Below are 144,179 nucleotides of genomic sequence, written 5' to 3'. Positions count from 1 at the left end.
TTTCCAAAGCAATTTATATGGATCATAAGAAGCTGAATAAAAGGATACCGGGATAAGTGTGATCTGATGTCTTATTCCAGAGAGATCAACTTTTTTTAATGTAAAGGAGAATCTGCCTCCAGAGCTTATTTTAAGTAAAAAGGGGGAGTTACCAGAGTGATCCGTGATGGTCGCCCTCTGTTCTCCTGATCTCACTGCAGAGCTTTGTGTGACTATATCTGCCACATCTGCAGTTGTCTTCTCAGTGCTTCAGCTTCCATCTCACAGGCAGACAGGGTTTTAATAAGTAACAATACAGCAGAGCTGTGAGAGCTGCAGCTGCTAACGTGATTGTTATGAGACAAAGTTCATTCTCCACTTCTGTGTTAGTTACTTGGCTCACAGTGGTAATGTCTTCTTTCACTAAAAATAAACCTTACAAGCAGATTCTCGGGCAGATCAGTGTGCAGCACATAGTCTTTAACAGCTCATTTACATATAAGAAAAAAGTCGATTTCTCTGGAATAAGACATCGGATCACAGATATCAATGTATCACTTTATTCAGCTTCCTATGACCTACATGCCTATATAGATGGCTTAGAGGGGTTGATCCTACTGATTGATTCCATTTAAGAATCAGAGCTGAATAATGTAGTTACATTATTCAGAATATTTCTAGTAATTATGGTACATGCAAATTACTTGTATTTGCTGCTTAAACAAAAATAGTATTAAAAAAATCTATAATTATTATTGTAATTGTATCAATATTGTTAGCTTAGGCTTTCCAACAATGTGATTACAGTACATGCTATTATTTATTTCTAAAAAAAATTATAATATAAATTTAAGACATCAGAAAGATATTTTTAAAATTATGGCCATTCATTTTGCACACAGTCTGCAATGGCCAGCCGAGGTTGGGGTTGGAGTATATATTAACATGATTCATGCTGACCAAATACTTTCCATTAAGAATTCCCTACAGTAAAGTACTTTTATATAAAGTATTTATTATTAGTCTTTATTTTTCACAATGTTGCTAGCAATGAAAAAATGTTTGAGCTTTAAAACTGTGTAAATATACAGTGATTTTAAAATGTTTTGAGACATTTCATTTACAAAATTAAACCTGTAAGGAACTTGAATAACTGTGAAAAGTACATAAAAGGCATTTGCTTCTGTATTTACTTTGTCCGTTTTTTTTTATGTCTTTGAGGTTTTTGTATTGTTTTATTTCACTGCATTTTTATCATTTTCAATGTTTTTGACTGTTGTTTGTGCATCAGACATTATTGTAAAACAAATGTTCTAATTATGCCTTCACTGTGTTATTTGCCTTTGGGCTCAGCAGTACTTTGCTTGTCTCATATTGGCTGTGTTGTATTGATCAGGTTTGTATCGACAACCAACACAAAGTTTATTTATCCTCATGTTCTGTACACACTGGGGGTCATGTACAACGAGCAGGTATGGTGCCACAAAACGTGTCTAGATGGGATGATTCGGTTTTTATTAGTTGTATTCAAGCCCTTTATTACAAGGCTGAGAGTTGGCTTTTAGCTGCTAAATTACTGTTAAAACAATGAATGAATAAAAAATAATAAAATTTAACGAACAGGAAAAAATATGATAAACTTCATTCTTTTAGTATGAAATTTATAAATGTGCTAAATTATTACTGTAGCATGGTAGTTGGTCATCTAGATGGTCATCTAGTTGTTGGCTGCTACATCTGCCTGCACAAAGTTTATGTTTGAGACAGTACTGTTAAAGGGAACCTGAGTCCTGACCGCAGGATTTACCCCTATACTGTATATACTCGTTTATGTGCTGAAAAGGCCCCCCTCAGCTTATACATGAGTCATTGTCTCAGAAAGACAGCAGGGGAGGGGAACGGCGAAGCCTCGGGTCACGGAGGCAGGAGCTGGCGGCTGTGGCTGTAACTGTGCCCGCTGCTAAAGAGAAATGAATATTCACTGCGCTGGCAGATGGAGAGCCATGCATACAAGGACAGGGACATGGAGCCATGCATGCCAGGATAGGGGTGAGGGGACAATGGGTACCTGGCTTATGCTCGAGTCAATAAGTTTTTCCAGTTTTTCGTGGTAAAATTGTATGCCTCGGCTTATACTCGAGTATATACAGTAACTAATTTCAGCTCTGCATTTCTCATTAAACACTGTTTCAAGCAACTCAAATATTGCAGGAAAATTGATAGCATAAACAAAAAAATCTGAATTTTAATTTTTTTGTTCCTGCATAAACAAATTAGCTTGACTAGTCGTAGTGTCATGTACTTCATGCTGAGCAGGCCAGCCGATATCACGCACATAGAAGCACAGTTAGTCATTGTAGTTCCACCCAGTATACTAGGTCACACAAATCCCTGGCAGTCGCTGTGACTGCGGGTATGCACAGTACGATATCTGCTTATGTGCCTGGCGTAACACTGCACACCCGAAGTCTGACCGGCCGAGTGCATCCGTCTGTGATCCATTATAGTGTGGAGCCAGGAGGTAGTGGCGTGTACAGTGAACTTCTGTTGTTTGCCACTACTTGCCGGCTCAGTGTGATACACCGTCGGTATAAGACATCTGCTATGAGTTCACAGTTGGAAGAGCTGGGTTCAGGTCTGTGCTGTGGCACATAGGTAATAAAATTATGTGGGCATAACGTTTTGGTCGGCCTGTCTAAACAGGCCAGTTAACAAATGCTGATCACTTTGTATTTAGCTGATCTGTGGTTGTTTAATAGGGTACTAAAAATAAACCCTTACATTGCCATCCAAAATTCATGTCTTAGAAGTTTTATCTACAATACATATCATCTATAACAGTTGTAAATGCTAGAAAACTATCACTTCTCACTGAGCAGCTGACCCACCTTCACATTAAATGCAATGGCAAAACCAGTGCACCAATGTGTCAAAGAACCTTCAGTCTCTCCATCACTAAAGCACGTTTTGGATGTTGAGTAAGACCCCTCAGTGTTTTAGCTTTTTACACACATGAATTGGAATTTTTCTGTTATATTAAAGGAAATGATCTTTATCTATCAGATTTTGTATCTCAGGTTGTGTTTTGTCAGGATTCAAAAGCATATATCCACCATCACAGAAATCTGTCATTTCTTGTGGGTGGAAGTGAATGTAGTTCTTTATACATGTAAGTAAATATGAATTAATATTGTATTTCTTATGAAGCCTCGCTTGGGTTACCAATAAATTATTCAAATACAAACAATATACAAACAATGCCTTTCTTCTTCTTGTTTGGTTGCTTTTAAAATGCCAATACTCAAAGGTTTACGTATGTCACTTGGCATTTTATTTCTTTTAAATAATAAATGAGTTACCTCTAAGGATAAGGCAATCTCTAAAAAGTCTGCCAGGGTCTTGGCACACACCAAAAACACGTTTCTTCAAAACTGTGTTTTGTTACCAGCCGAGGTATTTTCAGCAAGACCTGCCGGATTCACATAACTCGTGAAAAAGGGGAATTTAAATGAAAAGAACATTTTTACTTATCTCCACTGTAAGTTATGCTGCAGAGACTATTTTTCACAAAATGTGTTACTTTCATGACAAGAAGCTTATATTTTACATTTCCATATGGCCAGGTTCACATTAAAGTTGTGATCATACTGAGGGTTTTTTTGATGAGTTTTTGTAGAAGAAACTCTCTAAAAACCAAGAGTAGTTAAAAAACTCCGAGTTTGGACTGAAGAGTTGGAAAGTTTAGTTTCTGCTCCAAAAAATCAGCAAAAAATAAAACCTCAAAGAGAACATACCCTTAGTAGTCATTTTAAAAAGAATATCTGTCAAAAAAAGTTGTAAAAGGCCCGAATCTTTCAGCCATGCAGTCACAATAGTACCCCTATAGCAGAATAGCCATAGAGCAAAACTGCTGTTGAATTTCAGTTCAGCTTGTAAACATTGTGAGATACAAGTGAATACAGAACAGTGCCCATCATATGACACCTTCAAATGTAACTGAATGTCTGGGATTTAAATTATATTCATTTTTAAAGTAACACTCTATAGAAAATGTGATAATGCCAACATAAAAAAATCAAAAATTATACTTATGTTACAGTAGCCTTTTTGTCAAATGTTAGCAATGTCCAATGTTACAGGAGCCTCTATTAGTTTAAATTTACATTCTACGGTCATATTGTCCTTGTTGGCATGGAAAAAACCACAATGTGAGCACAGTATGTGACCACAGTAGACAGAAGTAGGCTGATGGCTGAACAAACAACCATGGTCTGGTAAATGATATCTCGATGCATCCATAAATATTTCAGTCTACATTGGTTATTACGGTTGTTTAATCACTTCCTCATACACTAGTTTCCATTTTTTACATTTGCACTTTTTCCTCTTCTTCCCAGAGTCATAATTTTTTTTATTTTTCTGTCTACATAGACATATGAGGTTTTGTGTTTGTGAGACGAGTTGTACTTAAATGACACCATTCAATTTACCAAATATCACGTGAGCCCGCGCTATACACCGACTTGCACTGTACATTTACAGCGGATGTTGGTAACCAGGTGGCGAAGAAACAATCTTTTATGGCTAAAATTTATCAGATGAAAGGCCATTTTTGGTTGAAGGGTCTTTTGTTCAATGAAAGCTCTTTTTTGTCCTGCAAAATTCAAACACAACAGACTTTATTTTAGTCAATGACAATCTTTGATCAGTCAGCAATAACTAGTAAGGTTATTATTGGATAAACTGGCGGGATATCAGAAATAATGAAAGATATTGTTAGAACTGGAGGTCTGTAGAAAATCTGCACTAGAGTATTGCATTCCAGATGCCCCTGAAGAAGTATGGATGAAACACGCGTGGAGGCAGAGGGACGCATGTCAGGCTATGCAATAGCCCAGGTGACACTGGCTCTTCATTAAAGGTAAACTATCACTTGCATTTTACTATATTATCCTTTCCAAAGCACTTGTACTTTAGTAAGCACAAGGCTTTTATGAGTATATAATTATATTTGGGTCTATAAACATTAGCATTTGTGATAGGGTTCTATGTTATTCATATGTTACCATTGAGCCTCATGCTTATATAGGGTAACTAGCAGTATGCATTTGTTCACCATTTTTTAGTCCCTCATACCAAAGTCATCTGTTTTCATAAAAGTTTGTGTGTTATATTTGATTAAGCAATAAAAATCTATATTTTATTTAATCAATATCGATTCTCACTTTGCTTACCTGATTTTGACAGTGTAGATTGGGTGGAATTTTTGATGTGCATTATCTATAGTGACACTTTGCTTGTTTTTCTTTGCTGTTTATAGATGAACTTTTGTTGATTTGATTCCAGTAGTTTGTCTGATGTTCTCACTGTTACTTACATATGGCATGCCAGTAATGGTATATTGAGATAGTCAGTGTAAGTATTTACAAGCGTAAACATTAAGCGGAAAGACAACAAGTGCCATAAAGTTACGGCACTTGGTCATGGCCTTTAACTCCATGCCATTGTCATTTTAATGCACATTATTAAAGCTCTTGCAATCTAGAACTTTTTCCAGTGCTTGCTGTCAGTCTCAGTTGGGGACCCATAGTGGAAGACATAAGTTGTTTCTGCTTTCTCTTTGACTGCTATTTAGCATTCAGTGAGCGATAGGCAGCAGTTGGAAGCATCAGCATTACCAAAGCTTCAGTAGGACCTGGGTTGCTCCTCTGCACAGCAGAGATGCTGGATCCTAGTAGATCCAGATAAACCCTGCCAGTGATGCCATGGCACAGCAGGGGACTGCTTTCCCTTGTAACTAGGACTCCTATGCCCCAGTTGAAGAGGGAAAAAACAGACAAGAAAAGAGAAACATTTTCCCCAGAGATCTTTCATGATCTAGTCGGTGACAAATTTTGTAAAAAAAACAAGTACCGTATATACTCGTGTATAAGCTGAGTTTTTTTATCACATTTTTTTGTGCTGAAATCACCTCCCAATGGGGGAGGGGGAGTGGCAGAGCAGCGGTTCACAGGAGGCACGAGCTGGAGGCTGCGGCTGTAACTGTGCCCGCTGCTAAAGAGAAATTAATATTCATTTCTCTTATACCGCGCACAGTGACGTCCGCAGCCACCGGCTTCCGGCAGACATCCTACTCACCTTCCTGCCTGCCCTCACTGCATCTCATTGGTTCCGGCGCCAGCATCATTTCCGGCCGAGCAAACATGTGGCACCGCTCTTTAAGGTAATGAATATGCACACCTCTCCACTCCCATAGGCGTGGAGTGAATGTTCATTACATTAATTACCTTAATGAGTGGGGCCACCTGATCGGTTGACAGGAAGAGCTGCTGGCGCCAGAATTAGTTGCATCAAGGGTGCGCAGGATGGTGAGTAAGATGTTTGGGTTTTTAATAGGAAGCATGCATATAAGGATAGGGGATAAGGAGCCATGCATACAAGGACAGTGAATGTTCATTACCTTAATTATCTTAATGAGTGGGGCCACCTGATCACTTGGCAGCAAGAGCTGCTGGCGCCAGAATTAGTTGCATCAAGGGCGCACAGGAAGGTGAGTAAGATGTTTGGGATTTTTTAATAGGACGCATGCCTCCAAGGATAGGGGATAAGGAGCCATGCCTACAAGGACAGTGAATGTTCATTACCTTAATTATCTTAATGAGTGGGGCCACCTGATCGCTTGGCAGGAAGAGCTGCTGGCGCCAGAATTAGATGCATCAAGGGCGCGCATGAAGGTGAGTAAGATGTTTGGGTTTTTTTAATAGGAAGCATGCATACAAGGATAGGGGATAAGGAGCCATGCATACAAGGATGAGAGGTGGGAGCCATGCATACAAAGACAGGGACCGGTGAGCCATGCATACAAGGATAGGGGATAAGGAGCCATGCATAAAATGACAGAAAGGGGGAGCCATGCATACCCGGACAGCGATGGGGGAGCCATACATACCAGGACAGGGATGGAGGAGCCATGCATACGAGGACAGCGATGGGGAAGCCATGCTTACCAGGACAGGGATGGGGGAGCAATGCATACCAGGACATCGATGGGGGAGCCATGCATACCAGGACAGGGATGGGGGAGCCATGCATACCAGGACAGGGATGGGGGAGCCATGCATACCAGGACAGCGATGTGCGGACAATGCATACCCGGCTTATACTCGAACCAATAAGCTTACCCAGTTTTTCTTGGCAAAATTAGGTGCCTCAGCTTATACTCGGGTCAGCTTATACTTGAGTATATACAGTATAAATCTGTATAAAACATGTACTAAATTAAAAAAAAGTAATAAAAGCTTTACTAAATGGTTCAGTGTGCCTAGGCTATCATTGTTCTCGGCACCACAGTTCCTGTTTATACAGCATGATCTGCTGCCAATAATAATGCATCACAAAAGATGATTTAACCCAATGAAGGAGCTTTTGTTCCTTCAACAGGTTATTGGCAGACTGTTTATATGCAAAGGTAAACAAGCGTTCCTAGTAATGCTCATTCATGATAATCTTTCAGTGTAAATGCACCTTAAAGAGTAACTGTCATATAAATTTTTTTTTTCATACATTTATAGTACACTTGAAAATAATCAACGTTGTAAAATATCTTGTTAGAGAAATTTTCTTTTTTCACGTCCAGGATTTTATTTTTCACTCTCAATTCATGGATAAAACCTGTATTCAATGAAGACGGATTTACACATTACTGAGATAAATGACAGTTGGAGCTTTTAAATTTCTATGGAGAGAGAAGGAGGAGGATTGAGAGGCAGACACAGTCATTCAATGACAGTTACAGTTCTCCATAGAACTTCATGAGCACGAACTGTCATCTCCGATCTCAGTAATGGGAAAGTCTGTATTCACTGAAAACAAATTTTACCCGTGAATTGGGAATGAATGATCAGCTCACTAGGACAAAAACGAATGTCAACAACGCTGTAACGTACGCTTCTCTAATGCACTCGCTAAAAATTTACTCGACGCAACTAATTCTTTTTTTACATAAGAAACTTGTGACGTACGCTCCCCTAATGCGCTAGAAATTACTCGGCGATAGCAGGGTTTTTTTAATGCAAAAAAAAGACGCTACCTAACTACTTATAAAACTACTCTATGCGTTTGTTTTTTTCTAAAACAAGATTGGACATCACCAAACCCTGACGCCGGCTACACTAACATGCTACCTATAAAAATGCTCTGTACAATTTTTTTTCTCTAAAATAAGATCAATCGTCATTAACACTGTGACGCCAGCAACGCTACCTCTAAAACTACGCTGTATGATTTTTTAACCCCTTTGGTGCTGATTGACCAGAAACTATTATTCAGCCAATCAGTGCCAAAGGGGCTAATCAGGTGAGGTGACGTCGTGATCACCCCACCCATTGTGACGGTTGTGATTGGTGCTATGTCAAACAGCCCCGATGATAGCATATCACATGGTTTTGTTTTTTGGGTTTTTTTTTACTTTATTGACATATTTCTGTGATTGACTGGTCAGAAGTGACCAGCCAATCACAGCGATCGCCGATGTGGGTATGGTACAGACCCCCGGGACGATGTGCAGGGATAGTCTGGTGTCGGGGACAGCAGCCATCGTAACCCGATCACCGCACAGAAATGTCACCACCGTACATATACTGCTCTTTAGAACATATAGATGCTTTTGTAATTAGCCATATTAGGATGAAGAAGTGTTTCTGAACCACAATATTAAAACAATAAATTTATTTATTCAACAAATACCGAATTTTCTGGTGTATAAGATGACTGGGTGTATAAGACGACCCCCAACTTTTCCATATAAAATATGGAATTTGGGATATACCCGCCATATAAGACGGGGGTCATCTTATACGCCCAGTCATCTTGGACGGTGTGTGGTTCCTAGGGTCTGGAGGAGAGGAGACTCTCCTTAAGGCCCTAGGATCCATATTCATGTAAAAAATAAAGAATAAAATTAAAAAATATAGATATACTCACTCCTCTGACGGACCCTGGCTCTCAGCGGTGCAAGCGTCTGCCTCCGTTCCTAAGAATGCAGTGAGTGAAGGACCTGCGATGACGTCGCGGTCACGGGACCGCTCATGTGACCGGTTATGTGACCGTGACGTCATCGAAGGTCCTTCACTCACTTCATTCTTAGGAATGGAGGCAGACGCTTGCACCGCTGAGAGCCAGGGTCCGTCGGAGGGGTGAGTATATCCATATTTTTTATCCTTTATTTTTTTACATGAATATGGATCCCAGGGCCTGAAGGAGAGTCTCCTCTCCTTCAGACCCTGGGAACCATCCAGGATCGCTCCCTGCACCCGTACCCGGCGTATAAGACGACCCCCGACTTGTGGGACAATTTTTAAGGGTTAAAAAGTCGTCTTATACGCCGGAATAGACGGTATATACTACAAGATAAAATAAAACAGATTGGTGCCTCAGACCAAGCAAACAGAGGCAAGCATAATGTAGGGAAACACAAAATTCCTATATGATATAATTTCTCCACTGTGTCAAATGGTCTTTTAGTGATATTAGGGTACATATACAGGCAGACAAAATGTTGCATATTATCAATCAAAAAATAGTCCAATATTTTTATATTGCAGTTACCCTGCTGACAAACTCCATTACTGGGTCTCACCGTGATACATTTCTGTTGGTGAAATAATTGCAAGGTAAATGCTCATTGCTGGGTGAATACTGAAATATTTAATAACGACCCCCATCTGCTCAGGGTGACCTAATAGGATTATAAAGACATTTTCTAGATTAATCATCCACAAGAGGAATTTGTTTTATCTATTTTCTTTGTGTGTCTTTAGAAGAATCATTATAGAATCATGATAATTACCGGTATATTTTTCTTCATGTTTGTACAAAAATATAGTTGCTCATGATTATTAATAAGATTTTCAGTCTTATTAGAATACAGGATTTAGCTGTTGATTGATGATCAGACCGATCAGAGCCACTAATGCAGTTCCAGCCTTTCAACTACTACATTTAAAGTTGAAAGTTGCAGAATAAATTAAATGAGATAGCAAAAAAGGCTTCGTAAAACATGATTTTCCTGAATATCCACAATTCATAGAATAATTTAATGCTGGCCAACACCATCACAGGGACCGTGGAGTAACATCTTGGTATGAGTTAGGCCCCTTTCACACATCAGTTTTTGACCGTCAGTCACAATTTTTCACAGATTGAGAAAAACTGATGCGACGGATCCGTTTTTTGGATGGATCCGACTAGCGAATCTGGCTAATTGGATCGGAGCATGCTCAGTTTAAAAAAACGGAATCCGTCGCCGGATTCCATCATTTGATGGATCCAGTGCCATAGGCTTCCATTCTAGCAAACGACGGACGCCGCTGGATCCGTCGCTGTCCGTTTTTTCGACATATACGAAAAAACTTTACTTTGTCCGTTGTCTCCGGCCGCCGGACAAACAATTTTCGTTGGATCCTGTGAGCAACGTCTGAAATGTGAGGCCATCCGTTGCAATCCGTCGCTAATACAAGTCTATGAGAAAAAACGGATCCGGCGGCATCAGTCGGCGGATCCGTTTTTTTCAAAATTCGAAGGATTGCAACTGATGGAAAAAAACTGATGTGTGAAAGGGGCCTTATTTTATCTAACGGGGACTTTATATATACTTCATCTTGACCTACATCATTCTGCATAACTACATTTTTTACAGTCATGGCCAAAAGTATTGACACCCCTGCAATTCTGTCAGATACTACTCATTTTCTTCCTGAATGGAAGAATGTTCTCTGGTCAGATGAGACAAAAGTAGAGCTTTTGGGCAAAGGCATCAACATAGAGTTTACAGGAGAAAAAAAGAGGCATTCAAAGAAAAGAACACGGTCCCTACAGTCAAACATGGCGGAGGTTCCCTGATGTTTTGGGGTTGCTTTGCTGCCTCTGGCACTGGACTGCTTGACCGTGTGCATGGCATTATGAAGTCTGAAAACTACCAACAAATTTTGCAGCATAATGTAGGGCCCAGTGTGAGAAAGCTGGGTCTCCCTCAGAGGTCGTGGGTTTTCCAGCAGGACAATGACCCAAAACACACTTCAAAAAGCACTAGAAAATGGTGTGAGAGAAAGCACTGGAGACTTCTAAGGTGGCCAGCAATGAGTCCAGACCTGAATCCCATAGAACACCTGTGGAGAGATCTAAAAATGGCAGTTTGGAGAAGGCACCCTTCAAATATCAGGGACCTGGAGCAGTTTGCCAAAGAAAAATGGTCTAAAATTCCAGCAGAGCATTGTAAGAAACTCATTGATGGTTACCGGAAGTGGTTGGTTGCAGTTATTTTGGCTAAAGGTTGTGCAACCAAGTATTAGGCTGAGGGTGCCAATACTTTTGTCTGGTCCATTTTTGGAGTTTTGTGTGAAATGATCAATGTTTTGCTTTTTGCTTCATTCTCTTTTGTGTTTTTTCATTTACGACAAATTAAATGAAGATAATAATACCAAATAATTTGTATTTGCAATCATTTTCAGGAAGAAACTGAGTATTATCTGACAGAATTGCAGGGGTGTCAATACTTTTGACCATGACTGTATATTGCTTCACAGTTCATGTTGCACTTACATTCTATTTATTACTGATACATCATATGTATTCATTGATTTATTCATTCACTACTTGAGACTTGAGATTCAGTTTTTGTATTGCAGATTTGCCATAATCTTTTGTTATATCTCTTGTTACTTTATGTGCAGTTTATAATGTTACCAAATTAGTTTAAATATTGATTTACCCCATTTAGCCCCATAGTGATATTTTATTTATACTGATTTATTTATACTGATATTGATGATTTTATTACTTACCTCTGGATGTTTCTCCTCTGGTCCCTGTCGTTGTCATATTCATCGCCCTACGTGGACTCGTTTTTATACCTATCTTTATTAATGCTTTTACTAGATTACTTTCAATAAAGATTTATGAATTATATGTTTGTGCGTTGGAAATCCTTTTCTTCTTTTTTGCTTATTGAACTTTGGGTTTGAACCTGTTTCTGCAGTCACTCATTATGTACAAGTGATTTCATATTTTTCCTATTTTAATAGATATTGTTGTATATTGAACGTTCTATATTGCTTCAATCTGCTTATTACATACATTAATCGGTAACAATCAGTATGAACTTTAATATTCGTATTTACCATTAAGATTAAGTCAGAAGTACAGAATTCCCCTTTTTGTAGTCAATTTTGTTTTCCGAAATGGGAAGAAAAAGATATAATCTTGCTATAACTTAAAAACACTGTCTGAAACTGGCTACTGAGATTAGATTTAGGCATTTAAGTGCATAAACCAGTGACCTCCTCCACATACAGGATGCCTTTCCTTAGTCACTGTAATTTATAAGAAGGCTCTTTACCATTTATGTTATAATGTTAAAGATAACTGTTTGCATTTTAGAGTAATCTTTATATTAGCAGAAGATTAAATGTTGCATTACGGCAGTAAATTCTTCCTTGAGATCATGGCAGATTTGAAGGTCACATGTTCTCTCCTCTCAGAGTGATCTAGGTTGTCATCTTCTTGTTGTTTGTGGTTTCCGCATTTCTTAAGATAAAAGCTTAGTCTAAAGCATACCCCCTACGCATAAACCGATCTCTAGATTACAAGAGAAATTACCACCTTTGTATACTTATGGTCTGACGTGATAACTGAAAATAACTTCCATTAGCACTAGAAAAACTCCCGCAGCTGCCAAATGAATTTCATTTGATACCAACCGAGAAAAATATTGGCAACTGGGCTGTTCTTTGTTCATGGGTATTTATAGTTAGCTTGAATTCATGTATCGTTGTTAGAAAGCTGAAATGCTCCAAATCTTTCCACTTACAAAGGCCTTCAAAGGTTGTCTGCCATCTTTAAACTGGTCCCTTTTAAAGACGTGTATCTTAATCTGCTTTCAGTTCCACATGCATGACCCCTGCTGATGTGCATCATAAAGACTATTATGCGTTTTATGTGATATTCAGGTCAATATATAATTCAGTGAGAAGGGGAGATGCTAGGAAGTTTTTTTAGGTTTTGGTATATTGCTAAATTGTATTTTAGATGTCTGGATTTAATCGCTATCACTTGCAAAATAAAATTAAGATGTGATTAGCTTCAATGGTGAATACCACTATTCTTGTTTGCACTACAGTATTTTATAAATCATCTCCAAAATTTGAGCTATCAAACGCAAAACCAGTCAGAAACAATACAAGAGCCTTAGCGATGTTGAACATTGTCACTGAGCAAATGTTAATCTTTGTTGGTGGAAATCCCAGATAGCTGTTAACTACTCAAAATCCTCATTTGTTGACTAGAGTGAAGAGCAGCTACAAATTGCATCACTCTGCTGGACCTGTCCTGCCCTACATTCCAAAGTCATGCATTAATAGAAAATGTAGAAAATTAACATAACCTAATAATGCCTCAATTCTGCAGAGTTGCGCTGGAAGAAAATTAGACAACTAGAGACATGCAGCCGCGGGAACATTTTTTTCTAGCACGCTGAAGACACTCGGTCAACACATGAGCATGCTCGGATAACACAATATCCAGGCACGTTACAGAAATCTTCATTAAACCTGTTGACAAGGGTGGTGCAATAGTCATGATGAACACATCAGACTACATGAAGGAAGCAAACAGACAACTGATGGACACACAAAATTACATAAAATTGGGCCCTACACAGGACCATTACAAGGAGCTAAACAAGTTGGTATCTTGTCTGCCTGATGAATCCATAAGAACCGATGACCTGATACCAGAGAGTCCAAGAATAAAGACATTCTATAAACTTCCCCAAACCCACAAATCATGAAATCCAGGAAGATCAATTATTTCATGTAGGGGCACCCTTACCGATCAACATTCTGGATCTGTAGAGGGTAATCTTAAACCCCTTGTAAAGGATACAGCCAGCTACATTAAAGGCACAACTGACCTATTGAATAAACTAAGAGCAATAGGTCTTCTACCAGAAGGAATCATCCTGCCTTCAGTTGATGTGGATTATTTGTACTCTGATATCCCACAACATGATAGATTAAATGCCTGCAAAGTCTTCATAGAAAATTCAGGAATTGATGTTGATTCTGTGGTGAAATTTACAAAATTCATTTTCAGCCACAATAATTTTGAATTTAATAACAACATACAGTACAGATCAAAAGTTTGGATATACCTTCTCATTTAAAGATGTTTCTGTATTTTCATGACTATGAAAATTGTAAATTCACACTGAAGGCACACATGTGGAATTATATACTTAACAAAAAAGTGTGAAACAACTGAAAATATGTGTTATATTCTAGGTTCTTCAAAGCAGCCACCTTTTGCTTTGATGACTGCTTTGCACACTCTTGGCATTCTCTTGATGAGCTTCAAGAGGTAGTCACCGGAAATGGTCTTCCAACAATCTTGAAGGAGTTCTCAGAGATGCTTAGCACTTGTTGGCCCTTTTGCCTTCACTCTGCGGTCCCCAAACCATCTCTATCAGGTCTGGTGACTGTGGAGGCCAGGTCATCTGGCGTAGCACCCGATCAATCTCCTTCTTCGTCAAATAGCCCTTACACAGCCTAGAGGTGTGCTTGGGGTCATTGTCCTGTTGAAAAATAAATGATGGTCCAACTAAACGCAAACCAGATGGAATAGCATGCCGCTGCAAGATGCTGTGGTAGCCATGCTGGTTCAGTATGCCTTCAATTTTAAATAAAACCCCAACAGTGTCACCAGCAAAGCACCCCCACACCATCACAACTCCTCCTCCATGCTTCACGGTGGGAACCAGGCATGTAGAGTCCATCCGTTCACCTTTTCTGCGTTGCACAATACACGGTGGTTGGAACCAAAGATCTCCAATTTGGACTCATCAGACCAAAGCACAGATTTCCACTGGTCTAATGTCCATTTCTTGTGCTCTTTAGCCCAAACAAGTCTCTTCTGCTTGTTGCCTGTCCTTAGCAGTGGTTTCCTAGCAGCTATTTTACCATGAAGGCCTGCTGCACAAAGTCTCCTCTTATCAGTTGTTGTTGAGTTGTGCCTGCTGCTAGAACTCTGTGTGGCATTGATCTGGTCTCTATTCTGAGCCGCTGTTTAACCTGCGATTTCTCAGGCTAGTGACTTGGATAAACTTATCCTCAGAAGCAGAGGTGACTCTTGGTCTTCCTTTCCTGGGGCGGTCCTTATGTGAGCCAGTTTTTTTGTAGCGCTTGATGGTTTTTGCAACTGCACTTGGGGACACTTTCAAAGTTTTCCCAATTTTTCGGACCGACTGACCTTCTTTTCTTAAAGTAATGATGGCCACTCGTTTTTCTTTACTTAGCTGCTTTTTTCTTGCCATAATACAAATTCTAACAGTCTATTCAGTAGGACTATCAGCTGTGTATCCACCAGACTTCTGCTCAACACAACTGATGGTCCCAACCACATTTATAAGGCAAGAAATCCCACTTATTAAACCTGACAGGGCACACCTGTGAAGTGAAAACCATTTCTGGTGACTACCTCTTGAAGCTCATCAAGAGAATGCCAAGAGTGTACAAAGCAGTCATCAAAGCAACAGACATTTTCAGATGTTTCACACTTTTTTGTTAAGTATATAATTCCACATGTGTTAATTCATAGTTTTGATGCCTTCAGTGTGAATTTACAATTTTACAATTTTCATAGTCATGAAAATACAGAAAAATCTTTAAATCAGAAGGTGTGTCCAAACTTTTGGTCTGTACTGTATATCTACAGGAAACTGCTACAACAATGGGAATTAAAATTGCTCCACAGTACACAAATCATTTCATGGCCAAGCTTGAAAGTGACATTGTATCCCACTATCAGCTTAACACTCAACTACTCCTTTACTGAAATTTACATTTTAGACACCATAATTAAGCTACAGAACAATTAAAGAAAGACGTCCCTGTACCAGAAGCCAATTAACCACCCAATATACCTCAAATGGAACAATTTTCATCCAAAACACGTAAAAAAAATTTGTCTACAGCCAAGCCATCAGATATGTTCATATGTTCTGAAAGACACCTTGATGACTTCAGAAACACCTTTTTGAATCAGGGCTACCATCCAAGAACCATTGAAAACCAGATTACAAGAGCCACCAGAATTTCAAGGAATCCTTTCCTACATTACAAAAGTAAAAAAGAACGCAATCGAGTGCCTCCAGTAGTCACACACAGTCCAAATCTGAAGGTGTTAAGGGGAGCTGCACGGAAACTATGACCTTTACTACAAAAAAGATGGCTGATTACCATCAATATTTCCAGCCCCCTCCACTTTTGCGTTTTTGGCAGCTCTGAAATCGAAGAAGTTTAAAGATCAGAAGCTCCCTTTCGTCTGCAACAGCTACAGAAACCTTTGGTTGCAACCAAAAGAAATTTTACACCTGTCCATTTATAGTGATCACGGACAAGATAAAGATCCCCTACTCACATCAGGACTACAAGATCACAGGTACTTTCAGCTTAATCAAATCTAATGAAGCGTACTTTATTATATGTGCCAAGTGTCCAACTGGAGGTCTGTATGTAGGGGAGACAGGACAAAAACTTGAAACAAGGATGAATTCTCATTGCCACACAATAAAAGAAAAAAAAATAGCTCTACCTGTGGCCAAACCTGTGGCCAAACATTTTTGTATCAATGATTACATAAAAATGGACATGAAATTACTGGTATTAAAAGGTAACTTCAAATCTCGGTACAAACCAGACCTCAATCACAGGACAAGAAAAGTTTAACACTCCTTATCTATGAACTATTCCAATATTTATGGCAACAACTTTTTTCCCTTTCCCATACTGATAGTTCTGCTTCACATAACTTGTATGATAATATTGCATTATTCCTGTGTCCTGTTGTGCATAAATATGTGACTTTTCAGATTTTATGTTATTCTATGCCTGATGAAAAGACCTGAGTAATCTTGAAAGTTTGCAATTTGTTACCATCTTTTCACTTAGCCATTAAAAGGTATCAACCACTGAGGACTCTCAAATCTTAATATTTTTCTATCTACTGGCTAACACGGTACAAAGATTTATATTTTTAGTGTGTGAAAGCTGTAAAACATAAAAAACTGATAGAAATCTATCATTACTGTAATCACATCGACCTAAAGGATAAAGTCGTCTACTCACTTGTATCACACTTAGACCGAAGTAAAAAATAAAGAAAAGCAATTCTTCGCCTGCTTTTGATTTGTTTGTTGATTGCAGTAAGGCTCGGCTCACATTTATCTTATGCACTACGCTAATCGCTTACACTGGAGTTTCCTTGTAAATCTCTGAAATACGTAATTCAGATGAAGCCTCTGGTGGAAGATTCCCTATAAGGCAGATGTAGATACTGCCCTAAACCAGCAGCACTCGTCTTTTTAGGTGTACATAAAGGCGTGGTTGGACATAGTTTTGTGCACCTCTTAAAAGTCGGATGGCCAAGTGGCCACTCACCTAATGGGGTTGTGCACCCCTGCACAACCACAGTTTGCACTTGAAGGGATGATCCCTAAGGACCGTTGAAGACTGCCATGCACCACCACTGCTGGCTAGCACTTCCGGGTTCTGGTCACATGATCAGGGAATAGCAGGTCCTGAAGCTGGCAAGTGTGAATCCAATATTGCCCGGACACCACAGGTCCTGAAGTTTCTCAATGGAATTGACACTGCTCGTAGCTGCTCCTGCTGCAAACCCTCAGGAGGAGGGATATGAAAAAGATGGGGGGAAAAGGTTGTAGTGGTCTGTGGAGTGCTGACATAAGGGATAAATGTAGAGAGCAATCTGGTTAATAAGCCTTTATTAACATATGAAGTCTGTTTTGATGTCACGACTCTTAACCAATCCCTTATGTAACTCCCCTATAAAGATGTAATTTCCTTGTTTATTCCCTTTGCACCACCTGATGAAGATAGTGTTATGCTATCGAAACGCGTTGTGGAGATCGAAGGGTTAATAAAGGTTTGTTAACCAGATTGCTGTCCGTACATTTATTCCTTATCTCAGCGGTCCACAGACCTTTACAACCTTTTTCCTCCATCTAAACTGCAGCGAACATCCACATGTTTGGCATTAGTGTAGCGATGAGAGCCCACTTAATTTACAAGTTCTGCAGAAGTGTGAGCTGGGCACAATGTATGGGCCGATATGCATTTTCATTTAGCAACATTCATTGCTGCTCATTTCTGGAAAACACCCTGTCACACTATGCCCGGTGCCCCTACAACCACTGGGAGGCATTTAGCTTAATGTGCATACACCTGCATAGTGTTTCCCAGCCAATTTCTTGAAGACATCCTGTATAAGAGACACCCTCCACTACTGGAAGGTGCCTGAGCAATCCCTATAGTTCTGTTAGGTGGTCTGGTGCGCAATTGTATGTTTCCAGGTCCCCCTTTCCTAGTCTTTTAGTGTCCCGTATCCCATATCCTGTATACCCATTAGTCCTTGTTTTCCTACGACCGCTTCAGTGGTGTCCGAATCCTTAAACCGCATCCGTGGTGCTTGTACCCTGTGGCAGGAACGTAGTACCTGTCTGCCACCCTAGGGGCTGAGTACCCAGGACAGAAATGTGAACTTATCCCTGTGGCGGTCCAGTCTGCACCATGTGAATCTGTTCCTGTGGCCACCCTGTCTGCACAGAGAGAACATGTCCCAGTGGCCATCCTGTCCGCACAGTTTGAAAATGAAAAATTTGGGGCTAAAACTAAATTTCTGAGGAAAAAAATGTCATGTATAATTTTTACAGTATAATGTTTTAAAATTCCACAAAGCACCACTAAATAAATTCCATGAGGGTGTAGTTTCTAAACTGGTGTCACTTATGGAGGGTTTCTACTCTTTAGGTACATCATAGACTGTTCAAACACAACATGGCATCCGCTAACTATTCCAGCTAATTTTGCATTCAAAAGTCAAATAGTGCTCCATCCCTTTCGAGCCCTGCAGTGCACCCAAACAGTAGTTTTCCACATATAGAGTATCAGTGTGCTCAGGAGTAATTATACAACAAATGGTCCATTTTCTTCTGTTATCCTTGTGAAAATGAAGAATTTGCAGCTAAAGCAACATTTTTATGGGAAAAAAATATTTTTCCATTTTCACTACTAAACATTATAAACTTCTGTAAAGTACCAGAGGAGGTTTAGGCACATCAGAGGCTCTGAAAATGCGACATGGCGTACGCTATCTATTGCAGCCAATTTTGAACTCCAAAAGTCAAATGATGCTTCTTCTCATAATCCCTGCTGTGCCCAGTAGTTTTCCAAAACATATGAGGCATCGATGTATTCAAGAGAAATTGGAAAACTGAAATTTCTCATGTTACCCTAGTGAAAAATGAAGAATTTGGGGCTAAAGCAACATTTTAGTGGGACAAACTAAAATTTCCATTTTCCTTACACATTGTTTGAATTCTTGTTATGCACCTAAATGATTAATATACTTCTTGAATGTGGTTTTGTTCTCCTTGAGGGGTGCAGTTTTTAAAATGGTGTCCCTTTTGGGCATTTTCTGTCATATAGTCCCTCAAAGTCACTTCAGATGTGCTGTGCTCCCTAAAAAAATAGGTTTTGTAAATTTTGTTGGAAAATGGCTGAGTAAGGCTAGTTTCACATTTGCGTTCGAATCCGCTAGGTTTAATCCGCATCCGCAAGTGCAGGAAAAAACGCATAGAAACACATACAAACGCAGCGTTTTTTAGACGCATGCGGGAATGCATGCGGTTAATAAAACGCTGCGTTTTCACGCTACTCCATGCGTTTTGTCATGCGTTTGCGTTTTTTGTGCGCATGGTGGAAAATTTTACAGGAGAAAAATCTAGATAACCAGACACCGCCAATGGGACTGCAGAGGGCGTGTATTATGGGATATCTATATATAGACCCTAGGACTGCTGAAATCTTAACAGTTTGCTACTGTATCCTGTGTCATGATGGATCTTCGCATGGAGAGCTTTTATTTTAACCTGGATTTAAGCATCAAGCTGTTTCTTGCCTGTGCGTTTGCTTGGGAGCAACACAGAAATCGCGAAAGATGGAGAAGGACACGGCGTAGGCATTTTTGGAGACACCCCATTCTCAAACTACGTGAGAGCTGTGGAGCCTATCACACACTGTATGGCGAGCTTAATGCCATCCCGGACAAATTCCCAGAATATACAAGGATGTCGCAAGACTCTTTCCAGGATTTGCTTGCTCATGTCCAAGGATCCATCCAGAGACAGGATACCCAGCTCCGTAGAGTGATTCCACCAGAGGAACGTCTACTGGTTACATTAAGGTAAGTAACAAATCTAAACAAATGCCAGTGCTAATTTTGGGTGTTCTGACATGTATTTTTTTTTTGCATTTTCCTTTATGTCTTTAGCATAACAACACCATAAATAGAATTGATTGTAATTTTTTTTTAATTTATTTTCTTCCAGATTTCTGGCAACCGGAGAGAGTCTATCATCCCTCCATTTCCAATACCGGCTTGGAATTTCCACCCTGTCCGGAATAGTTGCGGACACCTGCCGGGCTTTGTGGAATGTTCTCCGGGATGAGTTTATACCCCTACCCACCGTGAACATGTGGATTGAAATTGCTGAAAAATTCTGGAGTGTGTGTGATTTCCCCAACTGTTTGGGAGCGGTGGATGGAAAGCACATCCACATTATCAAACCAGCCAGAACAGGATCAAAGTACTTCAATTATAAAAAATATTTTTCTGTTGTGCTCATGGCAATAGCCGATGCGGACTGTCGCTTCATCGCCATGGACATTGGAGCTTTTGGCCGTGGCAACGATTCCCAGACTTTTAAGAACTCGGATATGGGCCTCCGTGTGTATGGCAAAAATTTTTATTTTCCACGGCCACGACCTCCCCCCAACACTCAAGGTCCACCGATGCCATTTGTTATGGTTGGAGATGAGGCCTTTCAGATGTGTAAAAGCCTACTGAAGCCATATTCCAGTCGGGAACCACACTAAAAGGATCTTTAACTACAGACTGACCAGGGCCTGAAGAACAGTAGAGTGTACCTTTGGGATTCTAATCTCAAAATGGCGCATTCTTGCAACAGCCATTAATCTAAAAATGGAGACAGTCGACGAGGTGGTCAAAGCCTGTGTGGCTCTTATGTGTATGTAATCTATTTCACACAAAGTGAAGGGACAATGGCAGTCATACAAGGCATATCTATGCTCACCTGGACATGTGTCAGAAATAGTGAATTCATAAGGCTGTTATATGTGCATCATGAATTCATTATTTCTGACACCTGACTTGATGATTATAGATCTGTTTTGTATTAAACAGCCATTGTCTCTTCAGTCTGCGTCCAATGGATACTGCAGAACAGAATCAGGACGCAATGACGTCAACAACCTTACCACTAACAACCTGGCTGCCGTCACACTAGCAGTATGTGGTCAGTATTTTACATCAGTATTTGTAAGCCAAAACCAGGAGTGGAACAATTAGAGGAAAAGTATAATATTAACATATTTAGCACTTCTGCATTTATCACCCACTCCTGGTTTTGGCTTACAAATACTGATATAAAATACTGACCAAATATTGCTAGTGTGAGGGCAGCCTTTGGTTTGTAGAGGAAATACATAAAAATCCGCTAAAAAAACCGCTATAAAAGTAAATCAAACCCCCCTTCTTCACTTCCTTAGTTAGGGAAAAATAAAAAAAATAAAAAAAGTATTTATTTCCATTGTCCCATTAGGGCTAGGGTTAGGGCTAGGTTTAGGGTTAGGGCTAGGTTTAGGGCTAGGGTTATGGCTAGGGTTATGGCTAGGGTTGGGGCTAGGGTTAGGGCTAGGGTTAGGGCTCAGGTTAGGGCTAGGGTTGGGGCTAGGGTTAGGGTTGGGGCTAGGGTTAGGATTAGGGTTAGGGCTAGGGTTGGGCTTAGGGTTGGGGCTAGGGTTAGGGTTTGGATTACATTTACAGTTGGGATTAGGGTTAGGGGTGTGTCAGGGCTAGGGGTGTGGTTAGGGTTATTGTTGGGATTAGGATTGTGTTGGAGTTAGGGGTGTGGTTAGGGTTGGGGTTAGGGGTGTAGTTGGGATTAGGGGTGTGTTTGGGTTAGGGTTTCAGTTAGAATTGGGGGTTTCTACTGTTTAGACACATCAGGGCTCTCCAAACGCGACATGGCGTCCGATCTCAATTCCAGCCAATTCTGCATTGATAAAGTAAAACAGTGCTCCTTCCCCTCTGAGCTCTCCTGTGCACCCAAACAGGGGTTTACCCCAACATATGGGGTATCAGCGTACTCAGGACAAATTGGACAACAACTTTTCGGGTCCAATTTATCTTGTTACCCTTGGGAAAATAAAAATTTGGGGGGCTAAAAAACTATTTTTGTGGGAAAAATTTTTTTTTTATTTTCACGGCCCTGCGTTATAAACTGTAGTGAAACACTTGGGGGTTCAAAGTGCTCAAAACACATCTAGATAAGTTCTATTGGGGTCTAGGTTCCAATATGGGGTCACTTGTGGGGGGGTTCTACTGTTTAGGTGCATCAGGGGCTCTGCAAATGCAACGCGACGCCTGCAGACCAATCCATCTAAGTCTGCATTCCAAATGGCGCTCCTTCCCTTCTGAGCACTGCCATGCGTCCAAACGGTGGTCCCCCCCCAAATATGGGGTATCAGCGTACTCAGGACAAATTGGACAACAACTTTTGGGGACCAATTTCTCCTGTTACCCTTAGGAAAATACAAAACTGGGGGCTAAAAAATAATTTTTGTGGGAAAAAAAAAAAGGATTTTTATTTTCACATAGTAACATAGTAACATAGTAACATAGTTAGTAAGGCCGAAAAAAGACATTTGTCCATCCAGTTCAGCCTATATTCCATCATAATAAATACCCAGATCTACGTCCTTCTACAGAACCTAATAATTGTATGATACAATATTGTTCTGCTCCAGGAAGACATCCAGGCCTCTCTTGAACCCCTCGACTGAGTTCGCCATCACCACCTCCTCAGGCAAGCAATTCCAGATTCTCACTGCCCTAACAGTAAAGAATCCTCTTCTATGTTGGTGGAAAAACCTTCTCTCCTCCAGACGCAAAGAATGCCCCCTTGTGCCCGTCACCTTCCTTGGTATAAACAGATCCTCAGCGAGATATTTGTATTGTCCCCTTATATACTTATACATGGTTATTAGATCGCCCCTCAGTCGTCTTTTTTCTAGACTAAATAATCCTAATTTCGCTAATCTATCTGGGTATTGTAGTTCTCCCATCCCCTTTATTAATTTTGTTGCCCTCCTTTGTACTCTCTCTAGTTCCATTATATCCTTCCTGAGCACCGGTGCCCAAAACTGGACACAGTACTCCATGTGCGGTCTAACTAGGGATTTGTACAGAGGCAGTATAATGCTCTCATCATGTGTATCCAGACCTCTTTTAATGCACCCCATGATCCTGTTTGCCTTGGCAGCTGCTGCCTGGCACTGGCTGCTCCAGGTAAGTTTATCATTAACTAGGATCCCCAAGTCCTTCTCCCTGTCAGATTTACCCAGTGGTTTCCCGTTCAGTGTGTAATGGTGATATTGATTCCCTCTTCCCATGTGTATAACCTTACATTTATCATTGTTAAACCTCATCTGCCACCTTTCAGCCCAAGTTTCCAACTTATCCAGATCCATCTGTAGCAGAATACTATCTTCTCTTGTATTAACTGCTTTACATAGTTTTGTATCATCTGCAAATATCGATATTTTACTGTGTAAACCTTCTACCAGATCATTAATGAATATGTTGAAGAGAACAGGTCCCAATACTGACCCCTGCGGTACCCCACTGGTCACAGCGACCCAGTTAGAGACTATACCATTTATAACCACCCTCTGCTTTCTATCACTAAGCCAGTTACTAACCCATTTACACACATTTTCCCCCAGACCAAGCATTCTCATTTTGTGTACCAACCTCTTGTGCGGCACGGTATCAAACGCTTTGGAAAAATCGAGATATACCACGTCCAATGACTCACCGTGGTCCAGTCTATAGCTTACCTCTTCATAAAAACTGATTAGATTGGTTTGACAGGAGCGATTTCTCATAAACCCATGCTGATATGGAGTTAAACAGTTATTCTCATTGAGATAATCCAGAATAACATCCCTCAGAAACCCTTCAAATATTTTACCAACAATAGAGGTTAGACTTACTGTGCCTTAAGGCACATCTCTGCGGTTTAAACTGTAGTGAAATACTTGGGGGTTCAGAACTCTTTAAACACATCTAGATAAGATCCTTAGGGCGTCTACTTTCCAAAATGGTGTCACTTGTGGAGGTTTCAATGTTTAGGCACATCAGGGGCACACCAAACGCAACATGGCGTCCCATCTCAATTCCAGCCAATTTTGCATTGAAAAGTCAAACGGTGCTCATTCCCTTCCGAGCTCTGCCATGCACCCAAACAGTGGTTTACCCCCACATATGGGGTATCAGCGTACTCAGGACAAATTGCACGACAACTTTTGGGGTACAATTTCTTCTGGTACCCTTGGGAAAATAAAAAATTGGGGGCAAAAACTTTATTTTTGTGAAAAAATATTATTTTTTATTTTTACGGCTCTACATTATAAACTTCTGTGAAGCACTTGGTGGGTCAAAGTGCTCACCACACATCTAGATAATTTCCTTAGGGGGTCTACTTTCCAAAATGGTGTCACTTGTGAGGGGTTTCAATGTTTAGGCACATTAATGGCTCTCCAAACGCAACATGGTGTCTCATCTCAAATCCAGCCAATTTTGCATTGAAAAGTCAAATGGCGCTACTTCCCTTCCGAGCTCTGCCATGCACCCAAACAGTGGTTTACCCCCACATATTGGGTTTCGGGGTACTCAGGACAAATTGTGCAACAACTTTTGGGGTCCATTTTCTCTTGTTACCTTTGGTAAAATAAAACAAATTAGAGCTGAAGTAATTTTTGTGTGAAAAAAAATGAAATGTTCATTTTATTCAGTCGCCATGACAGCACAACGAGAGAGGGGATCCGCCCTTCAGGGACAGGAAACCTCAGACATAAAAGGGCGGCACCTCACTCACCCGCCAGTTGGTTTCCTGTCCCTGACAGTGGAACCTCTTCAGACAGGCCCAGAGAAGAGGGTTGAAGATAGAAGCTATCCCACTCCTGACAGGCCGATGCAGGTAGCGGGGGTCCCCTACCTCGGCCTGATCAGGGGGATGGAAGCACCACACGGCAGGGGGACTGTCTGTGTAGGTGACAGCAGGAGGAAGCAGCCCTAAGCGGGGGGCTTGACTTCTGTGGTGCCGCTGTTCACCTGGTACGTGAGGCCCAATGGTGCGCATCTGCCGGAGCTCCTGGGGTCGGTCCGCCGCTGCTGCTGGGGTCTGCGGTGGCTAGGTGAGCACTGCCGTCCTTGTTCGGCGCGTCTGCTCTCAGCGCCGCGGCCGCGTCCGGAAGGGGCGTGTCCTGATGACGCGGGTGCGGCGCGGGGCGATGACGCGGCCGCGCATGTGCGGTAGCGTCTTATCCTGGCTAATGGCGGCGCCCGGCGTCGCAGGGGGGGATTTTGGCCTCAGGGTGTCTGGCGCTCTACGGGCGCTAGCGGGGGCAGTACCAATTAGCGGTGCACCGAGGGATGTCCCTGCTGACCCCCCATCCGGGGGTGGTACCCAGGGGGATAGATTTAAACGCTGCACTTAGGCCTCAACATTGTTCCTGTCCACCATCTTGGAATGGAGTCTCTGGAAGGAACACCGCAGCTGGGCGGTGAGCAGCAGCAGTTACCTGAACAACCTTTGAGCAGCTCCCAGCGGCGTTCTAGTGGCAGTAGTCGCGCTGGTAGAGCCAAAGAAACTCAGAAGTCAACTAAGTCCTCTGGCCGTAAGGAATCTCCGGCTAAGAAGGACCCCCCGATCACGGTACCATTCACTGCAGGGATGGGTAAGTGAGCTTCGTGAAAGTACATTTCTGATAGCTGTCCCTCCTTGTATTCCCTCTCTCCTTATTAGGGGAGGAAATCTGTGTCCAAATCCAAACATAGAGAGTGTGCCATCTGTACGGAACCTCTTCCGGATGGACATAAAAAGAAATTGTGCAGCATCTGCATTCAACAATTAATTGAGGACGAGACCCCTGACCTTACGTCTACTCTTAGGGATCTGGTTAGACAGGAGGTCAGAGATTCCATAAGGTCTCAGAAGACAGTTTCAAAAAAGAGGAAGGAGATATTATCCCCAGCCTCGGATGTGGATTCAGACACGGGTGGTGTGAGTTCGGATTCTCATCCGTCATCATCATCAGAGGACGTGGAATCTAGTCGAACCTGTCTATCACTGGACAGGGTTAACCGCTTAGTCAAAGCTGTCAATAGCACTATGGGCATTGAGGAGACCCAGGCGGAATGTTCCATCCAGGATATAATGTTTAAAGGCATAGATCGCAAATCCAGAAGAGTATTTCCCGTAGTTGATAAAGTTAAGTCTCTGATTACGAGAGAATGGAAAAAACCCGAAAGGAAGGGGTCTCTCCCACCAGCGTTCAAAAGAAGATATCCCTTTGAGGAAGAAGCTTCTTCCTCCTGGGACAAGGTCCCGAAACTGGATGCGGCGGTGGCTAAAGCATGTAAAAAGACGTCTCTTCCGTTTGAGGATCTGGGGAGCCTAAAAGACCCGCTTGATAGGAAAGCTGAGGTATTCCTTAACCCCTTAATGACCGCCAATACGCCTTTTAACTGACCTGACATATAAGAGAATATCCTCCCCATACAGTTAACAATCCAGCATCCATCAGCTGTACACTATAGCTGACAACTTTCTGCATCAGCCACGATCAGTGTTTGCACCGTCCAAATCTGTTTAACCCCTTAGATGCTGCTGTAAATAGTGACTACATCATTATAAATGATTAACAGAGTGTTGGGGCTTCCTCTTTATCCCAGTTGGCACCCTGAGATCATGATTGTGTGGTCCTGATGTTTGCCATGGCAATTCATGACCAAATAGCGGCCTTAGAGTCTGCCGGCTGTTGAAACCTGTTCAGAAGTTAGAGGCATTTAGGTGGTAAAAATACACTTCTTCATTTATGTCATGCCACTTTGCATTAATTCCTGTAAAGCACCTGAAGGGTTAATAAACTACCTGACAGCAGTTTTTGATATGTCAGGGGGCGCTGTTTTTAAAATGGTATCACATGTGGGGGTTTCCCAATATGAGTCCCCTAAAGTCACTTCAAACATGGATAAGTCCCTAAAAAAATAAATTTAGTAAATTTCCTTGAAAAAATGAAAAATTACTGCTACATTTTGAAACCTCCTAAAATGCTAAAAAAAAATAATATAATATTTTACAAATGATGCTGATGTAAAGCAGACATGTGGGAAATGTTATTTATTAATTTTTTTTTGTGTTATGACCATCTGGATTAAAGGGATAATCATTCAAATTTTGAAAATTGCTAATTTTTTAACATTTTTCTCAAATTTTTGATATTTTTTATAAATAAACACAAAACATATTGACCTAAATTGACCATTATCATAAAGTATAATGTGTCACGAAAAAACAGTCTCAAAATCACTGGCATTTGTTGAAGCGTTGCAGAGTTATTACCACATAAAGTGACACTGGTCAAATTTCAAAAATTTGGCTCCGTCACTAAGGGGTTAAAGGAGCTTGGGAAACATCAGCGGGTTCCCTGAGACCAGCGATTGCGGCCACCTGCACTGCCCGGTCGTTGATGGTATGGCTGGGTAATCTAGAAGACCAGCTCAAGAATAAGGTTCCTAGGAGCGAGATCCTATCATCTATGTCTATGATTCAGGATGCAGCAGCCTTCCTTGCGGATGCGTCAGCCGATTCTGTTAGGCTAGCGGCAAGGTCATCAGCACTGTCCAATGCGGCCCGTAGGGCTCTTTGGATAAAATGCTGGCCAGGAGACTTGCAGGCCAGATCAAAACTATGTGGCATCCCCTGTGAGGGGGTTCATTTGTTTGGCCCAGTGCTGGATGAGCTTCTAGAAAAAGCAGGTGACAGTAAGAAGCGATTCCCTCTCCTAACAAGACCCTTCTATAGACGGGACTATAATAGAGGAGGGCCATATCGCCGAAGATCGGACAGGGATTCAAATAGAGAATCGACCAGATACAACTCTTACAGGAGAAGAGGTAGAGGTTACATGTTTAACTCTTCTAGAGACTCTAAAAAGCATCAATGACTGGCGGCCCAGGTGGGCGGTAGGCTTTTGGCCTTCTACCCAGCCTGGGTAAAAATCACCAATAGTCCATGGATACTCAGTATCATTAAAGAGGGGCTAAAGTTCCAATTCCACCATACCCCCCTGGAAAAATTCAAATTAACTCCTATCCGTTCTTCTCCCGCAGAACAGTTGGCGTTGGAGTCAGAGGTTCGAGATCTCCAAAAAAAGGGGGTTCTCGTTAAAGTACCTACGGAGGAACAAGGTACGGGGTTTTACTCCCCTTTATTCCTGGTAAAGAAGCCAGATGGATCTTATCGTACCATCATCAATCTGAAGGGCCTGAATGTATTCCTGCTGGTCCCATCCTTTAAAATGGAATCTGTGAAGTCGGCAATAAAGCTTCTTTTTCACAATTGCTTCATGGTTGTCTTAGATCTAAAAGACGCCTATTATCATGTCCCGATACATGCAACTCATCAGCGCTTTCTCAGAGTGGCGATTTCTCTTGCCGGCACAGTGGAGCACTTTCAATATCGGGCACTCCCCTTTGGTGTTGCAGTCGCACCTCGGGTGTTCACTAAGATTATGGTGGAGGTTATGGCACACCTTCATGAGCAAAATATACTAATAATTCCCTATCTGGATGATTTATTGATCGTTGGGCGCTCAGAGGTACACTGTAAAGAACAGTTGGGGAAAGTGATGGCGGCGTTACACAACTTAGGATGGATTATCAATCTCAAAAAGTCGCGTCTTCAGCCCTCAACATCACAGCAGTTCTTGGGTCTTACTGTGGATTCAGCTCAGCAGGAATGTCGCCTGCCAGACTCAAAAGTTGATACTATTCACCGGCTGGCCTCCAGGGCAATTAGTAATCCCGTAGTTTCCCTAAGAAGTGCTATGTCACTCTTAGGTTCACTTACTTCTTGTTTTCCGGCGGTGATGTGGGCACAGTTTCACTCCAGGGCTCTGCAATGGGATGTTCTGCATAATTTTCGGCGTCTGGGCGCTAACCTTGACAAAAAATTTTCCCTATCTGTAGAGGCCACGGGTTCACTAAGGTGGTGGACACACATCCCTAATCTGCGTAAAGGGGTACCTTGGACATATCATATATCACGGGTAATAACAACGGATGCTAGCCCCACGGGGTGGGGAGCACACTGGGAGGGCAATTGCATTCAGGGTCTGTGGTCCCATTCTGAGCGAGACACGTCCTCCAATCTGAAGGAATTGATGGCGGTGGAACGCGCCTTAGATAGGTTCCTTATACCTCTGCAGGGTAGACATGTTAGGATACTCTCTGACAACCAGGTGACCGTTGCTTATGTGAACCACCAAGGAGGTACACGGTCTAGGTCATTAATGAACGTTACAAATCATATCTTTCAGATGGCCGAAAATCACCTGCTCTCCCTTACGGCCCTTCATATAAAGGGAAATCTAAATACCATGGCCGATTACTTAAGCCGCAACGAGCTCAGACAAGGGGACTGGTCTCTAAAACCGGCTGTCTTCAATCAGATCGTGCGGTTGTGGGGATGTCCAGAGATAGATCTGTTTGCCAGTCAAGGAAACAAGAAACTCCATCAATTCTGTTCCCTAGACCCAAGGGACAACCCGTACGCAGTCGACGCTCTTCTGATCCCCTGGAATTTCAATCTCGCCTACGCTTTCCCTCCTCTGAATCTCATTCCTATAGTTCTGAGGAAAATTCGCGAAGACGGAGCCCGAGTGGTTTTAATAGCCCCATTCTGGCCCAGAAGGTCTTGGTTCCCATGGTTGAGAAGCATGTCCATTTCCCAACCATGGATCCTCCCAGAAATACCGGACCTCCTTTCCCAGGGTCCAGTCTTCCATCCACGAGTAACCAACTTGCACCTGACAGCGTGGAACTTGAGAGGTCACTTCTGAAAGGAAAGGGATTCTCCCAGAATCTTGTAAATACTCTACTTAAAAGTAGGAAAGCCTCCACGACTAGCATTTATGTTAGGGTATGGAGGAAGTTCCTATCAAGTTCAGGAGCACAAATCGATCAAAAACCTGATATTGCTCAGATCCTAGAATTTTTACAGAAGGGCCTAGAGTTAGGCTTAGCCACCAGCACCCTTAGAGTTCAGGTTTCAGCTCTAGGGGCACTATATAATTCCAACATAGCCAGTAATCACTGGATAACAAGGTTTTTCAAAGCGGTCACCAGATCCAGGCCGGTTGTTAAACAGAGAATAGTTCCATGGGACCTAAATCTTGTGCTCTCAGCTCTAACACAAGCTCCGTTCGAGCCTATTGACTCTGTCCCGATCAAGATCCTGTCGGTCAAAACAGCCCTCTTAGTTGCTCTTACATCGGCAAGAAGGGTTAGTGATCTTCAGGCATTATCCAGGCAACGTCCATATATGCAATTTTTGGAAGATAGAGTGGTGATGAGGCCTGACCCTCTTTATCTTCCAAAGGTTGCCTCAAAATTTCATAGATCCCAGGAGGTGATCCTACCTTCATTTTGTCCTAATCCCTCTAACAATAAGGAGCAGAGATTTCATTGTTTGGACGTACGTAGGTGCCTTCTTAAATACATTTCAGTAACAGACACCTGGAAAAAAGACCACGCATTATTTTTATCCTACCAGGGGGTTAGGAAGGGACTTAGAGTATCAAAAAATACCCTAGCCAGATGGATTAGGGAGGCGATATCTCTTGCTTATACCGCAGGTGGCGTGGAGATTCCAGAAGGTATAAAGGCTCACTCCACTCGTGCGGTAGCCACATCCTGGGCTGAGAGAGCAGAAGTATCGATTGAGGACATCTGTAAGGCGGCCACATGGTCTTCTCCATCCACCTTTCTTAGACACTATAGATTAGATCTAGGTGGCTCCTCCGACCTCACGTTTGGGAGAAGGGTGCTGGAAGCTATTATCCCTCCCTAGTCACCTTTTCACTTCTCTGAAAGTCTCTCGTTGTGCTGTCATGGCGACTGAATAAATACGTACGCTACTCACCTGGTAGCAGTGTTTTTTCAGGAGCCATGACAGCACCCTTATATTCCCTACCCTCTTTGTTTATGGGTTCAACACTTCCTTTAGAAAATTCCTAAGTTTATTCACTGGGTGAATTGTACCATATATTAATATTGTTTATGTGCTACTAACCTAGAAGGTCCTTTCATACTCTGTAAACCAACTGGCGGGTGAGTGAGGTGCCGCCCTTTTATGTCTGAGGTTTCCTGTCCCTGAAGGGCGGATCCCCTCTCTCGTTGTGCTGTCATGGCTCCTGAAAAAACACTGCTACCAGGTGAGTAGCGTACGTATTTTTTTTAAACATTCCAAAAATTCCTGTGAAACACCTGAAGGGTTAATAAACGTATTGAATGTGGTTTTGAGCACCTTGAGGGGTGCAGTTTTTAGAATGGTGTCACACTTGGTTATTTTCTATCATATAGACCCCTCAAAATGACTTCAAATGTGATGTGGTCCCTAAAAAAAAATGGTGTTGTAAAAATGAGAAATTGCTGATCAAATTTTAACCCTTATAACTCGCTAAGAAAAAAAAAATTTTGTTTCCAAAATTTGCTGATGTAAAGTAGACATGTGGGAAATGTTACTTATTAAGTATTTTGTGTGACATATCTCTGTGATTTAAGGGCATAAAAATTCAAAGTTGGAAAATTGCGAAATTTTTGAAAATTTTTGCCAAATTTCCATTTTTTTCACAAATAAACACAGGTAATATCAAAGAAATTTTACCACTATCATGAAGTACTATATGTCTCGAGAAAACATTGTCAGAATCACCAGGATCCGTTGAAGCGTTCCAGAGTTATAACCTCATAAAGGGACAGTGGTCAGAATTGTAAAAATTGGCCCGGTCATTAACGTGCAAACCACCCTCGGGGTTTAAGGGGTTAAAGTACAAAGTAGCTTGGTCATTATGGGGTTAAGAAAAAATCTAGATTGAATTCATTTTGAGTTCCTTTATAAGGCAGTGTTTTTTTAATATATATTCACCATGTTGTCTATTTATTCTACAACGTTGCAATGAGTGTTTAGATCATATCATAGATTAGGACGGCATTGCAGGCTGAATCAACAAGTTGTATATTTTGCAAAACGTAATCATAATAACATATTTTTTTCCATACATCCGTAATGAAAGCTTAGCCTGGAAGGTTTTGTTGATTGTGACAAACATGTTATTTACTAATGCATTCGCTGGCATTCAAGAGGTATCATTAGGTTAATTACAAGCTACAGGAATGGCGACAGCTTGCAAACAAGCTCATCTATCATATGCAAAATGAGGCTTGCTTTGTTTTCTGGATAATTTTGCACCTGGTTCAATGGGATTCTAAAATACACAATGGAACGATTTTCAATAAACTATAACTATAAACAAATGCAAAAGTAAAGTTAAAAAATAAAGAGAAAATATTTAAAATAGTTGTAGCAAATTGTAGTCATATTTATGCAAAAATGGTCAGCTGTATTGTAATACATTGAATCTTCAAATTCTGTTTGTTTCTTGTTTTTGACACTTGCCAATATTTAAACAGCTAAATAAAAAGTAAAGAAAAACTATAGAAAATATATTTACATAAGTTACAACCGCAATTCCAATCTCTTATGCTCGTCTATTTGGGCTTTTTGTTTTCTGCTTTATGGGCGGAGTTTAGCTATTCTAGATGTTTTCGACTGATTTATCAATTGCAACAATTCCATTTTTAAGAATTTGGTGACAAAAACAGCTCAAATGGAAGTGACTAAACAAAAACGTAAATGGTAAATCTGAGCCAAAGTGTCTAGGCTTATTACCTGATTTATTAAGATGCACTTGTGAACTGTCAGAAAAATATTTCTAGCTAAATACTGGAACCCTATTTATTTAAAAGTAAATAACACCACAGGCACCCACAACATGACATGCATCCACATGTCTTACTATATAAGGCAAACTCTACAAAATAAACTAGGCTGTGCAATGTTTATTTTTTGTTTTTCTTTTTTTGTTAAATGTGTGAACATGTGGAGCATCATACCATTTCGGAGCTGTGTGTGGGCTGATACCATATATGCTGCATTATACTGTATATAGGGGATTTTGTGTGTGAGCTCATACTGTATATATGGGGTCCTACTGTGTATATGGGGTGCTGTGTATGGGCTCTTACTGTTTATAGAGGATGCTGTGTCTAGGCTCATACTGTATATAGGGACACTGTATATGTGGCCTCATGCTGTATATAGTGAGCTTTGTGTGGGATCACACTGTATATAGGTGGATCAGTGTGTAGGCTCCTACTGCATATGGGGGGATCACTGTTTTCATACTGTGTGTTAGGAGTCGAGTTCCCGCCGCTGCACAGGGGGAATCTCGAACCATGTCTGCTGCGGTCTCCCATTCTGCATTGGCCGCGGTGGAGCCTGCTCAGCGGAGACGTCAGTCCCAGCGTCTCACTGAATCTGATACTGTGCAAAGGGTTACTGCTGCCTCTCCAGGCTCTGCTATTGTACCCTGCATTGGTCTGCGGTGAGCAGGCTTTTCTGGGACTAAGTCCTGCTTTGCACACACTGAGCATGCCGAGGGTAAGATCTCAGCGGAGATCAAGGGTCACATGCTCAGGTACTGCAGCAACTTCCTTTGGTCCTCCAGGAAGGCCCTGTACCTGATCAAGTTCTGTGGCAGCCTTCCATTGGTCCTTCTGGGAAGGTCCTGAAGTTGCTACAGCTATAAAAGGTTCTCATGACCGCACGGCCATGCGCTTGTATCAAATATGTAGGAGCTCAGCGCCAGTGTGGTCGTGTGTGTGGTCAGGGACCCGGCTGAAATAAGCCCCTAGAATGCTGGCGCCTCCGGTGAGGAGTTTTGTGTGTATGCAGTCAGGGACCCGGCTGAAATAAGCCCCTATAATGCTGGCACCTCCGGCGAGGAGTTTATGTGGGAATTCAGGGCTGGCTAATAGCCATTAGAATTCCGGCTCCACCGGAGAGGAGCTGCGTGTTGGTTGGACTGCATAACCACTGTCGGCCCTACACAGTAGCTGTGTCCCCTGTGAGCTAAACAGGGCACAGCGTTCTCTTTACTACAGGCTCTGTGAAGTAACAGAGTTCGTTTGTACTAATTTGCTTCGCCGCCTTGCTTAGCAGCAGGTTCTTTCCTGCACGGTGGATCCCGGGTTGCGAACGCACCTATCTCATCTAATAAATATATTCTGTGCGTTCCGCCAACCCTAACACTGTGTAAGGAGGACATACATGTGTATGAAGACATTATACTGTGTGGGGGTCTGTGATTGCCATCATACTGTGTGGGGGTCTACTACGGGGGATCACACTGTGTAGTGGAGACCTGTGAGAAACGTCATACCATTCTTCAACCAAGAATCTGCAAAAACCCTAGTCCATGCCCTCATCTCTCGCCTTGACTACTGCAACCTCCTGCTCTGTGGCCTCCCCTCTAACACTCTCACACTCCTCCAATCTATTCTAAACTCTGCTGCCCGACTATTCCACCTGTCCCCCCGCTATTCCCTGGCCTCTCCCCTCTGTCAATCCCTTCACTGGCTCCCCATTGCCCAGAGACTCCAGTACAAAACCCTAACCATGACGTACAAAGCCATCCACAACCTGTCTCCTCCATACATCTGTGACCTCGTCTCCCGGTACTTACCTACACGCAACCTCCGATCCTCACAAGATCTCCTTCTCTACTCCCCTCTTATCTCCTCTTCCCACAATTGTATACAAGATTTCTCTCGCACATCACCCCCACTCTGGAACCCTCTACCACAACACATCAGAGTCTCGCCTACCATCGAAACCTTCAAAAAGAACCTGAAGACCTACCTCTTCCGACAAGCCTGTAACCTGCCATAACCACCGATCGACCAAACCGCTGCATGACCAGCTCTACCCTCGCCTACTGTATCCTCACCCATCCCTTGCAGATTGTGAGCCTTCGCGGGCAGTATGCTCACTCCTCCTGTACCAGTTATGACTTGTATTGTTTAAGATTATTGTACTTGTTTTTATTATGTATACCCATCCTCACATGTAAAGCGCCATGGAATAAATGGCGCTATAACAATAAATAATAATAATTATACCATGTGTGAGGGACTGACAGGGTCATTATACTGTGTGTGAGTGGCTATGAGGACCATCATACCAGGTGTGGGGTACTGTGAGGACCATCATGACAATTTTAAAATTTTTGACATCTTTGACTGGCATTGAGGACTGCCATATGTGTGAGGTGAGGCTGTGAGGACTGTCATACTGTTTGTGTGGCTGTGGGGACATTATACAGTGTGTGGGGTGCTGTGGGGACCATCATACCATGTGTGGGAGGGCCGTGAGAACATAATTTTCTTTGGATGGGTTGAGAACATCATGCTGGGTGGGGTAGCTATTGATCAAAATACAAGGGCTGAATAACAGGAAAATATGATTCGTAAACTTTGTAAAAAGCAGCAAATTATGTGGTGTTGATTAGCTGCTACACATAAGAATACATGACACAATTATCCCTATCAACATAAATTAGCAGTAGCAGCTAGTAATAAGTATTTAAGCAATGCATAATAATAGTAATTCCTGTTAATATTAAGCAAAATTAATTTCAGTCTATTAGTTTGTCCCCAAATCACAGTCTCTCATGTGGCCCATCAGGAAAATTAATTGCCCACTCTTGATATAGAACAAGTATATATAACAGTAAATTTCATAGCATGTCTTGAGTAAAACATTTCTTTTTTATAAATCAACTGTACATGTGAAAATAGGAAGCAATTTTATAATATATCATCAGAAAAATCCTTTCACTTCCTAGACTGATTATTCAGTACAGAAATTCTCAATTGATGAGTAAAATCAGTCTTCAATGAATACAGATTCCCCCATTGCTGACTTAGGAAATTACAGTCGTTGATCAAAAAGCTCTATGGAAAACTGTAAGTGTTGTTTTAGGAGAATTTGCAGTGGAATGTCTGGCTGGGGCGTGAAGGAGTTAAGTCTAGAGCACTGAGGTTAATACCATGGGCAGTGTGATACAGTATATATATTTAACTCTAACTCTATATATATTTAACTAAATTTCCTTGGATGCAAGATGTTGGGCCGTATTTATCAATCAATTCAGACAAGATTTTCAAGAAGCCCCTGGTAAGGCAGCAATAGAAGAACCCCTTTCCAACAGACTCTAAGCTGACATCTGTGATATTATAAGGTTATGTTAATTAACTCTGACAGAATATATTAAACCTTCATGTCTCTAAGGCCACAACTCTAAGTTTATGTTTTATAAAAAAAATGGCTTCACTTTTAAGCCTCACAAAGTGGGAAGATAACTATGTAAATGATGTTCAAAGACAAATATAAAATTCTTTTATGGTATACATTGCATTAAGTTAAAAATGCGATAATACAAGTAATTTTATTTCTGCTGGAAAAGATAGGATCGATTCTCTCAATTCTTAAATAAAACCAAAGTCGGACATCTAGTGACAATTGATGCATCTTACAATTCTTAGGTTTATAATGTGTGTCAATGTTTTGAGGTTTCTACGTAGGTACTTGTTATCTTTAAATTATTGTGAATGCTTTATGTGTAAAACTTGGTAGCAGAAAATACTTCCACTTCAATTTAGTGTTGATTTTTCAAAAGAAACATGCCAGTATGTCCTTATGTACACTGATGTATTTAGAATTTGTTCTGACTAAAGTGCATATATAATCTCCTGTATGACCATAATGTACATCCAGAAATTTAGCCTGTAAAAAAGTAAATACTTAAAGATATATATTTTTTGAGCACAAGAGTGTATGGGGACAGATGGCAAATTGATGGTACTATATATGTTGTGTTAGCTTTTGGAGATAAAGTACCGTATGTAAAATAAATATTGAATAAGTCACCAATTTTCTAAGTAAATACATTTCTAAAGGTGCAATTGACATTAAACTCTCACCAGATGTTGGTAACAACCCATCTAATCCACACAGGCAAATAAATCAAACCATAGATTCCATACATTAAAGTATGTGCAATAATGGGAAATGACACAGGGAAAAGTATTGAACACAATTACTGACATTTATTTAACCCCTTCTGACGTTGGGCGTAATAGTACACCCATGTCTGAGTCCCTCCCTTTGATGTGGGCTCTGGCGCTGAGCCCACATCTTTCCTGGCACATGTCAGCTGTTTTGAATACCTGACATGTGCCAGGTATAGCGATCAACCCGCGGCTATTGACCCGTTAAATTACACTGCCAAACACTGATAGCGGAATTTAACATGCATTTCCGGCAATCATGCCGGAAATCCACCCATCGGTGACCCCCGTCACGTGATCCTGGGTCACCGATGGGTTGGCATGATAACTAGAGGTCTCCTGCAGACTCATATGGTTGTCACTAGGGTTGAGCGAAACGGATCGGACAAATTCAAAAATCGCAAATGAAATTTCATGAAACCCGACCCGATCCTAGTGTGGGATCGGCCATGAGGTCGGCGATCTTCGCGCCAAAGTCGCGTTTCATATGACACGTTCAACGCCATTTTTCAGCCAATGAAAGAGGACGCAGAGTGTGGGCAAGCGTGATGACATAGGTCTCGGTCCCCACCATCTTAGAGAAGGGCATGACAGTGATTGGCTTGCTTTCTGCAGTGCCACAGGGGCTATAAAGGGGCGTGCACGCCGACCGCCATCTTACTTCTGCCGATCGTAGCATAGGGAGAGGTTGGCGCAGCTGCATCAGAAGACGGGATATAGTTAGGGAGGGAAGATTAAGCCCTGAAACTGCTTGTGCTGTAGCGATTTCCACTGTCCAACACCACCATTTGTTTGCAGGGACAGTGGAGGCTATATTTTTGTGCATCAGCTCTGTAGCTTATTAGGCTGCCTTTTAAGGCTCCCTGATAGCTGCATTGCTGTTTGCATGCCGCTGTGCAAACCAACTGCTTTTTTAAAAGCAAAAATCCTGTTGCTCCTTTCTGCACAGTTATATTGTTTATTTGTCCACACTTTTCTGTGCAGCAGTCCTTTTTATTGCTGCCATACTTTTCCTGAGATCATTGTAGGGAGATTAAACTTGTACTACAGTCCTTGTATTTTTTTTTATATATCTTCCAGCCACTTTCTTATACACTGTGCCTGAGTTTTAGGTCAGTTTCCCCAAAAAAAGGGAGATTCAAATTCTCACAAAGTGGATCTACTGCAGTCCTGTTAGTTTGGTGTATGTCAGCCAGCCACTTTCTGCAACTTACATTGCGTTGTTTTATAAACTGGGCCTGAGTTTTGGGTCAGTCTCCCAAAAAAAAGGGAGATTCAAATTCATATATATTTTATATACACCTTTTACCTTGTTTTACAGTACCATATAACGGTTGTTATTTTGGTTAGATTTTCCAAAAAATGAGGAAGTCTCGTGGAAGAGGCTGTGGGTGGTGGTTGCCAGCTGGAGGTGTTGAGCCAGTGTCATCGTCTGGCTACACAAGGCCACGAAGGCTCCCGTTTCTGGGAGTAGGAAAATGGCTTTTAAAGGGAACCTGTCACCTGAATTTGGCGGGACCAGTTTTGGGTCATATGGGCGGAATTTTCGGGTGTTTGATTCACCCTTTCCTTACCTGCTGGCTGCATGCTGGCCGAAATATTGGATTGAAGTTCATTCTCTGTCTTCCATAGTACACGCCTGCGCAAGGTAAGATTACTTTGCGCAGGCATGTACTACGGAGGACAGAGAATGAACTTCAATCCAATATTTCGGCCAGTATGCAGCCAGCAGGTAAGGAAAGGGTGAATCAAACACCCGAAAACTCCGCCCATATGACCCAAAACTTGTCCCGCCAAATTCAGGTGACAGGTTCCCTTTAAAGCCGGAGCAGCAGGAAAAAGTTTTGGCTTTCATTGCTGACTCAGCTTCTAGCTCTTTTGCCTCCTCTTCAGAAAGTTCCAAATATAAAAGCAGCGAGTCGTCAGTGGATGCTCCCGGTCAGGAACAAGACGTTTCCTTGTGTCCTTCACCCAAACCAAAAGTGACGGATGCATCAGGTAACACTACACGTTACTCCATGGAGCTCTTTACACATACCGTGCCTGGGTTAGAACGGGAAATTGTTAACTGCCCATTACAAGATGAATCGAACATGGAGTGCACTGATGCACAGCCACAGCTAGAATATAATGCTGTTCCATTGACTCATATCACTATCACTCGCAGTGTACTGAGCCAGAATCTGACCCTGATGAGACTATGGTGCCCTGTCCCGAACGCTATAGCACCTTACACGGTGACACAGAGGAAGATACACATGACATTGAAGAGGAGGTGATAGATGACCCAGTTGTTGACCCAGATTGGCAGCCATTGGGGGAAGAGGGTGCCGCTGCCAGTAGCTCTGAAGCATAGGAGGATGATCCGCAGCAGCCATCTACATCACAACAGCTGTCATTTGACAGGCCCGTATCAGGCCAAAAGTGTTTGTCAAAAACAGTGTAAGGATTCTGGACTTTCCTGGTGCCTGTTTGCCCTGATCCAAGATGGAGTCTTGGATCTCGCCCAGTCATGGAACTTCCTGTCTGTCCTGATTATTTAAGTCCGGGTCATGTGTGCTAAGGTGCCTGAGTATTTTGTGCTGCTGGCTCCTGAGCGTTTGCTGGTGAACTCCCTGCTTCTTCTGTTCACTACTCGGTGGTCTGCATTCAGCTACCTCTGGAACTTCTGCAACGGGCTGCGTACAGGTGGAAGTATCTTCCTTGTTTGCAAAACTTTTCCCAGTGTTGTGCCTCTTTGCACAACCACACCAGGTGAGCAAGATTCAAGTTGTGCTTGTCTCATCCAGGAATATTTACCGTATATACTCGAGTATAAGCCGACCCGAGTATAAGCCGACCCCCCTAATTTTGCCACAAAAAACTGGGAAAACTTATTGACTCGAGTATAAGCCTAGGGTGGAAATGTAGCATTTACCGGTGAATTTCAAAAATAAAAATAGATCATTATTTCCCCATAGCTGTGCCATATAGTGCTCTGCACCGTTCATATTGCCCCATAGATGCTGCACAGATGCCCCATATAGTGCTGTGTGCCGTTCATACTGCCCCATAGATGCTGCACAGATGCCCCATATAGTGCTGTGTGCCGTTCATACTGCCCCCATAGATGCTGCACAGATGCCCCATATAGTGCTGTGTGCCGTTCATACTGCCCCCATATAGTGCTGTGTGCCGTTCATACTGCCCCCATAGATGCTGCACAGATGCCTCATATAGTGCTGTGTGCCGTTCATACTGCCCCCATATAGTGCTGTGTGCCGTTCATACTGCCCCCATATAGTGCTGTGTGCCGTTCATACTGCCCCCATATAGTGCTGTGTGCCGTTCATACTGCCCCCATATAGTGCTGTGTGCCGTTCATACTGCCCCCATATAGTGCTGTGTGCCGTTCATACTGCCCCCATATAGTGCTGTGTGCCGTTCATACTGCCCCCATATAGTGCTGTGTGCCGTTCATACTGCCCCCATATAGTGCTGTGTGCCGTTCATACTGCCCCCATATAGTGCTGTGTGCCGTTCATACTGCCCCCATATAGTGCTGTGTGCCGTTCATACTGCCCCCATATAGTGCTGTGTGCCGTTCATACTGCCCGCATATAGTGCTGTGTGCCGTTCATACTGCCCCCATAGATGCTGCACATAAATCTGTGCTGCCGCTGCTGCTGCTGCAATAAAAAAAAAAAAACCACATACTCACCTCCCTTGATTGCAGCTCCCAGCGTCCGGTCCCGGCGCCTCCATCTTCCCGGCGTCTCTGCTCTGACTGATCAGGCAGAGGGCGCCGCGCACACTATATGCGTCATCGCGCCCTCTGCCTGAACAGTCAGAGCGCAGACGCCGGGAAGATGGAGGCGCCGGGAAGATGGAGCGACGCCCGGCGGCTGGAACGCGGACAGGTGAATATAACATACTTACCTAGTCCCAGCGATCCTCGCGCTGTCCCTGCCTTCCTCCCCGTCTTCTGTGCTGCAGCATCTTCCTGTCAGCGGTCACTGGCACCGCTGATTAGAGAAATGAATAGGCGGCTCCGCCCCTATGGGAGGTGGAGCCGCTTATTCATATCTCTAATGAGCGGTCCCACGTGACCGCTGAAGAGGGGAAGACGCTGCAGCACAGAAGACGGGGAGGAAGGCAGGGACAGCGCGAGGATCGCTGGGACTAGGTAAGTATACCTCAGCGCCCTCACCCCCTCACCTGCCGACCCCACCGCTACCGTGACTCGAGTATAAGCCGAGGGGGGCACTTTCAGCCCAAAAATTTGGGCTGAAAATCTCGGCTTATACTCGAGTATATACGGTACTCATTTGCTACACTTAGATAGCGCTCTCTCTCTTTTTCCGTCATCCTCTTTCCCAGGACTGCGTTCACACAACGCCTCATCTGCGAATTATTGGACTGCTACTAACAAGTACTGTGCACATGTGTGATCAAGTTTTGCTGGACTTCCTCATTTAAGTACTGTGTGCATTCACACTAATAACCTTATCGGACTTCCTTATTTAAATATCTCTTTGCCTCTCCGTTTGCTGTGATTTACTATATTGTGCTGAGGACCTCGTCACTGTAGCACTAATATCTGTATTATGTTCTGTTTGCTATTATTTACTATATAGAGCTGATGACCTCAGAGTCATTACAATTGCAGAAATATCTGTGTTTACTCTGTTTACATTTCTGTTTTGAATAAAAATATTCTTTTCTGCAACTTTGTTCTCGGACTGGCTTTATCCCATGCTATTAGATTCCATAGTATCCATATAATTATTACAAACATTTTTTTAGGACAGCGTGGCCATCCGGTGAAAGTAGCACAGCGTGCAATGCCTGAAAAGGTATTCCATAGTAGGAAGAGTGCAGTGTGGCAATTTTTTAACAAAGATCCGAATGATCAGTCAAAAGTTATCTAAGAAATGCTCAAAGACCTTTAGCAGAGGGAAGAATCTTCAAAATTTAAATACAACGTGCATGCTTAGACATTTAACCAGCATGCACTTGCAAGCCTGGACTAACTACCTAACGTCCCGTACTGTTGGTGCACCTGCTCAGAATGAAGGTAGTCAGCAACGCTACATTGCTTCCCTCACTGTAAGCCCACCGGTTAGGACACCACCATCAGCAAATGTGGAGGTATCATCGCAAGGCCAAAGCAGTCAGGAAATCACAAAGTTATTGGTAGGAAACACTGTATGTAGGCCAACATCGAGAATACCATCACCAACCCTCTCTCAATCCGCCATGTCCACCACCACCGCCAGTTCCACCATATGCACCTCTCCAGTCCAGACTCTCGTTAGGAAAAGAAAGTACTCATCCTCTCATCCGCGTACACAGGGTTTGAACTCCCACATTGCTAGACTAATCTCGTTAGAGATGATGCCCTACCGGTTGGTTGAAAGCGAAGCTTTCAAAGCCCTGATGGCCTACACAGTACCACGCTATGACCTACCCAGTCGACACTTCTTTGTGAGAAAAGCCATCCCACACCCTCCACCCGCATGTCAAAGACCGCATTGTCCATGCACTGAGGCAATCAGTCAGTAGAAAGGTGCACCTCACAACAGATGCATGGACCAGTAGGCATGGCCAGGGATGTTACGTGTCCATCACGGCACACTGGGTTAATGTGGTGGATGCAGGGTCCACAGGGGACAGCCATAGTGGGACAGTTCTGCCTAGCCCACGGTCTAGGAAACAGTTGGCTGTAGGCGTTCGCAACCCCTCCTCCTCCTCCAGAAGCGAAAGCTCATCCACAGAGCGCAGTCGCATGACCACTCCATCCGCAGCTGCCAGTGTTGCACACGAGGTGTCCCATTATCGAACAGCTAGTGGTAAGCGTCAGCAGGCTGTGTTAGAAATGAAGTGTTTGGGCGACAACAGACACACCGTGGAAGTACTGGCAGCAACAAACTCAGTCATGGCTGGGCAGTGTACATCTTGAGGCAGGCAAGGTAGTCAGTGATAACGGAAGGATTTTTATGGTTGCCATAGCCCTTTCAGAACTGAAACACATACCTTGCCTGGCTCACACCTTGAACCTGGTGGTGCAGTGCTTCCTCAAAAATTATCCGGAGTTACCAGCCCTGCTCCTGAAGGTGCGAAGACTTTGCTCACATATCCGCCGGTCGCCCGTACACTCCAGCCGTATGCTGAACCATCAGTGATCGTTGAATCTTCCACAGCACCGCCTAATAATCGATGTTGCAACAAGGTGGAACTCCACACTGCACATGGTTCAGAGGCTGTGCGAACAGAGGCGTGCTGTGATTAATTTGTGGGAGGATACACATACACGGGCAGGCAGTTGGATGGCAGACATGGAGTTGTCTGGTGTGCAGTGGTCAAAGCTCCAAGACCTCTGTCAAGTCCTTCAGTGTTTTGAGGAATGCACATGGCTGGTAAGTGCAGATGACGCCATCATAAGCATGAGCATCCTACTAATGCATCTGCTGATGCAAAGTTTGACGCACATTAAGGAGCTGGCGTCTGCAGCCGAGGAGGAGGGAAGCCTTGATGACAGTCAGCCATTGTCTGCTCAGGGAACTCTCCTGGACGAGGTGGCGGACGAAGAGGAGGAGGAGGAGGATGATGGGGATGAATATTCTCAGGGGGCAATAGAAACTGGTGGCATTGCAAGGTCAGGTACAGGGTTTTTGCGAACACAAGTGATGTTGATTTGCAAGAAAGTGCTCCTCAACCCAGCACAAGCAGTGAATTGACACCTGGAACATTGGCCCACATGGCTGAGTATGCCTTGCGTATCCTAAAAAGGGACCCCTGCATTATCAAAATGATGACCGATGACGATTACTGGTTGGCCTGCCTCCTGGATCCATGCTATAAAGGAAAATTACAAAATATCATGCCACATGAGAACCTTGAGCAAATATTGGCTACCAAACAAGCAACTCTTGTAGACCGATTGATTCAGCATTCCCAGCACACAGCGTTGGTGATAGTTCTCACACGAGCCATAGGGGGCAACATGGCAGAGGTGTTAGAGGTGCACAAATCTGAAGTGGCGTTGGACAGAGAGGCTTTATGACCAGGTTGTGGAGTGATTTCGCAATGACCGCTGACACGACAGGTAGTGCTGCATCGATTCAAAGTGACAGGAGACAGCGTTTGTCCAGTATGGTTACGAACTACTTTTCCTCCCTTATCGATGTTCTCCCTCACAGGTCATTCCCCTTTGATTACTGGGCATCTAAAATTGACACCTGGCCTGAATTGGCAGAATATGCATTACAGGAATTCGCTTGCCCGGCTTCTAGTGTGCTATCAGAAAGAGTCTTCAGTGCTGCTGGTTCAATACTGACCGAAAAAAGGAAACGTCTGGCTACCCAGAATGTTGATGATCTAACTTTCATTAAAATGAACCAATCATGGATTTCAAATTATTTTGCCCCACCTTCTCCTGCTGACACGTAGCTTGCCTGAAAAATGTCTTGCTTTTGGCCTCCTCTTACTGACTTCTCCAATTCCTCCTTTTGCAGCTGCTGAATGTCCACCATAGGCAATTTTTATACCTCCCTAAATGGGCTGACTCCCCTCACAGGGCCGTGGCCACCACCTGGCGCAAGCACCCGTGCGAGTGCCGCTTGCCTGGACAGGTGGGTGCGCCCACTCTTGGGCAACAGCACTGGCACAGGGTCCCTCATAGTACAATGAAGTGTCTCTGACGGTGGTGGTGCACAACCAAAGTCAGACACACCGTCGTAATATGAGGGGACCTGTGCCAGTACCACCGCCCACGAGAGAGTGTTCCCCCCCAGCTCGAACAGTGCTCTACCACTTGCAATACTTACCTATCCATGCTCCACTACTGTGTAGTCTGGGCTGTTAAATCCTTCAATGGCACTGCCAATACAAATTTGTTGAAATGAAAGATGATAGTTAAAATATACAGGGACCCTGGCCTCCATTTAGACCAGTTAATACTTTATGCCTACTACCACTGTCTGCTATTCAGCAGAGGAGCCCACCCCAGTACCTAGCTATGCTGCCTGTTTAGTCCTGTTACCAATTTTGAACTGCATCTAGCCTACTTTTGTATTTTGGGCCTACTAACTGTGTCTGCGCTAATCATTACAATTGTCCTCCACAGAACAAAGCAATGCTGCCTGTTTAGTCCTGTTACCAATTTTGAACTGCATTTAGCCTACTTTTTTGTTTTGGGCCTACTACCTGTGTCTCCGCCACTCATTACAATTGTCCTCCACTTAAAGCTATGCCGCCTGTTTAGTCCTGTTACCAATTTTGAACTGCATTTAGCCTACTTTTTTTATTTTGGGCCTACTACCTGTGTCTGCGCCACTCATTACAATTATCCCCCAACTTAACAAAGCTATGCTGCCTGTTTAGTCCTGTTACCAATTTTGAACTGAATTTAGCCTACTTTTTTATTTTGGGCTTACTAACTGTGTCTGCGCCACTCATTACAATTGTTCTCCACAGGACAAAGCAATGCCGCCTGTTTAGTCCTGTTACCAATTTTGAACTGCTTTTAGCCTACTTTTGTATTTGGGCCTACTACCTGTGTCTACGCCACTAATTACAATTGTCCTCCACTTAACAAAGCTATGCCACCTGTTTAGTCCTCTTACCAATTTTGAACTGCATTTAACCTACTTGTTTATTTTGGGCCTACTAACTGTGTCTGCGCCACTCTTTACAATTGTCCTCCACTGAACAAAGCTATGCCGCCTGTTTAGTCCTGTTACCAATTTTGAACTGAATTTAGCCTACTTTTTTATTTTGGGCCTACTAACTGTGTCTGCGCCACTCCTTACAATTGCCCTCCACTGAACAAAGCTATGCCGCCTGTTTAGTCTTGTTACCAATTTTGAACTGCATTTAGCCTACTTTTTTTATTTTGGGCCTACTAACTGTGTCTGCGCCATTCGTTACAATTGTCCTCCACTGAACAAAGCAATGTCGCCTGTTTAGTCATGTTACCAATTTTGAACTGCTTTTAACCTACTTTTTTATTTTGGGCCTATATCTGTGTTTCCTCCTCATCCTGCCCATTGCCCAGCCACTGCTAGATGAGTCTGCTGGTACATTGTCCCAGACCACTACATTCCCCTTGCACTCTACACAGCCAGAATCTGACCCTGCTGAAAGTCAGGTTCCCCTTCCCGCATACTATACCACCTTACACGGGGACAAAGAGGAAGGTGCAGATGAAAGTGCAGGTTCCTTCATCAGGTGGGGGGGGCATACTCGTTGGCACTGGCACAGGGCCCCTCATAGTACGCAAAAGTGTCTCTGGCAGTGGGAGGCGCCACCTGCCATCAAACACATCGCCGTACTATGAGGGGCCCTGTGCCAGTGCCAACTAGTGGGCCCCCCCTGCTTGCTCAGGATCACAGCACTTGCAAAGTTGAAATACTTACCTCTCCCTGCTCCACCACCATGACATATTCTGCGTTTCCTGGGCCCACAAAAATCTTGAGCCAGCCCTACCCCCCCACAACTTTAACCAAACAACCCCCTGTTTTCAATGCCTAACTATTATTATAAAGTAAATTAAAGGGAACCTGTCACCCCGTTTTTTCAGTAGGAGATAAAAATACCGTTAAATAGGGCCTTAGCTGTGCTTTACAATAGGGTATTTTTTTGTCCCCTGATTCCCTACCTATGCTGCTGAAATACCTTACAAAAGTGGCCTTTTTCGCCTGTCAATCAGGCTGGTTAGGTCGGATGGGCGTGGTCACAGCGCTGTTTCTTCCCCACATCTTGCTTATGTTCCCGTTGGTGGCGTAGTGCTTCTCGCATGCGCAAGTGCCGAATGCACTGCGCAGCTGTAGAAAAAGAGCGCGCTCACCGCTATTCAGCGGTTTCTCCGTGGGCGCGGCCATCTTCCTGAGGCCGCGCGTGCGCAGATGGAGTCTCCTGCTTCCCGGGGCTTCAGGAAAATGGCCGCGGGATGCCGTGCGTGCGCAGATGGACATCGCGGCGGCCATTTTCCTGAAGCCTAGTTTGAATCTCGGCTTCAGGAAAATGGCCGCCGCAATGTCCATCTGCGCACGCGCGGCATCCCGCGGCCATTTTCCTGAAGCACCGCACGTGAAATTTTTTTTTCTGTTTTCCAGTACACAATATGTTAAACCCGCACAAGAGGTTGGTACACAAAATGAGAATGCTTGGTCTGGGGGAAAATGTGTGTAAATGGGTTAGTAACTGGCTTAGTGATAGAAAGCAGAGGGTGGTTATAAATGGTATAGTCTCTAACTGGGTCGCTGTGACCAGTGGGGTACCGCAGGGGTCAGTATTGGGACCTGTTCTCTTCAACATATTCAGTAATGATCTGGTAGAAGGTTTACACAGTAAAATATCGATATTTGCAGATGATACAAAACTATGTAAAGCAGTTAATACAAGAGAAGATAGTATTCTGCTACAGATGGATCTGGATAAGTTGGAAACTTGGGCTGAAAGGTGGCAGATGAGGTTTAACAATGATAAATGTAAGGTTATGCACATGGGAAGAAGGAATCAATATCACCATTACACACTGAATAGGAAACCACTGGGTAAATCTGACAGGGAGAAGGACTTGGGATCCTAGTTAATGATAAACTTACCTGGAGCAGCCAGTGCCAGGCAGCAGCTGCCAAGGCAAACAGGATCATGGGGTGCATTAAAAGAGGTCTGGATACACATGATGAGAGCATTATACTGCCTCTGTACAAATCCCTAGTTAGACCGCACATGGAGTACTGTGTCCAGTTTTGGGCACCGGTGCTCAGGAAGGATATAATGGAACTAGAGAGAGTACAAAGGAGGGCAACAAAATTAATAAAGGGGATGGGAGAACTACAATACCCAGATAGATTAGCAAAATTAGGATTATTTAGTCTAGAAAAAAGACGACTGAGGGGCGATCTAATAACCATGTATAAGTATATAAGGGGACAATACAAATATCTCGCTGAGGATCTGTTTATACCAAGGAAGGTGATGGGCACAAGGGGGCATTCTTTGCGTCTGGAGGAGAGAAGGTTTTTCCACCAACATAGAAGAGGATTCTTTACTGTTAGGGCAGTGAGAATCTGGAATTGTTTGCCTGAGGAGGTGGTGATGGCGAACTCAGTCGAGGGGTTCAAGAGAGGCCTGGATGTCTTCCTGGAGCAGAACAATATTGTATCATACAATTATTAGGTTCTGTAGAAGGACGTAGATCTGGGGATTTATTATGATGGAATATAGGCTGAACTGGATGGACAAATGTCTTTTTTCGGCCTTACTAACTATGTTACTATGTTACTATGTAAACCCAGTGGAATCATTCAAAAGTACAACTCATCCCGCAACAAACAAGCCCTCACAAGCCATATTGACAGAAAAATAAAAAAGTTATGGCTCTGGGAAGAAGGGGAGTGAAAAATTAAAATGCAAAACGAAAAATACATCTGGTCATGAAGGGGTTAATAATTTGTACAAAAGCCTTTGTGATGACAGATTCAAGACTCCTCCTGTATGGATAAACTACCGTATTTTTCGGACTATAAGACGCACCGGACTATAAGGCGCACCCAGGTTTTAGAGGTGGAAAATAGGGAAAAAAATATTTGAAGCTAAAAAATGTGGTAAAATATTTAATAACATAAATGACATACTATTATATGTGGTGTTATTATATATAATAGTATGTTATTATGTTGGAAGCTGTGGGACCAGTGCGGTGTCTGTAAAGCACTATATAAAGACGCTGGAGGGTGAGTATAAGAATGGGGGCACAGGGCTTATATTTAAAGCACCACTCCAGCACTGCAAAATAACACTGGAGTGCTGCTTTAAAATCCCATGGGAGAACTATAACTCCCAGCATGTCCTGCAGATCCTATGACATGCTGGGAGTTATAGTTCACCAAAGGAGTGGCAGAGTGCTTTAGTGTGTTTCGTAAAGACTAACCTCTTAAATGTGGCAGCCAGCCACACTGTGGTGAGGTTAAAGCTGGAGTGTCCCATGACTGCTTTCCTTTCCACAGCACAGGTTATGAGGAAGCTGCAGATTCTAGTGGAGACTGGAGAGCCTGAAGGACCTGTGATGATGTCAAGAAGAGGGAGGGCTCTGAGCTGCCATGTGATGCTCCAGCCCGCCCACTCCTGACATCATCACAGGTCCTCCTGCACAGAACTCAGCGTCCAGCTCAGGCATGGCAGGCAGGTACTATGCAGCGATCTCCTCTCTCCCTTGGCCCCTGCTGCTGCCTCCTCTCCCCCGGACACCCAGACCTGCCCAGCTGCTGCAGGAATCAGCGCTGGAGAAGCCATGTGTGTCCCTGCTTAAACATTTGCTGCTCCCGGCTCACTGCTCAGCTGATAGGTGGGCCAGGAGCCGCTAATGAATATTCACTGCACTTAATCATCGGGAGCACATGGTTTCTCCAGCCCTGATTCTGGGCAGCAGGGACATCCTGAAGTGGGATAACAGTGCGATCCCACTCACTGCTGCCCTCCTCCCCACATGCTATATCCGTACCATAAGACGCACCCACACTTTCCTCCCAAATTTGGAGGAAAAAAAGTGCGTCTTATGGTCGGAAAAATACGGTAGTCATATGCATACCTTAGTCATGATTTTGGCCCATTTTTTCACACAAACTCTCTTCAAATCCTGACAGCTCCTTCTATGAATTCTCAGTAGTTCTTTCCATAAATCTTCTATTAGATTTAGGTCAGGTGATTGGCTGGGCCACTGTAGCAGCTTTATTTTTTTCTCTGAAACCAATCAAGAGTTACCTTGGTTGTGTGTTTGGGATCATTGACTTGTTAAAATGTCCATGCTCCTTTACTCTTCGGCTACTTTCACACTTCCGTCTTTTGTCCTCCGTCGCAATCCGTCGCTATGGGCACAAAACGGATCCTGCAAATGTGCTTGCAGGATGAGTTTTTTGCCCATACACTTGTATTTGCGACGGATCACAATGGATGGGCACACATGGGAAGAAGGAATCAATGTCACCATTACACACTGAATGGGAAACCACTGGGTAAATCTGACAGGGAGAAGGACTTGGGGATCCTAGTTAATGATAAACTTACCTGGAGCAGCCAGTGCCAGGCAGCAGCTGCCAAGGCAAACAGGATCATGGGGTGCATTAAAAGAGGTCTGGATACACATGATGAGAGCATTATACTGCCTCTGTACAAATCCCTAGTTAGACCGCACATGGAGTACTGTGTCCAGTTTTGGGCACCGGTGCTCAGGAAGGATATAATGGAACTAGAGAGAGTACAAAGGAGGGCAATAAAATTAATAAAGGGGATGGGAGAACTACAATACCCAGATAGATTAGCGAAATTAGGATTATTTAGTCTAGAAAAAAGACGACTGAGGGGCGATCTAATAACCATGTATAAGTATATAAGGGGACAATACAAATATCTCGCTGAGGATCTGTTTATACCAAGGAAGGTGACGGGCACAAGGGGGCATTCTTTGCGTCTGGAGGAGAGAAGGTTTTTCCACCAACATAGAAGAGGATTCTTTACTGTTAGGGCAGTGAGAATCTGGAATTGCTTGCCTGAGGAGGTGGTGATGGCGAACTCAGTCGAGGGGTTCAAGAGAGGCCTGGATGTCTTCCTGGAGCAGAACAATATTGTATCATACAATTAGGTTCTGTAGAAGGACGTAGATCTGGGGATTTATTATGATGGAATATAGGCTGAACTTGATGGACAAATGTCTTTTTTCGGCCTTACTAACTATGTTACTATGTTACGTTGCATCCGTGTGAAACTCCACCCCCTCCTCCTTGGACTGCAGAATGGGTAGTGGATGCATTGAAAAACTGCATCCACTGCCCACGTCGTGCAGTTATTTCACAACGTCCGTCGGTACATCGGCCCGATGCATTGCGACGGGCCCGTACCGACGAAAGTGTGAAAGTAGCCTTCATCATCAAAGTAGATGACTGCAGATTTTTATCAAGAATGTCTCAGTACATTTATCCATTCATCATTCCTTCAATCATATCACGTTTGCCAGTGATGTATGATAAAGAACAGCCGCACCCCATGATGTTTCCACCTCTAAACTTCACTGTTGGTAGCAATTCCATTTTGGTCTCATTTCACCAGACTATACTTTCCCAGTGTTTCACAGACTTGCCTAAAAGTTGTTGAGCAAACTATAAATGTGATTGAACATGTTTTTTGATCAGCAATGGAGTCTTGCGTGATGAGCATGCATACAGACCATGAAGGTTGAGTGTATTACTTATTGTTTTCTTTGGAACAATTATACTTGCTGATTTCATGTATTTCTGTAGCTCTCCACAAGTGGTAATTGGCCCTTGGACAACTCTTCTGATAATTTTTTTCATTCTCTCTCTGAAATTTTATTGAGGAGCACCTGGTGGTGGTCTCTTTATGGTGGAATTATGTTCTTTCCACTTCTGGATTATGGCCCCAACAGTGTTTACTGAAACCTTCAGTAGTTTAGAAATTCTTCTGTAACCAATGCCCTCATTATTATGGCAACAAAATGATTGCGAAGGTCTTGAGCCAGCTCACTGGCTTTACCCATTACAAGATGTTTCTTGCGTGGCAGCTTGGTAGTGAGACATCTTTTTATACTCCATCAGTTGAACCAGCTGATATTTTTCCCTAAGAGGCAGGATTGCTTTGTAATTACTAATAGATTTCAGCTGGTGTCATTACTTTTTTTTTAATTAATAATTTTTATTTATATAGCGCCAACAAATTCCGCAGCACTTTACAATAAGCGGGGACATGTACAGACAATAAATTCAGTACAAGTTAAGACAATTTAAACAGTGACATTAGGGGTGAGGTCCCTGCTCGCAAGCTTACAATCTACAAGGATATGGGGGGACACAATAGGTGAAAAGTGCTTGTTATTTCAGGTCTGGCAATTATAATAAATAGGGATTTTCATATAAAGCTGCATAATCCGGTCATCAGCCCGTGTGTTTAAGTGCAATAGTCAAGTATCAAGTGCAGTTATCATGTGCATGGAGGGTGTGGAGACAGATGAGTAGTAGGGTGCAGATTCACATGCAGATAATATTTGGAAGGAGGGAACAGGACAAAGTTAGTTTTCCGAGTAGTTGATTTGGTAGGCTTGTTTGAAGAGATGGGTTTTTAAAGCGCGCTTGAATAGGTCGGAGCTAGGTATCAGTCTGATCGTCTGGGGAAGTGCATTCCAGAGAGCTGGCGCAGCACGAGAGAAGTCTTGGAGACGGAGGTGCGAGGTTCGGATTACGGGGGATGTTAGTCTTAGGTCATTTGTAGAACGAAGGGCACGTGTAGGGCGATAGACGGAGATGAGAGAGGAGATATAAGGCGGTGCAGAACTGTGGAGAGCTTTGTGGGTGAGAGAGATGAGTTTATACTGGACCCTGTAGCGAATGGGTAGCCAGTGTAATGACTGGCACAAGATGGAGGCATCAGTGAAGCGGCTGGACAGAAATATGACCCTGGCTGCCGCATTTAAGATGGATTGGAGTGGAGAAAGTTTGGAAAGAGGGAGACCGATCAGAAGAGAGTTGCAGTAGTCCAGACGAGAATGAATAAGAGCGACAGTAAGAGTCTTAGCAGTTTCAAAGGTGAGAAAAGGTCGGATTCTGGAGATGTTTTTAAGATGCAGGTGACAGGAGCGAGTGAGTGATCGGATATAGGGAGTAAAGGAAAGTTCGGTGTCGAATATCACCCCAAGACAGCGGGCATGCTGCTTGGGAGTTATAGTTGAACCCTCCAGGGTAATTTCGATGTTGGGTAGAGTGAGGTTAGTAGAAGGGAGAAACACAAGTAGTTCAGTTTTGGAGAGATTTAGTTTCAGATAGAGGGAGGACATGATGTTAGAGACAGCAGACAGACAATCCTTGGTATTTTGAATTAGGGTAGGGGTGATGTCGGGGGAAGAAGTGTATAATTGGGTGTCGTCAGCATAGAGATGGTACTGGAACCCAAATCTGCTGATTGTTTGTCCAATAGGGGCAGTGTATAGAGAGAAGAGGAGGGGGCCCAGGACAGAGCCCTGCGGAACCCCGATAGTAAGGGGACAAGGAGAGGAAGAGGAGTCGGCAAAAGATACAGTGAAGGAGCGGTCAGAGAGGTAGGAGGAGAACCAGGAGAGGGCTGTGTCCTTGAGGCCTATGGAGTGGAGCATGGTGAGAAGGAGCTGGTGATCCACAGTGTCAAATGCGGCAGAGAGATCCAGGAGAATCAGCAGAGAGCAATGACCTTTGGATTTAGCTGTTATTAGATCATTAGAGACTTTAGTGAGGGCAGTTTCAGTGGAGTGTAAAAAGCGGAAACCAGATTGCAAGGGGTCAAGAAGAGAGTTATCCGAGAGATAGCGGATTAGACGGGAGTGGACCAGGCGCTCGAGGAGTTTAGAGATGAAGGAAAGGTTAGAGGCAGGTCTGTAGTTAGCCGTGCAGTTCTGGTCCAGGGATGGCTTTTTAAGTAAAGGGGTAATTATGGCATGTTTAAATGAGGATGGAAAGATGCCTGAGGAAAGAGAGAGGTTAAATATTTTAGTCAGGTGAGTGGTGACCACTGGTGAGAGAGACTGCAGGAGAGGTGAAGGAATGGAATCACTATTGCAGGTTGTAGGCCGAGCAGAAGCGAGGAGCTTGGAAACTTCTTCTTCTGAAACAGGCTCAAAGATGTCTAGTGAGCTTGAGGTGCGGCAGGGAAGGGGACTTTCTATAGTCTTTCTATAGTTGTTTGCACCTCTCTTTCTTCATGTGTTCAATACTTTCTCCTTTGTCATTTCTCATTGTTACACATAATTTATGGACAACTTTGGTTTGATTTCTTTGCCTGTATGGATTAGATGAGTTATTACCGACATGTCGATAGCATGTTTATAAATATATTTACTTAGAAAACGGATGATGTGTTCAATACTTATTTTACCCACTGTATGTTTTTTTATTTACTGTATTTTCTGGCGTATAAGACTACTTTTTAACCCCTGAAAATCTTCTCAAAAGTCGGGTGTTGTCTTATACGCCAGGTGTCGTCTTCTAGGGCAGGTGCGGAGTAATCTGCGGTCGCCGCATATTGTGGGGGGAGCGGTCCCAATGACGAGGTGAGGGGGCACCTCACCGGGAAGGTGTAAGTGAAGAAGAGGCAGAGAAGGATACAGGGTACAAGGATACAAGGGTGAGCCAGATGAGTGAAAGAGGAGTGTTTTTCTAGGCACAGCATCGCTCTCTCTCTTTTTTGCATATCCCTGGCATCCCAGACGCTGACAGTTTGCTTCAGTTACACCTTCCTGGTGAGGCGCTCCCTCACCTCGTCATCGGGACCACTCCCCCCCACTATATACGTTGACCACAGATTGCTTCGCACCCACCCTATAAAACGACACCCGGCATATAAGACAACCCCCAACTTTTGAGAAGATTTTATATTTTAACTGGAAAAGTTGGGGGTTGTCTTATACGCCCAGTCGTCTTATATGCCGGAAAATACGGGTAGTTTGTTTAACATCTTGCGCCATACATCTCAGGATTTGTTTGGTTTAGAACAAGTTGGCATATCTATACAATAATCCAGAAGTATCTCTCCCTTAAACTGTTGCTTCCAGGACAGAATACAGTGCTTCACGGAGGCAGCCCATAAAAGTGCCTACAGGTATGCTATTCATGCTTTTAATTACTTTAAGAGCTACTGTGCAGGGTTTGTGCTGTCTACAGATGCCCTGAATCTTGTAGAATGCACAAATACTTATTAGCAATGGTTATCTGATGGTTGAACAGCATCAGGTCTTGTCTTTTAATGTATCTTGATTGATTTGCTGTTCAGTCAAGCCTTTATTCTTATTTCAAACACTATATTATCAGAGTGAGGCTTTAAGTGCTTGTACGTATAGCTTGGAGTTACGAACATGACTACAACTGAGAACAGCATTTTGTTCATTTTTCTTCCACTAAGCAAAAGAAGTCCAGCATGGAAAGTTATGAAACTCTGCAAATCAATTTTTGTTGGAGACTTGTCTTGATTTTTGTAAAAAACAAAAAAGTAATTGTTATCTCTATTTGCCTGCCTTTTGCTGCATTATAATTTGAGGTACAGTGGATGCCACTGAAAAGGTCAGCACCAGTGCCTCACTAGAGCTACAGTCACAAATCTATGTCTTGTCCTAATGCTGTCAGTTTTTTTTAATCTCAGACAGCACACTGAGCCATAGAGTATTATTGATGTCATGGCTCCTGGGTATTAATGCTGCGGGGAGAGCTGCACACAGCGTCAAAGGTGCTGAGCTAAACACCAAGTTACTAACCTGGTAACCAACAGGACCTGAAACATGTGACAGAGTGGGAGGAGATCAGGGGGCAGAGCCAGACGCCGGGGTACAGAGAAGGGATAAACACTAGAGGGTTATCAAACAAGCAAAGATCAGAGCCAGGAGATCACGAGGTACCAAAGGGGAGAGACAGGGGATAGCCAGAAGTGAAGCCAGAGTTCAGTAATCCAGAAGAACAAACAGAGTAACGCACGGAGAGCAAAAGAAAAAAAATGCAAACCGAGCACACACTCCAGGGGTCAAGCATACAAACTAAAGCGGAACATATAGCTGACAGAGAAACCCAGTTTAGAGTGAGTATAAATACCCCACCCATCTTGAAAGAGAGGCCAACAACATTAACCCTGAGAGAACAGGACATTAACCATGTCCTAACCATGACAGTACCCCCCCTTAACGGGGGCCACTGGACCCCCAGGCTTCTGAGGGTATCTGGCATGAAAAACCGCACCAGTCGATCAGAATGCACAGAACTGGCTGGAACCCATGACCGATCCTCAATAGAATATCCCTTCCAATGTATTAAGTACTGAAGCCTTCGACGCATCCACCGTGAATCAATGATGCGCTTTACCTTGTACTCCAGCTGACCCTCAACCTCTATAATCTTGTATGGACCTATAAACCTGGGGTCCAACTTCATAGAAGGTACCTAAATTTGGTGTTATGGGTAGACAACCACACCTTCTCCCCCACTGTCAGTGTAGGAGCTTGCCCCCTCCTCCTGTCCGCAAAATGTTTGTACCTCTTCTGTGCTTTGGAGATGTTCCTATGAACCTCCCTCCAAAGGGTTATTAACTGTTGCACCAAACCCTCAGCACCAGGGCAACCAGAATCCATGTGGGAAAATTCTCCAAACTGCGGAACAAACCCATAATTGACCTAAATTTGCCAGTTGACTGATTAATACGACAATTGAGCGCAAATTCTGCCATGGGTAATAACTCACACTAGTCCTCCTGTCTGGAAGAGGCCAGGCATCTCAAAATTTGTTCCAACGACTGGTTGGTGCATCCAGTCTGTCCGTTAGATTCTGGGTGATAAGCAGAGAATTACAATGTAACCCCCAACTTCTTACAAAAAGCCCTCCAAAACCTGGCAACAAATTGCACACCCCTGTCAGACACCACATTCACAGGAACCCCATGCAACCAAACTATATATTGAATAAACAAGTGAGCTAAGGTTTCAGCAGAAGATAACACAGATAATAGCACAAAATGTTCTTGCTTCTAAAACCTATCAACCACTACCCAAACTACTGAGTTGCCCTTGGAAGACGGAAGATTAGTGATAAAATCCATGGACAGGTGTGACCAAGGTTTATCAGGGAATTGGCAAAGGTACCAATTCACTGGCCAGTCAGACAAGAGAGCCCTTAGAATGAGCACACACCCCACAAGTATTCACAAACTTTTTGATATCAGTACACATAGAGGGACACCAAAAATTCTTAGCTACTACCCCCAGGTAGCTGCAATACCAGGGTGTTCACTCAACACAGAATCATGAAATTTGTGCTGAAGTGTGAGATGGAAATGATCGGGTACAAACAATTTACCAGTTTTATTCCTGGGAGCTTGTGCTTCCAATATCTCTCTCTGTAACTCAGATAAGACTTCTGCCACAACTACTCCCAGTTGATGAATGGAGGAAAGGGGTTCTGGAGGGGTCACAGAATCAAAACTTAGGGATAAGACATTTTTAGACCCTGGTCGGAACGTAATGGTAAAATGAAACTGAGAAAAGTGCCCACCGAGCCTGTCTGGGGATCAAACTCTTAGCGGACTCAATATAGACCAAATTTTTATGATCAGTGATGACCATAACAGGGTGAACAGCCCCCTCCAGAAAATGCCTCCATTCTTCCAAGTCCAATTTAATTACCAACAATTCCCTGTTGCCGACATCATAATTTCTCTCAGCCGAAGAGAATTTTTTAGAGAAAAAGGCACATGGTTTAAGGTTAGTAAGGATGGACGGGCCCTGAGACAACAATGCTCCCACCTCCACCTCCGAAGTGTCAACCTCCATGATAAAAGGTCCCAATAGATTGGGTTGTATCTACACAGGGGCTGAAGTTAAACATTTCTTCAGTGTCTGGAAGGAATTTTTTGCGGCCACGGACCAATTTTTTACATCCGCCCCTTTGGGTGTGAGGTCCGTTAAGGGTTTCACCACCTGTGAAAACCCTTTAATGAACTTCCTGTAATAATTAGCGAAGCCCATAAATTGTTGCAACCCCTTCAGGTCCTGAGGTTGCACCCAATCAGAAATGGCCTGAACCTTCATGCAGAATCCTTCTCCTGATACAATTAAACCCAGAAAAAAAACAGTTATTGCATAAAGAATGAACACTTCTCAAGCTTAGCGTACAAATGGTTCTCCCTGAGTCTCACAAGAACCGTATGTAGATGGTGTATGTGTGACTGACTGTCTTCTGAGTATATCAAGATGTCATCCAGGTAAATGACAACATAGGGCCCAATCAGGTCAGAAAAAAGCAACATTAATGAAATTCTGGAAAACAGCAGGGGCGTTAGTGAGACCGAAGGGCATAACCAAATTTTCAAATAAGCCCTCGGTTGTCAGAAACGCTGTTTTCCATTCATCCCCCTCTCGGATCCTTATAAGATTATAAGCCCCTCGTAAGTCAAGTTTAGAAAACCACTTGGCCCCAGTGAGTTGATTACATAAATCAGGAAACAGAAGAAAATGATACATGTTTTTCACAGTAATCTTATTTAGTTCCCGAAAGTCGAGGCATGGTTGCAAATCATCATTTTTCTTCACAAAGAAAAACCCTGCTGCCACAGGTGAAACAGAATTTTAAAAAACTGACCGTCACATGCAAACATAGACTAAGTGTGAACAGGTGCTGAACCTAGAGTCACCAACTCATATACAGTCAAATAAATAAGGCAGCACACTGCGGCACTAAAACATGCAAACATGAAACATGAAAATTGAACTGCATTACTGCACTAGCAATATGAAAAAATGAGAGCGTTTAGCGCATAAATTGGCCAATTCATGTGTACTTGGTAGCCACATTAGTGCATCTCTCGTATACCAGGTCCTACACTTTACTTTCCTCACTGAGAATAAACATCTTCATCTGAATGGGTAGCTATGAAACCTTTTCTGAGACTAAATTTCTCTCTCTCTGTGGAGGGGTAATGGACCTGCTGCGATTAAAACACCTGTGGCTAAGAGGCGGAGTGCTCAGTCAGAAGGCTAGTGAATACAAATTTCAAAAAACTGACCGTCACATCCAAACATAGACTAAGTGTGAACTGGTGCTGAACCTAGAGTCACCAACTCATATACAGTCAAATAAATAAGGCAGCACACTGCGGTGCTAAAACATGCAAACATGAAACATGAAAATTGAACTGCATTACTGCACTAGCAATATGAAAAAATGAAAGCGTTTAGTGCATAAATTGGCCAATTCTTGTGTACCTGGTAGCCACATTAGGGCATCTCTCGTATACCAGGTCCTACACTTTCCTTTCCTCACTGAGAATAAACGTCTTCATCTGAATGGGTACCTGTGAAACCTCTTCTGAGACTAAATTTCTTTCTCTCTGTAGAAGGGTAATGGACCTGCTGCGATTAAAACACCTGTGGCTAAGAGGCGGAGTGCTCAGTCGGAAGGCTAGTAAATACAAATTTCAAAAAACTGACCGTCACATCCAAACATAGACTAAGTGTGAACAGGTGCTGAACCTAGAGTCATCAACTCATATACAGTCAAATAAATAAGGCAGCACACTGCGGCACTAAAACATGCAAACATGAAACATGAAAATTGAACTGCATTACTGCACTAGCAATATGAAAAAATGAGAGCGTTTAGCGCATAAATTGGCCAATTCATGTGTACCTGGTAGCCACATTAGGGCATCTCTCGTATACCAGGTCCTACACTTTCCTTTCCTTGCTGAGAATAAACGTCTTCATCTGAATGGGTACCTGTGAAACCTCTTTTGAGACTAAATTTCTCTCTCTCTGTGGAGGGGTAATGGACCTGCTGCGATTAAAACACCTGTGGCTAAGAGGCGGAGTGCTCAGTCAGAAAGCTAGTGAATACAAATTTAAAAAAACTGACCACCACATCCAAACATAGACTAAGTGTGAACAGGTGCTGAACCTAGAGTCACCAACTCATATACAGTCAAATAAATAAGGCAGCACACTGCGGCGCTAAAACATGCAAACATGAAACATGAAAATTAAACTGCATTACTGCACTTGCAATATGAAAAAATGAGAGCGTTTAGCACATAAATTGGCCAATTTATGTGTACCTGGTAGCCGCATTAGGGCATCTCTCGTATACCAGGTCCTACACTTTCCTTTCCTTGCTGAGAATAAACGTCTTCATCTGAATAGGTATCTGACTTTCAGGTACTCCAGAATATCCCCCAGACCGACAGACGACACAGATACAGACTTTATCGGGTTAACAAAAGGTCCCAGGTTCCAAACGGACCATTACCCTTACATCCCCATTGAGTGATCTCCCCTGCCACCCAATCAATGACAGGATTGTGGCGTTGCCGCCAGGGCATTCCCAGTACCAGTCCTGCAGGCAGATTTTTCATAACAAAACAACTTAATTTTTCCACGTGAGTGAAACTCACTTTCGGAGAAAAGACATCAGTCCTAAAACAAATTCCATCCCGCGTAGGAGGGGATGAATCAACAGCCACAATCTTAACAGGGCCTTTCAGCCTGACTGTCCTTATCTTATTATGAGTCACAACTTGGGCATCAATCAAATTAATGGAAGAACTGCAGTCAACAAAGGCGGTGGTCACCACAGGACCGCCAACAAGTTCCAATTCCACTTGGAGCACAATTTTTCCAAGCGAGGAAAAATGTACCTGGGAGTCTGGACAATCTCCTCGATTGTTTCCCAGACTCAGTCGTTTCTCTGACAGTTTCACAGAAGAAGGGCAGGAGGGGCAGTTCCTATCCCAATGTCCAGAGGCTCCACAGTAAAAGCACAGTTGGTTGTCTCTATGGTGCCTTCTCTCTTTCTCCTTAAAGGGAATCTGTCCCCCCAAATCTGCCTATAAGCTAAGGCCACCGGCATCAGGGGCTTATCTACAGCAAAGTACTGCAGTAAGCAGGTGCCGGGAAAGGTCAGAGAGGCCCGGTGCCTGCACACTGCAGTAGTTTGCTCTGCCCTCAACATATTGGTAAAAAAATGTGGTGTATTGCATATTGAAGTGCTTATTGCCTAATTGATTAGGATTATGGGTTTAATGAATATTTCTGTTCTCAGCAAACAGATCATCCGCACCGTTCTTCTAATGGACTTTAAAGCCAGGGAACGCTCCTGGCAATCTAAGGCGTGTAATCTTTTCAGACAGGGGACCTCCAACCCTTCCTTGGATACCAATACAAATATCAAGGAACTTGTTCGACAATATAGAAATGCTTTATATAAAAAGACCAAAGTGTGGTGGAACAAATCTTCTCTAGAAAATTTTCTTGACCAACAAATAGTTCCCTGTGGTTTAAGAGTGCAGGTATACCCTGCTTTTGACTTTGACGATGAGATACAACTAAAAAGATGGACTTCAGCTGCTACGGCATGTTCACTGGAGTTCATGCAAATTATTATAGACAAAAACACCTTACCTTTGAAAACCATTGATGAGAGTATTGAAGAATAATAGTAAATTTTGGTTAAGGATCTACCAGTGGAAGACTTCGATAAAATTTTGGTGGATATCAATAGAGAAATCGATAGATGGGAAGGTGAGATATCCCAGAATAAACTCAAAAAGTACCAAAGGGATTTGAATGATTACAATAATAACAGGGTATATCGTTGGCAACAGAAGAAGTCCAGAAAACCTATGAATGCAAGTCTAAGCGGCCTATGTCCATACACCATAGAACTCATTCTGAGAGTTCAGCCCAATCTATGTCCGATACCAATACACAGGGCCGGCGTCAGCACCCGGCACAGCGGGCAAATGCCGGGGCCCTGGGGAGAGAGGGGGGCCCACTCATGCTGTGATAGATACAGCTGGGAGAGCAGAGCAGGAGATAGCATGCTCTCTCCGCCTACAAAGTCACTGCTGGCTGCGTTCTCTTAACCCCTATGTGCCAGCTCTGACACAAGGATCTTATCACTCAGTGAGTGCAGCCAGGCAGGCACACATAGGGGTTAAGAGAAGGCAGCCAGCGTGACATTGTTTGTGGGGGGAGAGAGCACGTTCTCTGCTCTGATCTCCGCCCCTGGCTGGCTGCCGTGCTGCTGAACTTATGAGGCAGATTCAGGAGGAGCTCCTAGTCCTACCAGTGCATGAGTGAGTGGCGCTGCTATATACTATGTGGGCTGCGCTGCTATATACTACGTGGGCTGCTATATGCTACGTGGGCTGCTATATACTACATGGGCTGCTATATACTACGTGGGCAGTGTTATATACTACATGGCTGTGTTTATATGCGATCATGAATCGGGGTGTGTTAAAGGGGGGGCCCACTGAGACTCTTTCGCCCGGGGCCCTCAAAAACCTGGAGCCGGCCCTGCCAATACATCCATTAGTGACAATGAAGTAATAAATAATAAACCAATGAGGACTAGATATGGACTTAGGAATGATAAACGTCTACCTGACATCTTCAAAAGAACTAAGGGTACCGTCACACAGTGCAATTTTCATCGCTACGACGGTACGATCCGTGACGCTCCAGCGTCGTAACAATATCGCTCCAGCGTCGTAGACTGCTGTCACACTTTGCAATCTACGACGCTGGAGCGATAATTTCATGACGTATGTGCGATGTAGAAGCCGTTGGTTACTATGCGCACATCGTATACGATATATGTTACACCATGCAATCATGCCGCCACAGCGGGACACTAGATGACGAAAGAAAGTTTCAAACGATCTGCTACGACGTACGATTCTCAGCGGGGTCCCTGATCGCAGGAGCGTGTCAGACACTGCGATCTCGTAACTATATCGCTCGAACGTCACGAATCGTGCCGTCGTAGCGATCAAAATTGCACTGTGTGACGGTACCCTAAGTCCACTAAGAATCAAGGAGAACAATTTAAGGTAATAAACTTATCTCATCACATCTTATCTGACACACAAATCAAATTGTTAGAGAGAGGTTTATCCTTTTCTCCTTCATACCATTTAGATACGCTCTCAACGGTGAAAGACTTACATCTTTTTGCTAGAAAGCTAACACTTAGCAGACTACACCATAAGAATCAGACAGGTAGCATCTTCAGTTCAGGAAAAGGAAGCCCTGAAGGATTTGGAGGCACTACTCGATGAGAATACTTTGGAGGTTAGTAAATTTCCTCATAATCTTTTCAGTAAAAGTAAAAAATTCCCTCCAATTAGTACAGTATCTGCCATTGAAATTTTTACTAAAATTGTAACCTCCGAAATTAAAGCATTACCAAAATCCCAACCATGGGCATCCAATATGAAAAAAGTCAACTGAGAAGCCTTACGTCTCTTACAATCCTTTACTGGCATAGTTTTTAAACCGGCAGATAAAGGTGGAAACTTGGTAATTTGGCCAGTTCAACTATATGAAAAACAAGCAGCCAAGTTATTAAATGAACCAAGATGTTATAAAAAATTATCATGTAATCCTCTCTCAAGTTTTCATGATAAACTATTGAGTACTGTTGAAAAGGCTTTTGACCAAGGTATCATTCCTAAAAAAAATGCTAGATCACATTAACCCCTTTACCCCCAAGGGTGGTTTGCACGTTAATGACCAGGCCAATTTTTAAAATTCTGACCACTGTCCCTTTATGAGATTATAACTCTGGAACGCTTCAACGGATCTTGGCGATTCTGACAATGTTTTCTCGTGACATATTGTGCTTCATGATAGTGGTAAAATTTCTTCGATAACACTTGCGTTTATTTGTGAAAAAAATGGAAATTTGGCAAAAATTTTGAAAATTTTGCAATTTTCCAACTTTGAATTTTTATGCCTTTAAATCACAGAGATATGTCATGTAAAATAATTAAAAAGTAACATTTCCCACATGTCTACTTTACATCAGCACAATTTTGGAACCAAAATTTTTTTTGTTAAGGAGTTATAAGGGTTAAAAGTTGACCAGCAATTTCTCATTTTTACAACACCAATATTTTTTAGGGACCACATCACATTTGAAGTCATTTTGAGGGGTCTATATAATAGAAAATAACCAAGTGTGACACCATTCTAAAAACTGCACCCTTCAAGGTGCTCAAAACCACATTCAAGAGGTTTATTAACCCTTCAGGTGTTTTACAGGAATTTTTGGAATGTTTAAAAAAAAATGAACATTTAACTTTTTTTCACAAAAAATTTACTTCAGCTCCAATTTGTTTTATTTTCCCAAGGGTAAGAGAAGAAATTGGACCCCAAAAATTGTTGTGCCATTTGTTCTGAGTATGCCGATACCCCACATGTGGGGGTAAACCACTGTTTGGGCGCATGGCAGAGCTCGGAAGGGAAGGAGCGCCGTTTGACTTTTCAATAAAAAATTTACTGAAATTGAGATGGGACGCCATGTTGCGTTTGGAGAGCCCCTGATGTGCCTAAACATTGAAACCCCCACAAGTGACACCATTTTGGAAAGTAGACTCCCTAAGGAACTTATCTAGATGTGTGGTGAGCACTTTAACACACCAAGTGCTTCACAGAAGTTTATAATGCAGAGACGTAAAAATAAAAAATCATATTTTTTCACAAATATGACTTTTTGCCCCAAATTTTTTATTTTCCCAAGTGAAAGAGAAGAAATTGGACACCAAAAGTTGTTGTGCCATTAGTACTGAGTATTCCGATACCGCACATGTGGGGGTAAACCACTGTTTGGGTTCACGGCACAGCTCGGAAGGGAAGGAGTGCTGTTTGACTTTTCAATGCAAAATTGACAGGAATTGAGATGGGACACTGTTATGGACCTGGTGGTTAGGAGCACCCGGCACGACCTGATAGTTAAACTGTCACAGGACAAGCTCTGGGATGTGGGAGCTCTGCTGACTGCAAGCCCTAATCCTATCACAACAACTAGAAATAGCCGTGGAGCGTTCCTGACTCTCCCTAGACGCCTCTTCACAGCCTAAGAGCTAGCTAGCCCTAGAGATAGAAAATAAAGCCTACCTTGCCTCAGAGAAATTCCCCAAAGGAAAAGGCAGCCCCCCACATATATTGACTGTGAGTAAAGATGAAAGTCACAAACGCAGAAATGAAACAGGTTTCAGCAAAGGGAGGCCAGACTTACTAAACAGACAGAGGATAGGAAAGGTATCTTTGCGGTCAGCACAAAAAACTACAAAAGACCACGCAGAGTGTGCAAAAAGAGATCCGCACCGACTAACGGTGCGGAGATGCCACTCTGCATCCCAGAGCTTCCAGCTAGTAAGGCAAAATCATGATATCCAGCTGGACAAGGCAACAATGAACAAATAATAACTGGCAGGAACTTAGCTTCTGCTGGAGTAGACAGGTCACCAGAAAGATCCAAGAGCGAACTGAACAAATGCAGGAACATTGACAGCTGGCAAGGAGTAACGATCTGAGTGGAGTTAAATAGAGCAGCCAACCAAAGGATAAATCACGTCACCTGTGGAAGGAACCTCAGAAGCAGCAGCTCCACTCACAGCCACCAGAGGGAGTCCATGGACAGAACTCGCCGAAGTACCATTCACGACCACAGGAGGGAGTTCGACAACAGAATTCACAACAGGACACCATGTTGCGTTTGGAGAGCCTCTGATTGAAACCCTCCGCAAGTGACATCATTTTGGAAAGTAGACCCCCTAAGGAACTTATCTAGCTGTGTTTTGACAGCTTTGAACCCCCAAGTGTTTCACTACAGTTTATAATGCAGAGCCGTGAAAATAAAAAAATTATTTTTCCCAAAAATTAATTTTTAGCCCCCAGTTTGGTATTTTCCCAAAAGTTGTTATCCAATTTGCCCTGAGTACGCTGATACCCCATATGTGGGGGAAACCACTGTTTGTGCGCATGGCAGAGCTCGGAAGGGAAGGAGCGCCATTTGGAATGCAGATTTAGATGGATTGGTCTGCAGGCGTCACATTACATTTGCAAAGCACCTGATGCACCTAAACAGTAGAAATCCCCCAGAAGTGACACCATTTTGGAAGCTAGCTCCCCCATGGAACTTTTCTAGATGTGTTGTGAGAACGTTGAACCCCCAAGTGTTTCACTACAGTTTATAACGCAGAGCCGTGAAAATAAAAAATAATTTTCCTTTCTACAAAAATTATTTTTTAGCCCCCAGTTTTGTATTTTTCCAAGGGTAACAGGAGACATTGGACCCCAAAAGTTGTCGTCCAATTTGTCCTGAGTATGCTGATACCCCACATGTGGGGGGAACCACCATTTGGGCGCATGGCAGAGCTCGGAAGGGAAGGAGCGCCATTTGGAATGCAGACTTTTGATGGATTGGTCTGCAGGCATCACGATGAATTTGCAGAGCCCCTGATGCACCTAAACAGTGGAAACCCACACAAGTGACACCATTTTGGAAACTAGACCCCCAAAGGAACTTATCTAGATGTGTTTTGATAGCTTTGAACCACCAAGTGTTTCACTACAGTTTACAACGCAGTCGTGAAAATAAAAATTTATTTTTTTCCCACAAAAATGTTTTTTTAGCCCCACAAGTTTTTATTTTCCCAATGGTAACAAGAGAAATTGGACCACAATAGTTGTTGTCCAATTTGTCCCTAGTATGCTGATACCCCATATGTTGGGGTAAACCCCTGTTTGGGCGCATGGGAGAGCTCGGAAGGGAAGGACCACTGTTTTACTTTTTCAATGCAGAATTGGCTGGAATTGAGATTGGACGCCATGTCGCGTTTGGAGAGCCCTGATGTGCCTAAACAGTGGAAACCCCCAATTCTAACTGAAACCCTATCCCAAACACACCCCTAACCCTAATCCCAACGATAGCCCTAACCACACCCCAAACCCTGACACACCCCTAACCCTAATCCCAACTGTAAATGTAATCGAAACCCTAACTTTAGCCCCAACCCTAACTTTAGCCCCAACCCTAACCCTAACTTTAGCTCCAACCCTAACTTTATCCCCAACCCTAACCCTAACTTTAGCCCCAACCCTAACTCTAACTTTAGCCCCAACCCTAACTTTAGCCCCAACCCTAACCCTAACTTTAGCCCCAACCCTAACCCTAACTTTAGCCCCAACCCTAACTTTAGCCCCGACCCTAACTCTATCTTTAGCCCCCACCCTAACTTTAGCCCCAACCCTAACTCTAACCATAGCCCCAACCCTAACTTTAGCCCCAACCCTTACCCTAACTTTAGCCCCAACCCTAACTAGCCCTAACCCTAGCCCCAACCCTAACCCTAGCCCCAACCCTAACCCTAGCCCCAACCCTAACCCCAAACCTAGCCCCAACCCTAGCCCTAACTCTAGCCCCAACCCTAGCCCCAACCCTAGCCCTAACCCTAGCCCCAACTCTAAGCCCAACCCTAGCCCCAACCCTAAGCCCAACCCTAGCCCCAACCCTAACCCTAGCCCTAACCCTATCCCTGACCCTAACCCTAGCCCTAACCCTAATAGGAAAATGGAAATAAATGCATTTTTTATGTTTCCCTAACTAAGGGGGTGATGAAGGGGGGTTGATTTACTTTTCTAGCGGGTTTTCTAGCGGATTTTTATGATTGGCAGCCGTCACACACTAAAAGACGCTTTATATTGTAAAAAATATTTTTTGCGTTTCCACATTTTGAGAGCTATAATTTTTCCATATTTTGGTCCACAGAGTCATGTGAGGTCTTGTTTTTTTGCGTGATGAGTTGACATTTTTATTGGTAACATTTTCTGTCACGTGACATTTTTTGATCGCTTTTTATTCCGATTTTTGTGAGGCAGAATGACCAAAAACCAGCTATTCATGAATTTCTTTTGGGGGGAGGCGTTTATACTGTTCCGCGTTTGGTAAAATGGATAAAGTATTTTTATTCTTCGGATCAGTACGATTACAGCGATACCTCATTTACTTTTCTTTATGTTTTGGCGCTTTTTATACGATAAACTATTTTATAGAAAAAATTATTATTTTTGCATCGCTTTATTCTGAGGACTATAACTTATATATAACTTATATATAACGGGACAAGATGACGTTTTCAGCGGGGCCATGGTTATTTATATCCGTCTTTTTGATCGTGTGTTATTCCACTTTTTGTTCAGTGGTATGATAATAAAGCGTTGTTTTTTGCCTCGTTTTTTTTTTTTTTACGGTGTTCAGTGAAGGGGTTAAGTAGTGGGACAGTTTTATAGGTCAGGTCGTTACGGATGCGGCGATACTAAATATGTGTACTTTTATTGTTTTTTTTATTTAGATGAAGAAATGTATTTATGGGAACAATGTTTTTTTTTTATTATTTATTTAGGATTTTTTTTTTACACATCTAAAAAATTATTTTTTTTACCTTATTACTTTGTCCCAGAGGGGACATCACTGTATAGTGACAGATCGCTGATCTGACACTTGCAGAGCACTGTGTCAGATCAGCGATCTGACGTGCCCTGCTGCAGGCTTACAGGCGCCTGCCCTGGACCCAGAAGTACTCCCTGCAGGACCCGGAAGTAGCCCTGTGGCCATTTTGGATCCGGGGCCTGCAGGGAGGAGATGCTTGGTACAAGGTGAGCACATCGCCTTGTACCGATCGTCTCAGGGAAGCACGCAGGGGGCCCTCTCCGTGCGCGATGCTTCCCTGTACCGCCGGAACACTGCGATCATGTTTGATCATGGTGTGCCAGTGTTAATGTGCCGGGAGCGGTCCGTGACCGCTCCTGGCACATAGTGCTGGATGTCAGCTGCGATAGTCAGCTGACACCCGGCCGCGATCGGCCGCGCTCCCCCCGTGAGCGCGGCCGATCGCGTATGACGTACTATCGGTGGTCATACGGGCCCACCCCACCTCGATGGGATAGTACGTCAGAAAGGGGTTAAAAACATCCATCTTAAATTACCAACTTTATATCTAATCCCAAAACTCCACAAAAATCCGGTTGATCCCCTTGGCAGGCCTATAATATCAGGCAATGGAGGTCTTTGCGAAAGTGTCTGTAATTTCATTGATCATTATCTAAAACCTTTCGTAGACAGCTTGCCATCTTATATAAAAGACACTACAGTCGCACTACAGAGATTGAACCATCTGTGTCTTGAGAACAACATGTTAATGGTTACAGCTGATGTTGAATCATTATATACCTCCATTAGGCATGAGGATAGCCTGGCAGCAACATCTTGGTTCTTGCAAACAAGTGATTTAGAACCATCCTTAGTGGATTTAATCCTTACTTTACTGGATTTTGTTCTCAAACACAATGTCTTTACTTTCAACAAGGAGTTGTTCTTACAAACACAGGGTACTGCAATGGGACCATCATGTGCGCCCTCGTATGCTAATCTTTTTTTCGGTGCATGGGAGAGGGAGATTTTTCAGAGAGAAGGTATTTATGAGATCCAATGGGCTCAAGGTTGGATGCGCTATATAGACGATGTTTGGTTTATCTGGGAAGACACAGTTGATAATCTACACATCCTGATGGAGAAGGTAAACAGTAATAATCAGAACATCAAACTAACCTATAAGTTTGGTAAAGAATTGGATTTCTTGGATTTAAAAGTCTCCACAACTCCAGACGGAATTATTACAACGGATCTTTTCAGAAAACCGACATCAACTAACTCATTATTACATGCAACGTCATCACATCCTCCAACAACTATTAAGAGCACCCCGACAGGTCAGTTCCTAAGAGCAAAAAGAGTCTGCTCTGAGAACAAGGACTTTGAAAAACAAGCTGAAGACCTAACAATGAGATTCAGAAATAGGGGATATAGTAAATGCTCTATTAGACAGGGATATAAAAAAGCTAGGAAAATTCCAAGAGAAAAACTACTATATCCTCCTCAAAAAACCAGCAGCACTCAGGATGGGAAGGTAAGATTTATTTCCACTTACAATACCCAATGGAATGACTTAAAGGGAATCGTAAATAAACATTGGCATATCTTAATGACGGATCCGATTCTGAAAGAATGCATACCCCCATCCCTAGCAAATGGTAGCAAAAAGAAGCCGTAACCTCAAGGACTTATTAGTCCATAGTCATTATGACCTCTCCCTACCTCATCATATCAGACTTTACTCTCTGGCTTTTTTCCATGTGGCTGGTGCAAAGCCTGCACCAATCTGAGAAAAGCAAAAGAGTTTTCAAACTTCAATGGATCGAGGATATACACCATCAGAAATCACTTAACATGCTCTTCACGTGGTGTTATATACCATGCAACTTGTTCATGCAATTTAATTTACATTGGCCTAACGACACAGGAATTTAAAATTAGAGTTAGGGAACATGTTAGGGACATCGAAAAATCCAAAGCAATAGATGATGTTTCCCTACTCAAAACCCTACCTCGTCATTTTAAAATGCACCACAATTCCCAACCTAAAGGTCTTATTTTCAAAGCCATAGATCAGGTTGACCTAGATATACGTGGTGGTGACCTTGGCAAATCATTGGCCCAACTAGAGAGTAGATGAATCTATCGTTTAAATACTTTGGTCCCATTTGGCCTTAATGATAATTTCGGCTTTGTTTCTTTTCTATAAATTTTGCTTCATGGTTCTATTGGATAATTGTATTTATCTATGAGGTTTCTTTGGTTTCTAGGTTTTAACGTCTATTATTTTTTATTGTATTTTATATATGTTTTTTATCTCCTTATGTTTTTCCTTCTTTTTATTTAATACACTTTTTATACTTACCTATAGGTGTCTTCTTTTTTTGGGGTTATGGTGATCTGGAATTCGTCTGGATCAAATCACTTGGATGTCTCTCCTGCCTCTAGCTGGAATTGTCTGTCTCAATATCCTGCCTGATGGGTGAAATATCGTATTATAAGGATGGGAAAGACTCTATCAACAAACACAGACTTTGTTATTGTAAATAGAACTCTAGTCATTAATATTTGTGCTAATTGTTAAGTGATGTAGTAATATATACTGCTTGGCAGGTAACATAGTAGCATACAGTAGTAACATAGTTATTAAGGTTGAAGGAAGACTTTAAGTCCATCTAGTTCAACCCATAGCCTAACCTAACATGCCCTAACATTAGGTAATTCTCTAATGTGGTTGCCAATGGTTTATCATTTTTTCTAATCCTTGTTTTTCTTGTTTACGTTACACAACGATCATTTAGCACCTTTTACGAATCATAACATGATTATTTTTAAATTTTAAAACCTCCTAGTACATTTGTTTCCAAGTAATATACTTTATTGGAATTTTTCTATATTTTATATGAATCATGGATTGTTTTCTCTTCATATTTTTCCTAATATCACTCATTCTTTGATAAAGTCCTTTTTCGTAGTTCACTTCACAACATTTACTGTTATTACAACTGTATTCCTTTTTTTCATATACACCCATTTAAGTCACAGCCTAACAGCACATTTAACTCACAACACATATATGCATTTTGTGGTCACCTCACATTTGACATTGTTCAGCAATATCTTTATGTTCATCTAATTAAAACACATTAATTCCATCGTCAAATTTTTAAGCAGCGGTTGTTTTTTAGGCTTTTCAATTTTTATTTTTATTTTTCACTTTGGTTTTTTCATATATTTGTCCCTTTTTGTTTTCAATATTCTTTGTCCTTAGGGTACATAATAATAATGCATGGATCTTAGAATCCATGGTTTTGCCACTTATATATTTAGATTTATGAAGCGAAAACAATCCATGTGACATACTTTCATTCATGACCATTTTATTCTGTAGTTCCAGCACAAACCCAGCTATTTACACATTTTGCCGCATGATGCGGAAACAATTCACGTAACACACTCTCATTTTCGGCCACTTCATTCCACGGTTCCAGCACAATTCCCTTTTCCTTGCCAGTGCGCATGCGCCGATGGTTCATTCCTTTGACTTACAATGGTCGCCACTTATGTGACTCGCGGTGTGTTCCACTGCGTGCCACGGTGGCGTCGGACCGGAAGTCCCTTTGGTTGTGGGTGGTACCATCTATCGACATGTGCCATGAGAACGCCAGTTTCATTTCCGGCTTACCTTTCCGTGACACATTGCGTATAGTATAAAAGCAGCTCCAGATACCGCCTAGTTACCATCTCGTCCCCATTTTGAAGAAGCTTTATAGCGAAACGGCGCTCGTCGGGCGCAGGGTCCGGTACAGTTCTCCTCGTGCACTGCCTGTCATTTCAGCTTTCCATTGCAGGTAAAATTATCTTTTGGTACATCTCATTATTTCCACTTAATGGAGCCAATTTATGCTGGTGCTTGATTGCATTAACAGCCGCAATAAGAATTTTTTTCTATATACCGCAGACAACCTATTATTAGGCGTCTTTTGATGTATAATGCAACTCTATTTCCGTGTTTGCAGGCGTTTATATTATAAAGCACTTTAGATTACTGCATTTATGTGGTGTGCGGGTTTTTTGGTTGCTATATGGCTTTCGAAAAAGTTGTTATAACACCTTTGAGATGATATCCAGGCAGAGATGTGAGATTTTCTCCTCCTACTACTTAGTAGCTTTATATATAATAATCTTTTATTCGATTTTCTCCTAAAGTGCAGTAGCTGTAAAAATACTCCATTCTAACTGTACCTTTTCCCTGACTTTTTTGGAGGATTTTTTCTTTTGTTTTTCCCCTGTCTTTTTAAAATTCAGTTTTTAATTATTGTATTCAATAAAAATACTTTTTTATTCTAAATATTCTCTCAGTCACTTTGTACCTATATTGGTAAAAAATGTGTACCTCAACAGGGCAGATAAAGTACACCTGGGCCGGAGCCGTGGCATGAAGCAAAGAAGACAACGTCATTGTATGAAGATGGGAGGTGCTAGACCTAGACCGCAACGCCCATTGGACCGGACCGCACTGGGACTGCCCCTGGGTGAGTATAATCTAACTTGCTTTTCTTATCTTTCAGGTTACATTGGGGGCTTATCTACAGCATTATAGAATGCTGTAGATAAGCCCCTGATGCCGGTGGCCTTAGCTTATAGGCGAATTTTGGGGTGACAGATTCCCTTTAACCGAGACTGACCCAATCTCCTTGGGCTGAGATACAGGTACAGCGTCACACAATTTGGAGTACAAGGAAGTCTCTTGTTGCATCGCTCCTCTAGCACGGAGTCTCCGATCCATTCGGACCGCCTGTGTCATGGCGTCCTCCAGGGTATCAGGAGGAGGATGAAGTGCCAAAGCGTCCTTCAGACAGTCAGACAGACCATTGTGGAACAACCCCCTCATGGCTGCATCTTTCCAAGAAACTTCGATTGCCCAACGCCTAAACTCTGATCAGAAGCATTCAGCGGAGTGCCTCCCCTGTGTCACACTCATCATATCCTCCGCCAGACGCACTCTATCAGGCTCATCATAAATGTGCCCCAGAGCCTCAGAGAACAGGTACACAGGCATGCATTCAGGGGCAGTGGAAGGGAGAGAGAAAGCCCATGCCTGTGGAGCCCCCCTTAACAAGGACAATACTACCCCAACCCTCTGTCTTTAATTTCCAGAGGCCCAAGGACACAGCTCAAAAAACAACTTGCATCCCTCCTTAAAGGCCCTAAACAATTTTTTATCTCCAGAAAAACTATTGGGTAACATTACCGGTGGTTCGGGGTCCACTAGGGATACATCAGTGGGGCCCCCCTCCAGGAACCCCAATGGAGCAGGCATCTGTAAAGCACCTGCCACATCCCTCTGCACCTGTTGGTAGGAGTGGACCAGGGCTTGCTGCTCCACGGAAAGCTTCTGAAAAAGCTGGGAGAGCTCATTAATCTGTCCCGTGAGAGCCTGTACCGGATCCATGGCATAACAACACCCCCCACCAGGGAAAAAGATTGTAAGGTCAGCTATAATGTCACGGCTCCCGGGTATTAATGCTGCAGGGAGAGCTGCACACAGCAGCAAAAGAGCTGAGCTAAACGCCTAGTTACTAATCTGGTAGGAGGAGATCAGGGGCGGAGCCAGAAGCCAGGGTACAGAGAAGGGATAAACACTAGAGAGTTATCAAACAAGCAAAGATCGGAGCCAGGAGATCACAAGGTACCAAAGGGGAGAGACAAGGGAGAGTCAGAAGTGAAGCCAGAGTTCAGTAATCCAAAGGAACAAACAGAGTAAAGCACATAGAGCAAGAGAAACACAATGCAAACCGTGCAAACATTCCAGGGGTCAAGCACACAAACTAAAGCCGAACGTATAGCTGACAGAGAAACCCAAGTTGGAGTGAGTATAAATACCCCTCCCATCTTGAAAGAGAAGGCCAACAACATTAACCCTGAGAGAACAGGACATTAACGATGTCCTAACCATGACAATTGAGTCGTACACACATCAGTTTTAAAAACAGTCCAGTATTTCCAGTCTAAGAGACTCAGAGCAAGGACTCGGCCATTAAAGTGTATGGGCTCTTTTTCTCTGAAGAGGCAATTTGCATATTATATTTCCCAGAGGAGCATTGCACGGCGAATAAGCCTCCTTACCTTGACAAGCCAGAGCTGGTATGTCACTCTCCATAAGGAGAAACATTACCCCTTAGACCCCAGTTCAGAGCCTCTAATCTAGCCAAATTAGTTCTCATGCTTCGCACTGACGAGGGCCAACAGCCCGAAACACCGTGTCTGCGAATTGAGATACTGATTTGGCTTTTTTCTAAGTCATATTGCACGACTTGATAAAGGATTGATTATGACTTGTAGGATTGCTACCTCCAACAGGTGGCGCTATAGAGTTTAAGTTCTCTTTTTCTCTGAAGAGGCAAGTTGCATATGGGAATCCATGAGATATTGATAAAACTAGAAAGAAATACTCAGAGGTGTAGCCTGGTTTTCTTGCACCCAGGGCAAGTATTCAGTTTTGGTGCCCCCACCTCCAATCACATATGCGATTTGCACAGTTATTCTCGTTCTGACAAGCTGCTGTTCCTAATTCTCTCAATGTTTAGTGAAAAACTGAGAGAAGCAAGAAGAGAAGCTCACGTGACAATTGAAAATCGCATGAGTGAGGTGGCCATGTGATGACTGCTGGAACCAGCATGAACTTGGAGCGCCCCTGTTTGAATTCTGTGGCAGAGCTCCCTCCTGTGGTCACAAGTGGTACTTCGGCTGATTCTCTCTGGGAGCTTCCGTTTGTGGAGGAAACTGGTACTGCTGCTTCTGAGTTTCCTTCCTCAGGTGATCTGGTGAGGTCGTTAGGTGCTTCTCTACTTAACCCCACCTAATGCTTTGATTCATGCTTCCTGTCAATGTTCCAGTGTTGGACTTGTGTTTCTCTGGATCATTCCTGTGGCCTGCTGCTCTGCATAGCTAAGTGCTTCTTTACTATTTGTTGCTATTTTTTCTGTCCAGCTTGTCTATTTGTTTTGCTGGAAGCTCTGGGACGCAAAGGGTGTACCTCCGTGCCGTTAGTTCGGTACGGAGGGTCTTTTTGCCCCTTTGCGTGGTTTTCTTTAGGGTTTTGTGTAGACCGCAAAGTTATCTTTCCTATCCTCGTTCTGTCTAGAATATCGGGCCTCACTTTGCTGAATCTATTTCATCCCTACGTTTGTCTTTTCATCTTACTCACAGTCATTATATGTGGGGGGCTGCCTTTTCCTTTGGGGTATTTCTCTGAGGCAAGGTAGGCTTATTTTTTCTATCTTCAGGCTAGTTAGTTTCTCAGGCTGTGCCGAGTTGCATAGGGAGCTTTAGGCGCAATCCACGGCTGCCTCTAGTTGTGTTTGGAGAGGATCAGGGATTGCGGTCTGCAGAGTTCCCACGTCTCAGAGCTCGTTCTATTATTTTGGGTTATTGTCTGATCACTGTATGTGCTCTGACCTCCATGTCCATTGTGATACTGAATTGCCTTTCATAACAGTACAGGAAGCCGAAAGTACTAATGATTCTCAATAGAGGGAAAAAAGAAGTTCTGAGACCATTTTTTTTTCTTGGCTTTGTGTTTTGTCTTTTTTTTCCCCTAGACATTTGGGTGGTTCAGTACACAGGTGTAGCGATGGACATTAGAAGTCTATCTTCATTTGTGGATCAGCTCTCGGCAAGAGTACAAAAGATTCAAGACACTATTGATCAGAAATCTATGTTAGAACCAAGAATTCCTATTCCTGATTTGTTTTTTGGAGATAGAACTAAGTTTCTGAGTTTCAAAAATAATTGTAAGTTATTTCTGGCCTTGAAACCTCGTTCCTCTGGTGATCCAGTTCAACAGGTTTTGATTATTATTTCTTTTTTGCGCGGCGACCCTCAGGACTGGGCATTTTCTCTTGCGCCAGGAGATCCTGCATTAAGTAATATCAATGCGTTTTTCCTGGCGCTCGGATTGCTGTACGATGAGCCTAATTCAGTGGATCAGGCAGAAAAGAATTTGCTGGCTCTTTGTCAGGGTCAGGATGAGATAGAGGTATATTGCCAGAAATTTAGAAAATGGTCAGTGCTCACTCAATGGAATGAATCTGCGCTGGCAGCTATGTTCAGAAAGGGTCTCTCTGAAGCCCTTAAGGATGTCATGGTGGGATTTCCTATGCCTGCTGGTTTGAATGAGTCTATGTCTTTGGCTATTCAGATCGGTCGACGCTTGCGTGAGCGTAAATCTGTGCACCATTTGGCGGTATTACCTGAGCTTAAACCTGAGCCTATGCAGTGCGATAGGACTTTGACCAGAGTTGAACGGCAAGAACACAGACGTCTGAATGGGCTGTGTTTCTACTGTGGTGATTCCACTCATGCTATCTCTGATTGTCCTAAGCGCACTAAGCGGTTCGCTAGGTCTGCCACCATTGGTACGGTACAGTCAAAATTTCTTCTGTCCGTTACCTTGATCTGCTCTTTGTCATCATATTCTGTCATGGCGTTTGTGGATTCAGGCGCTGCTCTGAATTTGATGGACTTGGAATATGCTAAGCGTTGTGGGTTTTTCTTGAAGCCCTTGCAGTGTCCTATTTCATTGAGAGGTATTGATGCTACGCCTTTGGCCAAGAATAAGCCTCAATACTGGACCCAGCTGACCATGTGCATGGCTCCTGCACATCAGGAGGATATTCGCTTTCTGGTGTTGCATAATCTGCATGATGTGGTTGTGTTGGGGTTGCCATGGCTACAAGCCCATAATCCAGTATTGGATGGGAAATCCATGTCGGTGTCCAGCTGGGGTTGTCAGGGGGTACATGGTGATGTTCCATTTTTGTCAATTTCGTCATCCACCCCTTCTGAGGTTCCAGAGTTCTTGTCTGATTACCGGGATGTATTTGATGAGCCCAAGTCCGATGCCCTACCTCCGCATAGGGATTGTGATTGTGCTATCAATTTGATTCCTGGTGTTAAATTCCCAAAAGGTCGACTGTTTAATTTATCCGTGCCTGAGCACACCGCTATGCACAGTTATGTGAAGGAATCCCTGGAGAAGGGGCATATTCGCCCGTCATCGTCGCCATTAGGAGTAGGGTTTTTTTTTGTAGCCAAAAAGGATGGTTCGCTGAGACCTTGTATAGAATATCGCCTTCTTAATAAGATCACTGTTAAATTTCAGTACCCCTTGCCTTTGTTATCTGATTTGTTTGCTCGGATTAAGGGGGCTAGTTGGTTCACCAAGATTGATCTTCGTGGTGCGTATAATCTGGTGCGAATCAGGCAAGGAGATGAATGGAAAACTGCATTCAATACGCCCGAGGGTCATTTTGAGTATCTAGTGATGCCATTCGGACTTGCCAATGCTCCATCAGTGTTTCAGTCCTTTATGCATGACATCTTCCGAGAGTACCTGGATAAATTCCTGATTGTGTACTTGGATGACATTTTGATCTTCTCGGATGATTGGGAGTCTCATGTGAAACAGGTCAGAACGGTTTTTCAGGTCCTGCGTGCTAATTCTTTGTTTGTGAAGGGATCAAAGTGTCTCTTTGGTGTGCAGAAGGTTTCATTTTTGGGGTTCATCTTTTCCCCTTCTACTATCGAGATGGATCCTGTTAAGGTCCAAGCCATCCATGACTGGACTCAGCCGACATCTCTGAAAAGTCTGCAAAAGTTCCTGGGCTTTGCTAATTTTTATCGTCGCTTCATCTGCAATTTTTCTAGTATTGCCAAACCATTGACCGATTTGACCAAGAAGGGTGCTGATTTGGTCAATTGGTCTTCTGCTGCTGTGGAAGCTTTTCAAGAGTTGAAGCGTCGCTTTTCTTCTGCCCCTGTGTTGTGTCAACCTGATGTTTCTCTTCCGTTCCAGGTCGAGGTTGATGCTTCTGAGATTGGAGCAGGGGCTGTTTTGTCGCAGAGAGGTTCTGATTGTTCAGTGATGAAACCATGCGCTTTTTTTTCCAGGAAGTTTTCGCCTGCTGAGCGGAATTATGATGTGGGCAACCGAGAGTTGCTGGCCATGAAGTGGGCATTCGAGGAGTGGCGTCATTGGCTTGAAGGAGCTAAGCATCGCGTGGTGGTATTGACTGATCATAAGAACCTGACTTATCTCGAGTCTGCTAAGCGTTTGAATCCTAGACAGGCTCGTTGGTCGCTGTTTTTCGCCCGTTTTGACTTTGTGATTTCGTACCTTCCGGGCTCTAAAAATGTGAAGGCGGATGCTCTGTCTAGGAGTTTTGTGCCCGACTCTCCGGGTTTATCTGGGCCGGCGGGTATCCTCAAGGAAGGAGTAATTGTGTCTGCCATCTCCCCTGATTTGCGGCGGGTGCTGCAAAAATTTCAGGCTAATAAACCTGATCGTTGTCCAGCGGAGAAACTGTTTGTCCCGGATAGGTGGACAAATAAAGTGATCTCTGAGGTTCATTGTTCGGTGTTGGCTGGTCATCCTGGAATCTTTGGTACCAGAGAGTTAGTGGCTAGATCCTTTTGGTGGCCATCTCTGTCGCGGGATGTGCGTTCTTTTGTGCAGTCCTGTGGGATTTGTGCTCGGGCTAAGCCCTGCTGTTCTCGTGCCAGTGGGTTGCTTTTGCCCTTGCCGGTACCGAAGAGACCTTGGACACATATCTCTATGGATTTTATTTCAGATCTTCCCGTCTCTCAAAAGATGTCAGTCATTTGGGTGGTCTGTGATCGCTTTTCTAAGATGGTCCATCTGGTACCCTTGTCCAAGTTGCCTTCCTCCTCTGATTTGGTGCCATTGTTCTTCCAGCATGTGGTTCGTTTGCATGGCATTCCAGAGAATATCGTTTCTGACAGAGGTTCCCAGTTTGTTTCGAGGTTTTGGCGAGCCTTTTGTGGTAGGATGGGCATTGACTTGTCTTTTTCCTCTGCTTTTCATCCTCAGACTAATGGCCAGACCAAACGAACCAATCAGACCTTGGAAACATATCTGAGATGCTTTGTTTCTGCCGATCAGGATGACTGGGTGTCCTTTTTGCCTTTGGCTGAGTTCGCCCTTAATAATCGGGCCAGCTCGGCTACCTTGGTTTCGCCATTTTTCTGCAATTCTGGGTTCCATCCTCGTTTCTCTTCAGGACAGGTTGAGTCTTCGGACTGTCCTGGTGTGGATACTGTGGTGGACAGGTTGCAGCAGATTTGGACTCATGTAGTGGACAATTTGACCTTGTCCCAGGGGAAGGCTCAACGTTTCGCTAATCGCAGACACCGTGTGGGTCCCCGACTTCGTGTTGGGGATCTGGTTTGGTTATCTTCTCGTCATATTCCTATGAAGGTTTCCTCTCCGAAGTTTAAACCTCGTTTCATTGGTCCTTATAGGATTTCTGAGGTTATTAATCCTGTGTCTTTTCGTCTGACCCTCCCAGATTCTTTTTTCATACATAACGTCTTCCATAGGTCATTGTTGCGGAGATACGTGGCACCTATGGTTCCATCTGTTGACCCTCCTGCCCCGGTTTTGGTGGAGGGGGAATTGGAGTATATTGTGGAGAAGATTTTGGATTCTCGTGTTTCAAGACGGAAACTCCAGTATCTGGTTAAATGGAAGGGTTATGCTCAGGAGGATAATTCCTGGGTTTTTGCCTCTGATGTCCATGCTCCCGATCTTGTTTGTGCCTTTCATGTGGCTCATCCTGGTCGGCCTGGGGGCTCTGGTGAGGGTTCGGTGACCCCTCCTCAAGGGGGGGTACTGTTGTGAATTCTGTGGCAGAGCTCCCTCCTGTGGTCACAAGTGGTACTTCGGCTGATTCTCTCTGGGAGCTTCCGTTTGTGGAGGAAACTTGTTCTGCTGCTTCTGAGTTTCCTTCCTCAGGTGATCTGGTGAGGTCGTTAGGTGCTTCTCTACTTAACCCCACCTAATGCTTTGATTCATGCTTCCTGTCAATGTTCCAGTGTTGGACTTGTGTTTCTCTGGATCATTCCTGTGGCCTGCTGCTCTGCATAGCTAAGTGCTTCTTTGCTATTTGTTGCTATTTTTTCTGTCCAGCTTGTCTATTTGTTTTGCTGGAAGCTCTGGGACGCAAAGGGTGTACCTCCGTGCCGTTAGTTCGGTACGGAGGGTCTTTTTGCCCCTTTGCGTGGTTTTCTTTAGGGTTTTGTGTAGACCGCAAAGTTATCTTTCCTATCCTCGTTCTGTCTAGAATATCGGGCCTCACTTTGCTGAATCTATTTCATCCCTACGTTTGTCTTTTCATCTTACTCACAGTCATTATATGTGGGGGGCTGCCTTTTCCTTTGGGGTATTTCTCTGAGGCAAGGTAGGCTTATTTTTTCTATCTTCAGGCTAGTTAGTTTCTCAGGCTGTGCCGAGTTGCATAGGGAGCTTTAGGCGCAATCCACGGCTGCCTCTAGTTGTGTTTGGAGAGGATCAGGGATTGCGGTCTGCAGAGTTCCCACGTCTCAGAGCTCGTTCTATTATTTTGGGTTATTGTCTGATCACTGTATGTGCTCTGACCTCCATGTCCATTGTGATACTGAATTGCCTTTCATAACACGCCCCCAAGGGCTAGGGGTTACTCGGATCCAGACCCTTCTTCTGTACTCAGTGGGGATGTCACGGTGGCTGACCCGGTCCATGGCCCTAGGGGAACATCCGCTGTAAATTATGGGGGAAAGGTCTTTAAAGGGGTAATGTTCGTGACGCCACCTGTGGTACTCGGTCAGGGTGACCGACGCTGCTTAAGGGTCCGCTGGGGTGATGTTATGGCAGCTAGATGGTATATCTTCCCACACGTGAAGTATGTCCCCAGGGCTTCCCAGAGTGTGGATGGTGGATGATGTAAGGCGCAGTGAATAACAAGGACACAAGGTTGCAGTCTCTTTACCTTTACTGAAGGCTTCGGCATCCACAGTCCAGGGTAGGGACCACAGGGTAGGCAGAGTCCGGCCGGTCTGAAGACAAATCCAGAGTCCCCTTATCCAGGTGGAATTCAATAGCCTTCCTCTAACGCCTTGGCATTGTAGTGCCTCCCTGCTGAGCAACTCGGTAAGGTCCTCACAACTATTGTAGATGTTAAGTCTCTTCCTCTCTGTCCCCCTGATGGATAGGACAAACCCGTATGACTGGTGGCCTGAGGCTTTTTATAGGGACCCTAGAGACTCCCTGGCCCCCACAAGTTGCCACACTGCCTCCTGGGTATATGGTCGGGCAGCCAACGTGGAATCAACTGTCCAGTCTCTGAAGTAACGGCATAGAGATCCTTACTCCCTCGGTGTTCTGGCTACCGGTACTGCGCTTCAGAAGGAGGCAGCCTGCTTCTAGCTGGTCTCCCACTGATGTTCCTCTCCTGTTGCTATGACTTCATTTCTCACTCACTGCAACATAATTCCTTTCAATGTCACTTTCATGGGATGCTGCCGCATGGGATGTAGGCGCAGCTCCGTGTACCCTCATCTTCCGCAGGCCGCAGTCTGGAGCAGGCTGGAACCCACTCCAACCAGCCTCTGCCAAACTCGGTCAGGACTCACTGACTATCTCCTTCTCCCTCCAGTCAGCTTCTGTCTAACATCCTAACCCACCAGTTTTACCTAAGTGTGAGGAGTGCCCTAATAGATAGAGTCATGGCTCCCCTTGGCGGACTGGATTGTGAAGTGTGTTTTGTGGTTGTGATACCTGGACAGAAGAACTCCTTCATTGCCTTCAGACGTAACATCACTCCCCCTGGTGGAAGAATAACATAACTGCAATGACCAGGACTCTGGGGTGCTGCAAAATGAATCCTGGGACTGGGAATATTACACGCTGTTAGGATTGGCTACAGGGCTTCATTTTATAATTAAAGGATGAATCCAGGTTTGAGATGAAAGTCTGCAGTCACTATAGGTGGCTGCAGGCTTCTGAATTCTCATGCCACATGCACTGCACACTTTTAGGATTTTCTCTTGCGAGTGTGGGACTTGTATACTTCTGGTCCCATTCCTGCTAGACTTGTACGGCCTCGATGAATTAATTTTCATTGAATGAGGCCACGCATGTGTAGTCGTAGCGTGACCGCATGTAAGCAAATCACCAGCACAAGAGAATCCTGACAGCATGCAGTGTGCACTGTATTATATGTAAGTCTACAACCACATAGAATAACTGCAGACTCATCACAAACTTGGACAACCCCCTTAATGCTCCTAACATAAATAAAAATATAAGAATTTGTGAGAATCACAAAAAAAATTTACATCAAGGTATATGTTAGATGACGTTGTTTCTAGAGTCGTTCTCTTTCTTTTCTTCTTTGTCTTGTCCAGATGCCATGATGAGTTTTCTCATCCACATCTCGTCTCTGCAGATTTCCATCTTCTCTTGTCTTGTGCAGCATATCCCCACATGATGTCCTTAAAGATAACAGTGTCATTATAATGCTCCTGAATAAAAATATTTGCCCTGCACTGATCCCCTGAATAAATAATTGCCCCTCACTATATTCCCTTCACAAGATAAGACCCCCACACTGTTCCTTTTATGGTACATGCTCTTTACACTGCCCTGTTGTGAATTCTGTTGTCGAACTCCCTCCTGTGGTCGTGAATGGTACTTCGGCGAGTTCTGTCTATGGGCTCCCTCTGGTGGCTATGAGTGAAGCTGCTGCTTCTGAGGTTCCTTACACAGGTGACATGGTTTATCCTTTGGTTGGATTCTCTATTTAACTCCTCTCAGATCGTTACTCCATGCCAGCTGTCAATGTTTTTGCATTCGTTCAGTTCGCTCCTGGATCTCTCTGGTGACCTGCCTTCTCCTGCAGAAGCTAAGTTCCTTATAGTCTTATTTTGTACTCTGTTTTCTTGTCCAGCTGGTTTTCATGATTTTGTCTTGCTAGCTGGAAGCTCTGGGATGCAGAGTGGCCCCTCGGTGCGGAGGTCTTTTTTGCACACACTGCGTAGTCTTTTGTAGGTTTTTGTGCTGATCGCAAAGTTACCCTTCCTATCCTCTGTCTATTTAGTAAGTCTGGCCTCCCTTTGCTGTAACCTGTTTCATTTCTGCGTTTGTGACTTTCATCTTTACTCACAGTCAATATATGTGGGGGGCTTCCTTTATCTTTGGGGAATTTCTCTTAGGCAAGGTAGGCTTTATTTTCTATCTCTAGGGCTAGATAGTTCTTAGGCTGTGACGAGGCGCCTAGGTCTGGTCAGGAGCGCTCCACGGCTATTTCTAGTGTGTGTGATAGGATTAGGGCTTGCGGTCAGCAGAGCTCCCACATCCCAGAGCTCGTCCTGTATGAGGTTTAATTATCAGGTCATTCTGGGTGCTCCTAACCACCAGGTCATAACAGTACAGCTGGCCCAAAGTATTAATGCATCTCAATAGAGGGATAAGAGAACTTCTGAGACAATTTTTTTTTCTTTGCACTGTGTTTTGTCTTTCTTTTCCCCTAGACCTTTGGGTGGTTCAGGACACAGGTGTAGGTATGGACATTCAAGGTCTGTCCTCTTGTGTGGATCATCTCATTGCAAGGGTACAAAACATTCAAGATTTTGTGGTTCAGAATCCTATGTTAGAGCCTCGAATTCCTATTCCTGACTTATTTTCTGGGGATAGATCTAGGTTCTTGAATTTCAAAAATAATTGTAAACTGTTTCTAGCTTTGAAACCCCGCTCCTCTGGTGACCCCGTTCAACAGGTAAAAATCATTATTTCTTTGTTACATGGTGACCCTCAAGACTGGGCATTTTCCATTGCACCAGGAGATCCTGCATTCCGTGATGTTGATGCGTTTTTTCTGGCGCTTGGATTGCTTTATGATGAACCAAATTCAGTGGATCAGGCAGAGAAAATCTTGCTGGCTTTGTGTCAGGGTCAGGATGAAGCGGAGGTGTACTGTCAGAAGTTTAGAAAGTGATCTGTGCTTACTCAGTGGAATGAATGTGCCCTGGCGGCAATTTTCAGAAAGGGTCTTTCTGAAGCCCTTAACCCCTATCTGACCTCGGACGGGTTAGTACGTCCAAGGTCAGATCCCCTGCTTTGATGCAGGGCTCCACGGTGAGCCCGCATCAAAGCCGGGACATGTCAGCTGTTTTGAACAGCTGACATGTACCCGTAATAGGCGCGGGCAGAATCGCGATCTGCCCGCACCTATTAACTAGTTAAATGCCGCTGTCAAACGCAGACAGCGGCATTTAACTACCGCATCCGGCCGGGCGGCCGGAAATGATGTCATCGCCGACCCTCGTCACATGATCGGGGGTCGGCGATGCGTCTCCATTGTAACCATAGAGGTCCTTGAGACCTCTATGGTTACTGATCATCGGTGGCTGTGAGCGCCACCCTGTGGTCGGCGCTCACAGCACACCTCCATTTCTGCTACATAGCAGCGATCAGCAGATCGCTGCTATGTAGCAGAGCCGATCGCGTTGTGCCTGCTTCTAGCCTCCCATGGAGGCTATTGAAGCATGGCAAAAGTAAAAAAAAAAAGTTAAACACAATGTGAAAAAAATAAAAAAAATATAAAAGTTTAAATCACCCCCCTTTCGCCCCAATCAAAATAAATCAATAAAAAAAAAATCAAATCTACACATATTTGGTATCGCCGCACTCAGAATCCCCCGATCTATCAATTAAAAAAAAGCATTAACCTGATCGCTAAACGGCGTAGCGAGAAACAAATTCGAAACGCCAGAATTACGTTTTTTAGGTCGCCGCGACATTGCATTAAAATGCAATAACGGCGATCAAAAGAACGTATCTGCACCAAAATGCTATCATTAAAAACGTCATCTCGGCACGCAAAAAATAAGCCCTCAACCGACCCCAGATCACGAAAAATGGAGACGCTACGAGTATCGGAAAATGGCGCAATTTTTTTTTTTTTTTTTAGCAAAGTTTGGAATTTTTTTTCACCACTTAGATAAAAAATAACCTAGTCATGTTAGGAGTCTATGAACTCGTACTGACCTGGAGAATCATAATGGCAAGTCAGTTTTAGCATTTAGTGAACCTAGCAAAAAAGCCAAACAAAAAACAAGTGTGGGATTGCACTTTTTTTTGCAATTTCACCGCACTTGGAATTTTTTTTCCCGTTTTCTAGTACACGACATGCTAAAACCAATGATGTTGTTCAAAAGTACAACTCGTCCCGCAAAAAATAAGCCCTCACATGGCCAAATTCACGGAAAAATAAAAAAGTTATGGCTCTGGGAAGGAGGGGAGTGAAAAACGAACACGGAAAAACGAAAAATCACAAGGTCATGAAGGGGTTAAGGATGTCATGGTGGGATTTCCCACGCCTGCTGGTCTGAATGAGTCTATGTCTTTGGCCATTCAGATCGATCGGTGCATGCATGAGCGCAAAGCTGTGCACCATATGGCGGTATTCTCTGAGCATAGGCCTGAGCCTATGCAGTGTGATAGGACTTTGACCAGAGCTGAACGGCAAGAACACAGACGTCGGAATGGGCTGTGTTTTTACTGTGGTGAATCCACTCATGCTATCTCCGATTGTCCTAAGCGCACTAAGCGGTTCACTAGGTCTGCCACCATTGGTACGGTACAGTCTAAATTTCTTTTGTCCGTTACTCTGATTTGCTCTCTGTCGTCCTATTCTGTAATGGCATTTGTGGATTCAGGCGCTGCCCTGAATTTGATGGACTTGGAGTTTGCCAGGCGCTGTGGTTTTTTCTTGGAGCCCTTGCAGTATCCTATTCCATTGAGAGGAATTGATGCTACGCCTTTGGCCAAGAATAAGCCTCAGTACTGGACTCAATTGACCATGTGCATGGCTCCTGCACATCAGGAGGATATTCGCTTTTTGGTGTTGCATAATCTGCATGATGTGGTCGTTTTGGGGTTGCCATGGCTACAGGTCCATAATCCAGTGTTGGATTGGAAATCTATGTCTGTGTCCAGCTGGGGTTGTCAGGGGGTACATGGTGATGTTCCATTGCTGTCAATTTCGCCATCCACTCCTTCTGAAGTCCCTGAGTTTTTATCAGATTACCGGGATGTATTTGAAGAGCCCAAATCTGGTGCCCTACCTCCTCATAGGGATTGCGACTGTGCTATTAATTTGATTCCTGGTAGTAAGTTTCCTAAAGGCCGTCTGTTTAATTTATCTGTGCCAGAGCACGCCGCTATGCGGAGTTATATAAAGGAATCCTTGGAGAAGGGTCATATTCGTCCGTCGTCGTCACCATTGGGAGCAGGGTTCTTTTTTGTGGCCAAGAAGGATGGTTCTTTGAGACCTTGTATTGATTATCGCCTTCTTAATAAGATCACAGTCAAATTTCAGTATCCTTTGCCGCTACTGTCTGATTTATTTGCTCGGATTAAGGGGGCTAGTTGGTTCACCAAGATAGATCTTTGTGGTGCGTATAATCTTGTGCGAATTAAACAGGGTGATGAATGGAAAACGGCATTTAATACGCCCGAGGGCCATTTTGAGTACCTGGTTATGCCATTCGGGCTTTCTAATGCTCGATCTGTGTTTCAGTCCTTCATGCATGACATCTTCCGAGAGTACCTGGATAGATTCATGATTGTATATTTGGATGACATTTTGGTCTTTTCGGATGATTGGGAGTCTCATTTGAAGCAGGTCAGAATGGTGTTCCAGGTCCTTCGTGCGAATTCCTTGTTTGTGAAGGGGTCAAAGTGTCTCTTTGGAGTTCAGAAGGTTTCATTTTTGGGTTTCATTTCAGGCCATTTACGATTGGACTCAGCCGACATCTGTGAAGAGCTTACAGAAGTTCCTGGGCTTTGCTAATTTTTATCGTCGCTTCATCGCTAATTTTTCCAGTATTGCTAAACCGTTGACTGATTTGACCAAGAAAGGTGCTGATGTGGTCAATTGGTCCTCTGCGGCTGTAGAGGCTTTTCAGGAGTTGAAGCGTCGTTTTGCTTCTGCCCCTGTGTTGTGCCAGCCAGATGTTTCGCTCCCTTTTCAGGTTGAGGTTGATGCTTCTGAAATTGGAGCAGGGGCTGTTTTGTCGCAAAGAAGTTCTGATGGCTCGGTGATGAAACCCTGTGCCTGCTGAGCGCAATTATGATGTGGGCAATCGGGAGTTGTTGGCCATGAAGTGGGCATTCGAGGAGTGGCGACATTGGCTTGAAGGAGCTAAACATCGTGTGGTGGTCTTGACGGATCACAAGAATTTGACTTATCTCGAGTCTGCCAAACGGTTGAATCCTAGACAGGCTCGATGGTCGCTCTTTTTCTCCCGTTTTGATTTTGTGGTTTCATACCTTCCGGGATCTAAGAATGTGAAGGCTGACGCCCTGTCAAGGAGTTTTGTGCCTGACTCTCCGGGTGTTTCGGAGCCGGCGGGTATTCTTAAAGAAGGAGTAATTTTGTCTGCCATTTCCCCTGATTTGCGGCATGTGCTGCAAAAGTTTCAGGCTGATAGACCTGACCGTTGTCCTACGGAGAAACTGTTTGTCCCTGATAGATGGACTAGTAGAATTATCTCTGAGATTCATTGTTCTGTGTTGGCTGGTCATCCTGGAATCTTTGGTACCAGAGATTTGGTGGTTAGATCCTTTTGGTGGCCTTCTTTGTCACGGGATGTGCGTTCTTTTGTGCAGTCCTGTGGGACTTGTGCTCGGGCTAAGCCCTGCTGTTCTCGTGCCAGTGGGTTGCTTTTGCCCTTGCCGATCCCGAAGAGGCCCTGGACGCATATTTCCATGGATTTTATTTCTGATCTCCCTGTCTCTCAAAAGATGTCGGTCATTTGGGTGGTTTGTGATCGCTTCTCTAAGATGGTCCATTTGGTACCCTTGTCTAAATTGCCTTCCTCCTCTGATTTGGTGCCATTGTTTTTCCAGCATGTGGTTCGTTTGCATGGCATTCCAGAGAACATCGTCTCGGACAGAGGTTCCCAGTTTGTTTCGAGGTTTTGGCGGTCCTTTTGCGCTAAGATGGGCATTGATTTGTCTTTTTCTTTGGCTTTCCATCCTCAGACTAATGGCCAAACCGAACGAACTAATCAGACTTTGGAGACATATCTGAGATGCTTTGTTTCTGCTGATCAGGATGATTGGGTGTCCTTGCCTTTGGCTGAGTTCGCCCTTAATAATCGGGCCAGCTCGGCTACTTTAGTTTCTCCTTTTTTCTGTAATTCTGGTTTCCATCCTCGTTTCTCTTCAGGGCAGGTTGAACCTTCGGACTGTCCTGGTGTGGATGCGGTGGTGGACAGGTTGCAGCAGATTTGGACTCATGTGGTGGACAATTTGACATTGTCCCAGGAGAAGGCTCAACGCTTCGCTAACCGCCGGCGTTGTGTTGGTCCCCGACTTCGTGTTGGGGATTTGGTTTGGTTGTCATCTCGTCACGTTCCTATGAAGGTTTCCTCTCCTAAGTTTAAGCCTCGTTTCATTGGGCCATACAAGATTTCTGAAGTTCTTAATCCTGTTTCATTTCGTTTGGACCTTCCAGCTTCTTTTGCCATCCATAATGTGTTCCATAGGTCCCTGTTGCGGAGATATGTGGCGCCTATGGTTCCCTCCGTTGATCCTCCTGCCCCGGTGTTGGTCGAGGGGGAGTTGGAGTATGTGGTGGAGAAGATTTTGGATTCTCGTGTTTCGAGATGGAAACTCCAGTACCTGGTCAAGTGGAAGGGTTATGGTCAGGAAGATAATTCCTGGGTTTTTGCCTCTGATGTTCATGCTGCCGATCCGGTTCATGCCTTTCATTTGGCTCATCCTGATCAGCCTGGGGGCTCTGGTGAGGGTTCGGTGACCCCTCCTCAAGGGGGGGTACTGTTGTGAATTCTGTTGTCGAACTCCCTCCTGTGGTCGTGAATGGTACTTCGGCGAGTTCTGCCTATTGGCTCCCTCTGGTGGCTGGTTCCTTATACAGGTGACGTGGTTTATCCTTTGGTTGGATTCTCTATTTAACTCCTCTCAGATCGTTACTCCATGCCAGCTGTCAATGTTTTTGCATTCATTCAGTTCGCTCCTGGATCTCTCTGGTGACCTGCCTTCTCCTGCAGAAGATAAGTTCCTTATAGTCTTATTTTGTTCTCTATTTTCATGTCCAGCTGGTTTTCATGATTTTGTCTTGCTAGCTGGAAGCTCTGGGATGCAGAGTGGCCCCTCCGCACCGTGAGTCGGTGCGGAGGTCTTTTTTGCACACTCTGCGTGGTCTTATGTAGGTTTTTGTGCTGATCGCAAAGTTACCTTTCCTATCCTCTGTCTATTTAGTAAGTCTGGCCTCCCTTTGCTGTAACCTGTTTCATTTCTGCGTTTGTGACTTTCATCTTTACTCACAGTCAATATATGTGGGGGGCTTCCTTTACCTTTGGGGAATTTCTCTGATGCAAGGTGGGCTTTATTTTCCATCTCTAGGGCTAGATAGTTCTTAGGCTGTGACGAGGCGCCTAGGTCTGGTCAGGAGCGCTCCATGGCTATTTCTAGTGTGTTTGATAGGATTAGGGCTTGCGGTCAGCAGAGCTCCCACATCCCAGAGCTCGTCCTGTATGAGGTTTAATTATCAGGTCATTCTGGGTGCTCCTAACCACCAGGTCATAACACTGCCCTTTCCCTTGAACTACCTCTTGAAGCTCATCAATGCCAAGAGTGTGCAAAGCAGTCATCAAAGCAAAAGGTGGCTACTTTGAAGGACCTAGGACATATTTTCAGTTGTTTCACACTTTTAGGTTAAGTATATAATTCCACATGTGTTAATTCATAGTTTTGATGCCTTCAGTGTGAATTTACAATTTTCATAGTCATGAAAATACAGAAAAATCTTTAAATGAGAAGGTGTGTCCAAACTTTTGGTCTGTACTGTACATGCTCCAGTGAAAAGAAAAAGTTAAGGGTCAATGAATTAAAACATGTTCAAACCATCTACATGCTTCAGTGGAAAAAAAACAATGCAAAATAAATCTGATGCAACTAGCATGACACCTGAGGAACAAATAGGTAAATTTCTTTTATATAGTAACACACAGATGTGTGAATATAGCCTTACTCTGGAGACAAGTAACCCTGCTGCAAGACATGGTTCAGATGCAGAGTGTAATATTAGAAAAAAAATAGGAGTACTTCTTTAAAGAATAGGATAAACTCAATAAAAGTCAGAGAAGATCCCAGTAAGTCATGTCTTATTTTAAAACGTTTGCTCTTACAAAATAACAATCACATCGTGGCTCATCTCTAAGGGTGCGAGGTTTCATAATTAAAGTAGTTGTCCAGTGAATCTTTTAGCAAATGTGTTGTGGACATGATTTTGTATTGTAGGTTCCTCCTTCTGCACTCATAGTTTAGTCTTCCTCACAGACTGCTCAACTTTCCTGTTCTCAAAATTGCTGCAGGTTGAAGATCATGTGACCAGAGCTGTCCATCAGCCTCATCTAATTGAAGAATACAGCAAATGACAAAGCAATTGTTTAGTTGGAGGAGACTGATGGATGGGTCTGGTCATATGCTCCTCCATTAACAGTCATTTTGAGAATGTGAGCATTGCGCAGTCAGTTAGGAAGGCATCACTAACAAGTGAGCAGACAGTACTTCACAAAGGAGACTGGTGCTGATCTTGTTATACTGTATAATAAGAGCCACCAAATCATTTCCCAAACATATTGCTAAAATAAAGCTAGTGTGGGCAAAACCCTCTAATATTCAGATAAATGATGTATGTATCAATGAACGTATACTTATGTATTAAAAATGGATAGTGGTTTTTACTCACTGATTTATTGAGAGACCTTGAGAGAAAAAAACTAATGGTCTGAAGAATCACTTGTCTTATTATAAATGTATTCCCTTAGTGTTGTCTTCGCTCAATGATTACAGGTCCATAAGAACGAACTGTATAGTTTAATGGCACCACACTATAGGTACATCACCCACCAGGCAGACGTGCTTTCACACAACTCCACCAGAACTGCCCTATGGGAACTCGGCTCTTTCTCCTCTCCTCTACCTCTTTGGCATAAGTGAGGTTTTGATAAAGACCCGTTGGGGTCGAAACGTTACCCGAATTGAATAGTCCACCACCCATTTACCTCCTAAAAAAGCACCTGGTGATGTTTATTGTTTGTGTTAATAAAGAAACTACACAGTTTGCTGAACTTTCAACCATTTGAGTACGGCTGATTTTTCTTATACTTACACTATAGGTATGCACACACTGCCATATGTATGAGACCATAGGCCTTATTCACATAGAAGAGTCATATGTTTCTTGTCAGATGCATATTGGTTTCCCTGTTCCCTTATTTATTTTTTGTATTTAATTTTAAGTTGAAATAATAAAATCAGAAATGTGACATATTTTGTAAAATAGTCAAAATCCTTTCTTACACAGTTCTCAGCATAAAAGAGTACACCCCAACAGATTTGTCACAAAAGCCACAGTTTTGTTTGAGAATCAACATTTTCTATAGGATACCATACTACAAAAAACTCCCAGAAATGTAGGCCATTGATTGCAACCAAGATTTGTTATTCAAATTCAATACCATGTTGCAAAAATGAGTACACCCCAATGAAAGATAAAGTTTAGACTTCAAAATTCTAATTAGGAATTCAACCAAAGGTAAGTATAATTAGTCATTAATCAGGTGTCCAGCAGACAGTTGACTACAAAATGGCGACACTTACCAAATAAAACCCCTTCCCATTTCATGCTGTCAGCAATGGCACCACATGGAAGTGAAATGTCACAAGACCTGAAAAACAATTTCTTTATGCAAAAAAAGATGAAGGCTACAAGAACATTGGGAAAGCTTTACTTCTCAGTCACAATACTAAAGCATAAGTGATACAAAAATGTAACAAATATGGAACTGCAACCATCTTACAGAGATGTTAAGCCAACCACGGAAGTTAACATTTAACACCTTCATGCCACAGTCTTTTTTCGTTTTTGGGTTTTCGTTTTTTGCTCCCCTTCTTCCCATAGCAGGGCTCTGGCAGTGCTCCTCCTGTTCCTCCTTGCACAAAGGCTGAGGTAGCAGTCCTGCTGCTGGGTTGTTGCCCTCCTACAGCCCCCTCCACATCTCCTGGTGTACTGGCCTGTCTCCTGGTAGCGCCTCCAGCCTCTGGACCACAAGTGTGAAAGCACAACCAACATTCAAAAGTCACCAAAAATATCAGCTAGAAAGCATTGGTACTGAGATGTGGTCTGTGGTCCCCACCAGCAGAAGCACTCCTTTATTGAGTGTGTCTTGATAATTGACAATAATTTCCATTGAAATAATCATCCATTGAAATTTGCAGCGCCCCAGAGTCCTGGTCGTTGGAGTAATGTTATTCTTCCACCAGGGGGAGTAATGTTACGTCTGTAGGCAATGTCCAGGTATCACAACCACAAATACACACTTCACACTCCAGGCCGCCAGGGGGAGCCATGCTTCTATCTATTAGGGCACTCCTCACAATTAGGTAAAAACTGGTAGTCTAGGCAGAACGTGAGAAGGAGGAGAGGAGAGCAGACGGAAGGTCTGTGGGAGAATGAAGGTTCATGGAGCTGCACCTGCTCCACGTGCGGCAGCATCCAAAGAAAGAGACATTGAAAGGAATTGTGTTGCAGTGAGTGAGAAACGAAGTCATAGCAAACGGAGAGGAACATCAGGGGAGACCAGCTAGAAGCAGGCTGCCTCCTTCTGAAGCGCAGTAACCGGTAGCCAGAACACCGAGGGAGTAAGGATCTCTCTGCTTTACTTCAGAGACTGGCAGGACAGTTGATTCCACGTTGGCTGCCCGACCATATACCCAGGAGGCACGGTGGCAACTTGTGGGGGCTGGGGTGTCTCTAGGGTCCCTGTAAAAAGCATCAGGACATCAGTCATATGGGTTTGTCCTATCCATCAGGGGGACAGAGAGAAAGAGACTTAACACCGACGATAGTTGTGAGGACCTCACCGAGGAGCTCAGCAGGGAGGTACTATAACACTTAGGCGCTAGAGGAAGGCTATTGAATTCCACCTGAATAAGGGGACTCTGGATTTGCCTTCAGACCGGCCGGACTCTGCCTACCCTGTGGTCCTTACCCTGGACTGTGGATGCTGAAGCCTTCAGTAAAGGTAAAGAGACTGCAACCTTGTGTCCTCATTATTCACTGCGCCTTACATTATCCACCATACACCATCTACACTCTGGGACACCCTGGGGACATACTTCACCTGTGGGAAGGTATACCATCTAGCTGCCATAACATCACCCCAGTGGACCCCTAAGCAGCGTTGGTCACCCTGACCGAATACCACAGGTGGCGTCACAAACATTATCCTATAAACTTTTGTCCTTTTATTGGACGCCCCTCAAAGGGCCATGGGCCGGGTCAAGCCACCGTGACATCCCCACTGAGAACAGAAGGGCCCGGCTCCGAGTACCCCATTGCCCTGATGTGGTGGCGATCCAACTTGATTGTCAATGTTGCTTCCTAAGTGGACAGTTTGATTTCACAGAAGTTTGATTTACTTGGAGTTGTATTCTGCTGTTTAAGTGTTCCCTTTATTTTTTTGAGCAGTGTATATATGCACCTCTATAGAATTTAGTCCAAAACATCTACAGTTTCCTTCATTATTGCAAAAAGACAGGATGTAAACATGAATCACATGTTACAAACTGTAGTTAAAAAGGCTAAAAGGTCAATTAATCAGCAAAGTGTGAACACCACAACAGGGGAACTATTGACATGTTCAAAACAGCAATTCTTTTAACTATAAAATACATCTCTGTTTCTACTTTCAGTCTATAATGCTTTCCTTTCCCCCAGGCAGCAGAGGACTCCATATGCGCACGCGCGGCCTCAGGAAGATGGCCGCCCCCACAGATCACCAGGGAAATAGCGCCGATCGCGCGTTTTTTCTTCTTACTTACTTACAGAAAATATGGTCCTGGTTACGGCAGACGTTGAGGCGTTGTACTCATGTATAAGGCATTCGGATGGCCTACAGGCGGTGGAAAAATATCTTGTACATAGCAATATGGAGAGGGATACATCGGAATTTGTGCTTACCTTGCTCAGATTCATCTTAACGCATAATGCTTTTACATTTGCAGGAAAAATTTACCTGCAATTACAGGGTACGGCGATGGGGGCCTCATGTGCCCCCTCGTACGCAAATCTGTTTATGGGAGCGTGGGAATGGTCAATTTTTCAAGAATGTGAGGTTCAAGGGATGGAGCGAATCCATAATTGGATTCGCTTCATCGATGACATTCTGTTCATTTGGGAGGGGCCAGTTGAAGAACTCAATACACTCATGAATAAATTAAATCAGAATAATAAAAACATCAAATTAACGTACAAATACGGACGAGAGATTGACTTCCTGGACCTGTACATTACAACTTTACCTGATGGACACTTATCCACAACTGTATACCGCAAACCTACGGCAACAAACTCACTGCTACACGCATCCTCATTACATCCCAAATCCACCACCAACAGTATACCCATCGGGCAATTTCTACGTGTTAAAAGAATTTGCTCTGAGGAAACTCAATTTGAAGTACAATCGAGAGCCCTAAGGGAAAGATTTCAGGATAGAGGATACAACCGACAGACCATCCAAAAGGGATACTGGCGAGCAAAAAACACCCCCAGACAACAACTGTTACACAAAAACCAACCTATCCCAATGGAAAAAGAACAGGAAAGTCAGGTAAGATTCATCACCAATTACAACAATGAATGGTATAAGTTACGTAGTATTGTCCAGAAGCACTGGAACATATTATTTATAGATCCTATCCTCAAAAAAAATTCTTCCGAAATGTCCATCTTTTGTAGTAAAAAGGGCCCCCAGTTTGAGAGACATGTTGGTGCATAGTACATATGATCCCAAAAAAATAACTAAGGAAAAAAGAAATGCTACAAGAAAGGGGTTTTTTCCATGTGGTATATGCAAAGGCTGCGCTAATATGAAAAGAAGCACCACATTCAAAAATCAGGAGGGCACGCGAACCTTTGAAATTAGAGCGAACATTACATGCTCATCAAAAGGCATAATTTACTATGCCACATGCGCATGTGGCAAAATCTATGTGGGGATGACCAGCCGGGAGCCCAAAATCAGGGTTCGTGAGCATTGCCTTGACATAGATAAAGCTAAAACAGCCATGGATGATACCACATTGAAGACCCTCCCGAGGCATTTTAAGCGTCATCATCAATGCAATTCCAGACTGCTTTCTGTCAAAGGCATCGATATGCTGGATTTGGGGAGTAGAGGGGGAGACATTGGCAAGAGGTTGGCTAAAAAGGAATGCCAGTGGATCTACAGATTAGGAACAGTGGTCCCGCTGGGCCTCAATGAAAGCTTTGGCTTTGGTGCATTTTTGTAAAGCTATATCATATTTTTTGAGGTAGTAGTATGGTGGGGGGTTATACATGTTCAATTAGAGATATCATGAAAAATCTCTCTTTTTAGCATTTTTTGTCTGTATGTCGATATTTTTTATTGATTTTTATTCTATACATTTTCATAGTACATTCATTTACCTGTTTACGATTGATTGGGCATTGGCATCTCCTGGTGGCGAAGGGATGGCGGGATATGGAGGACCATCCGGGGGACTTCTTGCAAAACTGAAGCTCTTGAAGAAGACGGAACCCATAAAGGAAAAAAAAGAAAATATTCAGCATTGTTTTTTGCTGTTTTCCGGGGGATTTGGCAGCTTTCATTAGATTGATTGATGTATTGTTTTATTTTTTGCCACATTATAGTCTTTATAGTTTATAGGGGGATCTGACAGCTTTTATTAGATTGAGTGATGTATTGTTTCATTTATGGTCACATTATAGTTTTTTCTATGTATAATATGATATACATATACCTTTTTATATCAAATACACCAACACACAGCAAAATATTTGCAGAGATTTATACACATACACAGTGAACGCATATCATTAGCGCATTTATAACTCGCTTTTGCAATTTTACTATCATATAGCTATCATATAGGCATACATTTAGAGCACCAATATATAGTTTAATACTTGTAGATATATGAGCACATACACAGCGGATGTTATCATTAGTGCACTCATAAATTGTTTTTTACTATACTTTTTTATTATATAGCTATTACACAGGCATATTATTACACTATTTTAATTGTCCATAATCTAGGTTTATAGATTAATGGATATTATAAATCTAGGTCAGTTTCCAATCCCCGTTTTATATTATAGACATAACCATCACTATTAGGTTATTTATTTAGGTTAGTTTCCAAATCCCTGTTGTATAACATAATATCATTTCATTCCATTTTTCAGAGCTCAAGATGGGCAGTGCGCCTGTGCGGATTGCGGACCTGGGATGATCGGCGAGCGGACACCTGGGGAACGAGAGGGCATAATCGCACTTACGGACGATCTGCCTTCTCTGACCCCGAGACTGCAATCCGATCGTCCATTGTGGCAGGTCTAGGCAGATCTGCGCAGGCGCCGACAGGCCCATTCTATATAGGAAGTCCACCTACCCTAAACCTATGCCGGAATACCACTTGACATCCGTACACCATATCCTGGGCTGTGTTGTTTCCGGGGTCCGTACGCTGCGACATGGGAACTTCCGGTTTGGATTTGTTCCATCCGTCGGAGTTCCCCTGTCACGCTTCCGGTGTCCGTGCAGCGCAGCTCAGGAATGGAACTTCCGGTTTCCGTACATTACAGCAACATGGGAGTGTCCTGGGTGAGGCTCCAATGGCCGCACACTATTACGCCGAGATGCGGCGTTTAGGTAATAGTGCACACAATCATCCACTGGATCCAAATTAAGGGAGAGTTTTTTGCCCAATCAACACCGCGTCCACCATATTTCAATCGGCTAGCCCCCTGCCCTGACACGCCTCCCGAAGAAGCAGTGCGAAACGCGCGTCGGGGCAGAGGGACGCCGAGGACTGCACCCGTGTGACTGACCTTCAGGTAATTTACCTATATCCGCACAATATATAGTGTTCATTGCTTATAACTATGTGCCACACTAGGGGATGAGCATAGCCCACCTCAGAACAGTACAGAAATTTGAGCATACTCTATTAGATGTTTTTTCATCATATATACCACACATATTGGCTATTTATGTGCATATGAGATATACTATGTCGGAGTATTTCTATACCAGCATGCTGTGTCGGTCCACGTTTGGGATGTAGCCTATGGCATTTGTTTGTCCCTCATTTCTATGGTCCAGTACCCTTGTTTTCCTATTTATGTATCTTGTTTTTAAAGAATTCTTTCTTAATAAACTGTTAGTTTTTATCAGTACCATGGTATAGGTCACTTTATTTTCCATTTGTGTGATCAGAACCTCACGTGATACAGAATTGCAGGGGTGTCAATACTTTTGGCCATGACTCTATTATACAGTCATGGTCGAAAGTGTTGGCACCCTTAAAATTGTTCCAGATGAAGCATTTCTCCCAGGAAATTATTGCAATTACACATGTTTTGTTATACACATATTTTTGTGTATTGGAAAAACACAAAGAAAAGAGAAAAAAAGGCAAATTAAGCAAAATGTTATACAAAACCAAAAAATGGGCTGAACAAAATTGTTAGTACACTCAACTTATTATTTGGTTGCACACTCTTTGGAATAAATAACTGCAATTAATCACTTCCTATAACAATCAACAAGCTTCTCTCAAGTGGAATTTTGGACCTTTCTTCTTTTGAAAACTGCTCCAGTTCTCTCATATTTTAAGGGTTCTTCTCCCAACAGCAATTTTAAGATCTCTTTACAGGTGTTCAATGGGATTTAGATCTGGACTAATTTATGACCACTTCAGAACTGAACAACAGGGCCAGAGTTTGTTCCATGTGGCTAATTTTCATGTATTATTTCCTGATGTTTCATTTGTTACACGTATTGTTTGCCAACATACAAACTCACTATGTTGCTGATGCTTCCTTTGGTGTCCTGTTTTGGAAAGCTAACCCTTTACATGGCCGCCAAAAGAGTAAAAAGAATGAAAGGATCCTTGCCATTATTGTTCACGTCCACAGGATCATTTAATGATTGTTTTGCTCACCTAATTGTCTAATTTCCCTACTGCAGGATTATCTATCAACACTCCCAAGGTATCACCCCTCTCACAGCAGATATCATCTCTCCTTCTACACTTTCTATACCACTCCCCAGATGTCACAGTTCCGCCCCTCAGTGTGTCTGGGATGCAGCTATTGACAGCTCAGGCATCCAATCTGGTACAGGGGCATTCTGAAGCTGTCAGTGTGTTGATTGACAGCTCAACTATCCAATCTGCAACTGGGAGGAGCTGGCTGTTTCCAAGTCTTCATTATCCCAGGTGATTGCCATGCTACTTAGCTGAACTGTTTCTCCCAGGCCTCGTCCAGACATACATTCAGCTAAGTGAAGTTTGTTCTCTCTGTGCCTTGAGTTGTGTATGCTTGATCTTTCATTGCCTGACCTTGGACCTCATTCTAACCATCCATCTGTTTAACTCTTTCTGCTCTGATCCATTATCCTCCTTGTATTCTGACCTCGGAACATTACCTGACTACGCATTTTTCTCTTCCTTCTGTTTATGACGTACCCTCCTGGCTTCTGACTTTGAACTCCTTGAGTATTCTGACTCACAATTTGGCCATGAAAAGTGACTAGCGTCACACCAGATATCTCTCCTTTCAAGGCATAATCTTCCATGGTATCATATATCCTGTCCTTTTCATGGAATCATCTATGCCCTTTGCTCAGGCATTATCTCCACAACTTCCCCAGGTATTGTCTTTACTTTCTCCATCCCCCAGGTAGCACTTTTTTCTCTTCTCTCCCAGTATTATCTCTTCCTTCCTCCTCAGGTACCATATTTTCTTTCTCCCAATAGTATCATAATATTAGCCCTGGATAATAAGGAAATAAAATGTCCACATAACCAAATAGGGTATATTGTACTGTTTCCATATACTATAGGAACATTATGATTGCCTAAAGTTTCTAAAGAAAACCTGTAATGTTGAAAATGGTATCTGGTCTGCAGGCAGGATGTTAGAAAGCAGGAGGAGTTGATAAGATTGATATACAGTATAATGGAAAAGTTTCCGTAAAATGTGCATTTTATTCATTAAAATCTATGGGTATTGTATGTATAAGAGGCTAATGGGTGGTTCTATTATTTGAATGACAGCATTTCATGTATTACTGTGCATGCAGAGATGCCTGTCAATCATTGGGCCATCTCTGTTGTGAATTCTGTGGCAGAGCTCCCTCCTGTGGTCACAAGTGGTACTTCGGCTGATTCTCTCTGTGAGCTTCTGTTGGTGGAGGGAAGTGGTACTGCGGCTTCGGAGTTTCCTCCCTCAGGTGATCTGGTGAGGTCGTTAGGTGCTTCTCTACTTAACTCCACCTAATGCTTTGATCCTGGCTTCCTGTCAATGTTCCAGTGTTGGACTTGCTTTTCCCTGGATCATTCCTGTGGCCTGCTGCTCTGCATAGCTAAGTTCTTCTTTGCTATTTGTTTGCTATTTTTTCTGTCCAGCTTGTCTATTTTGTTGCTGGAAGCTCTGGGACGCAAAGGGTGTACCTCCGTGCCGTTAGTTCGGTACGGAGGGTCTTTTAGCCCCCTTTGCATGGTTTTCTTTAGGGTTTTGTGTAGACCGCAAAGTTACCTTTTCTATCCTCGCTCTGTTAAGAAAGTCGGGCCTCACTTTGCTGAATCTATTTCATCTCTACGTTTGTCTTTTCATCTTAACTCACAGTCAGTATATGTGGGGGGCTGCCTTTTCCTTTGGGGTATTTCTCTGAGGCAAGGTAGGCTTATTTTCTATCTTCAGGCTAGTTAGTTTCTCAGGCTGTGCCGAGTTGCATAGGCAGAGTTAGGCGCAATCCACGGCTGCCTCTAGTGTTGTTTGGAGAGGATTAGGGATTGCGGTCTGCAGAGTTCCCACGTCTCAGAGCTCGTTCTATGATTTTGGGTTATTGTCAGATCACTGTATGTGCTCTGACCGCTATGTCCATTGTGGTACTGAATTGCCTTTCATAACAGTACAGGAAGCCAAAAGTACTAATGATTCTCAATAGAGGGAAAAAAGAAGTTCTGAGACCATTTTGTTTTTCTTTGCACTGTGTTTTGCCTTTTTTTTCCCCTAGACATTTGGGTGGTTCAGTACACAGGTGTAGCGATGGACATTAGAAGTCTGTCTTCATTTGTGGATCAGCTCTCGGCAAGAGTACAAAAGATTCAAGACACTATTGATCAGAAATCTATGTTAGAACCAAGAATTCCTATTCCTGATTTGTTTTTTGGAGATAGAACTAAGTTTCTGAGTTTCAAAAATAATTGTAAATTGTTTCTGGCCTTGAAACCTCGCTCCTCTGGTGATCCAGTTCAACAGGTTTTGATTGTTATTTCTTTTTTGCGCGGCGACCCTCAGGACTGGGCATTTTCTCTTGCGCCAGGAGATCCTGCATTGAGTAATATCGATGCGTTTTTCCTGGCGCTCAGATTGCTGTACGATGAACCTAATTCAGTGGATCAGGCAGAGAAAAATTTGCTGGCTCTTTGTCAGGGTCAGGATGAGATAGAGGTATATTGTTAGAAATTTAGAAAGTGGTCCGTGCTCACTCAATGGAATGAATCTGCGCTGGCAGCTATGTTCAGAAAGGGTCTCTCTGAAGCCCTTAAGGATGTCATGGTGGGATTTCCTATGCCTGCTGGTTTGAATGAGTCTATGTCTTTGGCCATTCAGATCGGTCGACGCTTGCGTGAGCGTAAATCTGTGCACCATTTGGCGGTATTACCTGAGATTAAACCTGAGCCTATGCAGTGCGATAGGACTTTGACCAGAGTTGAACGGCAAGAACACAGACGTCTGAAGGGGCTGTGTTTCTACTGTGGTGATTCCACTCATGCTATCTCTGATTGTCCTAAGCGCACTAAGCGGTTCGTTAGGTCTGCCACCATTGGTACGGTACAGTCAAAATTTCTTCTGTCCGTTACCTTGATCTGTTCTTTGTCATCGTATTCTGTCATGGCATTTGTGGATTCAGGCGCTGCCCTGAATTTGATGGACTTGGAGTATGCTAAGCGTTGTGGGTTTCTCTTAGAGCCCTTGCAGTGTCCAATTCCATTGAGAGGAATTGATGCCACGCCTTTGGCCAAGAATAAGCCTGAATACTGGACCCAGCTGACCATGTGCATGGCTCCTGCACATCAGGAGGTTATTCGCTTTCTGGATGGAAGCAGCACATGACAGAACGGGGGCGCAGGATGGGAGCAGCACATGACAGGATAGGGGCGCAGGATGAGAGCAGCAAATGACAGAATGGAGGCGCAGGATGGGTGCAGCACATGTCAGAATGGAGGCGCAGGATGGGTGCAGCACATGTCAGAATGGGGGCGCAGGATGGGAGCAGCACATGACAGAATGGGGGCGCAGGATGGGTGTAGCACATGACAGGATGGGGACGCAGGATGGAGCAGCACATGACAGGATGGGGGCGCAGGATGGAGCAGCTCATGACAGGATGAGGACGCAGGATGGAGCAGCACATACCAGGATTGAGACCATATACCAATATAAATGCTTGCCACCCGGGCGTAGAACGGGTTCAATAGCTAGTATATATATATATATATATATATATGTATATATATATATAATCATCTTTTATCGTTTGAAAATTACAAAAAGGAAAAAGGTCAGATGCAAACGTTTGGGCACCCTGCATGGTTAGTACCTCGTATCATAAAATAATTTTTATTAAACAACTTATAGTTAAAAACCCGTTTTATTAAATATAATATTATGGGATGGTAAGATAAGTGAATTCTACCAATAGTGGAACCACAGAACAGAGGCTAAGAGTTGTATATTGAATTAAATCCAATACCCGCACCAGAACTCAAACAAGGCACACAAGCCGAAACTGGCGCAGGGGCCGTGGCACCACAGGTCTGAGGTAATCATGCTCTACTATTATCCTTTTAATACCCCTCCAGCTTCTGCTTCTTTTGGTAACTCTCACCAGTGGCTCTAATCAATACTATATTGGCACAATAGGATTTAAGCATATGTTTGAGTCATGGTGTGGGTATTGAATTTAATTCAATATACAACTCTCTGCCTCTGATCTGTGGTTCCACTATTGGTAGAATTCACTTATTGTACATCCCTTAATATTGTATTGAATAAAACGTTTTTTTAACTATAAGTTGTTTAATAAAAATTATTTTATGATAATTTAGGTCCTTTATGTTCAATTCTTTCTCTATATTTGTTATTGATCTTATTGGACTGGATTTTTCCAATTTAATCCCTGCATGGGCACAGGTGTTCCCAATTATTTAAACACTGTGCATTGTTAGGTATTATTTTTTATGGTTAGTACTTCATAGAATCCTCTTTTGAAAGTATCACACCTTGTAAACGCTTTTTGTAGCGAACCAAGAGTCTTTCAATTCTTGTTTGAGAAATTTTCATCCATTCTTCCTTGGAAAATACTTACAGTCCTATGAAATTCCTGGGTCGTCTTGCATGCACTGCTATTTTGAGGTCTAGCAACAGATTTTCAATGATGTTCAGATCAGGGGACTGTGAGGGCCATTGTAAAACCTTGAGCTTTTGCCTTTTGAGGTAGGCCATTATGGATATTAACATGTGTTTAGAATCATTATCCATTTGTAGAAGCCATCTTCTTTTCAGCATCAGCTTTTTTACAGATGGTGTTCAGATGGTGTTATGCTTGCATCAAGAATTTGTTGAAATGTCATTGAAAAAAACAGTACACAGGCAGAGATGCTTACCTGTCTGAGGCCTCCAAACAATTACACTAACAAAAGTGCAGCGGACCCAGGTTAAGATGGTGGATGACAGATGCACAGGTGCAATAATACCAATACTGCAGCCAGCCTACAATCAGGATTTGGCCACCTGGCACACCTGTGCAAAATGATCTCTATGTGGCATGTTCACACAGAAGTGCAAAGCATATGGCTCAGGCCTATTAATAACGCCATATAGCGGGCCAGCCATTGCTAGCATACATCCTGTGTGAACAGGTTAAGTATTGCCGGCTTAAGTATTGTGGCCATAATACCAACCAATACCTTACATACATTGTTATGTTTTTGGGCACGTCATTTTTACAGGGTGCAGCTGGGCCCTAGATGGCTCTGTACACTGTGGCCTCTGTTCACACAGGAGGCCTCAAGTAAGCATCTCTGCCTGTGTACTGGTTTTTTGTCAAGAATAGTGGAGGTTTTTTGTCCTCTTATGGTGTTTTTTTTGGGGAGGGGAAATTTCATTGATGCCATTTTTCCCTCTACCCGTGAAATGATTCCCGTGCCATTGGCTGCAACTCAACGACAAAGCATGATTGATCCACCCTCATGCTTAATGGTTGATGAGAATTTATTTTCCTTTAATTCTGTGCCCTTTTTTCTCCTCACATTCCTTTGGTCATGTGGCCAAAGAGTTCTGTTTTAACCTCAGGACTTGTTTCGAAAATGTATCAGGCTTGTTTAGATGTTCTTTTGCATACTTCTGACACACAAAAGAACGCAGGATGCAGGAGAGGTTTCCTTCTGATGACTCTTCTATATTTGTGCAGGTGTCTCTGCACAGTAGAATAATGTACCACAAACTCCAGAGTCTGCTAAATCTTTCTGATGGTCTTTTGCAGTCAAGCGGTGGTTTTGATTTGCCTCTCTAGCAATCCTACGTGCAGCGCTCACTGAAATTTTGCATGATTTTCCTCTTCCTGTTAACTGCCATTTCTTAATTACATTTCGAACTGTAGAAAGGGCAACGTGAAGGTCCTTTGCCATCTTCATATAGTGTTCCCCAGCTTTGTGGTCCACTACCATTTTTATTTTCAGAGTGCTAGACAGCTGCTTAATAAGAACCAATGTGTTGTGAATTCTGTTGTCAAGCTCCCTCCTGTGGTCATGAATGGTACTTCGGCTGGTTCTGTCCATGGGCTTCCTCTGTTGGTTGTGAGTGGGGCTGCGGCTTCTGAGTTTCCTTCCACAGGTGACGAGGTTAATTCGTTAGCTGGCTGCTCTATTTAACTCCACTTAGATCATTGCTCCATGCCACCTGTCAATGTTCCAGTATTGGTCTAGTTCTCTCCTGGATCGTTCTTGTGACCTGTCTTCCCAGCAGAAGCTAAGTTCCTGCTTGTTTTTCTTTTGTTTGCTATTTTTCTGTCCAGCTTGCTATTTTGATTTTTGTCTTGCTTGCTGGAAGCTCTGGGATGCAGAGGGAGCGCCTCCGCACTGTGAGTCGGTGCGGAGGGTCTTTTGCGCCCTCTGCATGGTCTTTTTGTAGTTTTTTGTGCTGACCGCAAAGTTACCTTTCCTATCCTCGGTCTGTTCAGTAAGTCGGGCCTCACTTTGCTAAATCTATTTCATCTCTGTGTTTGTATTTTCATCTTTACTCACAGTCATTATATGTGGGGGGCTGCCTTTTCCTTTGGGGAATTTCTCTGAGGCAAGGTAGGCTTTATTTTTCTATCTTCAGGGCTAGCTAGTTCCTTAGGCTGTGTCGAGTTGCATAGGGAGCGTTAGGAGCAATCCACGGCTATTTCTAGTGTGTGTGATAGGATTAGGGATTGCGGTCAGCAGAGATCCCACGTCTCAGAGCTCGTCCTATATTATTTGTAACTATCAGGTCATTCCGTGTGCTCTTAATCACCAGGTCCATTATTGTCCTAACCACCAGGTCATAACAGTACAGCAGGCCCAAAGTATTAATGCATCTCAATAGAGGGATAAGAGAAGTTCTGAGACCATTTTTTTTTCTTTGCAGTGTGTTTTGTCTCTCTTTTCCCCTTTACCTCTGGGTGGTTCAGGATACAGGTGTAGATATGGACATTCAAGGTCTGTCCTCTTGTATGAATAATCTCACTGCAAGGGTACAAAACATTCAAGATTTTGTGGTTCAGAATCCGATGTTAGAGCCTAGGATTCCTATTCCTGATTTGTTTTTTGGGGATAGATCTAAGTTTCTGAATTTCAAAAATAATTGTAAATTGTTTCTTGCTTTGAAACCTCGCTCCTCAGGTGACCCTGTTCAACAAGTGAAAATCATTATTTCTTTGTTACGTGGCGACCCTCAAGACTGGGCATTTTCCCTTGCGCCAGGAGATCCGGCATTGCGTGATGTTGATGCGTTTTTTCTGGCGCTCGGATTGCTTTATGATGAACCAAATTCAGTGGATCAGGCAGAGAAAATCTTGCTGGCTCTGTGTCAGGGTCAGGATGAGGTAGAGATATATTGTCAGAAGTTTAGGAAGTGGTCTGTACTCACTCAGTGGAATGAATGTGCCCTGGCAGCAATTTTCAGAAAGGGTCTCTCTGAAGCCCTTAAGGATGTCATGGTGGGATTTCCCATGCCTGCTGGTCTGAATGAGTCTATGTCTTTGGCCATTCAGATCGATCGACGCTTGTGTGAGCGTAAAGCAGTGCACCATTTGGCGGTATTATCTGAGCATAGACCTGAGCCTATGTGATAGGACTTTGACCAGAGCTGAACGGCAAGAACACAGACGTCGGAATGGGCTGTGTTTTTACTGTGGTGATTCCACTCATGCTATCTCCGATTGTCCTAAGCGCACTAAGCGTTTCGCTAGGTCTGCTACCATTGGTACGGTACAGTCAAAATTTCTTTTGTCCGTTACTCTGATTTGCTCTTTGTCATCCTATTCTGTTATGGCATTTGTGGATTCAGGCGCTGCCCTGAATTTGATGGACTTGGAGTTTGCTAGGCGCTGTGGTTTTTTCTTGGAGCCCTTGCAGTATCCTATTCCATTGATAGGAATTGATGCTACGCCTTTGGCCAAGAATAAGCCTCAGTACTGGACCCAATTGACCATGTGCATGGCTCCTGCACATCAGGAGGATATTCGCTTTTTGGTGTTGCATAATCTGCATGATGTGGTCGTTTTGGGGTTGCCATGGCTACAGGTCCATAATCTAGTATTGGATTGGAAATCAATGTCTGTGTCCAGCTGGGGTTGTCAGGGGGTACATGGTGATGTTCCATTTTTGTCTATTTCGTCATCCACCCCTTCTGAAGTCCCGGAGTTTTTGTCGGATTACCGGGATGTATTTGATGAGCCCAAATCCAGTGCCCTACCTCCTCATAAGGATTGCGATTGTGCTATCAATTTGATCCCTGGTAGTAAGTTTCCTAAGGGCCGACTGTTCAATTTATCTGTGCCAGAGCACACCACTATGCGGAGTTATGTAAAGGAATCCTTGGAGAAGGGTCATATTCGCCCGTCGTCATCACCATTGGGAGCAGGGTTCTTTTTTGTGGCCAAGAAGGATGGTTCTTTGAGACCTTGTATTGATTACCGCCTTCTTAATAAGATCACAGTCAAATTTCAGTACCCTTTGCCGCTGCTGTCTGATTTATTTGCTCGGATTAAGGGGGCTTGTTGGTTCACCAAGATAGATCTTCGTGGTGCGTATAATCTTGTGCGTATTAAACAGGGCGATGAATGGAAAACAGCATTTAATACGCCCGAGGGCCATTTTGAGTACCTGGTTATGCCATTCGGGCTTTCCAATGCTCCATCAGTATTTCAGTCCTTTATGCATGACATCTTCCGAGAGTACCTGGATAAATTCTTGATTGTATATTTGGATGATATTTTGGTCTTTTCGGATGATTGGGAGTCTCACGTGAAGCAGGTCAGAATGGTGTTCCAGGTCCTTCGTGCTAATTCTTTGTTTGTGAAGGGGTCAAAGTGTCTCTTTGGAGTTCAGAAGGTTTCATTTTTGGGTTTCATTTTTTTCCCTTCTACTATCGAGATGGACCTTGTTAAAGTCCAGGCCATTCATGATTGGACTCAGCCGACATCTGTGAAGAGTCTGCAAAAGTTCCTGGGCTTTGCTAATTTTTATCGTCGCTTCATCAGTAATTTTTCTAGTGTTGCTAAACCGTTGACTGATTTGACCAAGAAGGGTGCTGATGTGGTCAATTGGTCTTCTGCGGCTGTGGAAGCTTTTCAGGAGTTGAAGCGTCGTTTTTCTTCTGCCCCTGTGTTGTGCCAGCCAGATGTTTCGCTCCCGTTTCAGATCGAGGTTGATGCTTCTGAGGTTGGAGCAGGGGCTGTTTTGTCGCAAAGAAGTTCTGATGGCTCGGTGATGAAACCATGTGCCTTCTTTTCTAGAAAGTTTTCGCCTGCTGAGCGCAATTATGATGTTGGCAATCGAGAGTTGTTGGCTATGAAGTGGGCATTCGAAGTGTGGCGTCATTGGCTTGAAGGAGCCAAGCATCGCGTGGTGGTCTTGACGGATCACAAGAATTTGACTTATCTCGAGTCTGCCAAGCGGTTGAATCCTAGACAGGCTCGTGTTATGAAAGGTAATTCAGTACCACAATGGACATAGAGGTCAGCGCACATACAATGACCTGGCAATAACCCAAAAAACAAGAACGAGCTCTGAGACGTGGGAACTCTGTTGACCGCAATCCCTAATCCTCTCCAACCACACTAAAGGCAGCCGTGGATTGCGCCTAACGTTCCCTATGCAACTCGGCACGGCCTGAGAAACTAGCTAGCCTGAAGATAGAAAATAAGCCTACCTTGCCTCAGAGAAATACCCCAAAGGAAAAGGCAGCCCCCACATATAATGACTGTGAGTTAAGATGAAAAGACAAACGTAGAGATGAAATAGATTTAGCAAAGTGAGGCCCAACTTTCTGAACAGAGCGAGGATAGGAAAGGTAACTTTGCGGTCAACACAAAACCCTACAAAAACCACGCAAAGGGGGCAAAAAGACCCTCCGTACCGAACTAACGGCACGGAGGTACACCCTCTGCGTCCCAGAGCTTCCAGCAAGCAGAAAAAAACAAATTGACAAGCTGGACAGAAAAAAAACAGCAATCAAATAGCAAAGAGGAACTTAGCTATGCAGCGCAGCAGGCCACAGGAACGAACCAGGAGGAAACAGGTCCAATACTAGAACATTGACTGGAGGCCAGGATCAAAGCACTAGGTGGAGTTAAATAGAGCAGCACCTAACGACTTCACCACATCACCTGAGGAAGGAAACTCAGAAGCCGCAGTACCACTTTCCTCCACCAACGGAAGCTCACAGAGAGAACCAGCCGAAGTACCACCTGTGACCACAGGAGGGAGCTCTGCCACAGAATTCACAACAGGCTCGTTGGTCGCTATTTTTCTCCCGTTTTGATTTTGCGGTTTCGTACCTTCCAGGCTCTAAGAATGTGAAGGCTGACGCCCTGTCAAGGAGTTTTGTGCCAGACTCTCCGGGAGTTCCTGAGCCGGCGGGTATTCTCAAAGAGGGGGTAATTTTGTCTGCCATCTCCCCTGATTTGCGGCGGGTGCTGCAAAAATTTCAGGCTGATAGACCTGACCGTTGCCCAGCGGAGAAACTGTTTGTCCCTGATAAATGGACTAGTAGAGTTATCTCTGAGGTTCATTGTTCGGTGTTGGCTGGTCATCCTGGAATCTTTGGTACCAGAGATTTGGTGGCTAGATCCTTCTGGTGGCCGTCTTTGTCGCAGGATGTGCGTTCTTTTGTGCAGTCCTGTGGGACTTGTGCTCGGGCTAAGCCCTGCTGTTCTCGTGCCAGTGGGTTGCTTTTGCCCTTGCCGTTCCCGAAGAGGCCCTGGACGCATATCTCTATGGATTTTATTTCGGATCTCCCTGTCTCTCAAAAGATGTCGGTCATTTGGGTGGTTTGTGATCGCTTCTCTAAGATGGTCCATTTGGTACCCTTGTCTAAATTGCCTTCCTCCTCTGATTTGGTGCCATTGTTTTTCCAGCATGTGGTTCGTTTACATGGCATTCCGGAGAACATCGTTTCGGACAGAGGTTCCCAGTTTGTTTCGAGGTTTTGGCGAGCCTTTTGTGCTAGGATGGGCATTGATTTGTCTTTTTCCTCGGCTTTCCATCCTCAGACAAATGGCCAAACCGAACGAACTAATCAGACTTTGGAAACATATCTGAGATGCTTTGTTTCTGCTGATCAGGATGATTGGGTGTCCTTTTTGCCTTTGGCTGAGTTCGCCCTTAATAATCAGGCCAGCTCGGCTACTTTGGTTTCACCGTTTTTCTGCAATTCTGGTTTCCATCCTCATTTCTCTTCAGGGCAGGTTGAGTCTTCGGACTGTCCTGGTGTAGATACTGTGGTGGATAGGTTGCAGCAGATTTGGACTCATGTGGTGAACAATTTAACATTGTCCCAGGAGAAGGCTCAACGTTTCGCTAACCGCCGGCGCTGTGTGGGTCCCCGACTTCGTGTTGGGGATTTGGTTTGGTTGTCGTCTCGTTATGTTCCTATGAAGGTTTCCTCTCCTAAGTTTAAGCCTCGTTTCATTGGTCCGTATAAGATTTCTGAGGTTCTCAATCCTCTGTCGTTTCGTTTGACCCTTCCAGCTTCTTTTGCCATCCATAATGTATTCCATAGGTCGTTGTTGCGGAGATACGTGGCGCCTGTGGTTCCATCCGTTGATCCTCCTGCCCCGGTGTTGGTTGAGGGGGAGTTGGAGTATGTGGTGGAGAAGATTTTGGATTCTCGTATTTCGAGACGGAAACTCCAGTACCTGGTCAAGTGGAAGGGTTATGGTCAGGAAGAAAATTCCTGGGTCTTTGCCTCCGATGTTCATGCTGCCGATCTGGTTCGTGCCTTTCATTTGGCTCGTCCTGGTCGGCCTGGGGGCTCTGGTGAGGGTTCGGTGACCCCTCCTCAAGGGGGGGGTACTGTTGTGAATTCTGTTGTCAAGCTCCCTCCTGTGGTCATGAATGGTACTTCGGCTGGTTCTGTCCATGGGCTTTCTCTGTTGGTTGTGAGTGGGGCTGCGGCTTCTGAGTTTCCTTCCACAGGTGACGAGGTTAATTCGTTAGCTGGCTGCTCTATTTAACTCCACTTAGATCATTGCTCCATGCCACCTGTCAATGTTCCAGTATTGGTCTAGTTCTCTCCTGGATCGTTCTTGTGACCTGTCTTCCCAGCAGAAGCTAAGTTCCTGCTTGTTTTTCTTTTGTTTGCTATTTTTCTGTCCAGCTTGCTATTTTGATTTTTGTCTTGCTTGCTGGAAGCTCTGGGACGCAGAGGGAGCGCCTCCGCACCGTGAGACGGTGCAGAGGGTCTTTTGCGCCCTCTGCGTGGTCTTTTTGTAGTTTTTTGTGCTGACCGCAAAGTTACCTTTCCTATCCTCGGTCTGTTCAGTAAGTCGGGCCTCACTTTGCTAAATCTATTTCATCTCTGTGTTTGTATTTTCATCTTTACTCACAGTCATTATATGTGGGGGGCTGCCTTTTCCTTTGGGGAATTTCTCTGAGGCAAGGTAGGCTTTATTTTTCTATCTTCAGGGCTAGCTAGTTCTTTAGGCTGTGTCGAGTTGCATAGGGAGCGTTAGGAGCAATCCACAGCTATTTCTAGTGTGTGTGATAGGATTAGGGATTGCGGTCAGCAGAGTTCCCACGTCTCAGAGCTCGTCCTATATTATTTTTAACTATCAGGTCATTCCGTGTGCTCTTAATCACCAGGTCCATTATTGTCCTAACCACCAGGTCATAACACCAATGGCTGCAATGGCACATGGTTAGATGAGACTGGGTTTTCATAATGGTGGGAAATGTGTATCACCTGACCTTTCATAATGATGATCGTGAACAAGCCACAACCCTAACAGGCTAATTAAGGTTTAAAACCTTCGTCAAAGTTATCTGAGCACACAAATCTCTAACGGTGCCCAAACTGGTACATTGGCCCATTTTCCTTTTTGTAATTTTTAAAATGAAAAAAAAAAATAAAAATTTTTTTTGCTTAAAATACAAAGGAAATGTCTCATTTTTAACTTTAGGTCTTTTAGAGATCATTTCATCATTAACTTGCTTAACTGCTCACATTAACAGTAATTTTGACCAGGGATGCCCAAACTTTTACATACCACTGCATATACAAGTGATTCTCCCTAAATCAGAATATCATCAAAAAGTTAATTTATTTCAGTTCTTCAATACGAAAAGTGAAACTCATATATTATATAGAGTAATTACAAACAGAGTGATCTATTTCAAGTGTTTATTTCTGTTAATGTTGATGATTATGGCTTATAGCAAATGAAAACACAAAAGTCATTATCTCAGTAAATAAGAATCATTTATAACACTAGCTTGAAAAATGACTTAAAAATCCGAAATTTTGGCCTACTGAAATGTATGTTAAGTAAATGTAATCAATACTTGGTCTGGGCTCCTTTTGGTTTCTTTGTGATTACGATTCATTTGAGAATCCCCAGTGCATGCTGAGATACCTAAATGAGTTGCAATCAAGGGCAGAGGCTGCGGTCACTGCCACAGCTTCTGCCACCACCCTGAAACGAAGCGCCATCAATGACATCCATTTCAGGGGCTGGGCTAGTCCCTGCTCTAATAAGCATGAGTCATTTGCTAAATCTGAAGGATGCTCACTAAGATTTTGTCACTGTGTACTGTACTTCTCAGTGCATAGTAACTAACTGGCTCAGCTCTCTGAGTGGTATTGGAACCACAGCAACTCAGCCACGACGTGACAGACCATGTAATGCTATGGAGTGTGGGCACTGTGTGATGAGATGTATTCTATACTGCATAACACTGCTGACTTAATAGCACCAAACCTCCTCTGACATTAAGGGTATGTGCACACGTCAGGATTTTTTCCTGACAAAATCCGGAGAATTCTGCCAGAAATCCGCGTGCTTTTTTCGCATTTTTTGCGCTGATTTTTTGCGGACTTTTTGCGGATTTTTCTGGAATGTCCATTTTGATAGGAAATCCGCAGAAAATCCGCTAACACATGCACAAAAAATGCGGAATGCATTCTAAATGTTAGGATGCATAATGTTAGCATTTTTTTAGCGGATTTATAGCGTTTTTATGGCAAAATTCCGCAAAAAAACGCTAAAAATCCGGACGTGTGCACATACCCTAATATCGGCACAAAAACTGTGCACTGAGAGCTTCATGGAATGGGTTTCCATGGCCAAGCAGCTGTATACAAGGTTAACATCACTAAGAAAAATGGTAGGCATTGGATGGAGCAGTGTAAAGCCACTGGACTCTGTAGCAGTGGAAACATGTTCTGTGCAATGAGAAATTACAGGTCTCTATCTGGCAGTCTGATCAATGGGCCTGGGTTGGACAAATTCCAGTAGAATGTTACCTACCTGACTGCATTCTTCCAAGTGTAAAAGATGAGGCCTCTCATTCACAATTACAGTAGTATCTGGCGTTACAAATGCTGTTCTGAATAAATGGAAAAAAATTACCAAAAACACACTCCAAAATCTTGGAGTGTAATGCCTATGGAGTAAGAATGGGATGTAGTTGCAATGTGTAGGTGCCCCAAATCTTTTATTCATAAAAGAAAAATTGACCTAGAAGTCATAGAGGGACCACACCAGGTTCACCATTGACTTATGTGTTAATAATAATTCTCTAAGTCACCCAACTTTTAATCTGAATGTAACTTTTAAAATTAGAAAATAGAATTGCATCTTAAATTACTAAGAATGTATATACTGTATAAGTGAGGTTGTGCTTTTATCTGCTTGGGATGAAAATAGAAACCAGAAACAAACTAGTATAAAATCTCTATTTGTAAAACAAAACAAAAAGTTACTTTTAATTTGTAATTAACCCCTTTCCGACATTAGACGTACTATTCCGTCCATGTGGGGTGGGCTTTACTTCCCAAGGACGGAATAGTACGTCATAGGCGATCGGCCGCGCTCACGAGGGGAGCGCGGCCGATCGCGGCTGGGTGTCAGCTGCTTATCGCAGCTGACATCCGGCACTATGTGCCAGGAGCGGTCACGGACCGCCCCCGGCACATTAACCCCCGGCACACCGCGATCAAACATGATCGCGATGTGCCGGCGGTGCAGGGAAGCATTGCGCAGGGAGGGGGCTCCCTGCGTGCTTCCCTGAGACCCCCGCAGCAACGCGATGTGATCGCGTTGCTCCGAGGGTCTCTTACCTCCCTCCCTGCAGCAAGTCCCGGATCCAAGATGGCCACGGATCCGGGTCCTGCAGGGAGGGAGGTGGCTTACCAAGTGCCTGCTCAGATCGGTGATCTGTCAGAGTGCTGTGCAAACTGGCAGATCACCAATCTGTATTGTCCGCCCCTGGGACAAAGTAAAAAAGTAAAAAAAAATTTTTTACAAGTGTGTAAAAAAAAAAAAAAATCCTAAATAATGAAAAAAAAAAAAATATTATTCCCATAAATATATTTCTTTATCTAAATAAAAAAAAAACAATAAAAGTACACATATTTAGTATCGCCGCGTCCGTAACGACCCGACCTATAAAACTGGCCCACTCGTTAACCCCTTCAGTAAACACCGTAAGAAAAAAAAAAGAGGCAAAAAACAACGCTTTATTATCATACCGCCGAACAAAAACTGGAATAACATGCGATCAAAAAGACAGATATAAATAACCATGGTACCGCTGAAAGCGTCATCTTGTCCCACAAAAAACGAGCCACCATACAGCAACATCAGCAAAAAAATAAAAAAGTTATAGTCCTCAGAATAAAGCGATGCAAAAATAATTATTTTTTCTATAAAATAGTTTTTATCGTATAAAAGCGCCAAAACATTTAAAAAATGATATAAATGAGGTGTCTCTGTAATCGTACTGACCCGAAGAATAAAACTGCTTTATCAATTTTACCAAACGCGGAACGGTATACACGCCTCCCCCAACAGAAATTCATGAATAGCTGGTTTTTGCTAATTCTGCCTCAGAAAAATAGGAATAAAAAGCGATCAAAAAATGTCACGTGCCCGAAAGTGTTACCAATAAAAACGTCAACTCGTCCCGCAAAAAACAAGACCTCACATGACTCTGTGGACTCAAATATGGAAAAATTATAGCTCTCAAAATGTGGTAACGCAAAAAATATTTTTTGCAATAAAAAGTGTCTTTCAGTGAGTGACGGCTGCCAATCATAAAAATCCGCTAAAAAACCCGCTATAAAAGTAAATCAAACCCCCCTTCATTACCCCCTTAGTTAGGGAAAAATAAAAAAAAATTAAAAAATGTATTTATTTCCATTTTCCCATTAGGGTTAGGGCTAGGGCTAGGGTTAGGGTTAGGGCTAGGGTTAGGGTTAGGGCTAGGGTTAGGGTTAGGGCTAGGGTTAAGGCTAGGGTTAGGGCTAGGGTTAGGGTTAGGACTAGGGCTAGGGTTAGGGCTAGGGTTAGGGTTAGGGCTAGGGTTATGGTTAGGGCTAGGGTTAGGGCTAGGGTTAAAGCTACAGTTAGGGTAAAGGCTACAGTTAGGGTTAAGGCTACAGTTAGGGTTAAGGCTACAGTTAGGGTTAAGGCTACAGATAGGGTTAAGGCTACAGTTAGGGCTAATGCTACAGTTAGGGTTAAGGCTACAGTTAGGGTTGGGGCTAAAGTTAGGGTTAGGGTTTGGATTACATTTGCGGTTGGGAATAGGGTTGGGATTAGGGTTAGGGGTGTGTCTGGGTTAGAGGTGTGCTTAGGGTTACCGCTGGAATTAGGGTTAGGGGTGTGTTTGGATTAGGGTTTCAGTTATAATTGGGGGGTTTCCACTGTTTAGACACATCAGGGGCTCTCCAAACGCGACATGGCGTCCGATCTCAATTCCAGCCAATTCTGCGTTGAAAAAGTAAAACAGTGCTCCTTCCCTTCCGAGCTCTCCCGTGTGCCCAAACAGGAGTTTACCCCAACATATGGGGTATCAGCGTACTCAGGACAAATTGGACAACAACGTTTGCGGTCCAATTTCTCCTGTTACCCTTGGAAAAATACAAAACTGGGGGCTAAAAAATAAGTTTTGTGGGAAAAAAAAAGATTTTTTAATTTTCACGGCTCTGCGTTATAAACTGTAGTGAAACACTTGGGGGCTCAAAGTTCTCACAACACATCTAGGTAAGTTCGTGGGGGGGGTCTAGTTTCCAATATGGGGTCACTTGTGGAGGGTTTCTACTGTTTAGGTACATTAGGGGCTCTGCAAACGCAATGTGACGCCTGCAGACCATTCCATCTAAGTCTGCATTCCAAATGGCGCTCCTTCCCTTCCGAGCCCTCCTATGCGCACAAACGGTGGTTCCCCCCCACATATGGGGCATCAGCGCACTCAGGACAAATTGGGCAACAAATTTTGGGGTCCAATTTCTCCTGTTACCCTCGAGAAAATACAAAACTGGGGGCTAAAAAATAACTTTGGGGGGAATTTTTTTTTAATTTTCACGGCTCTGCGTTAGAAACTGTAGTGAAACACTTGGGGGCTCAAAGTTCTCACAACACATCTAGATAAGTTCCTTGGGGGGTCTAGTTTCCAATATGGGGTCACTTGTGGGGGGTTTCTACTGTTTAGGTACATTAGGGGCTCTGCAAACGCAATGTGACGCCTGCAGACCATTCCATCTAAGTCTGTATTTCAAACAGCGCTCCTTCCCTTCCAAGCCTTCCCATGCACCCAAACGGTGGTTCCCCCCCACATATGGGGTATCAGCGCACTCGGGACAAATTGCACAACAAATTTTGGGGTCCAATTTCTCCTGTTACCCTCGGGAAAATACAAAACTGGGGGCTAAAAAATAATATTTGTGGGAAAAAATTTTGTTTTATTTTTACGGCTCTCCAAACGCAACATGGAGTCTCAATTCCTGTGAATTTTGCATTGAAAAGTCAAACGGCGCTCCTTCCCTTCCGAGCTCTCCCATGCGCCCAAACAGTGGTTTACCCCCACATATGGGGTATCAGCGTACTCAGGACAAATTGTACAACAACTTTTTGGTTCCAATTTCTTCTCTTACCATTGGGAAAATAAAAAATTGGGGGCGAAAAATCTTTTTTTTTCACAAAAATTATTTTTTATTTTTACGGTTCTGCATTATAAACTTCTGTGAAGCACTTGGTGGGTCAAAGTGCTCACCACACCTCTAGATAAGTTCCTTAGGCAGTCTACTTTCCAAAATGGTGTCACTTGTGGGGGGTTTCAATGTTTAGGCACATCAGTGGCTCTTCAAATGCAACATGGCGTCCCATCTCAATTCCTATCAATTTTGCATTAAAAAGTCAAATGGCGCTCCTTCGCTTCCAAGCTCTGTCATGCGCCCAAACAGTAGTTTACCTCCACTTATGGGGTATCGGCGTACTCAGAACAAATTGTACAACAAGGTTTGGGGTCCATTTTCTCCTGTAACTCTTGGCAAAATAAAACAAATTGGAGCTGAAGTAAATTTTTGTGAAAAAAAGTTAAATGTTAATTTTTATTTAAACATTCCAAAAATTCCTGTGAAACACCTGAAGGGTTAATAAACTTCTTGAATGTGGTTTTGAGAACCTTGAGGGGTGCAGCTTTTCGAATGGTGTCACACTTGGGTATTTTCTATCATATAGACCCCTCAAAATGACTTCAAATGAGATGTGGTCCCTAAAATAAAATGCTGTTGTAAAAATGAGAAATTGCTGGTCAACTTTTAACCCTTATAACTCCCTAACAAAAAAAAAATTTTGGTTCCAAAATTGTGCTGATGTAAAGTAGACATGTGGGAAATGTTACTTATTAAGTATTTTGTGTGACATATCTCTGTGATTTAATTGCATAAAAATTCAAAGTTGGAAAATTCCAAAATTTTCAAAATTTTCGCCATGTTTCCGTTTTTTTCACAAATAAACGCAGGTAATATCAAAGAAATTTTACCACTATCATGAAGTACAATATGTCACGAGAAAACAATGTCAGAATCACCGAGATCCGTTGAAGCGTTCAAGAGTTATAACCTCATAAAGGGTCAGTGGTCAGAATTGTAAAAATTGGCCCGGTCATTAACGTGCAAACCACCCTTGGGGGTAAAGGGGTTAAAATATGAACAGTTAAAAAGAAGACATAAAAACTGACTACCCTGTCATAACTGCAGAGACACACTGCCCGATGAATTTGTATATCAAGACCTATTTATTATGTCTCAAACTAATAACCAACAGTTGAAAATACACTGTACAATTGTTTGTGATGGATAGAAAATGCATTGTGTACACCTATTTGAGTGGTGAGTCACTACAGTTAGGGACCATCCTTACTGAGTTCATTTTGTCGTGGTGTGATGGCTTTTACACTCATTTGACAAAAAATAGTTACCTAAGCACCCAATGTAATTTACAGTGCCTTGTGAAAGTATTCATCCGCCTTTCGGCTGTGCACCTTGTGTATTTAGCTTTCCACAGGCAGGTGCAAAACACAATCAGGTCCAGGTCCTGCTCTACCGCCCATATATTTTGAAGTTGGGGACTATTCTGTTTGGTATACCTTGTCGCAGTGCAACGACTTTTACTCTTTTTTGATCAAAATAGTGTTAACAATGTACCCTTTTTTTGCATGTATTACTATACTATACACTTACTGCAGGATATCTATTAATTGATTTTATTCTAGGTTTTTTCTGTTAATGGCCATAGTGTGAATGTGCACCTGCACATTGCACTTATATTAACAGGAATGCTGGCCCATGCTTTAGGTTTAGCTTATCTGAAAGTACTCAATTAGTTTTAATCATTTGTATCACATCGTTTGGAATATAAAAAGATTTCAAAATGTCAATTGTTAAGCTATGGGAAAAAAATGTTACAAGCGGCCTCATAAGACACCATACCTAGAGCATACTATGATGTTGTAAAATAAAATAAAAAAAACACATACAAAAAAATGCAAGTAGAGTGACTCAAAAAGCTAATAAACAACAGCAGTGTTTCATTTAATATATTGTATTTATTAAATGTACTGTTTCCCAATTAACTCCCAGCAAACATCTTGAGATTTTGCTAACAATGCTGTGTGTTATGGGATGCCATTGATATATTTTTAGCTATTTATTTTATTTCTATATACTGACTGACAGCAAACACTCACCATAAGTCATCTATTTTCTTGCCTTACTAAATGCAGGTGGCGCTTTGCCTTGGTGACTCCACCCCATGTCAACCTTAAATAACACATCAATAAAGAATGGCAGTAATATTGTCTTTTTCTGCCATAATTACCCACAGAGGTCAGTCAAGTGCTTGTTAAGTCACAGTAGTAAGGCACTTTAACTTGACATATTTTGTTTTCATTGAGCTGGAGTCTAGATGTCTATTTTTGGTGCTGTCATCCTAACATGTTTCGCAGGGTTCAAATACCTTTAATAAAAGCACTTACAGATTTATTTTGCGCAACAGATAATTATAGTTTTTTTCCTCTGATGTGTAATCATCTCCGTAGGGCTTCATGCCTCAAGAAGTTTTTCCATTTCTGTCACTACAAAAAAAGGATTAAAAAAACTTATTTTGTTTTACAGTCTATCTGCAAAATTCGAGACCTTCCTTTATTGCATTCTCATCATGTCTCCTTAATAACTATAAAAGTGAAAAAAATGTATACGATCTCAATATTAAATGGAACCTTTCAGGACAGTTTAAAGGGAAGGTGCCGTGATTTTAATTTTTGTATTAATAATTATTAATTATACAATCAATTATTTTTAATACAAAATTAAATGTACTACTTTCATAGTTTTTTATTTATTCACTTTTACTTTTGCCACTGGAGGCTGCCATTTTCATTAGTGGGGGAATAAGTGTCTGGGCACGACACTTGCACACCTCACTTACGGCAGCCATGGGCATAGGAGCTAACGGTCGGACTCCGACCGCATCTCTTACATTGAGGCCGCTCCTCCTGCCCCTCAGCTGTGATCTGGACATGCCCACTGAGCTGCCCAGGTCACAGCTGGAGGAGGAGATCATAGTAACATAGTACCATAGTTACTAAGGCCGAAAAAAGACATTTGTCCATCCAGTTCAGCCTATATTCCATCATAATAAATCCCCAGATCTACGTCCTTCTACAGAACCTAATAATTGTATGATACAATATTGTTCTGCTCCAGGAAGACATCCAGGCCTCTCTTGAACCCCTCGACTGAGTTCGCCATCACCACCTCCTCAGGCAAGCAATTCCAGATTCTCACTGCCCTAACAGTAAAGAATCCTCGTCTATGTTGGTGGAAAAACCTTCTCTCCTCCAGACACAAAGAATGCCTCTTGTGCCCGTCACCTTCCTTGGTATAAACAGATCCTCAGCGAGATATTTGTATTATCCCCTTAAATACTTATACATGGTTATTAGATCGCCCCTCAGTCGTCTTTTTTCTAGACTAAATAATCCTAATTTCGCTAATCTATCTGGGTATTGTAGATCTCCCATCCCCTTTATTAATTTTGTTGCCCTCCTTTGTACTCTCTCTAGTTCCATTATATCCTTCCTGAGCACCGGTGCCCAAAACTGGACACAGTACTCCATGTGCGGTCTAACTAGGGATTTGTACAGAGGCAGTATAATGCTCTCATCATGTGTATCCAGACCTCTTTTAATGCACCCCATGATCCTGTTTGCCTTGGCAGCTGCTGCCTGGCACTGGCTGCTCCAGGTAAGTTTATCATTAACTAGGATCCCCAAGTCCTTCTCCCTGTCAGATTTACCCAGTGGTTTCCCGTTCAGTGTGTAATGGTGATATTGATTCCTTCTTCCCATGTGTATAACCTTACATTTATCATTGTCAAACCTCATCTGTACAAGGTAAAAATATTAACAATGACAAAAAACAAATAATGTCACCCCATTATTAAAAATTGCTGCTAGTGGCCTAGGGAATACACATAGGGAATACACATAATCTGTGCTGCTGTCACCCTGCTCCCTCCACCATATGTCTCCCAGAATCCTTGCTGCCTGCCATCCTCTGTGACTGTCTACTTGTCAGTATAACTTTGCAATCACCAACAAAATGGCTTCTCAGTGTGTTCCTGAATCCTTTCTTATCCCTTAGCAAACACCCAGGAGGAGAGGAGACATCACACACGTCACCCAACTCCGCCCATAATTACTGCAGTGCAGTAATGTGAGCTAGTTGTACACTAGGTTTTTGTCAAATTTCAGTAGCTGCTCCCCCTAGTGTTTAAAAGTGGAAATGCCAAACCTTTTAAAATTATTTTTCATATTTTACTAAATTATAAACAAATGATAATATTTTTTAAGAAAATGCAAACATTAATTCTTTACATTTTTTCAATTGCTGGGCAAAAAATTTTTTTGATGGCACCTTCCCTTTAACATAAGGAAGTAGTAAAATGGCTTTATAGGACGTTCAGCTCAATTAAAATGAAGCCTTTTTTGTAGATTTGATGTACCAGTCTATCGGTCATGAAAAACCTAGCGTGAAGACCATAAGCAAATCAGTCTGGAAGTGCATTGGGGGCGTCATAGCACTTAGGAGACGCAGTACATTGACAAGTCCAGTGGACATTTCCAAAACGCAGCATCAATTTTTAGAAAAGTAGTGGGAGCAACAGAAAAATGAAAAAAAAAGTTACAAATTATTGCGTAAATAAGGCATACACCATGCATTGCTATCTTCTTTATGCCAGAAAAATGGCATAAAAATTCTCCCCGCTGTGCTAGTAAGCTTATGAATAAGTTACTAAAGATTTAAGTAATGTCCTCATGAAAATTAAAAGAATAAATTAAAATGTACTGAAAGATGGGACACATTATTTGAGCCAAAAGCTATCTTTCATGACTTTTTTGTTTTAGACACTTTTTGCAACCTGTCCGACTAGAGTGTGTGGCCTTGCCGAAAAGAGGTGTGGTTCATCTGTAAAGGGGTGTGATACATGTGATACAATGTGCAAAAACATATGGCAAACTTTTGCCACATATTTGCGGCACAAAGTAAAGCAACTAATAGGTGAATACTTAAACAAGACAGTCTTATAATTAGACAGATTTGTTAAACAGCATGAACCACTATGATAAATCTGGCTCATTTCAAGATGTACTTGTCTAACTTTGCAATGTCTAAGAATTAGACAGTTTTGATAAATATGTCCCAATGTGTGAATGCAGTGTTAACCCACATTCATATGTAACTCAAAGTGAGAAAATATTATGCACAGTCTACAGTCTTGTATGTTTATTCATGATGTCCAGACTGTTCTACTATGTCTTTTTTAGCCTACTGATCTATTTCCTAATCTGTTCTACCATGTTTGCATTGTCTGTTGATTACACTAGCAAATGTGCAAGTAAACAAATTGTGTCTCTTATCTCTACAATTGAATCTCTACATACTAAACATTAGGATTCCGCTCCCTTTCACTCCCAGTGCTCATCATGTCACTGCGCAGAAAGGTACCTTCACACATAACGATTTCGTTAACGATATCATTGCTTTTTGTGACATAGCAACGATATCGTTACCGAAATCGTTATGCGTTACAGCGACCAACGATCAGGCCCCTGCTGGGAGATCGTTGGTCGCTGGGGAATAATCAGGACCTTTATTTGGTCGCTGATCAGCCGCTGACATCGCTGAATCGGCGTGTGTGACGCCGATTCAGCGATGTCTTCACTGGTAACCAGGGTAAACATCGGGTTACTAAGCGCAGGGCCGCGCTTAGTAACCCGAAGTTTACCCTGGTTACCATTGTAAATGTAAAAAAAAAAACACTACATACTTACATTCCGGTGTCTGTCGCATCCCCCGGCGTCAGCTTCCCTGCACTGTGTCAGCGCTGGCTGGCCGTAAAGCAGAGCACAGCGGTGACGTCACCGCTCTGCTTTACGGCCGGCCCTCACAGACAGTGCGGGAAGCTGACGGTGAGGGACGCGACAGACACCGGAATGTAAGTATGTAGTGTTTTTTTTTTTTTACATTTACAATGGTAACCAGGGTAAAGATCGGGTTACTAAGCGCGGCCCTGCGCTTAGTAACCCGATGTTTACCCTGGTTACCATTGTAAATGTAAAAAAAAACAAACAGTACATACTTACATTCCGGTGTCTGTCCCCTCGCCGTCAGCTTCCCGCACTGACTGTGAGCGCCGGCCGGCTGTAAAGCACAGCGGTGATGTCACCGCTCTGCTTTACGGCCGGCTGGCGCTGACACAATGCAGGGAAGCTGACGCCGGGGGACAGACACCGGAATGTAAGTATGTACTGTTTGTTTTTTTTTACATTTACAATGGTAACCAGGGTAAACATCGGGTTAGTAAGTGCTGTCCTGCGCTTAGTAACCCGATGTTTACCCTGGTTACCAGGGGACTTCGGCATCGTTGGTCACTGGAGAGCTGTCTGTGTGACAGCTCTCCAGTGACCACACAGCGAAGAAACAGCGACGCTGCAGCGATCGGCATCGTTGCCTATATCGCTGCAGCGTCGCTTAATGTGACGGTACCTTAAGAGTTTTTGCTATATTAAAGATATGCTGTACTAAATTAACGAGTGATTTTAATGTTTTTGGCAAAATTACCACCTTCATTAAACCCACTCTTGGAGCTCTCAATAACAGGAGTTACTGTATTAGGCTACTTTCACACTAGCGTTGGCCCGTCGCACTGCATCGGGCCGACGTACTGACGCATCCTGTGACAACGTAGCACAACGGGGGCAGCGCATGCAGTTTTACAACGCATCCGCTGCCCCATTGTGAGTTGCAAAGAGGAGGGGGCGGAGTTCTAGCCACGCATACACAGTCGGAAATGGCGGACAAGACGCACAAAAAAAGTTGCAAGCAACGTTTTTTTCTTCCGATGGTCCGCCACAACACGACGCAACCGTGTGGCAATGCGTCGCAATGCATCGCTAATGTTAGTCTATGGGGAAAAAACGCATCCTGCGGGCAACTTTGCAGGATGCGTTTTTTCTCCAAAATGACGCATTGTGACGTGTGTCGTACGACGCTAGTGTGAAAGTAGCCTTAGAGGAGTTGTCTCAAGAATGGAAGTTGGGAATCCCATTGATCCTGAGAAATAGGGCTCTGTGTATGGAGCGGTGGTTGATTGTGCACTGCCGCTCCATTCATTATTCTGGGAGTGCTGAAGACCAACCGAATGCAGTGCTCAGCTACCTCCCGAGGTGCCATTAAGAATGAGGGGATCGGCAATGCAATTAATCGACTACCACACCATCAGAAGAGGTTCAGCTGGTACAGATCACTGAAGTTGCCTTTGGACCAAGATCCAATTAATCAATTCACTCATTTTTAATTATGTGATTTGATTATAATAGCTATATACACAATCAGAATGCTAAACAGCAGATGGTCCAGCGAGCATCATAAGTGAAGTTATTTAGCTTGAAAAATGGCGACCCTTATCCAATTAACACCCACTCTCATAGTAGGTTAGATATATAGTTTTTTACACCGATTAATAAGCTTATTTTAAAATATGAATTTTCCCAACCTTACTAGAGAAAAGCCCATTCTACTGAAATTAATGCTTTTACTGCATCCAAAGAATGCAGTCATCCTTTTTTCAGTTGTTCCATTACATATTACAAATAGTAATAACAGGTAATAAGCCATAAACAATCACTGTATAAACTCTGGTTGATGGTTTTTTTATGTCTATTAAGAAACTGACTAATCAGATGTTTATTGCCAACATTCAGTAAATAAAGTAAAGTAGATTAATTAATCAGAATCGACAGTAGCAAAACTTTTAAATTCTGTACAAGAATTAACGTAACTTTTAATTAGTTACCATCCAGTGGAGTGTTTCCTACCATAGAAGGAATCTGTTATATAGGTGAAATGTGTTATGACTTTCTCAGATAGAAAAGTGTTTTTCTTTGCCTTTTGAATAGTAAAATATGAGCAAGAGAAGGTTTGAAGTTGTCAGCAAGAGAAGTTAAGAATTTTCTGGACTTTTGCCTGAGAGATTCCCAACAAATACCTGGATAATTAAATTCTCCCATGATCATTAAGTCATAATTTTGTGAGAACAGAGACAGCTGATGTATTCCCAGTTCTTTAAATTTCCGGCCTAGGTCTTCAAAGTTTCAAAGTCTCTGCATATACAGTATACATATACTTTTATACATATTAGTCCATATAAATATTACTAGAACACATTCAAAAATCTGATATCACCAAAAAGCCCCCAAGAATATTATTCAGGGCTCAGAATGTTTTAGTTCAAACATGTAAATTTTTATTGATCCATAAGAAACAACTTTATAAAAAACACATAAAATACAACAAATGTACATGTACCTCCAATCCAAAAGAACAACAAATTGACATGTGCTTAATAATAATACCTGACATGCATATTTATCTTTGGTTAAATAACCTATTGTAAGTCAATTGTTATATGACAATGCTATGCAGGCTCTAAGTTATTGTTACTGCAAGGTGACTGCCTTAAAAATTACTAAAGTGCCGATGTGCTTAGGTGCTTATTTATGTGCCAGAATTTGGCGGCCAAAATCCACTATGGAAGTGCTAATATATATAAAAGTGTGATAAATACAACACTACTTCTTTGGCTCAACCTCACTGGAAGGTCCCTTGATGGTCCCTTAATAGTCCTGCACATACCCGGTTAGAATGTTACAATGGTAAGTATAAAATGTAAAAGCATATTCACCTTGCTGAAGCACACTCAATGAAAACCCCTTTTTTTCATTGAGTGTGCTTCAGCAAGGTGAATATGCTTTTACATTTTATACTTACCATTGTAACATTCTAACCGGGTATGTGCAGGACTATTTAGGGACCATCAAGGGACCTTCCAGTGAGGTTGAGCCAAAGAAGTAGTGTTGTATTTATCACACTTTTATATATATTAGCACTTCCATAGTGGATTTTGGCCGCCAAATTCTGGCACATAAATATGCACCTAAGCACATCGGCACTTTAGTAATTTTTAAGGCAGTCACCTTGCAGTAACAATAACTTAGAGCCTGCATAGCATTGTCATATAACAATTGACTTACAATAGGTTATTTGACCAAAGATAAATATGCATGTCAGGTATTATTATTAAGCACATGTCAATTTGTTGTTCTTTTGGATTGGAGGTACATGTACATTTGTTGTATTTTATGTGTTTTTTTATAAAGTTGTTTCTTATGGATCAATAAAAATTTACATGTTTGAACTAAAACATTCTGAGCCCTGAATAATATTCTTGGGGGCTTTTTGGTGATATCAGTATACATATACTGTAGTTTCCAGGTCCAAGTCCATTTTTGCTGTGTCATTTGTTCCTACATTCCAACGCTTCCTTTTCTTCCTTCAAGAAGCTTCTGATTTCTTATTGAGGTGTTATTTGCGGGCAAAGCACTTTTTTAATGTACATCTTCATACTTGTCCTGTGTGAGGGTCTTGTAGCGGTTCTTCAGTATGAGTGCTGACTGCCTCCTCATCTCCTACTTCATTGGGTCACATGCTTCCATTTCTCTTCTTCTGCAAGTACATTGAAAGGTACTTCTCTTCAAACATTCTGACTAGTTATTTCTACTCTGTCACTTGCTTCTGCAGAAACACTGAAAAGTTCTTCTCTTGCAACATTCTGAAGAGATTCTTCTGCTCTGTCAAGGAAATCCTCATTTTCTTTGATGAGCTTCAGCTTAGCTATTTTCTCCCGAAGACTTTGCACCTTTTCCTCGAACAGTGTTAGAAGCTTGCATTTCTGGCACATAAAGTTTGTCTTGTCCTCTGACAACTCTGTAAACATATAGTACACCATATGCTTCATCTCATTCTACATGTTGAGCAAAAAGAATTTCTGTGGAATTTCTGTTATTTTCAGTTATTTGCCTAAGAAAAAGAAATTGTTGGCCCCATCCCATTCTTCTACATACACCACCACATCCTCTACTTGGACCTCTGCTTCATTGTTCTATTTTTTATTTTGTTTTTTTTTTATTTCTCTGTTATTTTAGGTCATTTGTCTAAAAAAAAATAGTGTTGTCCCCTCCCCCTCTTCCACCTACACCACCATGTCCACTCCATCTCCTTCTGCACTTGGACATCTGCCGTATGTTTATTTTTTTTTTCTTTAATTTTTGAGTCTGTTATTTTAAGTCATTTACCTATCCACATTTGTTTTCAGGGCAATTGTTCTACTCTTACCCCCATTTTTCTTCCTTTTGCAGCCCCTTACCACTATTTTATAGCTATTTTATAGCACTAAAATTTGGGTCCATACTCCTTTTTTTCTTTTTAATTATTTAAAAAAAGATAATTAAAAAAACAATTGGGATCCCACCATTTTTAATAACTAGCTATGGTAAAGCAGACAGCTGGGGGCTGCAGCCCTCAGCTGTCTTCTTTACCTTGATTGGTTATAAAAAATAGTGTCCAAAACTTTTTTATTAATGATTTTAAAAAATTATTTAAAAAATTATGTGTGGTCCCCCCATTTTTCATAACCAGCACAGGTAAGGCAGACAGTTGGGGGCTGGTATTCTCAGGCTGGGAAGACCAATGGTTATTTTGCCTTTCCAAGCCTAAAAATAGCACCCCACAGCAGTCCTAGAAAAGGCGCATCCATTAGATGCACCAATTCAGTCTCTTTGTTCGGCTCTTCACGCTTGCCCTGTTTTGATGCCAAATGGAGTCATTTTGGGATTGATGTCAGCTGGGAATTGAGAGTGGACATCAAACCCAGAGAATAGTGATGGGGCGGTGTCTATCAGTAAGTGAATAGTTATCAATACACACAAAGGAAAAAATACTTTCTTTTAATAAAGACTACTCCACACGCCCTCGTTCACCAATTTATTATAAAAATTAATCAAATAAAAAAGATGACCATTTTTGATAACCAGACAAGGTAAAGCAGACAGCTGGTGGCTGCAGCCCTCAATTGTTTGCTTTAACTTAGCTGTTGATCAAAAATTGAGGGCCCCATTCTGTGTTTTTTTTTAATTATTTAAATAAATAATAAACAAAGGAAAAGGCATGGGGCCCCTGCCCATTTTTAATAACCAGCTGAGGGAAAGCAGACAGCTGTGAGCTAGTTTTATCATTTTGGGAATGTGCTAATATCCATGTATCTTCTCCACCTATTAATAACAGCTCACAACTGTCTGCATAGCCTTTACTGAATATTGTAAAGGGGTCCCAAAAAATGACATGGGGTCCCCCCATTTTTAATAGCCAGCAATGGCTAAGCAGACAGCTGTGGGCTGATACTAATAGGCTGGAAAGGGACATGGATATTGGCTCCCTCCCAGACTAATAACATCAGCCCTCAGCTGCCTAAGAAATGACACAAGCATTAGAAGCGACAATTATTCCAACGGCACTCACACTGGTGTCAGTTAGTTGAACTGAGTTTATTGTATGTGAACTCTTATGACCTGACAGACTGAAAGTTTTTACATAGTGTCATCAGAAAGGTCCTGGGAGTTCACAGCCAATGAACTAAGTACAACTCACGGACGTGAGTGCGAGCACCGTGGGAAAGGTTGTAATGGCGCTTGTGCTGACGTCAGTGAGATGAACGGAGTTCATTGGTTGTGAACTACTAGGACTTTTCTGACAGCACCACGAGTGTGAGAACGTTCTCAAGCCCGCGGTGATGTCAGTTAGGTCGTAGCAGTTTAACATGAGATAATGAGCAACGGTAGCACATGCTGCTCAGTGTCTGTGCTGGATTGCAGGCTGGATAGTCACATCATGCAACAATGCAGCCTGTCATCTACAGTTGTGGCCAAAAGTTTTGACACCCCTGCAATTCTGTCAGATAATACTCAGTTTCTTCCTGAAAATGATTGCAATCACAAATTCTTTGGTATTATTATCTTCATTTAATTTGTCTTAAATGAAAAAACACAAAAGAGAATGAAGCAAAAAGCAAAACATTGATAATTTCACACAAAACTCCAAAAATGAGCCAGACAAAAGTATTGGCACCCTCAGCCTAATACTTGGTTGCACAACCTTTAGCCAAAATAACTGCGACCAACCGCTTCTGGTAACCATCAGTGAGTTTCTTACAATGCTCTGCTGGAATTTTAGACCATTCTTCTTTGGCAAACTGCTCCAGGTCCCTGATATTTGAAGGGTGCCTTCTCCAAACTGCCATTTTTAGATCTCTCCACAGGTGTTCTATGGGATTCAGGTCTGGACTCATTGCTGGCCACCTTAGAAGTCTCCAGTGCTTTCTCTCAAACCATTTTCTAGTGCTTTTTGAAGTGTGTTTTGGGTCATTGTCCTGCTGGAAGACCCATGACCTCTGAGGGAGACCCAGCTTTCTCACACTGGGCCCTACATTATGCTGCAAAATTTGTTGGTAGACTTCAGACTTCATAATGCCATGCACACGGTCAAGCAGTCCAGTGCCAGAGGCAGCAAAGCAACCCCAAAACATCAGGGAACCCCGCCATGTTTGACTGTAGGGACCGTGTTCTTTTCTTTGAATGCCTCTTTTTTTTGCCTTTGCCCAAAAAGCTCTACTTTTGTCTCATCTGACCAGAGAACATTCTTCCAAAACGTTTTAGGCCTTTTTAGGTAAGTTTTGGCAAACTCCAGCCTGGCTTTTTTATGTCTCGGGGTAAGAAGTGGGGTCTTCCTGGGTCTCCTACCATACAGTCCCTTTTCATTCAGACGCCGACGAATAGTACGGGTTGACACTGTTGTACCCTCAGACTGCAGGGCAGCTTGAACTTGTTTGGATGTTAGTCGAGGTTCTTTATCCAACATCCGCACAATCTTGCGTTGAAATCTCTTGTCAATTTTTCTTTTCCATCCACATCTAGGGAGGTTAGCCACAGTGCCATGGGCTTTAAACTTCTTGATGACACTGTGCACGGTAGACACAGGAACATTCAGGTCTTTGGAGATGGACTTGTAGCCTTGAGATTGCTCATGCTTCCTCACAATTTGGTTTCTTAAGTCCTCAGACAGGTCTTTGGTCTTCTTTCTTTTCTCCATGCTCAATGTGGTACACACAAGGACACAGGACAGAGGTTGAGTCAACTTTAATCCATGTCAACTGGCTGAAAGTTTGATTTAGTTATTGCCAACACTTGTTAGGTGCCACAGGTAAGTTACAGGTGCTGTTAATTAGACAAATTAGAGAAGCATCACATGATTTTTCGAACAGTGCCAATACTTTTGTCCACCCCCGTTTTTATGTTTGGTGTGGAATTATATCCAAATTGGCTTTAGGACAATTCTTTTTGTGTTTTTTAATTTAAGACAAATTAAATGAAAATAATAATAACAAAGAATTTGTGTTTGCAATCATTTTCAGGAAGAAACTGAGTATTAGCTGGCAGAATTGCAGGGGTGTCAATACTTTTGGCCACAACTGTAGATGTAGCAGAGCTAGACTTGTTGCGGGACAAATGGATTATTATCTTCTCTGCGGACAGGTGAGGAATATTATTATTATTATTTTTATTCTGTTACCGGAGACATTGGCTTCTGTGGATTGGGCAATTACGTGAGTATGGTTTAATTTAGATTCATTAAAGGAGGCATTTTTTCAATTAAAGGACTCTATTCTTTGTGTGTGTTTTTTATTCAATATGACTATGGGGATAGTAATGTGGGTGTCTTATAGATGTCTCTTCATTACTAACCTCTGGGCTTCATGTCACCTGACAATACAAAGGTGACATCAACCCCCCAACTATCATCCCACTTGCCAACGCACCAAATTTGGTGCATCTTAAGGATGTGCCATTTCTGGGGAGGCTGAGAACTGATGTTTTCAGCCTTGGAGGGGCAAATCTCCATGAACCCTTCATAGGCTATTAATGTCAGTCCGCAGCTGTCTGCCTAGCTTTTGCTGGTTACTAAATATAAGGGGACCTTATGTAATTTTTTTGGGCGGGTCACCCATTTTAATAACCAGGGAATGCTAAGCATTCAGTGCAAGCTGATATCAATAGCTTGGGAACCTTTATGAATATTGTCTTTTCCCAGAATGATAACATCAGCCCCAAGCCATCGGCTTTTTTTTCAATTACTGTTTTAATTGCTAGCAAGAACAGTAAGGTCACCCGAATTCATAGCAGCTATTTCTCTTGCTTTGCAAGCGCTAGTGCCGGACTGATGAACAGCTATGAGTCCGGCACTTGGCACTCTGACTTTGGAGCTACCGTGAGACTCAGTGGCTATGAACTCTGGTAACCTGATCTCCCGGCAGCTGCGAGCCCCCGAAACCTCATATGAAACTTTGAGGGACATTTTAAGCTTACTGAAGCTTCCAGCTGCTGGAACACCTGAAGGCTCTAAACTAAGGTTACCTTGGGTGTGTATGTTACTGTATTTGTAAATAAATAAAAAAAATGAAAATAACAGAGGACTTTATTCTGGCTGTGTGTTTATTTACAATATAACTATAGGATTAGTAATGGAGAGGCGTCTTATACATATATATATATATGTCTCTCCATTACTAAGCCATTGGCTTGATGTCACTGGACAATACAAAGGTGACATCAACCCCACAAATATGAACCCCACATTCCACTCAAAAATGCAGGGGAACCCATGTCATTCTTTTTTTTTAATCATTTGTTTATAGCGCAATTGATGGGACAATTTATGCCACTTTTCTTGGTGTCTGTCCCTAATTTTAGCTGTTTTGGCATCTTCACCCCCCCCACCCTGGGAGTTCCGGGAGTTGTCTAAACATTTGGTTTTGCCTCCCTTGAAGTCATTGGGGTTTGGGTATGTTCGTTGAAGCATTTGGCTAACATCGGGATGCTGGCCATTTCAAACATAACCGAACCTTTAAAGGTTCACTCATTTCTATTAGGACATTAATATACATGACAATATGGGATGTTACGTAATACAGGACAGCACTACACATTAGAGGGAATGCTATTTAATAAGAGACATTGCTATACATAACATGAGGAGACCCTAAACACTAAGGCACGGTCGGACTGGCCTGGTGCGGCACCAGTGAAATGCCTGGTGGTCCCCAGAGAAAGAGGAAGGAAGAAAAAAAGTTTTTAGGGACACTGGCCCTTTAAAAACACAGGAGGCAGAGGTGAACGTGGGTGTGCCCACGCAGTCCTGACCGCCGCCATGACAATGGCCGACGTCACCACCCGGCGAACCCAAACAAGTGCTGGGAGAATGAGGGACACACGCTATGGTGCCCGTGAGTCGGGGGAGTCCGGTGCCAGTGCTGGCACCAGGCTCCCCCAAATACTCACATCTCCTCCTCCTTGCTCCCTGCAGCTGCAGTGTCTTCAGCTCTTCTGACTCTGTAATGTCTCAGGGCAGAGTGCCGATGACGTCACTACAGCGTGCTCTCTGTCCTGACCACTGCACAGTCAGAAGTGACGCTGAGTACACTGGACCAGCGGCGGGAACAGGAGAGGTGAGTACTTGATTTTTTTACATATCGAGTATGGGTCCAAAATATAATTTATGGAGGAACATTATATGAGGCCCATACATTATATACCATAGGCCCCATATTATTCAAACGATTGAATAATATGGGGCCTATTATATACTGTATGGAGGAGCATTATATGTGGCTTATTATATACTGTATGGAACATTATATGGGGCCCATTATGCTGTATGGAGCATTATATGGGTCCCATTATATACTGTATGGAGGAGCATTATATGTTGCCAATTGTGTACTGTATGGAGGAGGAGCATTCCATGGGCCTATTATATACTGTATGGAGCATTATATGGGGCCCATTATATACCGTATGGAGGAGCATTATTTGGGGCCTATTATATACTGTATGGAGCATTATATGACACCTATTATACTGTATGAAGCAATATATGGGGCCATTAAACTGTATTCAGCACTATGGGGGCTACTATAGTGTATGGAGCACCGTGTGGGGCCATTATACTGTATTGAGTACTATATGGGACCCATTCAATACTGTATGGCGAATCATTATATTGGGTCCATTATATACTGTATGGAACATTATATGTGGCCTATTATATACTGTATGGAGCATTATATAGGACTCATTATACTGTATGGAACATTATATTGGGCCCATTATACTGTATGAAGCAAATTATACTGTAAGGTGCATTATATGGAGCCTATTATACTGTATGGAGCATTTTATGGGGCCATTATACTGTATGGAGCAATATATGGGGCCCATTATACTGTATGGAGCAATTTATGGGGCCCATTATATTTTATGGAGCACTATGTTTGGCCATTATTTTACATGGAGTTATATAGGGGGCCACTACACTGTATGGAGCACGGAATGGGCCCAATTATACTCTATGGAGCAATATATGGGGCCCATTATAATGTATGGAGGACTATGTGGTGCCCATTATGCTGTATGGAGCAATATGTGGTGCCCATAATATTGTGTGGAGGACTAATGTGGATCCCATAACACTGTATGGAGGACTATATGAGGCCCATAATACTGCATGGAGAACTATGTGGGACTGAGTGGTGCCCATAATACTGTATAGAGGACTAATTGGTGCCAATAACACCGTATAGAGGACTATGTGGTGGCCATAATACTGTATGGAGGACTATGTGGTAGCCATAATACTATATGGATGACTGTACTGTCCGGCTTAAAATGATAAGTCTGCAGTCACTCTGTGTGCTGTGCGCTGCTATTATTCGCCAGAATCTGAGCTTTTGTAGAATTTACAATAGCTATGAATGTAAGCAGTAAGCGAAATCTTTTGCATTGTACTATACCTATATTTCTTATCTGTGCATCAGGAATCGTTCTATGTATTAAAGGGGCCCACTGAGATTCTTTGGCTCAGGGCCCACAAAAACCTAGAGCCGGCCATGGTGATGACACACATCAAGATGAACGCCAGCTGCAGCTCTGACAGGGCGCTCTAACCTGTGGCAGGCAGCGTGCTGACATCACATAGCAGTTACGTTAAATGGCCGAAAGACTATTAGAGGCCGCACACTGACGCCTGCAGCCTTTCATAAGCTGGTGGCCTTCCAATGTTACTGCTATGTGATATATATATATTATGTCAGCATGCGGCCGGTCGGAGAGCAGAACGCCCTGTCACAGCTGCAGTTGACCTTTTTAATGAACACGCTGAATATGAAGTCATAAGAAGACACCGGGGAGTGCAGTAAGAAGACTCGGAACTGAGTCCTGTAAGTGTCTGGGGTAACAGCATAATGTTCTAGAATAGTCCGTTTAATCTCCGCATACTCACAGTTCCCCTGAGGGTCCATAGCTCTATAGGCTGCGGCAGCTCCACCCTCTAAGAGCCCCACCAGATGTCGGACTCGGTCCCTTTCCGGGACTTCCATTAATCGACACTGATGCTCAAAGTCCTGCAAGAAGCCCTCAATGTCGCCTGCAGCCTCATTAAAGGGCTTGAAGTCTTTGCGGGACACTCTGGCGAGTTCCCTCATGGTGGGTGCTGGGGTTAGAGTCTGTCTGGAGCTTCTAGCTGCTTCCAAAGCGATCTGCCTCTCCAGCAATGCCATCTCCTGAGCTCTGTCCTTGGCTCTGTGAATGGCCTCACTCTCCCTCTCCTCGGCTCTGTGAATGGCCTCCCTCTCCCTCTCCTGAGCTCTGTGAATGGCCTCCATCTTATAGTCTATGGTGGCCTCTTCTCCCAGCAATGCCAACTCCTCCTTGTACCACACAACCCACTGACTTTTTTGGGTATTTACCTCCGGCTGCCTTCTTTCCTCCATTTGCTGTGAGGATCCTTCCTCAGCGTCATCTTGCAGGCGAACTCCTTCCAAAGCCTCAATAAGCTGCTCCTTGGAGAGTCCTTTAAAACGGACTCCTACTTCCCGGGCCTTTGATTGTAGGCTCCCCAAACTCCAGTTCTTGTACTCTGTGGTGCTGGTTCTCGATGTTGATGGGCCGTTGTCCTCCATTCCTTCTGCTCTGATCCCACTGCTTGCCACCAGTTTGTGACGGGGTGTACGGCAGAGCAAGAAGGGACAACAGGCCAATGGATGATTCCACAGATTTATTATCAAGAACGCTGGAACAACACATGCAGGTAGATCTACAGAGTCCACAATTAGTCCAACGGAACAGATTCGGGGGCACCTCCCGATAATCCTTGTGCCAGCTAACAAAGCAATAGTCCACACAAGTCCAAGGGATCCCAAAACAATCCCACGAACGACGAGATATGTCCTCAGCTCAAGTCTCGCACCGTTCGCTTCCGCAGTCACAGATGGACATGGGGTCTTGCCTCAGCTAAGGGTACCGTCACACTATAACATTTCGATCGCTACGACGGTACGATTCGTGACGTTCCAGCGATATCGTTACAATATCGCTGTGTCTGACACGCAGCAGCGATCAGGGATCCTGCTGAGAATCGTACGTCGTAGCAGATCGTTTAGAACTTTCTTTCATCGCTGGATCTCCCGCTGTCATCGCTAGATCGGTGTGTGTGACACCGATCTAGCGATCTAGCGATGCGATCCAGCGATGCGTTCGCTTGTAACCAGGGTAAACATCGGGTAACTAAGCGCAGGACCGCGCTTAGTTACCCGATGTTTACCCTGGTTACAAGCGTTAAACTAAAAAAAAACAAACAGCACATACTTACATTCTGGTGTCCGTCAGGTCCCTTGCCGTCTCTGCTTCTAGCACTGTGACTGCCGGCCGTAAAGTGAAAGCAGAGCACAGCGGCTGTGCTTTCACTTTCACTTTACGGCCGGCAGTCACAGTGCGGGAAGCAGAGACTGCAAGGGACGTGACGGACACCAGATGTAAGTATGTGCTGTTTGTTTTTTTTTAGTTTTACACTTGTAACCAGGGTAAACATCGGGTAACTAAGCGCGGTCCTGCGCTTAGTTACCCGATGTTTACCCTGGTTACCCGGGGACCTCGGCATCGTTGGTCGCTGGAGAGCTGTCTGTGTGACAGCTCCCCAGCGACCACACTACGATTTACCTACGATCACGGCCAGGTCATATCGCTGGTCGTGATCGTAGGTAAATCGTATAGTGTGACGGTACCCTAAGAATCCCCACTCCTTCTCCTTCAAGGATCAACTCACATCTGATCTCAAAATAAGAATGGATTGTCTGAGCTCCTGGGATCCGCCCATGAAGGGGGTAGAGGTTACACCTTCTATTCAATGGTTGGGTCCACCAGAAGATTCTAGACTGGTGGGCTCCAGGCAGTCTATGTAATATGTACATTTGACTAGCCACCTGCTGTGAGGAAGAATGGCTATTCCTCCACTAGTGATGTTGACAAAGCTTAATTACATTAGAGCTTAGGGCTGCAAGTATTGGGGGAAGGAGACATTGTTACAGGTGAACTCCCAGCCAAGAAAATACATAAATTACAGCTAATAGAAACCAGAGAACAGTTACATACATCAAATGGCATATTATTCAAATACAGGACAGGGCAAAAGTACATATCATGACAGACTCTTAATTAATTTTTTTTCCCTCCTCTGTGATTGGGCAAGGTAGTGAACATAAGGACTGACATAGGGACCAAGGATGGGGACATTATTAAAGAGGACATAGGAGCCCAGGATGGGCCAACATAGAAGCCTAGGACGGGGGCATTGAATAAAAGGGCGCAGGATACGGACATTATTACTGGAAGGGACCCATGATTGGGACCTTATTAAAGTGGACATTGGGATCCAGGATGGGGACATTATTACTGGAAAGGGCCCGGGATGAGGACCTTATTAAACTGGACATTGGGGTCCTGGATGAGGACATTAAATAATGGGGCCCAGGATATGGCACCTTATTAAATAAAGGGGTGACATAATTACTGTATGGAGGTCAGGATGAAGAACATACATTATTGGTTTATGGTGGCAAGTGGGGACATAATTATTGTAAGGGCCAGTCAGGGTACATTATTACTGTTGTAATTTAAATTAATTTTGAGGATACTTTCTTACAAGGGGGAGAGCAAAAGTGGGGTCCTGTTACTGTGCATGGTAGCATTATGTCGCTTTTTTCCTTCATCTGTCGTAGAGCAGAAGTCAGGGAAAAAGTTGGGAATGCGCTCTGGAAGCGATCAGCTATAGATAACTGTGTAGTATTTTCTGCAATGACAAGTCCTGGCTGGAAGAAGTGATGGTGGTCTGCAGTGGATGAAGAAGAAAAGCGAAGATGAATGACTTCAAGTCCAGACGTCACTGGTGAGTAAGTGTGTTACCTGTACTCTGACACTATATACATACAGAGCTCCTGTGTATAATGTCAACGGTGGTCACTGTATTACCTGTACATTATATACAGATCTCCTGTGTAAAATATAATTTATGATCACTGTATTACCTGTACACTATAAATTATATACAGTGTTCATGTGTATAATGTCAGTGGTGATCACTGTATTACCTGTACACTATGTACAGAGTTCATGTGTGTAATGGCACTGGTGATCACTGTATTACCTGTATAATATATATACAGTAGCTCTGTATATACTGTAATGACACTGAAGATCACTGTTTTTTACCTGTACAGTGACGCTATATGTAGTGCTCCTTATATAATGTCACTGGTGATCACTGCATTACCTGTAGACTGACAGTATACACTGTACACTCCCTGACAGAGGTTATAAGCTTTTATTTACATAACATGGATAAGCGACATAACTTGAAATTAAATTCATCCATTGGTTGTATAAATTATTCTTTTGAAAGCAGAAACCCTCTGAAATGTGGTTTAGGTTAAGAAAATAAATTGGCATCAATGCAGAAATATTGATCAGTTAATGGACACAGAATGGTCAGATTTTGGCAAGACAAAAGTTTTGTTGCCTGGTCATATAATGCACCCAATCCTAGTTTACATCCTCACCTGTGCTCAGTAAATGATTGGTTAATTAGTGTGTGTGTGTGTGTGTGTGTATAAAAAGAAACCCAGCACCCAGACCTTCACTTGAACTGCAACTTGAGCTCTGACAACATGCCAAAAATCCACCCTGCGACCAAAGCTTGGATTATCAAGAGGCTGAAGACCAGATCCACTGCAGAGGTGGATGGCACCTTTAATGTGTCTCAGCATCAAGTACAAAGAATTAAAAAAAAGATTTGAAGAGACTGGAGATGTTTGACAAGCCCAGGTCCGGCAGACCCCGCAAGACTAGTGCTCAGGAGGAACGTTTGTTGGTTAGAAAATTCAAAGCAAACCCCTCTTCTACTGCAGCAGAGCTCCAACAGGTCTGGTTACCTAAAGTCCCTGTGTCAACTAGAACAGTTTGTAGCGTTCTGTCTCGAAATAGCCTCCATGGTCGAATCAGTGCCCAGAAGGCAGCACTAAATGAAAGGCAAATAAAAAAAGTGGCATTTGCAAAGTCCCACAGCCTGCTAAACAGATGGAAAATGGCAGAAGGTGGATTTCTCTGATGTCTTGCCAAAATCTGACCATTCTGTGTCCATTAACTGATCAATATTTCTGCAGTGATGCCAATTTATTTTCTTAACCTAAACCACATTTCGGAGGGTTTCAGCTTCAAAAGAATAATTTATACAACTAATGGATGAATTTAATGTCAGGATATAAGCTTTTATTTACATAACATGGATAAGCGACATAACTTCTGTCAGGGCGTGTACAGTATATACAGAGCTCCTGTGTATAATGTCACTGGTGATTACTGCATTACCTGTACACTGACTCTATATATCAAGCTCCAGTGTATAATGTCACCAGTGGTAGTATTAATAATAATAATAATAATAATTTTTATTTATATAGCGCCAACATATTCCGCAGCGCTTTACAAATTATAGAGGGGACTTGTACAGACAATAGACATTACAGCATAACAGAAATACAGTTCAAAACAGATACCAGGAGGAATGAGGGCCCTGCTCGCAAGCTTACAGACTATGAGGAAAAGGGGAGACACGAGAGGTGGATGGTAACAATTGCTTTAGTTATTCGGACCAGCCATAGTGTAAGGCTCGGGTGTTCATGTAAAGCTGCATGAACCAGTTAACTGCCTAAGTATGTAGCAGTACAGACACAGAGGGCTATTAACTGCATAAAGTGAATGAGAACATGATGCGAGGAACCCCGTTTTTTTTTTTTTTTTATATATAAATAGGCCACATAGGGATCGTTAGGTTAATGCATTGAGGCGGTAGGCCAGTCTGAACAAGTGAGTTTTTAGGGTACGCTTAAAACTGTGGGGATTGGGGATTAATCGTATTAACCTAGGTAGTGCATTCCAAAGAATCGGCGCAGCACGTATTAACATTATTAGTATTGTATTTTTTTGTATTAATGATCAGTATTGTAGTATTTGGTCACTATGTCATGGTAATATGCCATCTGGTCATGATATGGTGGTATTTCTCTCTTGTTTGTGCTATTATTCGGTCGCTATGGGGTCTGGTCATGGCGTGATGGTATTTGTCCCTTCTCTGTGGTATATATGTGGTATTATTCTGTCACTATGTGGTGGTAATTTGTGATCTGGTTATGGTGTGGCGGTATTATTGGTCTTGGTATAGTGGATTATTTTGTTATGTATGGAGGTCACGTGTTCTCTCTGATATCATTAAGAGGAAGATTCTTGATTTCCAATAGAGATTAAATACTTGGATGCTTAACCCCTCCCTGTCCTGTGACTATTACACAGTAGCAAATACGCAGTTGTTGAGGAGAGCTATAAGATCAAATACTTAATTAACCTCAAGACATAAGAGGTTGAGAGAAGCGACCCATAATGTGTATTGTTTAACCTTACAAGCTTTCTTAGATTTAAAAGTGAGACCCTAAAGATGGCTGCCATTTCCTGTCTCAGCATACCATGCGGCTGCCTGGCTGGTATCCAAGATGACGCCCACCTTGATGACCTCATGGATCCACCCACAGTGACACCCACCTTGATGACCTCATGGACCAACCCACCCTGATGACCTCATGGATCCACCCATGGACTTGCTCATTGCCCAACCCACTAACCAATGGAATGCATCCGATCACTCCCATTCTAGAGCTAACCGAGCCCCCCTTACAGGGGGTATATAACCTTGTGATTTGCCTGAATAAAGCCCTTGGAGCTGAGCCATAGATTGATCAAGGAGAGTTTACATCTGACTGTGTGTGTCATTTGTTTATTTCTTTGGTGCACCTGATCAATATACATTAGGCCAGGAGTAGGCAACGAGTGAACATATATATATATATATTGTTCAACCTAACAATTTGGCTGCCCAACCTGGGGCCAGCAGAGGAAGAGCCCTGAACCCTGAGGACCGGCGACTGGAACGGCAGAACGCGCTGAATACCCCGAACGTGGAGACTGATCACCTCCTTATCAGAACACGGTAAGTCTGCTGATTTTTATAATCTGTAGTCTTTACCTTGTGTCCTTCGGGGTATCCTGTGCAGATTGCCTGACCGTGTCCGGTTTTCTTGGTATCTGTAAGACGGCAGAAGGGTCTCTCCGCTGCTGGTCATTTAATTGCAAGAACCGTCACATGTTTTAGTTGCCTACTGCCTGTTATGTGTTGTGAGGAGGGGAGATGACTGGTAGAACAGGAAAAGCAAGTTTTTAGAAAAGAAAAGCAAGCAAGTGTAAAAAAAAAAAAAAAATATATATTTGTCTGTGGTACAGTACATGGTTGTCGCCTGTGATAAGATTTTCAGTTCTGTATAAGAGAGACTAGGACCTTGAGTGATTGACTCGGCCTAGGGGGGCCCGGTAAAACTTGGAGTGAGATGACTCAGTTCGGCGCCTAATAAATTGTGTAGCGGCTCATTAAAACTTGGAGTGAGATGACTCAGTTCGAGCCAAATAAATAAATTTATAGTTTTTTTGCCCCGTGGCATCGAGTGAGTTGACTCTGTACGGGGACTGGTAAGTTAGGGAGCAATTTGACTAAGTAGGGAATAATTGGTTTGTAAAGTACAGAATACGGAAGTCAGACAGGGACCACGTGACAAGAAAGAATAGGAACTGAGTACTGCAGACTCAGTTCTCTTTAGAATCTCAGGTTTGAGTCATCTCCCCAGTCTTATTGTTTGTTTGGTGTTTGTTATCTTGATAGAGATATAGATATCTATAGAAAGATGGAGAAATTAATGCAGTTCTGCTGTATTGGCACTAAGCCAAATTCAGATGGCAAGATAGACTCATGCACATTAGTAGCGACTCGTGAAGGGAAGAGTCATGTTAAACAATGTAAAAAGCTTATGAAGTTGTGTGGAATGCCAGAAGGGGGAGGTTACAGCCCCTGGAGTGGAAGATTGTCTTGAAAGAAAGAAAGGGTATCCTAGAAGATAATGGATTTTTGTCTACTGCTAGGGCATGGGAGAGAGTCTCTGAAAGTCTGTATAGAGAAAATTGGGTAGAAGAGGAAAGGAATAAAAAGGGCAGAGTTTTGAGTTATGTGTATTACAAAAATATATCCTGTGAGCGGCCACCACCTTATAATGGTGGCCCAGAGCCATGTGCTAACCCTGGTAGCATCCATTTTGTGGATGGTAAATTTGTTAATGCTGGTAGTAGCCATTTTGTAAATGGTAAATTTGTTAATGCTGGTAGCAGCCATTTTATGGATGGTAAATTTGCTAATGCTGGTAGCATCCATTTTGTGGATGGTAAATTTGTTAATGCTGGTAGCATCCACTTTGTGGATGGTAAATTTGTTAATGCTGGTAGCAGCCATTTTATGGATGGCAAATGTGTTAATTCTAATGGTGGCCATTTTGTGGATAACATGTAATTCTGACGGTAGCCATTTTCTGGATGGCAAATATGCTGCTCCTGGTGGTGAACATCTTAGACTAAGGCTATACACCACATCACCAAATCCTTGTTACCCAGTAATGACCACTAACGGCCAATACTATTTTCCTTTGGGAAGTGAACAAGCTTTACCCATGTATCCTGTCTCAGTGGTTTCCAATGGGGTACCGAACCTTTCCCCTATCTAGCAATGCTCCCGCCTGGATCGTCCTCGGCACCAACCCATTCTACTGTCACTTCCACTGCCAATTTAGCCGCACACCCACTGTTGTGAATTCTGTGGCCAAGCTCCCTCCTGTGGTCGTGAGTGGTACTTCGGCTGGTTCTGTCTATGAGCTTCCTTTGGTGGATGAGAGTGGTACTGCGGCTTCTGAGTTTCCTTCCTCAGGTGATGAGGTTAAGTCGTTAGGTGCTGCTCTATTTAACTCCACCTAGTGCTTTTATCCTGGCCTCCAGTCAATGCTCTAGTATTGGTCTTGCTTCCTCCTGGATCGTTCCTGTGGCCAGTCTGTCCTGCGTAAGCTAAGTTTTGCTTCGGTTATTTTTGTTTGCTATTTTTTCTGTCCAGCTTGCTTTGTTGGTTTTTCTTGCTTGCTGGAAGCTCAGACGCAGAGGGAGCACCTCCGTACCGTTAGTCGGTGCGGAGGGTCTTTTTGCCCCTCTGCGTGGTTGTTTGTAAGTTTTTGTGTTGACCGCAAAGCTATCTTTCCTATCCTCGGTCTATTCAGTAAGTCGGGCCTCACTTTGCTAAATCTATTTCATCTCTGTGTTTGTGTTTTCATCTTTACTCACAGTCATTATATGTGGGGGGCTGCCTTTTCCTTTGGGGAGTTTCTCTGAGGCAAGGTAGGCTTATTTTTCTATCTTCAGGGCTGGTTAGTTTCTCAGGCTGTGCCGAGTTGCATAGGGAGCATTAGGCGCAATCCACGGCTACCTCTGGTGTTGTGTGATAGGATTGGGGATTGCGGTCAGCGGAGTTCCCACGTCTCAGAGCTCGTCCTATGTTTTTGGTAATTGTCAGGTCACTTTGTGTGCTCTGAACTTCAATGTCCATTGTGGTTCTGAATTACCTGTTCACAACAACCCACACAAGATGCTCCAAGCAATGGCCTCTCCTCCCAACACTTCCACTACAATAGCACTCTCACACAGTCTACCTAACCCTATACCCGGTACCTCACAGGCTCTCTTGCAGCCAAGTGCACACCTGTATGGGACGGTGGCAACTGTATCAAGGGGGGGGCTCAATCTGGGAGGGGGATGTCAATAGCACAGGAAGCACAAAGGGGAGGGAATGTTGACAACCTGTTTTCAAAAAGAACTTCCTGAGGGACCCTTGTTAGTGGTGGGAAAGGGTGACATAACGACAATGGAAACAGACGCTATTGTTAAAGCTGCCAATTCTCGGTTAGAGCATAATGGAGGTGTAGCTAGAGCTATAGTGTAAGCAGGAGGGGCGACTATTCAAGCTGACAGTCAAATCATTGTTGAGTCACATGGTCAGATAGCTGTTGGGGACATAGTGGTGACTAAAGCTGGCAATCTTCCATGTAGAATGATCATACACGCTTTTGACCCTATTCATCCAGACGTTAGTGCTCAACAACTTCATGCAGCAATAACTCGCATTTTAGAGTATGCGAATATTAGTGAGCAAATTGAGACCTTGACAATTCCGGTGCCATCTCTACTCCCGCCTCAGGTGTCACCACCAACAGTGCCAATGCTCATGTCTGAGGAGCCCACCCTCTACGTCAAGTTTACACCCCAGCAAGCTGCTACTCTGTTGTACCAAGCTCCAGATCCAGAAAAACAGCCGATGCCTTTCTACAGAAGCATGCTTCAAATCCAAAGTACTTACCCAGCTACGTGGCAAGATCTAATTTCCCTGTCAAATCTTAAAGCAGTCGATGCATATTGGCCTGTTATGGATATCGTGTTCAATGATGACTCACTTGCCAGTGGCAAGACATGGGACTCTGGTGTTGAGTTCTGCCAAGAACCCAAGACATGGGCCTCGGATGAGCTGGCTGACCTATCACTTATTGTCGCCAAAGGATTCCAGATGCCTCAAAGCTGATGCAGCCATTGTACAAAGACCTCAAGACATCAGCGTTTCCACTATGTACCAAATCCGTGGAAGCTTTCTACGCTCTTAAACAGGCCATACAGTCTGCACCAGCTTTTGGAATCCCAAATTCTGATATCATCTGAGGACATCCAGTTCTCTTAATGGCTCCACACGACATAATTGCTATTCCTGCAACCCTAAGCATCTGTTGGTGCAGCGTCATATGAGACTACAATATTCGCTGTTGGTTCCGGATAATGTCACTCTTGTCCGCTGCAGCATCTTCAAACTGTCCATGCTGCTTCCTCTTTCCAGGGGGGATGTGGATGATGATGCTCATGCTCTCGGAGAAGATGCCTCTACACACTCAAAGGAGGATCATGACTGTCTTGAACAAATGCAGAAAGAAGTAGCCTCCAAGAAAAACGTGTCTGAAGACCCATTCCCACATGCTGACCTGACGTTCCTCACTGATGGTTCCAGATTTGCAGATGAAATGGGAAGGTTCCATACGGGATATGCCGTGGTTACACATGACCAGGTCATCTCAGCTGGATCACTACCACCGCACATGTCTGCACAAGAAGCGGAACTTAAAGCTTTGACGTTGGCTCGTCAGGAAGCAACGGAGAAGGTGGTCAACCTCTACACGGATTCAAGATATGCTTTCGGAGTGGCTCATGACTTCGGCAGTATCTGGGCAGCCAGAGGATACCTAACGTCCAGTGGAACTCCTGTAAAACATGCTGCTACCATACAAGAACTTGTGGCCGCTCTTGATCTACGTTCGGAGGTTGCAGTGATCAAGATCAAAGCTCACGGAAGATTGGATTCTCCAGAAGCAAGGAGGAACTTCTTTGCTGACAAAACAGTAAAAACCTATGCTGCTGATCCATTTGGGAAAGAGAAAGCAGCGGTGTACGTGTCACAAAACACTGAAGAAGGGACTAAAGGCTCTCTTATGAGGATTATCCATCTACATCAAGACATTGGATGATGAAAAGAAGCCATGACAAGAAGGAGGAGCTAAAAAAGGATGAAGATGGAGTCTGGAGGGTGAACAAAAAGTTCTGTCTACCCCGTAATCTGTATTCCTCGGAGACAGAATGGGCACACGGTATCGCCCAGAGGCCGGAATCAGATGATTGACCTGATTTGGAAGACTTACATGGCACTTGGGATCTCTACTGTCACCCAAAAATACTGCAATTCCTGCCTTGTGTGTGCAACATGCAATCCAGCACCGCCCCAGAAAGTTACTCAGAAACATTGGCTAAACCACTCTATCCCTTTCGGAGGATTCAGATTGATCACATTCAAATGCCAAAAGTAGGGAAGTACGAGTATGTACTGGTAGTGACTGACATGTTCTCAGGATGGCCCGAAGCCTATCCAGTAATAAACATGACTGCCAGAGTGACTGTTAAGAGACTGATGACTGAAGTAGTATGCAGATATGGGGTCCCAGAGGTAATTGAGAGTGACCAAGGACCTGCGTTCACTGCAGCACTGACTAAGGAACTATGGACATTGGTGGGAGCTGATTTGGGTTTACATACTCCATATCACCCACAGAGTAGTGGGAAAGTAGAAACACTGAATGGCACCTTGAAAAATAAAATACTGAAAGCCAGTTAGGAGGTCAGACTTGGACAGATATTTTGCCCATTGCCTTATACTCAGTCAGAAACACTCCAAGGGGTCCCAC

Source organism: Ranitomeya imitator, chromosome 3, assembly GCF_032444005.1.
Source record: "Ranitomeya imitator isolate aRanImi1 chromosome 3, aRanImi1.pri, whole genome shotgun sequence".
NCBI lineage: Eukaryota > Metazoa > Chordata > Amphibia > Anura > Dendrobatidae > Ranitomeya > Ranitomeya imitator.
The sequence above is the reverse complement of the archived record's forward strand: the minus strand, read 5'-3'. Positions refer to the sequence as shown.